Source organism: Schistocerca nitens, chromosome 2, assembly GCF_023898315.1.
Source record: "Schistocerca nitens isolate TAMUIC-IGC-003100 chromosome 2, iqSchNite1.1, whole genome shotgun sequence".
NCBI lineage: Eukaryota > Metazoa > Arthropoda > Insecta > Orthoptera > Acrididae > Schistocerca > Schistocerca nitens.
Genome location: NC_064615.1, coordinates 1,157,612,150 through 1,157,756,328, shown reverse-complemented (window position 1 = coordinate 1,157,756,328; position 144,179 = coordinate 1,157,612,150). Strand labels below are relative to the sequence as shown.

General features: G+C 41.6%; 1 protein-coding gene across 1 annotated transcript; it reads left to right on the top strand.

Annotated features, from left to right (window-relative positions):
* Positions 1-31,070: 31,070 nt before the first annotated feature.
* Positions 31,071-140,572, top strand: LOC126235611 (neuroblast differentiation-associated protein AHNAK-like). The gene is made up of 5 exons (XM_049944323.1): positions 31,071-31,083; positions 47,750-47,988; positions 104,302-105,066; positions 132,433-132,987; positions 140,528-140,572. Exons 1-5 carry the CDS (start codon positions 31,071-31,073, stop codon positions 140,570-140,572), a joined length of 1,617 nt encoding a protein of 538 aa, XP_049800280.1.
* The last annotated feature ends 3,607 nt before the right edge of the window (positions 140,573-144,179 follow it).

Below are 144,179 nucleotides of genomic sequence, written 5' to 3'. Positions count from 1 at the left end.
CTTCTCACAGCACAACCTGTGATATATGAGCTATCAAAGATGACGTTAGGTTTATTGAATTACTAAGCGACACAAGTTAAACATATGATACCCTAAGACAAGAAGACCTCTCTATGAAGTGCACGAAAAATCTATTTAATGGTTTGGATAATATTCTAATAAGATTTTTTTCAAGTTCATCTGGCAATGATAATAGCAAGAAGAGTGACTCCATTATCGGTTTAAAAAGGTAATTGACATGTAATTGCATTAACTAAATATTTTAGACAACTGTAGGTGGTAATTATCATGTTTACTGAATATCAACTGTGGTGTAACTGATCTCTTGGGTAATGTTACATATTTCTCAATGTCTGTAGTACCAATGAATGATGGTTGCTGCCAGAAAATCATATTCCAGTTCAAATAGTGGGTTTGAACTTTTATTCACTTTCAGAATTTTTTCTCTTGCATGAAATCTGCTGCAAATATATGAACAGTTTCTGCAGAGTGTGACAATGATAGTTCCTTCATCAGGCTTCAATGTACCTGCTGATTTGAGTGGTTCATTCCATGCTATCTCATTCTTGCTCAGTGAAGTGCCGTGCCATAGATCTGTTGCACTGTGACAAGTTCCATTACTGTCATTAGCCAGTATGCAAGTATTCTTTGATAAATTTTTGTGACTGTTCAGTAGGTAATTACATTGTAATAATAGACTTGAAATAACACTTGAGTTACCAGTGCAAGTGCAAATGGAGTTGCGAAGGTTATGGTGTCAGGAAAGATTGGAGTGCAAAAAATAATAAGTATGAAGTGAAGATGAATATGATATGTAGAGAGGTGTTGATTAATTAAAATCGGGTGTGCAGGGCAGCCCACAGAAGGGCTAAAAACCATGGGCTGATGAAATTTGTTAGCACCCTGGAAGGAGGCCAGGAAACGGGGGAGGGGGGGGGGGGGTTCATTACATGCCACAAAGCCAAACTTCTTTTGCTGCTGGTGAAACTCACCATCTCTCTGTCAGTCTCAGTGGTGCTGCCTCTACTTTCACTCACCTGAGCAATAGGACGCGGGGCTTCCCCAACAACAGGGCCTGATTGACAAAAAAGGAAATTTTGTGTTAATATAAAAAATATTTAATCTGCAAAAGTCAAACAAACAGTTGATAAATGAAGACTGATTCAACATGACATTATAAAGAACAGAATCAATTATTTCAATCTATTAGAGTGCCTAGTGATCAGTGAATAACTGAGCATCTAATCTACTGAATTATGTAGAACATTGAACATTACTAACCGAGTTCCACAAAGCCGGAACTTTATTCCAGTTGCAAGCTGGCTATCTGAATACTGCCAGGGGCAAATAAACTTTTATTGTCAACATTTCAAATAATTATTGACGAAATTTTATGATGTAAAATCCTGTAGTAATCTGCTTATTAAAACATACAATTTTATTTTACAGGGTTAACTCACTGTGGCAAGTTTAAATGTTAGGAACTGTGTGTATGACTGTATATGCAGCCTCACTCACTGCAAGCATATGCTGACATTCTATTCATCCAGTATTTGACAATTAGAGCACTTTGTGACTTGCAGAAATCTTCACCAAGTATTTCAGATTATCATTAACTTTTATCAGGGATTCCCCACACAAGGTAGTAGCAAAAATGTTATCACTTACCACATTTTTGCTGTTCATGCAGTAAAATTGCTCATCAAACACATACAATGTAATCCTCCTCTCTTTACTTACAGATGGATACACATAGCCAGGAGACGGTGTGGCAGATTATGTGGGTTATTTCTCAGGTGCAATCTCCATAAAGGTGAGGCAGGAAGAAATTTGATGAGTATGGGAACAGGATGGAGTAGAAGACATCATAGGAATGAGGTGGAAGTGTACCATTTGACTGGTACCTTACAATGCTGTCTTGAGACATTCAACAGAGTGCTGCCTGTTGCTAACATGTTAATAAATCTGAAACAAACTCTGAGCAGCTCATCTTGCCCATGACAGACATTGTATAGTTTCTGTATAGGGACCACATGACACTGGACAATTTTCCAGTATTCCTGTGCTCTTCACAGCCTTCATAGACCACTGCACAATGGCTCACCAGCCAACCCAAGTCCCAGACTTGACATCCACTATCTACTTCCGAGTGCCATGTCTATATTAGTAAGAATGCAGCTCACAATATTGGCATCATTAGTGCAACCTACTCTTTAGATACCTACAGCAGCACCTCTCAGTTGTTACAAACAGAGTGCTGAACTGGAGCTTCAAGAATAGTTCTCATATTGTCAAACATCTTTCAGTGGATCAGGGCATTCTTTACCTTGCCTTGCTATAATGTTCACAACTATTCCTCTGAGCACAACAACATTGGAATATAGGAAATCGCCAGTGCAGCATGCAGTGCTCAGCTTAGCTCATATTAGTGACAACCTTACAGCGTAACAGGACTATTGTTATGTTTTTTTCCACTAGGAAGCCATTTAACATGCCCAACATTATAATGTGTCTTCTGTGTTGCAATGAAGTTCTAATGTTCATGACAACCTGAGCACATTTCTCACCTTGTGCATGGATCATCCACAATACGTGGGATGAATGGCCATGAGAGTGGGTGGCAGATGGGGCAATGCAGCTCCCTACTGGACTCCCTGTAGAGAGGTGAGGCAGGAAGACAAACACATTGGTCTGTGAACAGACTGTAGTTAAAGTCTTAATGGGAAATATATTAAGAGCAAACGGACAGTGATACTGTACGTACATTATCTTCGGATACTTATTAGAAATTCTCTCCAAATGTGTGTGCACATTTCTCCTAAGTGTTTCAGTTGTTTCTACTACACTATTTACTCCTAGCCTCTTCATTTCAGAGGTAATCAGCTCTCATGTGTCATAAAGTAAAGCATAGAAACCTTATTCTTGCTGACTCTATTCTTCATAAATCCCCCTCTCCCCCAGTATTCAAAACACAGGTCCACAAATAATTGTAAACACTTAATTATGCCAAGAAACTACTAAGACAGCCAAGACAAAATAAAGAAAACAATACAATTGTCTCCAGTACATTATCTCATGAGAAGCAAGAAAAATAGTACATCAAAAAACAGTATCTGTACATTTGTGATGGCTAATCTCCAACTACAGTCAGGATTTTGACAGAGTCAGGATTAATAGATACATGCATTAATTAGCAAAGTTGTTTTGTAAGCTCTATTACTGCAATACCAGACATGTCATCCAGCCATAGATACTTAGCCTTAGCTGTGGTAGCTATTATAAATGTAAAAACGTAGCTTTGAATATAAAAGGAGTGATAAAAACACTAATTTTTCTGAACACACTAGTTACAAGACAAAGACATCACTTCTCTTCAAGAATAAGTTATCAGTGAAAATATATGTCTAATAGTATATACCTAGCAAATAATGTAATAAATATAAATAATATCTTCACTGACTTTGCCACCCACAAAAAAGCAAAATCCTGGAAGTTATTTCTACAAAAGTAGTTAAGAAGTCTTCTTGTGTTGGTGATATGAGGGCTATGTAGCACTGGAATGGAGACAGGGAAGAGTCTGAATGGGTGAGAAATTTGACTAATCAAGGTTGTAGCAAGGAGGGTTACAGGAGCAAAGGATATACTGCAGGGAGAGTTTCTGGCCACAGTTTATCACTGGTCATTCATGCAGACAGTTTGTTGCTTGTCATTCCCATGCTGAAATCAGCAAATTGGTTGGAACTCAGCTTGTATATCACATGACTGGTTTCCCACATATCCCTGCCTTTGGTGGGATGTAAGATGTTTGTGACCAGACTGGAGTGGATGGTGGTGGAAGGATGTATGGGACAGGTCTTGCATTTACTTCTATTACAGTGATATGAGCCGTGAAGTATGGGTTTGTGAGCAGTGATTGTGCTGGTTTGGACGAGTATATTGTGTAGGTTTGGTGGACAGAGGAATACCACTGTGGGACGGGTGTGAAGGATAGTAGGCAGGACATTTCTGATTTCAGAGCACAATGACAGTTTGTAAGAACCCTGGCAGAGGATGTAATTCAGTTGTTCCAGTCCTGGGTGGTACTGAGTTACGAGGGGAATAATCCTCTGTGGCCAGATTATGCGACTTTGGGGGTCATGGGAAACTGCAAAGATAAGGCACTGAAGATTTGTTTTTGTACAAGGCTTGGAGGATAATTATTGTCTGAACACTTCATTGAGTCCCCTGGTATATTTCGAGGAGGGCCCCTCATCACTGCAGATGTGACAACCATGGGTGGATAGGCTGTATGGGAGGGACTTCTTGGTATGGACTGGGTGGTGGTTGTCAAAATGGAGGTATTACTTGTAGTTAGTAGGTTTGATATAGGCACAAACAGTGATGTAGCCATCTTTGAAGTGTACATCAACACCTACGAAGGTGGCTTGTTGGCTTGAGAAGGTCCTGGCGAAGCAAAGGAGGAGAAGCTGTTGAGGTTCTGGAGGGAATGCGTATAGGGTGTCCTCACTCTCGATTCAGATCACAAAGATGTCTTCAATGAATCTGAATGAGGGGAGGGGTTTTGCGATTCTGGGTGTTTAGGAAGAACTTTTAACCCATACTTAATCACTCATATCCCTGTAATAGACCTGGATGCAAGACCTGTCCCATACATACCACCACCACCACCACCACCACCACCACCACCACCACCACCACCACCACCACCTACGCCAGCCTGGTCACAAAGATCACTTATCCCATTGAAGGCAGCGCTACCTGTGAAACCAGTCTTGTGCTATATAAGCTACGATGCAGCCATTGTGCTGCATTATATGTGGGCATGACAACAAACAAACTGTCTGTCCACATAAATGGCCACCTACAAACTGTGGCAAGAAACAAGTTGATACCCTGCTGCTAAACATGCTGCCCAACACGACATCCTTCATTTCAACTCTACTATATAGTGAGTAGCGACTTTGTTTCATAATATTCTTTGTTTCAATTCAGTTCTTCAGTTTTATGAGTCATTCACCTCAGTTGCGTCTAATTCTATTTTGTGTTTAATTTTAAATGAGCTATTTCTTCTTTATAATTTATTTATTTTATAGATTAAAAAATCTACTTGCCTAGCAGCAGCAGAAACACACACACACACACACACACACACACACACACACACACACACACACACACACACACACACACACGAAAGAATGTGATGGGTGATTAGATGTTTTTATCTATACAATTAAATTACACTGTTTGACAAGAGTGTGAACTTAGCAAGGGCTCATCACATGGGCATGCTTATGTTTTCTTTCTGTGAAATTATCATAATTAATTACAGTGGAATTGGCCAATACATTTTTAAATGTTATTCAAATCTGTAGGTAATAGCAAAATCTAATTCTGACTGAAAATGTGTGTTGGTACCAGTAGCATGGATTCAGAAAATGTGCTTTGAAAAAAAAAAAAAAAAACCTATTGGAGGCAGCAAATTTAGCTTTCAGTGTCAGTTCTGTAATTAGGAAGCCTGTCCTTCCATACTATGAAAAGGAAAGTTGCTACTCACCATGTAGCGGAGATGCTGAGTCACAGATAGACACAACGCAGTGACTATTGTTGATGAAGGTCTTAATGGCAGTCTTTTTGTTGTGCCTATCTGCAACTCAGCATCTCTGCTATATGGTGAGTAGTGACCTCCCTTCCCATAATACTGTTACATTCCATCCTGGATTTTTGTCTTTCCACACTCTCATAGACAAACACTTATGTATTTTTATGCCTGAAATGAAATAAGCAAATTTTACACAAGATACTAATTTACCTGATGCTTTGTTCCTGTGGGAAGAAACACAGATGAAGCAAAAACATCTAAAATCAGAGTGATGAACATTACCTTTTGTACAGAAAATGAAGCATTAGCAGGCACTGTATTATTGATAAGTAATGTTTATTACATCCCTGTCCTCTACTCAATGAGAAGATTAAGCACTTCAGTGTCCACATGTTCCACAATACAGGTTAGCTTTCCATGCAACATGCAACCGAAGGTAGTGCAGTCAATAGTGGCTCGACAATACGCTTTTTTAAACTACCACATTCTCTCATTCAACCTACTACATCACCAACAACAAACAAACAAACTCTAGTTCCACCAGCAGTATCTCATGCAACACATAGTACCATAGGGCAAACAACTGGTAAATTGCCCCTGTTGGAGCACATGAAAGATGAACATGTTCCTCTTTAAAATACTGACAGTAGAGTGAGGAACCAGCTGCCCCAGTCTACATTTTGCCTTCCTCACCAAACGTTTTTGCAATGTGAACATATTCCCACTGTTTTAACACACAATTACCTAAATTCATTCATCTGGTCTCTCCCTCTAGTGAAGCCTTCATACTCAGCACCTCCCCCTCACTGTCACTGTCACTGTCTATGTATATGGCTGTTCCCCACTGTCTCATTTTTCTCCCACTGATTTACAGTATATCCCACTGACAATGTCACCTCTCTCAATTACACTGTCTGTTTTTGTCTCTCTTTGATAAGCTCACTGACTCCACAACTCCTTAACAGCTCAAAAATAATTCTGGGGCATCCAAGTTGTTTTTCCTTATACACTAGAGTGTAAGACTTCAGACCAAAATTTTCTCTCTCCCACACCTATGTGTTCATGTATACCAAGAAGCTGATTTATGGTGTCCCTAAGTCTTCCTTTTTGTCTACACAGGCTCCTGTCTCTTTTCCTCCCACTGATTCTATCTTCACAAATCTCTCCTCCTCTTTTACTAACACTGTCTCACTGACTACCAGTATCTCATTTACCTTTCTTTTTAAAGAAATTTCCATGATTTGAATATTACTTGTTCATTTGTTTACACAGTCATGATTTCAGCTTTATACCCATTCTGAAGATCATGTTGAAATATTAAGATTGTTTGACTAGTCTGTGAGTTACCGAAAAAATATATTTTTGGAATTGTAAGGTGTGTTCTATTGCAGGATGTGAGTATGTGTGAAAGATATGTGATGTGGCTGATATTTTGCACAGTTGAAAACTACAAATGGGTCTATAAAGTTAGAAACATGTTTTTTTTCCCTTCAATAACAGAACAACACAGCATGACACACATATTAACATTTCAACAGGCATTCAAGAATGGCTATGAAGCCAATGGCATTATTGTGCAAAATAAAAGCACACTCTTAAATCAATTGATGGAAATTGGTTTTAAAACATCCCCCACCCCCGCGATTGTGTCCCTCATGCTCATTCCCTCATTGTGGAGCATTTGAATGCAATGGAGAAGGTTCAACAATGAAGAATATGAGAACCACAAGCCAAATCAGAAAAATTACTGGTTGGCCTTATGTGCATCATCCACTTGCTTGTCATCGATTAGTGTGTGAACACCACTGATCATTCCTATCCTGCACCGTTACTGATGACTAGAAAATGTGCTTTGTGCTCATTTAAGGGAAGGAATAGAATGGAATGCTTTAGTCTAAACAAGGCAGCAATGCTACAAAACCACGTGATTTCTACTGTTGTGGATTCAGGAAGTTACCCCAACATTGGCAGACTGCAGTGATTAGTGGAGCAGATTATATTATTTATGATGACTTAAGTCTCCATTATGTATAGTGTGTGTTTTTTGAACTTACAGAAAACATTACAGTCTTATGCACCAGCCTAAGATGTTCTGTTTCTCATGAAAGGGTTACTATGGAAATAAGCAGTGAAAGGCTAAGCCTTGAATAACATTTGCCACACTCTGTCCCTTTCTCAATCAGATAGATTTTCTTAAACCTGCAGGACAACTGTGTGAGGAGTTGTGATGGACAGATTGAGTGAGAATGTCAGTGAGGGGATCGGGTGGCACAGGGTGTAATATAGGAGGCACAGGGACAGATACGGGGATATGGACGGAGCTATGCTTGGGGAAGGGCAGCATACGGGTAATGAGTACTGAGGGAATGAGTATTGTGGAACTTAAGGATGAGTTAAGGGGAACTCCCATATGTTTAAGTTAGGGAAGCTGATATGGGAGTGGATGGGGTGACAGAATTGGAGATGGGTATCAAGAATGCAGTACACAGGTTGTGAAGCTACGACCAAGTCAGGCATTTTGTACTCGGTAGCATATTGTCAATGTGTAGTCAATAACCCTCTTGGCAGGTGAGGGATAACTGAGGCACCCAGGCTACTTCACACATCACGTCAGTGAGGTTGCAAAATACTGCTTTGGGAGAGAAGAAGGATTACAGGGACAATATTCTTCATTTCGAGACATCATGATGAGGTTTCAAATCACTGGACATGAATGTGGTTAACTTGATCCAGTCCCCAATAACATTGGCAATTTTTCTCTCTAAGAAGCTCAACTATGCTGAGTGATTGTTTTATACATAAATATATTTATCTCAAGGTCATTATTTTAATATGAGCCATGACTACAGAATAAGGGGACTGTGATCTTAACATTACTACTTATTGTAGTGTGCCAATTTGTAATGTTAGCTCACCTTTACAATGACTTATTTTTCAATGTCAATTTGGTACTTAGAAATTTGTCTTCTTTCTCTTTCATCACATTTCCCTCACAATCAACCAACGCATACATTTTAAACACAACTGCACATTTGTGACCAATCTTTTGTAGTTACAAAGGCACTGCCAATTTTCAGTATGAATTATGTACCATGTAATTAACATCCAGTGTCAAATTCAAGTATAAAATTTTGAACAACTGTTTCACTGAAATAGTTTAGCAAGAAAAATATGGAAAAAAATACCACATAAGAAAATATTAAAGTGATAACTTTAGTATGTAATTAAGCTACTGAATAAAGCAAAAATCTCACCTGCCAGTACCTCCTCTGGGTGTACCTCTTCCTGCTCCTGCAAAAAAAAAAATTAAAACACTGAGTAACTTTACATGAACTGAATTTAAGCATAAATCAAACACCTTCAAGTGTGTCAGTGGTATGTTATCTCACTGCACATGCTCATCTCAGTGTTAGTAAGTTGGTAAATTATATAATGACAGATTACGAATCAGGTGCAGTGACAAGTAGATACATGTGAAATTTTATTTTAGTGCAATTGACGAACACTGCATAATAATACAAATGAAGAATCACAAAATATTTCTATTTCAATTGAGCCTAACTGTCTGAATTCACTAGAGCTTCCAGCTGCCACATACAGCAACTGTCATAGTGCAGGACAAAGGTGCCCACAAAACACAAGTCAACATGGTGGGAATGTAGACTACAGTTGCTAGATTCATGAAGGCTGGTGTAAGGATAATGCCAGTGACTGAAATAGAAGTACAGCATGGTTTGCTGGAATGAACACCCCTCAACTATGACCTGGTGGAGTAGTCTAAAGCAGCATGGAAGGGTTGGGTTGTTTGGGGAAGGAGACCAGACAAGCAAGGTCATCGGTCTCATCGGATTAGGGAAGGATGGGGAAGTAAGTCGGCCGTGCCATTTGAGAGGAACCACCCCATCATGGAAGGGGAAATGAATAACAGACCATTATAAAATTACAGACTATAGAGATAGTGATAGGGTCCATTATGACTGTATCTGCTGCTACCAGGGCAGAAGTTTGAAAATGATTCTTGGTCCCAGAGCGTCACCTGAGGTTAGCCCACACAACAGAAGAGGGAGTGGAACAGTTAAAAGAACTAGTTAATTTAATCCAGCCAATCTCTTGCTATCCTGAAGGGTGTAATGACACTGTTGAAGCAACAGTTTGCAATGTCTGCAGTTTGCTTTCATAGAATTTTTAAAACATGTAGAGCACATCTCTGCATATGAGTTGAGTCGCAACATGGCTCAGTCAAAAAAGGGTCTGGGAGACAGCACGGTAAAGATGAAGTGCGAGAATGGAACATTGTGTGGTGGTAATGATAGAATTTTTAAGATTTTCTACTTGGGCTTCACAACTGGGGAAACAATGTTTCCTGAAGGGTGCCAGGGAACAGCAAATCTCTAGACATCCTTAGAAAGCTGCCATTTGGGTGGGCACGTAGGTGGGGTAGGAGTCAGAAAATGGATAGCTAATGGGAAATGGTCGCTTGAGTGCATAACAAACACAATGATGAGATGATGGGTAAATTGGGCAGTGCACGAGAGGTCCAGATGGGGGTAGGAGTGCATGGAGTGTGAAAGGCAGGTGGGTACTCCAACAATAAAGCAAATGAGGTTATAGTGACTGAGAAGGTCAGCCAAGAGGCACCTCTCCAACAGGTTCTGGGAGAGTCCCAAAGGAAATGGTGTGCATTACAGTCAACGAGCAGCCAAAAGGGGTGAGGGAGTTAGGCAGTAAGCATGTAGAAGACTGTCCAGTGACACAGAATGACTGAGGTATGTACTGTTTACATACGGAAAAGTTAAGGATAGGAAGTAAAATGCGGACTGGAATAGCTTGAAGCCGGGTTGCCAAGAAGACTATGAACATCATCCTTGATGAGTAGCATCACTCCACCCAATTACATTGAATCAGTCCTTGGATGATGGTGTGAGGTTGGGGGGATGTCACAGTTGACTGGAAATACACGCGAGAGCTCAAAGCAGGTCATGAGGATTCAATTTTGTTTCCTTGAGGCAGAGAACAAGCAGAGGCTGTGATTACAAGAGCAGCCATAAATCCTATTTGTAGGTTCAAAGGCAGCAAACATTCCATTGGTGGATTGTCATGATTAGGAGAGGGGAGAAGGGAAAAATGCAGGGGGTGACACCTCAATGACTATTGAGTGGCAGCTTTTGAAGACTCACTGCTACAGGGCAGAAGGGCTGGAGAATCAGCCTCTGTAAGATCTACAGAGGTGTTGGCATTCTCATTCTGTCTGTCCTTGAGGTCCAGAGCAGAAAAACACCTGGAGATGCATACCAGCTACAAGGTGGTCAGTCAGCAAAGGGTATCATGTGGCCACACCATCGAGGAGGAACTGTGAGCTGATACAGAAGCACATTGTTTGCCTTTGTTTGATTTCTTGGATCCTTTCTGGTTGGCATAGGAAGACTGAAATGTTTGTTGGCTGAAGGGACATAGAAAGTCTTTGTGGGAGTATGAATTCCATCCCTCCTGGGCTTTCAGTTGTGTAGCAGGTGATTTTGTCCCATGAGACTAAAGTTTGAGGCTTCTTGCACAGCTGGAGAGGAGGAGGAGGAGGAGGAGGAGGAGGAGGAGGAGGAGGAGGAGGACAACGACGACGACACAGCTGCTATGACACTGGGTGATTTAACAACCACAGTGCTGTATTTCACATCACACATCTGGATGTCCACATCCTTCATGGAGTGAGATGTAGCAGCAATGGTACTGTAACTGCCTGATGGTAGAACACAGGGTCACTGACTAGCCAACAATTTGTGAGTGATCTGGTAAGGCATCTTTTTCCTTGACCCAGATCTCCTGGACACCCAGTCATTGAGATACACGAGACAATCTTGGAAGGAGGTGGCATGATCACCATTGCAACTTGTGCAGCCGAGAGGGCAAGGTAGCCAGGTTACACAGTTGGCTGGGCGTCGCCATGACATTTGACTGTGGTCATAATGATGACACTGGTAGCAGTGCATTGGGTTTGGTGGTGTGCCATTTATGTAGACAGTAACTGCTTGTTTGTCCTGCCCTCCTAGTATGCAGTACAGTGGTTGGCTGCGGCCTAGCATTTAGATCACATGACGTGTTTCACAGGTTGCCCACCACTGAAGGGATAGGTAATGTTTCTGGCTGGACTTCAGTAGGTGGAGGTGGTGGGGGGAGGATGTGTGGGATGTGTCTGCATCTAGATGTATTACAAGGGTATGAGATAGGAGCTGCAGAAAAACACACAGTATTTGCGTGTTACAGAATATCAGTGAGTGCCCCAACCAACAAAAAAGCATGAAATTGCACAGTGGGTACCAGCAATCAAACTCTGTTATATACACTGGTGCATGACATACAATAAATGGTTCCTTGAGAGATTGAATACCTAGCACCAATTTCGTGTAACTCCAGACTTGCAGTACCTCAAAGAGCCTGCACAATATGTCATCAAAATATTGTGCATAAAATGTTGAAAACTCAACAGGACTCCTGGAAGCACAGAACTAAACACTGACAAGGCTTCTCCATTAGACATTTTGAAGTACGGGCTAAGAGATGTTTATCTAAATATCAAAATTTTCATGCAATATTTACGACACTCCTACTTGGCCTGGACAAGAGGAGGGGTTAGGCTTTGGCAATTCTGCCAAGGCTGCCAGACTACATTGATATGCAGGTCTGTAAATGAAGAACCACCACAAAAATTCAAGGCCTTTTAGAATTTCCACAAATGTAACTGAAAGTAATTTAAGGAGGAGACGAACTGCTAATGGACCACCTCAGACAAATGAGCACTTTCCAAATGATGGAGGGAGATATTTTTCTTGTAACTACTACAATGTTGAAACCAAACTGGCCTCAAACTGCCCAGTGATTTCTTAACATATTCAGAGAAACAGCACGTGTAACGAATGTATTGTCAATTCTGTGGCTCGAAGAATATGTTGTTCACCGCTCTGCCACATATTTTTCTGTGCTCATTAAGGGCTTGAAGCCAAAATCATGATAGCAATGAAATAAACAGAAAGTAAAGAAATTCATAAATCAAGTAGGATATCACCCACCTCACAGAAGAACCAACACATTTGAGGTCAATCATTTTGTGTCAAAGCTCTCTCTTGAAATTGATGTCAACCCACCTTAGGAAGCTCCCAAGGGAAGCTAAAACATGGATATCTCGCAACAAAATATCAGAAAAAAAATCAGTTAGGTCATGTACCTATTTCACAAAGAAGTACAATGGAAGTTATGAATTTGAAAATAGTAAGGAAAGGTGAGTTTGAAGTAAAACTTCTGTCTAACAAAGAAACTCACAAAGTTTACTAAAACATAATGCAGATAGACTCACTAACTAAGGAATCAGGTAAAGGCTATCAACATGAAATTAAAGTGACTAAGCATGGCAGCTTGCAAAAAGATATTCACAGCACCAAAAATAATAAAAAATAAAGGTAAAATGTGGTGGAATGAAATATGCAAATAAACCATACCAGAGAGGGATAGAAGATGAATAAGGCAAAAATGCTCAAAGAAAATTCTAGATCATGATCAATCTAAACAACAAAGAAAGAAAACTACCAGATTAATCATAAATACCAAATAAGCCTTTGAGAAAGAGAAACTTTTGAAAATAGACAAAAATAATTCCCCTGTTTCTTATCAAACTGTGAAGAACAAATTGAAGAGGTTTCAAACCGCAAATATGTTTCTAAAATAAAAACGGCCAAATTGGGTTAAATAATGCTTTCAAGATTTTTCATGAATTTCAAACCTCAGTTAGTAATGAAAATTGTGAAGAAGATTTACCACAAGCTATACAACAAACTGAAGAAGGAATTAACACCCTCAGAAATAAGAAAGATTGTGGAGAAGATTGTATTTTAGCTTAACTTTTGATGTGGTCCTTGCCAAATAAGGCAAATTAGCTAAATTTACTCTTTGATGAAATCTGAAAAACAGAAAAAAAATATCCCAGAGGAGTGGAAAGTTACCTTGATACATCCACTGCATAAGAAAGATAATAAACAGGATGTAAACAACTACATAGTAACCTCTCTACTGTCAGTAGCATCTAAGTATTTTCCAAAATTTTATCAAGCAGAATAAAGAACAACACTAGACAGCCATTAATGTGAATATCAAGCTTGCTTTAGATGAAGGGAAGGTTATGATCAGATCAAATATTGAATCTCAAGTCACTAATTCATCACCAATTACTAAATTCAAAGGATATTGTATTATGTTTGTGGATAACAAGAAGGCTTTTGAATATTTTGACAGAAAAACTACAGATAAAATAATTTGAGGATTTGGTATAAGGTCTAAACTGACAAACCTAATCCATGGAACACTTACAGATACCGCTCTGTAAAGTAAATCTTATGGGAGAAATTTCACAGCCTTCAAAATAAAAACACATGTATCACAAGGTGATGGCCTGTACCCATTCTTTTTAATACTGTATTAGGGAAAATTGTAAGAATTTCTTACAAAGAATGTATTGAACTCAGCATTTTGTCAATAAGATTAGGAGGAGGAAGAAAAAAGGTCAAAATCAATTTGGAGGTGATTTTGTTATACCTGCCGAAAATGTGGCATCTGCTGTAACACAAACGAATTTCCTGGAGGAAATAGCCAGTAGAAGTGGCTTAAGGATTTATACGGCATGAGGGGTGAGGAGGGGGGGGGATGTTAAGAATGCTAGAAAATCCTTTAAAACCGATGCGGTCCAAATAGATAGGTTCACTGTTAAGTTGATACATTGTTGTCGCTATAACCAACAAAGGTTCCACGTCTCAAACTTGGCCCTGGACTGACTGTCTCAGGACCAGAAATCAGGCCCTTATACATTATCACAATGATAGGTACTGAAACTACACATTGTTTGAAGTTTAATTTACAGAAATTACAATTAAATCTTAACTCGTTAAATTGACTGATTACATCGAAAAATTCCGTCTTTTTAACAGTTTCTTCTACTACAAGAGTTAGACAGAATTCTTTGTTTAAATAATCAAATTGACAAATGTATGTATGCAAACAATACTTTGGACAAAGCTATTAATTACTTTGGGATTAAATAACAGATAATTTTGCTAACATATTTCTGAATAGAGCCAAATAGATACTTTAAGATTACTATTATTTTGTCTCCCAAATGTTTATAATTAGTACAGAATTTAGATTTGTTTATACATCAACAATAGAATTTAAGTTATGAAACAATTACTGATTTCACATAATAATGGAAGATACCGACAAGGAATAGTCAAAATTAGCTGGGAATTCAATTACATACATAAAGTTAAGCACAAAATTTGATCTGATGTTAAGTTCTTTAAAACTGAGGGCCAACGTTTCTCTCTTATGAAAATGCAGATTATATTGTCATATGTTAATAGTACTTAATTCAAAAGTGACAAAAAGAATTTTAAGGAGGCAGATGGCAAAACAAGAGTGGGAGTAAAACTATCCCAGCTTGCTTCATCACAAACACAAGAGAGTAGATTTACAAATAAGATTTTAAAATAGCTGTGGGATAAGCAGTACAGAAATAGCTGGGTCAGTGAAGTAAAAAAAAAAAAAAAAGAGAGATTTAGAAAGAAACTATATAAGGACAGAAGATGCTAACAGAAATCTTTTAGGAAGAAGTATTGAAAATCAAATTATTCCAAGGCAGGGTAGCTAAAAAGACTGGTTCAAAATGGTCTACAAAGAGACAGAATATAGTGAACAAATGAAATCATAGTGGAAGAAAAGGAAACAACAAACCATGAGGATCTAAAATTGGAATGTGTTCCTCAGATGAACTATTCACAGGAGGAAAAAAAATAAATAAATAAATAAATAAATAAATAAAAAGGTTATCCATGAACTTTATACAAACAGGCTTTTTCTGTTTGTCAGTCACTGTTTTCTTTTCATTTCAAATAACATATTTCAGTCACAAGATGTCCTGTGTGTATTCCAGAAAGCCAAAAATTTATAAAAGTAAGAAGTTTATAAAAGTAAGAAGTTTATAGGCGATAAGAAATTTGTCACTGTGCCAAATTTGTTCAAGAAAAGTTCTGTGCCATACTGGAATGAAACAGCATGCATATTCAGTCAAAATCTGCACACCAAGCAGGAAGAAACATTCTTTAAGCCAGGGGAGGTGCAACTTTGGAATTAAGCAGAAGTATCATTCTGGGCACCGTAATAGGAGAGCATCTGCAGCATATGTGAAAAGTAGCAAGGATGAACTTAGCACAAGAAGGGAACAAATGGATACACCATACTTAATAGGGCTCTGTGAAGTTTATATGTGCTGGAGGGACTTTATATTTAGGCTCATCAGATAAAAAGTCCAGGGAAACTGCTGATTTGATAAAGTTATTTAACACATCACAATGACTACAGAATTTAAGACATTTTTGGCCTTACCTCTGTTTGACCTACACAGCTCTCTCTATCATCATCTAATGGAACAAAGGGAAGATACTTTTTCAAGGTTCTTAGAATTTACGTAACTTTCACCTGCAATAAAAATAGGAACTTGGAAAAACTGTCTCTTAAATGAGTAATGATGCCTATTCTAGAGGCCACAGAAGGTCATGGAATACATTTCTATGAAGATAAACTGGATCCGCTTTTTCTGCTGCCAACCTTGAGGGATTTCAATAGTTCCCAGGAGCTTGCATTGTCTGCATCCATGTACAGCCTAAAGTCACACTGGTACTGGTATAAATATCCATAGAATTTAAGTAGTATCAGTTCACCCTCCCTTTTCCTTTGAATAGTTTGCACATTCCAATGTCCTGAGGATGAGGGTACTGAATAGGTTTCAAGCCTAACCTTATTCAACTCCTGGGAGAGAACATCTCCTTCTCAACATACACCATTAAAAACTTTAAAAATGCATATTTTACTGTAATTGCTGGGATATTTCAGATGTTCTCAATGTATTGTGAGAAAATTTAGTGCACCATTGGGCATCCACTCACTGGAGGGAATATGTAACAACATGAGACTCAAAGTGCTTCTAGAATTTTCACGGATCATCCTCCTGCTGTTCAGTCACCAATGCAAAACTGTCGTCTGTACTAGTATAATGTTTAATAAACAAAGTTTATGGCTCCGTGTTTATATATTTACATGTTATCTTTGGGAGCGAATTCAGCTGTCACAAAACACATTCATTGAGGCCAACATACCTCGTAAGAGTGGTGTGTGTTTTCTGCAATATATCTATTTTTTACTAATTTATATAAATGGTATGCCCTCTGTTTGCTGATGACACTAGCTTGGTAGTAAAGAATGTTTTGTGGAATGTTGGTATTGTTTCAAGTAGTGCAGTTTGAGATATAGGTTCATGGCTTGTAGAAAGTAAACTAATGCTAAATCACAGCAAGAATAAGTTTTTACAATTTCTAACAAAAAATTCAACAAAACCAGCCATTGTAATTTCACAGAATGGCCGTACAATTAGTGAAACTCAACAGTTCAGATTTCTATATGTTCAGATGGATAGTGAACTGTTGTGGAAAACTCATGTTCAGGAACTTGTTCAAAGACTTAATGCTGGCATTTATACTATTTTAATGGTATATGAAGTAAATGACAGTGTGACACAAAAATTAGTCTACTTTGTTTATTATCATTCGCTTATGAGGTATGGTGGTATATTTTGGGGTAATTCTTCCATTTCCCAAAGGATGTTTTGGCTCAGAAATGGGCGGTTCAGGCATTAAGTTGTATAAGCTCATGTAACTCCTGCTGACCCATGTTAATTAGTCTGGGTAATCTGACATAGGCCTCTCAATAAACACACATTCTTTGCTGTCATTTCTTGTTAACAGTGTCAGCTTACTCCCAAGAATTAGCAGCTTTCACTCAGTTAACACTAGGAAGAAATTCAATCTGCCTATGGGGCACATTTTCTTGACTCTTGAGCAGAAATGCGTGCAGTACACTGCGGCATCCATTTGCATTAAGTTACCACAGGAATTCAAACCTCTTAGCAGGAATCCATGTAGTTTCAAATCAAAATTGAAGAGTTTCTTATCGTGTTGAGGATTTCCTTGAAAAATTAAGCTGATTCCTGTGTTACATTCTTGATCGCATTTACATAAACTTATAGCTCCTCTTTTTTGGTTTCTTAAACATTTTATTTTATCTGGCACATTCCATGACCTTTAAGATTTGTACCAAATATTGGTCCTAGAAAACAAGGTGTATGAAAATTAAAGCACTTACTGGATGAAAGACTGTTTGCCATGGTCAATGCAAGATCTGAAACACCATCACAAGAGTTATCTTTTGATTTTATTTCAGGTACCAAGACCTATCTTAATATCACTGACAGCAAATCCCATAGGACAAAAGTAGCTAAACAGTTACTTTTACATCACACTGAACAATCTGTAACACATGTGTTGAAGTACATTAAGGTAGTTCCATTGAATTACTAACCAACACGGGTCAAACACAACAACCACTAAGACAAGTAGATCTCTCGAAGTAGTGCTCTTGGTACTTATTTAGCAACCAGGAAAGTATTTTCAGAAGACTTCAGGAAGTTTGTCATGCCATGATTATATGGAGGAGAATGAGTCACTTATCATTTGTGTTTATGATATTTGCTCAAAAATGAGGAAAACTCACTTCCCAACAGGAATAAGTAAGTATTTTAGACAACAGTAAGTGGTAGTTGTCATTCTGGAAGAATATTAATTGTCATATTTAATGAGTAACAACTATGATGTGACCTATTGATTTGGTAAATTGTTTACCTCACCATGTCTATAGTACTGATGAATAGTGGTCACCACCATAAAGTCTTTTTTTAGTTCAAATGGTGGCTTTAAACTTTTATACACTTTAGGAGCTTTCTGTGCTGCACATGAAAACTGGTGCAGATTGATGTAGGATTTCTGCAGGGTGAGATGACAATCGTTGCTTTGTCATTCTTAACAGTACATGATGATTTGAGTGGTTGACTCCATACTGATGATATCTCTCCTTGGGTTAATTCCTTGCCGTTTCATTCTGGTTCAGCATTGTGGATTCCCCCTAAATCTGTGAGCACCGTGACAACTACCATTACAAAAATGGTTCAAATGGCTCTGAGCACTATGGGACTTAACTTCTGAGGTCATCAGTCCCCTAGAACTTAGAACTACCTAAACCTAACTAACCTAAGGACATCACACACTTCCATGCCCGAGGCAGGATTCGAACCTGTGACCGTAGTGGTCGCAACTACCATTACACAGGAGAACAAAGATGAAGTTGAGCTGTCATTAAGATTCTGTATACTAACCAATGACACACGACTTGACATTAATTATTAAAGAGAGTTACTTGTTTTAAATTAAGAGCCAGTATATGATTGGTCTTTGAGAAATGTTTTGGATCATTCAGCAGATAATTTAGACTTGAGATAGCATTTCAGTTTCCATTGGAAAAGAAGTTGTGATGTTTGTCGTGTCAGGAAACAAACTGGCATGGGAGATGTAATGAGATTGAAATGGAAATGAATAGGATATGAAGGAAGAAGTTTTTTTTTTATTTAAGTAAGTGTGTAGAGTGCATGGCAGTACAGAAGAGGAGGAAGTATTGTAATGGCTAAAAGCCCAAATGTAATTAACTTTGTGAGCACCTGAAAGGAGGCCAGGAAGTAGTGTGGTGTTAATTACAGGCCACAAAATCGAACTTTCTGCTACTGGTGAAACATACCATGGCTCCATCAGTTGTACCGGTGCTCTTTCCACTTTCACCCTCCTCAGCAATAGGAGATAGAACGCTTTGAATTGTACCTGATTGACAGAAAACATTTTGAGTTAATATAAAAAAACTCAATCTGCAAAAGTAAAACAAATAAGTGATTAACTAATAGTGTTTCAACATGGCATGATAAAGAACAGAATCAATTATTTCAGTCTTGTAGAGTGCCTACTAATCAGTAAATAACTGAGCATCTAATCTACTCAATTATGTACAACAGTGAACATTAATAAATCCCTGTCTTTCTGGAACTCAGTTAGTGAAGTTGCAGGCTGCTATCTGAAGACCATCAGGGGAAAATGAACTTTCATTGTCAACATTTCACATAATTGCTGATCAAAATTTAAAATGCTGTAATAATCTGCTACTTAAAACATATAATCTTATGTTACATGGTTAACACACTGTGGCAAGTTTAACAGTTATGAACTGTGTATATGCCTGTGTATGCAGCTTCACTCATTGCAGGCATATACCAACATTATATTCACCTGGTATTTGACAATGAGAGCACTTAGTGACTTCCAAAAAACTTCACCCATAATTTCAAATTATCATTAATTTTTCTCAGAGAGAGAGCCCACAGAAAGCAATAGCAAAAATGCTTACCAATTACTATATTTGCATTGTTCTACATTAAAATTGCCACATCAAATGCATACAATGTAACACGCCTTTATTTACTTCAAGTAGCCAGGAGAATGAGTAGCAGATGAGGTGGGGTACTTCTCAGGAGGATTCTTTGTAGAGGTGAGTCAGAAAGGAAAGATGATGAGTATGTCAACAGAATGGAGAAGGAGACATAACAGGAATGAGGTTGAAATGTGTGGTGTAGCATCTGGCTGGTGCTTCACAATCCCGCCTTATGCCCCACAATGGACGGCTTTCAGTTGCTGGCATGCTAACAGGGCTGAAACTGAAACTCACACTCAGTGCAGCTCATCTTTCCCATTACAGCCACTGCATACTTGCCACATTTGAGCCATGTGACACTGGGCTTTACAGCATTTCTCCATTGCACAGACTTTGTAGGTCAATTCACAGTGGCTCACTTGCCATTCAAAGTTCCAGACTCGATATCAACTATCTGTTTCTGAGTGCCATCACTATATTAATAAGAATGCAGCCCACAGTATTGGCATTGCCAGTCCAACCTACACTGTAGGTGCCAACAGGAGTGTTTGTGACTTATTACAGACAGAGGGCTCAAATGAAAGCTTAAAGAATAGTTTTCATATTAGCGACATCTTTTAGTGGATCAGGGCATTCTCTACCTTGCCTTCACCAGAGAGATGTTTCATTTGCTGCATGTTGGCATGTGCAATCTGTGTCGCAATGAAAGACTATTCATTTTGGCTATTCAGGAACATCTCTCTTTTTGGCTTTTTTTTAATTACTTTTTTGTCTCTGGAAACTTCTTACCGGTGTCTTGTGTTTCATTAGGTTGAATTCATCTCCGTGTTCAAGTGCTTCTTGACAGTGCTTGAATGGTTTTGATCTATGTTCAAAAAACATTCTTCACATTTCCTTTGGGTTGCAGATGACTCTGCACAATTGTTCTCTCATCTTCTGGGATTATTTGCCTTATAATTACTTGTTCTAACTTGTCTCTGTCTTGTGTCACTTCATTCCTTCATTCTCATGTTTTTCTGCCTGCACCATTCCACCACACCGCTCCTCCCTAATGATGTCCTGGCCATTTCCTGTATTTTTCTTCCAGGTCTGTGCCTCCTGGATGGCATTGCTATCTCCTCCATGGGGATGAGAGTTGTCATATTTTTGCTGTTGTTACAGTATCAATTTTTCCTCTGAGTGCAACATCATTGGAATCTAGGACATCACCAACGTAGCTTGCAGTGCTCAACTTACACCTTACAGAGTGGGTCTCATATTAGTGAGAACCTGAAAGTATATCAGCACTGTTTTTAGGTTGCTTTCACTGGAAATCTGTTGCACTTGCCCAACATTATCATGCGTCTTCTTTGTAGCAGTGAGGTTCTTATGTTTGTGACAAACTCAGCACATTTCTCTCCTTGTACATAGATCATCCACAATAGGTGAGATGTATGACCACGAGTGTGGGTGGTAGACGGGGCAAGGGAGTTCCCTGCTGGACTCCCTGCAAAGAGGTGAGGCAGGAACACAAACAGATTGGTCTGGGAACAGACTGTAGTGAAAGTCCTGATGGGAAATATTTTATGAGCAAGGCACTGGCACCAGAGATAAATCAAGAGAACAAAATGTTAAGATAAGTTTACTCTACATTCTATCTCAATGAGTATTTTTTCTGTATCACCATTCCTGACTATGCTATGTTTCATGTTATGTTATGTTATGTGTTATGTGGTTTATTCATCTCATTACATACAATTTTCAAATCATTTGATTTGATGTACAGGAGACATGTCAAGGTTTACAAAAGGAACTTTTTTCACTTTTTTTTTAAGAGAAATACAAAAGTTTACATTATATTTTACATTTCTAAGTTACAGCTACACATGTACATAATATAATAAATGTATTACAATCCCTGTGTTCAGATTGTGAAGCTGTCCTCAATGAATTCATCGACAGAATAATAACACTTTTCCACCAGGAGAGTAAAGAGCTATCTTTTCAGTGAACCAATCTCCATTTTAAATATATTACTGCCTTTTATTTTATTGAAAATTTTTAACCCCATATACTCTGGCGTTTGGGCATAAAGTTTTAAACGATGTGTTGGAAGTTTGAAGTTATCTCTGTGGCGAGTGCTGTAGTTGTGGTCAAAACGGAAATTGTCTAGTGTATGTTGATTTCTATATAGGAACACCACCATCTCATATATGTAAAGTGAGGGGATAGATAGTACTTTTAAATTTTTTAACAGTGGTCGACAGGATTCCCGTTTTTTTGCAACACACATGTTTCTAATTACTTTCTTTTGTAATACTAGGAGCCTAGTGACATTTGCTGAATTTCCCCAGAAGATTATGCCATAACGAATAACTGACTCAAAGTAGCAGTGATAAACTATCTTTCTGGTATCCATGTTTGTGGCACCTGACAAAATACACATTGCAAATGCTAAGTTGTTCAGTTTATTTGCTAAGTAATCTATGTGTACCTTCCAATTTAAATTTTTGTCAAGATTTAGGCCTAAGAACTTCACGTGGTTTGCTTCTGTGATATCCTGATCATTGCAAGTTATCTTTATTTCACTCCTTTCTACTGATTTAGCTTCAAATTGCATCATTTTGGTTTTAGTTACATTTAGTTTTAGTCCATTTTGATAGAACCAAGATTCAAGTTTTTCTAAAGTATTTTTGGCTTTTTCTGGAATATTTTCAGATACCTCATTTTCAATTAGAACTGATGTATCATCAGCAAATAAGACTGAATGAACATCAATAGCAAGTGGTAGGTCATTTACGTAAAAAAGAAACAGATAGGGACCCAATATCGAACCTTGTGGGACTCCTTGGGGAACTGTTTTCCAGTCTGATGAATAATTGGTTCCATTTGAATTTAAAATTACTCTTTGTTTCCTACCTGACAGGTACGAGCTAAACCATTTTAAAGCAGTGTCTCTGATTCCATACATCTGTAATTTGTGGAGGAGTAATGCATGGTTCACTGAATCAAAAGCTTTAGTCAGATCACAGAATATACCTGTGACCTTTCTACCTTTATCTAACGTGGAGCATATTTTTTGGATAAACTCATTTATAGCATTCGCAGTGCTTTTACCCTGTTGGAATCCGAACTGGTTTTTAAAAATTATATCATTTACAGTAAGAAAGTTATTAATTTGTTTTGCTGCAATCTTTTCAAACACTTTAGAGAAGACCGGCAAGAGAGAGATAGGGCGGTAATTCCCCATATCTTCTGTCGATCCTTTCTTGAATAGAGGTTTGATCTCACCATATTTCAATACCTCTGGAAAGCATCCCTGTTCATAAGATTGATTTATAATAGTTGACAGTGGTTGGGAAATAATATCGTACACATACTTGATTACAGATGTTGTTATTTCATCCCACCCATGTGAGGTTTTGTTTTTTAGAGACAATATTTCCTTTTCCACATCCCTTTGGGTTATTTTTTCAAATTGTTTAAAAGATGTGTTCTGGCTGTTTTCCAAATTTGTGATGCCCTGATAGAATGTCATATCCACATCCGATCTTACTACATTTAGGAAGAATTCATTGAAACAACTTGACATCTGAACAGGGTTTACTATAATTTCATTTTCATGTCTAATTTTCAAAATCTCATGAATTTTTAGTTTGGCTTCTAGTTCAGACTGAACAACTGACCACACTGCTTTTGTCTTATTTCTGTGTTCTCGTATGAATTTATTATTTGCCATTTTTTTAGTCAAACTTTCTGTAAGATAAAAATTAAATTGAATTAGAATAACAACAAAAAATAATCCATTTTTACAACATAATGTAATTGGATAGGAAAAAATCTACTCACCAAGCAGTTTTGTTTTGTTTGTTTCATTTGGCTTTAGGACACAAAAAACAACTGGGGTCATATGCACCCAAGTCAAGACTATAGACCACGAACACAGAGAGGAGTTAAACAACTTCAAATCTGTCCCAATTGACAGAATAGGAGACAGCTAAAACCAGGCACATGGAAACAGGGCAAAAAAAAAAAAAAAAAAAAAAAAAAAAAACATACAGAAATGGAGGTCCGAAACTAAAAATTAATTGGCCTTCGTCATAGTGCTTCGGCGGATGAAAAGTAAAACACAGTTGACAGCTCTCGCATCATTCTCTAAAATGGTTGATAAATCAGATGGCAAACCCAGGCTGGAATGTAAATTGTTAAAAAGGGCATTCCAGCAGGAAGTGGTGGACAGTTAAAATTTGGGGGTGATGAGTACAAAGTGGTGCAGTAGCTCCACTTAGCAAATTACAATGGCTAAAAAGGCAGTGCCCAATATGCAGCCCAATTAAAATAATCTCCACCTGGTGGGAGGCAGTCATTCAAGGCACTGGCAGAGGCTTAATAAGTCAAAGCTTATTCTTGTGAAGGGAGGAACACTGGCGATGCCAAAGGGACAGCACCTCCTGACAGGTGGCAATGCAGAGATCATTGGAAAGCATATAGGTAATTGCAGGCTGAGGTACAAGGACTGCAACCTTGGCAGCAGCATCAGCAGCCTTGTTTCCTGGCAGACTGACATGACCAGGGACCCACAGGAACATGACACTGGTTCCACCAATAGTGAGCAAGTGACAGTTTACCTGGAACTGCTGCACTAAGAGATGAGCAGTGTACAGTGCACATAGACTTTGGAAGGCAGTGAGTGAGGCTGGGCGAAGGACACAATTGTGAAGGCTGTGTCCCCTATGTACTCCGTGGCCTGATACAAGGTGAAAAGTTTGGCTGTAAATACTGAGGAGTGTGCTGGCAGCTGATATCAAAAGACACGGGTGCCAATGACGAAGGCATACCTGACCCCACGATTAGTCTGAGACCCATCAGTGTATACAAAAGTACTATAGCGACATTCCATGCAAAGATCATGAAACTGAAGGCAACAGATCAAGGCTGGAGTAGTGTTCTTTGGAAATGAAGGAAGGCCAAGATTAACATGGGCCACTTTGCAAAGGAAAGGTGATGAACAGTTCATACCCACTAGGAAAGTTGCCAGTAGTGTGAAGTTAAATCACCATAGCATGTGGCGAAAGTGGACTCCTGGAGGTAACAGAAGAGGGACAAGTCCCGTACTGATGATCAAAGGTATCATCGAAGAAGGATGCATAGGCAGAGTGGCCATGCTTGGCAGACAAATGGCATGCATAATTGCTGAGGAGAAAGTAATGACAGTAGGACAGTTGTAGTTCAGCAGTGTCAGCATACAGATCCTAAACTGGGCTGGTGTAAAAGGTGTCCTTGGCCAAACAGATGCCATGATGGTGGATAGTGTTGAGACAGCATAAGAAGGATGGGTGTGCAAACTCCTAAACAAAGCACCCATAGTCTAGTTTCGAATGGACAAGGGTCCGTAACAAACTGAGGAGAGTGGTTTGATCGGCACCCCACGAAGTATCATTGAGGACATGTAGGAGACTGGGGAACCTCGTACAGCTGCGGGCTGCCAGGTAAGACTCATGGGAGGACCAATAGAGTTTCCTATTGATCATGAGCCCCAAAAATTTCATAGTTTCAATGAATGGAAGAGCAACAGGACGAAGGTGTAGAGATGGTGGGAGAAATCATTTTTGCCACCAGAAATTCATACAGATGGTTTTATCAGGGGAAAAGCATAAGCCATTGTCAATGCTCTAGTAGTAAAGACTATCAAGACAGTGCTGAAGACACTGCTCAGTGAGACAGGTCTGTGGAGAACTGCAATAGATGGCAAGGTCATCTACAAAAAGAGAACAGGAGATGCCTGGCGGGATACGGGCCATTGCAGGGTTAATGGCGATAAGAAAGAGGATGACACTCAGGGTGGAATCCTGAGGCACACCATTTTCCTGGATAAAGATGTCCAACAAGGCAGAACCCACATGCAACTTGAAAACCCGGTCTTGTAAAAATACCCGAAGAAATCAGGGTTGGTGCCTACGGAAGCCCAACATTTTATGAGTACTGAGGATACCAGTTCTCTAGCAGGTGTTTTAGGCCTTCTCCAAATCAAAAAACACAGCAGTGTCTAGGATTTTCACAGAAAACCATTCATAAAATGGGTGGACAACGTAATGAGATGGTCAACTGCAGAATGCCACACTCTAAATCCACACTGAGCATCTATCAGTAAATTGTGAGATTCAAGCCACCACACCAGCCAGTCATGGATCATACAAATTCCATCACCTTGCAAATGCATCTGGTAAGATATATGGGAGGGGGGATAGCCAGAAGGGAGGTTTTTAGTGGAAAGCACTTGCCCACAACAGAAAGGTGCTGCAACATCTGAATGTGGATGGTGTCTGGCCCTGAGGCGGAGGATCAGGATGAGCTGAGAGTATGATCTAGCTCTGTCATAGTGAAGACATGTTTGTAGCACTCATGATTCAGAGAAGGGAAGGGTCTCACCCGAGCCCCCTCCACTCGTTTCTGATGCAGGAAGGTAGGGTGGTGGTAGGAAGAGCTGGAAACTTCTGCAAAATGGCATCCCAATGTGTTGAAGATAGCAATAGCGTCCACAATGAGATCATCAGCTACTGTGAAACCAGAAAACTGGGAATGGATCTTTGTTCCAGAGAGCCGTCTGATGTTGGCCCACATGACAGAGCAATGTGTGGTACTGATAAAAGAACTAGTGAATGAAATCCAGCTAGCTCTTTTGCTATCCTGAAGAACAAGATGACTCTTTGCAAGCATGTGTTTATAATGAATGAAGGTTTCCAGACTAGGGTGGGGGTTTAAATGTGGAGAGCACATCTACATGTGCAAATTGCATCGCAGCATGCCTCAGTCCATTAAGGGATTGGGACACGACATGGTAGAGAGGAAGTGTGGGGGATGGAACATTCTTCAGCAGTAAGGATAACATATCCCAGTAAGGATAACATATCCCACAAATGTGGGATATTCGACCTAGTCATCACAACTGGGAAATCTCATTCTTTGAAGGTCGCCAGGGAGGAAGGGAGGAGTAAAGCTGGCAGTTAGCCCTAGAAAGCTGTGATGGGCAAGCTGGGCAGTGTAGAAGGATAGGTCCAAATGGGAATAGGTGCGCGAGGAGTTGGACAGGGAAGTGGGTGCTCCAGTATTAAGGCACAGGAGAGGTTACGTTCGTTAAGCAGGTCAGCCAAGATGGCACCTCTCTGACAGGTCCTGGGGGAACCCCAAAAGGGATAATTTGCATTCAAGTCACCAAGCAGCAAAAATTGGGTAGGTAGCGGCCAATAGTGACATACCCTATCATGTATTTAAGTGCCTGCCTCTCACTCAATGAAGCAGTCTGATATTCACCTAAGTCTCTCGATATCTGGCTTACAGACATCACGTTTACTTGGCTTACTTCCATGTACCAGTGAACATTGTTGTTTTTTGTGAGGCTTTCACTTGTGACCCCGTTGCTTATTGCTTGTTGTTCTTGGTGTCTTTCTCGGTCATCTGTCGTCATGCTTGCCCTTCCTGTCCCGTTCCTCCATTTTGTTTGTTCACGGGCAGCTCCCTTTCAGTTCCACCGCACTTTCCTTCACGGCCAATGCCACAACCACCCTCGTGAGTTGTGACCCAGCCAACAGAGGCCAGTTCTGTTGGGACTCCTCTTTGCCTGATGTGTGTATGGCATCTGTGTCTCCAGTCGCCGGTCGGGCGGTCCACTTCCATCTTGCCCACAGTCCTTTACCACACATTCTCGAGCTGAATGTCCCCACCGCTCAAAAACGTGTATGCTGTGTGACAACGAGGGCCACATCCAATCGGCATGTTGCAGTTGCTCGACTCGCTTCAGTCCTGCCCCTCCTGGGCCTCAAGATACCATACATGCTCTGCAATTGGTTGTCCCACTGGATGACCCATCTGTGCGGTAGCTTTTAGCTTTCCCTCACATTCAGCCTTTTCACGGAGGATGACAATTTTCAGGTCAACACTGGGGCCACTGTCTCCCTGATTAACATGGCAACATACATGTGACTGGGTTCTCTTGAGTTGTCACCTACCTCTCGGCAGTTGGTCACCTCCAGAGATGGTTCAATTCCCCTTCATGGGCAGTTCATTGTCCAGGCAATTTACAAACACGTTCCCCAGCTCCTTACCCTATTTGTCGTCTACTATCTATTGGCTTCGAATATTGTTGACCTGGATGCATTTCAACTGTTTAACTTCTCAATTTCTGATGAAGTTGAGGTCGTTTCCACAGCTGTTCCTTTTCAGGACCTGGGCAATCTGCGCTCAGCTTCTGTGTCACTGTTTGTCACAGATCTCGGATGTGATTCAGATTTTCAGGCACACATCACACTTCGGCTGGAAGTGCAGCCTCACTTTTTCTGGGCCCCACCTCTTCCGGTCAAGCAGGAACGGTATCGGCTCCAGGTTACTGGCATTCTGGAGCCTGTGACTTGTAGTGCCTGGGCGAAACCTTTGGTGGTCATACAGAAACCCAATGGGTCCCTTCGGCTGAGTGGGGACATTGCGCTACTGTCAATGCTCAGTCCCTCATAGACACTTACCCCATTCCCTGACAGGAAGACCTTCTCACCAAGCTTGCCGAGGGAGAGAACTTTTCAAAGATCGACCTGGCTGAGGCATACCACCAGTTACCCTCAGATGCCAATTCGTGGATCATCATGATTATCAACATACCTTTCTGATTGTACACATACAAGCACCTACCATTTGGTGACTATTCGGTGCCAGCCATTTTCCAGCAGTTCCTGGAGCAGCTTAGGCAGCCCTGCAGGAATTGTCTGAATGACGTCTTGGGTACAGGTCATTCCTGCCAGGAATACTTGCAAAATCTCAGTGCCTTACTTCACACTCAGCAGTCTGCAGGCCTACACTGTTACCTAGACATGTGATGTTTTTCTTTCAACCAGAAGTGGAATACTTAGGCCACTGGCTTAGCAAAGATGGCATTTGCCCTTCAGGTCATAATGTTGTGGCCATTGAAGGCCCCCTCATCCCAAGGACTTATCTGAACTCCAGGTGTTTTTGGGCAAGGTTACTTATCACTTGAAGCTCTTACCCCAGACTGCCTCTGTAGCTCAACCCCTAATTCACTTGTGTCACAAAGGGATACCTTTTGATTGTGACCAGGCTTTTCTATGTTTAAAGGTGATGCTTAACTCTGCCCCTTGCCTTACTTCCTTCTTTACGGACCACCCCTTGGTTGTGGCAGCTGATGCATCGGCATACGGCACTGGGGACCTCCTCATGCATCAGAATGTCAATGGCTCTGAACAGCCCATCACTTATGATTCTAAGATGTTTACCCCAGCACAACAGAACTACTCCCAGATTGGAAGGAGGCCCTGGCAATAGTGTTCGGCATCCAAAAGTTTCACAACTATCTCTTTGGAGCAAAGTTCACTTTCCTGACAGACCATAAACCCTTAGTTATGCTTTTTGGGCTCCACTCCCACATTCCAGAGTGGACGGCTCATCATATCCAGCACTGGGCATTATTTTTATGGAATTACACTTACACCATCCAGTATAAGCCAACCGCCTGTGATGCTAATGCAGACGCTTTGTCACATCTCCCAGCAGGTCCAGAACCTGTGTTTGATGAACAAATGGTCCTCTGTTTCCACATTGATTCCACCCACCAGGACACGCTGAATGCTCTGCTTCTTATGGCTGCTCACATTGCCACGGCTACATGCCGAGACCCTGTCTTGTGGCAGGTCCTCCGCTATGTGGTCCACTGGTAGCCCATCTATTTTACTCATTGGATGTGGACCAACTTCAGCCCCTGGCACCCACTGTACCACAGTCTCTCCATGGCCGATGATGTCCTTCTGTTAGCCATGGAGTCTGATCCCATCAGGTAGACATCCCTCCAGATTTGTGGCATCAAGTGCTCAGTTTGTTACACTGTGGGCACTGGGGTATGTCCCACATGAAATTTTTGGCTCGTTCGCACATGCATTGGCCAGACAGCAATGATGATGTTGACCAGCTCATCCGTGGGTGCACTTTGTGTGCGCGTCACCAGGCAAGCCCCTCCTCAGTCATTTGCACCCTGGCTTGTACCTCAGCAGCCATGGCATCGCACCCATCTTGATTCTGAGTGCCCGTTTTTGGGGTCTGTGTGGTTACTTATCATTGACACCTACTCCAAATACCCATATGTTGACCGTGTGGCGGCCACCGCCAAGGAGGCCACACTCATGGCCCTGGCCCAGGTTCTCACCACTGAGGGCCTGCCTGACACATTGGTCTACCATAATGGCCCACCAATACATGGTGTCCTCCTTCCATGACTTCTGTCTGGCCAATGGTATCAAACATATCCTCCAATGGCGCAGCAGAGAGGCTTGGCCACACGTTTATACAGCTGACAAATGCAGTCTGAACATCTCCAACCACATCGACCCTCACCCTGTTCTTGAGCACCTATCACACCACGCCACTTGACGGACATAGTTCGGAGGAAATACTCCATGGGTGACAGCCACAGACCCTGCTGCATTTGCTGATGCCATCCTCTTCCTGCCCCCGCTCTTGGCCCTCTCAGCATTACGGCCCCAGCACGGTAGTGTGGGCCCACGTTTACAGGAGCAAGGCGAGTTGGACACCTGCCAGTCATTGCAACCCATGGGTGGCATGAGACATCAGTGCACACGCTGAAAGGGATGGAGTGCCGCCATCATAATCAGCTCCGCCCACGTTCCCCTGTGGGACTCCCGCCACCACCTCCTCAACCACTACCTCCTTCAGGTACACATGTGGTCCTTGAGTCACCGCCACTGCCCCAATTGTTGCCTCCCGGCCAGCCTGACACCAGCCCTCCCCGCCCCCAGATGGATCGGCAGCTCCCTCAGCTGCCATGACCTCTGGGTTGGCCATCATGAACACCTCAGACGTCCTTTCCATGTACGAGTGGCCTTTGTCGATTTATGAGGTTTTCACTTGTGACCCCGTTGCTTATTGCTTGTTGTTGGTCTTTGTGTCTCAGTATCTTGCTCAGTCATCTGTCGTTGCGTCTGTTTTTCCTTTCCTGTTCATCTGTCTTGTTTGTTTGTGGGCTGCTCCCATTCGGTACCACTGCACTTTCATTGACAGCATACCTGCAGCCATTCTGGTCATGGTTACAACAGGTAGTCAGCGAGATGGGCTGACTATGAATGTCATCCCATATGAGCAGCATGATGCCCCTATGAGAGGTAATACTGGCCTCAGGGGGAAGATCAAAGCAAATCAGTAAGAAATTTGAAAGCTCAAAGCGGTCATGAGGGCACAATTTCGTTTCCTGAAAGCACAGTACAAGGGGGCACTTCAACACTAAAAGCAGTCGCAAATCCTCACTGTGGGACTGAAGGTGGTGAATGTTTCATTGGAGAACAGTCATGATGAACAGACGTTGGAGTGTCACCTCGGCAGATGCTGAGTGACAGCCTAGGAAGAGGTGCTACTACAGAGTGCAGACACAGGAGGATCCTGCTCCATGGAGTCAGACAGAAACATCAGATCGCTTGTGCGGGCAGTCTGTGGAGTCCAGTGCCGAAAAACAGTTTTTAGTGAACATCGGCATCATGGAGGCTGCCCGGGCTAAGGTATTACGTGCCGACACCATCAAAGAGGATCTTCAGGGTGGCAAAAGGAGGACTGTTTGCCTTTGGAGGACTTCTTCGAGCCCTCCCAGTTGATGACTCAAGTGTTGTTTGGCTGGAGGGACGGAGTAAGTCTTCATGGGAGTACTCCTTCTGGCCTTTCCGGCCTACCGGTTGTGTAGCTGGTTGCTTGGGCCCTTGAGGCAAGAGTTTGGCGGTTTCTTGCAAAGCAGGACAGAGGGATGGCGATGCTACCTTGACACTGGGCAATTTCATGTCCTCAGAGTTGAATTGGAGGTTGTATGTCTGCCTGGCCACGTCTTTCATGGAGTAAGGGGTAACAAAAACAGAAATAGATGCCAGACAGGAGAACACAGGGTTTGTGACTACCCAGTAACTGGATAAGGCACCTTTTCCTTTAACTGGATCTCTTGAACACCATGCACACCAAGATACACTGGTCACTCCTAATATGAATTCGCATGGCCGCATTTGCAGTTGATACAGCAGGGAGATAGAGGTGGACGATCGCCCTCGTGCTCATCCCTACCACAGGTGACATGTGGCTGGGTGTTGACAAGATGTTCTAGAGTGGTTAAAATGATGACATTGGTAGCAGCACATTGGGTTTGGAATGTATGGCAATTTGGAAAGTTTACTGCTCAAGCACACACCCCACCCTGAGACTGGCCTACAGCAGGAGGAACGAGAGAATCTGACCTGTCAACACGGGGCTGGGAATTATGAGTCACCCAGTTACCTGTTATGCACAGATGCATGGGCCAGCCTTTAGGAGCACACAGCGAGCAAGAAGAGAAAAAGAGGACCCTCGAACGCAGAAGCAGAGGAACGAGAGAAGGGAAAATGGAGCGGAACACAAAGGTGAGATTGTTTGTACATCAGTGAGAGAATGCTGGACATTCCCAAGAATACCCCAGACATGTTCCCCAAGGGGAAAAAGAACAGCAAGATGATTGACATAGAACACAAGAGGGAAAAGGTGCTGCAAAGCCTGGAGCCCCATGGTAGCCAAGAATGAACCCACCAAGGAATGGCGTGCCCCCGGAAAGGGGGGGGGGGGGGCGGTGTTACCAAGCTACCAAGTGGTGGCATGAGAAAAAAATACACACACACACACACACACACACACACACACACACACACACACACGTACGTTTAACTTGTACAAACATTTGGAGCCACTCCACTTACATTACATTGCTAATAAAATTGGTTTGCTATATTTTTAGGTGGGGCTCATGTGTCTTGCCCCATGGCCACCCCTCACTCTCTGCAGTCCTGGTTGCAATGGCTGAGCAGTTTCTCAAAACCGCACACTCCTGTTCTCAACACTAAACAATACTGAGGGTCACGTACTGAGGGTCACGTAATGAGCAATGTCCACTGGACAGTGGACAACTGGAAGCAAGGGACTAGGAGTGAAGTGACAAATCATTCTATATTCCATGGCAATGTGACTGAAGGATTTGGGTTAGCTGAATGCTGGCTGAACTTTACCTGCCATCATCTTTAGTACCAACAACCATGTGAAGAGGAGGCAGTGTTACAGTATGCAATTCCTCATCGTTAACTTGTTGTCCTCTTATTGCACTTTAGAAAATGCTAAATTCAGAAGGATAATTATGTATTTGATGGTAGTGTACTGTCTACAGCAGAGGAAGTGTTCAGACACAAAGACTGACAATCAGCTCAATAATGCCGCCTGTCACTGAGCAGCATTGTGAGGCGAAGGTTTATGGACAATGACATTCCTGAAGTGAACTTGGGTGCCAATGTTCCAACCTGAAAGCAATGGATCATCTTAGGGATGAGTAATAATGGTGACATCATTCCAAACCTGATGTCCAACATCTCACCTTCTTTGGGTTTAGCTCTCGAGGAAGAATGGGCTGCCATTCCTTCACAGAGGTTCAGACGTCTCAATGAAAGTACAAACAGAAGAGTTCAAGCCACCATAAAGGAGAAGGGTGGACACACTCCATCTTAATGTCCACTAATAGTTGTCCTGATACATTTGATTCACAAGCCTCCCACTGTGGGCTCTCACTACTACTCACCCACTGAGTGCCTGGCACCTCCAGCTCTCGCTTCTTTACTGGGTACGGCATCTTCCTCGAGTTGCCGCCGTCTTCCAGCAGCTGCAACTGTACACACAGAGAGGAAGGCATCTCTTAATAACTTTATTTACTGCTTTAGTGATGTGCTCCTTCTACTATTCCCACATTATGGCTGCAATGACTGGAACATATGTTAATTTTAACACACACCGTTGCCATACTGAACCTCTAATCAATCTCAGAAGACATTACGAAGAAACTGAAAGCCACATTCATGGTCTGTGTAAAAAGGAAACTTTTAGACAGTGTCAATTAGCATACAACTTTCATTGAATATGCTTGTACATAAAACTTCAAAGCAGTGATGCCTTCGTAATGAATGACATTTTAAAAAATGTCATTAATACAGTATGAAAATAATAACATAAAACAACTTGTCATATTGTTCATTAGATTTATTTCCATTTTGTAGATGGTGAATTTTCGACATGGAACAATATGCATCTTCAGCACTGGAGAGTTTTAGCAGCAGCTTTCAGTGAGAAACTATGTGCTTGGCTGTGGAAATAGGTACTCCGTGGGTCACCACACTGTCCTGCTGATGCATAGGCTTCCAAAGGGCAGTTATTTCAATAAATTATACATGCAGTGAGACACAGAAGAGGAATGTTGGAATTATAACAATTCTCTCTTCTATACTGAATGAATGAAAGTGGTCTTTTAGGGTGTGAGTGTGTTTTCTATGACTGTTGAAAAACAACAACAACTACTACTACTACAACAATACCAATAATGTCTGCAGGAAGGATGAGTTGGAGAATCTTTGTTATCCTTCCAAACTCTGTGTCAGACATTCAAAAATCATATAAAGGGTTGCCATGCTCCAATGTATTTACATCACAGATGAAAATGGTAAAATAGGTAGAAGCAATAACCACACCTGTAAATTACTAATAAAGTACTTTGATCAACTCTTGAACTGTAAACAACTGAATTGTTCCATCATCTTTCGGGTGTGCACTTGGGACAGCGACAATTCTTCTTGTAATATTTCAGCTAGAAACCTCCCAGCAATCTTCAAGACGAGTCGGAGACTGAGTTCATAGCATTTGCGCATGCCTATTTATATGGAGAGTCATGTGATACAAAGCTGCTGAGGTTCGAAAGCCCATGCGTCAAAGATATCAAAGTCGCCACTACTGCACAAGTCATAGTTAAGATTTATATAGCAAAGATACACATATAAGCACAGAGTGCAAACAAAATAGTGCTGCTGCGAATCCACCGTGCTTGTAAATAAATAATTAATCTTTAAAAGAGGTAACATCTGTCAGAAGTGAAGATGCAGAAATTCTTTCTGAACGAAGGTGTGAAATAAGTGGTTTCCAAGCATTGTCAAGATGAAATCCTTCGTCATGGTTTAGCAGGTTGTCGGCTAGTTGTATTTCTACAGCTTCCTTAACAACTGAGTCCCAGAAAGATGAAGCAGTAGTTAAAATCTTAACATCTATATAATCCACGGCATGGCCAGTAGAAATGCAATGTTCAGCAACTGCTGATTTGTTGGACTGAAGAAGACGTGTGTACCGCTGGTGTTCGACGCATCGTTCCTGTACAGTGCACGTGGTTTGCCCTATGTAACATTTTGCACACTCACAAGGGATTTCATAAACTCCCGCCTTTTGCAAGAGCAGATCATCCATAACAGATCCCAACAAGGCTGCAGTCTTAGCGGGTGGGCGGAATATCACATCCACTTTATGTTTCTTCAAGATTCCAGCAATTTTAGAAGAAATATCACCCACGTAATGGAGAAAGGCCGTAGATTTCACTTCACTTTCCACTTCCTCATCCTTTTCCTGTGATTTTTCTGCAGTTTTTATTTGCAGGGCTTTCTTAATCTGCTGTTGCGAATAGCCATTTCTCCGAAATATTGCAAGAAGAATTGTTGAGCTAAGGTCATCCAACAATCTTCACAATTATAAACCCATATCTGAACCAAAACAAATTTAAATAGGTGTTCTTCAGGGCAGCATTCTGTGCCTGTTGTTGTTTCTAATTTATATCAATGATATACAGGCTCCAGACAGCTCAGCCAAAATTCTACTATTTGCAGATGACACGAGTATCATAATTAGTCATAAAAAAGAATCACTGTGTACTACAGATGAAAAAATGCTCTCATACATACAGTCATGGTTTTATTCAAAAAGGGTCACCATGCCACCATGCTCCAATGTATTTACATCAGAGACGAAAATGGTAAAATAGGTCTAAACAATAACCACACATGTAAATTACTAAGAAAGTACTTTGATCAACTCTTGAACTGTAGAGAACTGAATTGTTATCTAGAATTTCCAGATATTTGATGAAAACATGGAAGCAGATCTACCACCTACAGCAAACAAACAAACAAGAAAAACCCTGAAAAACAAGAAAGCCAGTGGAGAAGAAATAAAATCATCTCAACCAGAACTGGTGTCAAGCAGAAATGACAACTAACCTTCAGATTATGTCTGAAGAAATATGGGAAAATGAAAAGATTCCAGAAGACTGGAAAGTGGCTCCTATGCATCCTGTGCACAAAAAAGTCATAGGCATTATCTAAATAATTGCACAGGTATATATCTGTTGCCAGTGGGCTGTATTATATTTTTACCAATATTACTAAACAAGAGAGAAGTAACACTGGACAGCCATTTGGGAGAATATCAGAGTGGATTTAGAAAGATCAAATCTGGCTCAGAACAGAATTTCAACTTTAAGTCCATACGAATTCTAAAGACATAGTTTTAACATTTACAGGTTTTAGAAAAGCATTTGATTGACAGGTAAACAGTGTGTAAAGTGACTCGAGAACTTGGCATTACACTAAACTAGCTAACCTTATTCGTGAAACACCCACACACTGAAGCATAAGTAAAGTTTTGGTGTGAAACACCTAAGGCACTCAAAACAACAGGTGAAATGCAGGGTGACAACATGTTTCCACACCTTCTCAACTGCATCTTAGAGGAAATAGTAAGATAATTGAAACAAAAGGCAAAGAACATAAGCTGTCACAATGAGACTGGAGACTTCAGGAAAAAGAGATACTGAAATTCAGTGTCTAGTATTTGCAAATGATTATGCCATTCTTTATAAAAATATAACAAATTCAGAAATACAAATCAACCTCTTAGAAGGAATAGCTAACAAAGCAGCTTTAAAAGTTTCTGTAGAAAAAATTTTTTAGGACAAACATAAAAAAATGACCCAGAAATCCTAGTAACAGATAATGAACAGATAAAGAGGGTTTATAAATTTAAATATTTGGGAGGAAAGATTCAAGGCAATGGCTTCAAAAATATTTGCTGTAGACAAAAGAGTATGTAAAATGGAGAAAGCATATGATATAAACATGAACATTTACAACAAGATGTGTGTGTCTAAAAATTTGAAAATACAGCACCACAGCACAGTAGTAAAACCAGAATGTCTTTATGCAAGTGAATGTTTAATGTTGAATTATGAATTATACAAACTTCAAGTCCTAGAATTAAGAATCATTTGAAAAATACTCAGGCTGCTAGGAAATCCATAAGTATGAATATTAAGAAGTAATGATAAGCATCTTTGGGACAAGATGTCAACAACAGGACAGATTCAAGTAGTTAGGAAAGATTTGGAAAGAAATACAAGAAAAAGACCCAGCAGAATGACAGGCTTTCAAGAAGAAAGTGTTGCAAATGGAAGCATTCCAAGGCAGGAAGAAGAAGAGGAAGACAGGGTCAGAATGGTCTGAGGAAGAAAAAAGGATAGATAGTGAAGACGAAGGAAACCTGGAAGAAGAACAAAGGAGGAAGCATTGAAATTAGTATGTGGTCATTAGATACCCCAAACAGAAAAACAAAAAGAAGGATGTCTGTGATGTCATTAATATAGAACATCAATATCAAGGGCCCCACACACTTTCTTGGAGCACATCTACAGTTACATCTACAATGTTCCATATAGTTCTATGCAGTGACCTATGTACTGATATATCTTCAGCCTTGTCACAAAGTTCATTTCATTTGTACATTTTTTTTAAACAACCCATCATCAATGCATTATGATGTTGGTACATCATTAGAACATTAAATGTTGGGAGCAAAAAAAGAGAGACGTCTTAAGTGAACACTGAGCACTGTGTTATTGTTACTTATGCAGCCGGTACCAATAATGTAACAGTGAGCACACAATGTATGCTTTAAGTCAGCCTTTCCCATCATTGTATTTTGTGTTGTTGGGGGCATTACATGTGATCCAAGACAAGTTCATATGCCTAGGGATCAAAGGATACAGTGGTCTTTTCCACCATTTCTCCGAAGTACATTACCTTGTTCTCACTTAATGTGGACACATTCTTTTAGGTAAATTGTCATTCTATGAATATTAAGTTGACACAAAGCACTGCTACATTTTAATTTAAAATGGCTAAATGGGCAAAATGAGAACAGTGGTGTTTATGAACAAGTGGTTTCAATGGTAACGTTTTCACCATGTATGGGGATAATGCCATGGGACAGAGCATGGCAAGGAAAGATTTTCTAATTTAAAGGATGATTGTTTTGACATTATTGACCCTCCATTTTCAGAAAGACCTTCAGCATTTGATGAAGATCATCTGAATGCATTAATCCACGATGATGCACATCATTGCGCTCAAGAACCAGAAAATGTGATGAAGTATGACCATTCCGTCACTGTGCAGCATTTGAATACAAAGGAGAAGGTTCAACAATAAAGAATATGGGTACCACATGCCAAACCATATAAATCAGTGGTTGGCTGTATGTACATTACCCTCTTGCTTGTTCTTGATTAGTGGGTGAATACCACTGACCATTTCTAACCTGTATTGTTACTGATGACTAGAAATTTTGTTTTTATGCTAATGTAAGAGAAAGAACGGAAAGGAATGCTTTAGTCCAAACAAATCAGCAGTGCCACATAGACTTTTGAGCATCCACACAAGATAATTTTATGGATATTGTGGAGAGGTCCGGTGTTAGAATATTGCTGCAGGGTGTGGGAGCCTTACCAGGTGGGATTGACGGAGGACATCGAAAGGGTGCAAAAAAGGGCAGCTCGTTTTGTATTATCATGTAATAGGGGAGAGAGTGTAGCAGATATGATATGCGAGTTGGGATGGAAGTCATTAAAACAAAGACGTTTCTCATTGCGGCGAGATCTATTTACGAAATTTCAATCACCAACTTTCTCTTCTGAATGCGAAAATATTTTGTTGAGCCCAACCTACATAGGTAGGAATGATCATCAAAATAAAGTAAGAGAAATCAGAGCTCCAACAGAAAGGTTTAGGTGTTCGTTTTTCCCATGCGCTGTTCGGGAGTGGAATGGTAGAGAGATAGTATGATTGTGGTTGGATGAACCCTCTGCCAAGCACATAAATGTCAATTGCAGAGTAATCATGTAGATGTAGATGTAGGTGACCATGTGGTGTACTACGAGTTGCTTGCATGAGGTGTAACTTTCCTGTTGGTATTTATTGCCAACAACAGACATCTTGCAGATGTAGTCCCAGAAAAACAACCAGGAAGACTGTGTGAAGTGGTGCTATTCCACAGTAACAGTCACCAGCATTCTGCTAGACTGGCAACAAACACTATAGAACAACTGGGTTGAGAAGTCATTTTGCACCAACCTTTTTCACCTGATCTTGCACCCTCAGATTTCATCTTCTCTGCTCTCTGTTCAATGATCTTGACATACTTCCTTTGGGGTGAAAATACACTTTGAACATGGCTCTTTGCTACAAAATCACATGATTTCTACAGTTGTGGATTCAGAAAGTTATCCCAACAGACTGAAGTGAACAGCGAAACAAATTATATTATTTATGATGATTTAAGTGTCCAGTATGTATAGTCTGAGTTTTTTTTTAACTTGTAGGAAACACTACAGTGTTATGCATCAGCCTAAGATGTTCAATTGGCCATGAAAGGGTTAATCTGGAAATAAGCAGTAAAAGGCTAAGCCTGGAATAACATTTGTCGCGTTCTGTCCCTCTGCCAATCAGATAAATAGTCATAAACCTGCAGGACAACTGCGTGAGGACTTGTGGTGGACAGATTTAATGCAAATGTCATAGAGGGGATGGGGTGGCATAGGAGGTAACATAGGAGGTACAGGTACAGAGCTAGGCATGGGAAAGGGCAGTGTAGGGGTAGCTAGTACTGAGGGAAGGATTGTGAAACTTAAGTTAAGGGGAATTCCAAAATTTTCAAATTAGGGAAGCTGGTATGGGAGTAGAGGGGGTGAGAGGAGTATGAGATGGGTCTCAAGAATGCAGTACACAAGTTGTGAAACCACTAACAAGTCAGCCACCTTGTACTCAGTAGCATGTTGTCACTGGGTAGTCAATAACACTCTTGGCAGGTGAGGGATTGAGAGTAACTGTGGCACCCAGATGGGTCAGGCTATTTCACACATCAGTCAGGTGGCAAAATTCATTACTACTTATCGTAGTGTGCCTATTTGTAATGTTTGCTTAACATTACAATGACAAATTTCTAAATGTCAATTTGGTACTTAAAAATTTGTCTTTTCTCTTTGACCACATTTCCCTCACAATCTACCACAGTACACATTTTCAATGCAACTGCACATTTGTAACCAATCTTTCATAGTTACAATAACACCGCCAATTTTCAGTATGAATTATGTATGACATAATTAACATCCAGTGTTAAGTTATAGTATAGAATTTTGAAAAACTGTTTCACAAAAATTATGTAGCACACCACCAATGGAATATTAATGTCAAAGAAAAAGAGGAAAAATAAAGTACCACATAATAAAATATTAAAGTCGTAACTTAAATGTGCAATTAAGCTACTGAAGAAAGCAAATATCTCACCTGCCAACAGCTCCTCCATATTCAACTTCTGCGGCATCTGCAAAAATATTAAGAAACTGAATAACTTTACATCAACAGAATTTGAGTGAAAATCAAACATCTTGAAATGTGGCAGTGGTTGTCTTCTCACTGCACATGCTCATTTTAATGTCAAGAAGTTGCTAAACTAAAATAGTGATGGAGATTAGGAATCAGGTGCTGTGGCAAGTACATACATGTGAAATTTTATAAAAGCGAGATTGATGAAAACTGCATAACGATCCAAGTGGAGAACCACAAAATATTTTAATTTTAATTGTCTGAATTCATTACAGCTGCCATATACAGCCACTGTCACAGAGAAGGACAAAGGTGCCCACAAAATGCAAGTCAACATTGGTGTTTGGAGGCTGGTGTAAGGACACTGCCAGTGACCGAAATAAAGGTACAGCATAGTTTGCTGGAATGAACACCCCTCATGAAAGGGGAAATGAATAACAGACCATTATAAAATTACAGACTGTCACAGTTAGGAGATAGAGAATTTATGTCATGTACAATTCCGATAGTGTCTCCATTGGATTTCAAGTTACTGAGAACCAGCAGATCCCAAAGTGTTGAGCCACAGCAGTACACGTGGCACATGTCGCAAATGACATGCCATGTAGTGTAGCAGAGTTGTGGCAGCTTACAACTATGTGACTCACTTTCTTTTGTATTAGTAGTGTGATGTTGATACAGGGTGTTTCAAAAATGACCGGTATATTTGAAACGGCAATAAAAACTAAACGAGCAACAATAGAAATACACCGTTTGTTGCAATATGCTTGGGACAACAGTACATTTTCAGGCAGACAAACTTTCGAAATTACAGTAGTTACAATTTTCAACAACAGATGGCGCTGCGGTCTGGGAAACTCTATAGTACGATATTTTCCACATATCCACCATGCGTAGCAATAATATGGCGTAGTCTCTGAATGAAATTACCTGAAACCTTTGACAACGTGTCTGCGGAATAGCTTCACATACAGATGAGATGTACTGCTTCAGCTGTTCAATTGTTTCTGGATTCTGGCAGTACACCTGGTCTTTCAAGTGTCCCCACAGAAAGAAGTCACAGGGGTTCGTGTCTGGCAAATAGGGAGGCCAATCCACACCGCCTCCTGTATGTTTCGGATAGCCCAAAGCAATCACACGATCATCGAAATATTCATTCAGGAAATTAAAGACGTCGGCCATGCGATGTGGCCGGGCAACATCTTGCATAAACCACGAGGTGTTCGCAGTGTCGTCTAAGGCAGTTTGTACCACCACGAATTCATGAAGAATCTCCAGATAGCGTGATGCAGTAATTGTTTCGGATCTGAAAGATGGGCCAATGATTCCTTTGGAAGAAATGGCGGCCCAGACCAGTACTTTTTGAGGATGCAGGGACGATGGGACTGCAACATGGGGCTTTTCGGTTCCCCATATGCGCCAGTTCTGTTTATTGATGAAGCCGTCCAGGTAAAAATAAGCTTCGTCAGTAAACCAAATGCTGCCCACAAGCATATCGCCGTCATCAATCCTGTGCACTATATCGTTAGCGAATGTCTCTCGTGCAGCAATGGTAGCGGCGCTGAGGGGTTGCCGCGTTTGAATTTTGTATGGATAGAGGTGTAAACTCTGGCGCATGAGACGATACGTGGACGTTGGTGTCATTTGGACCGCAGCTGCAACACGGCGAACGGAAACCCAAGGCCGCTGTTGGATCACCTGCTGCACTAGCAGCGTGTTGCCCTTTGTGGTTGCCGTACGCGGTCGCCCTACATTTCCAGTACGTTCATCCATCACGTTCCCAGTCCGTTGAAATTTTTCAAACAGATCCTTTATTGTATCGCTTTTTGGTCCTTTGGTTACATTAAACCTCCGTTGAAAACCTCGTCTTGTTGCAACAACACTGTGTTCTAGGCGGTAGAATTCCAACACCAGAAAAATCCTCTGTTCTAAGGAATAAACCATGTTGTCTACAGCACACTTGCATGTTGTGAACAGCACACGCTTACAGCAGAAAGACGACGTACAGAATGGCGCACCCACAGACTGCGTTGTCTTCTACACTCCTGGAAACTGAAATAAGAATACCGTGAATTCATTGTCCCAGGAAGGGGAAACTTTATTGACACATTCCTGGGGTCAGATACATCACATGATCACACTGACAGAACCAAAGGCACATACACACAGGCAACAGAGCATGCACAATGTCGGCACTAGTACAGTGTATATCCACCTTTCGCAGCAATGCAGGCTGCTATTCTCCCATGGAGACGATCGTAGAGATGCTGGATGTAGTCCTGTGGAACGGCTTGCCATGCCATTTCCACCTGGCACCTCAGTTGGACCAGCGTTCGTGCTGGACCTGCAGACCGCGTGAGACGACGCTTCATCCAGTCCCAAACATGCTCAATGGGGGACAGATCCGGAGATCTTGCTGGCCAGGGTAGTTGACTTACACCTTCTAGAGCACGTTGGGTGGCACGGGATACATGCGGACGTGCATTGTCCTGTTGGAACAGCAAGTTCCCTTGCCGGTCTAGGAATGGTAGAACGATGGGTTCGATGACGGTTTGGATGTACCGCGCACTATTCAGTGTCCCCTCGACGAACACCAGTGGTGTACGGCCAGTGTAGGAGATCGCTCCCCACACCATGATGCTGGGTGTTGGCCCTGTGTGCCTCGGTCGTATGCAGTCCTGATTGTGGCGCTCACCTGCATGGTGCCAAACACGCATACGACCATCATTGGCACCAAGGCAGAAGCGACTCTCATCGTTGAAGATGACACGTCTCCATTCGTCCCTCCATTCACGCCTGTCGCGACACCACTGGAGGCGGGCTGCACGATGTTGGGGCGTGAGCGGAAGACAGCCTAATGGTGTGCGGGACCATAGCCCAGTTTCATGGAGATGGTTGCGAATGGTCCTCGCCAATACCCCAGGAGCAACAGTGTCCCTAATTTGCTGGGAAGTGGCGGTGCGGTCCCCTACGGCACTGCGTAGGATCCTACGGTGTTGGCGTGCATCCGTGCGTTGCTCAGGTCCGGTCCCAGGTCGACGGGCACGTGCACCTTCCGGCGACCACTGGCGACAACATCGATGTACTGTGGAGACCTCACGCCCCACGTGTTGAGCAATTCGGCGGTACTTCCCCCCGGCCTCCCGCATGCCCACTATACGCCCTCGCTCAAAGTCCGTCAACTGCACATACGGTTCACGTCCATGCTGTCGCGGCATGCTACCAGTGTTAAAGACTGCGATGGAGCTCCGTATGCCACGGCAAACTGGCTGACACTGACGGCGGCGGTGCACAATTGCTGCGCAGCTAGCGCCATTCGACGGCCAACACCGCGGTTCCTGGTGTGTCCGCTGTGCCGTGCGTGTGATCATTGCTTGTACAGCTCTCTCGCAGTGTCCAGAGCAAGTATGGTGGGTCTGACACACCGGTGTCAATGTGTTCTTTTTTCCATTTGCAGGAGTGTATATCTTTCACATCACTTGCAGCGCAATCTGTTGTTGAAAATTGTAACTACTGTAATTTCGAAAGTTTGTCCGCCTGAATATGTACTGTTGTCCCAAGCATATTGCAACAAACAGTGTATTTCTATCGCTGCTCGTTTAGTTTTTATTGCCGTTTCAAATATACCGGTCATTTTTGAAACACCCTGTAGGAAGCCATAAATGCCACATGAATACCGAGAATCCTGATCGAAACACTTTAAACCATCTGCAAGTACTGTAATGACTGCATACCTACAAAACTGGAGGACACTGGCCTCAACAATACATTATGATTTTATGAGCTTTGTCTACTTAGGGGTGTACTAACCTGTTCCAGAGTGTTGTTGTGTTAGAGTAATTCTTCATCAAAGTTCATATTTTCCATTCCAACATGCTAATAGCTGCCCCAGAGGTAAGGAAGTTTAACGTGTTGAGGGGATGCCCACAGATACTTAACATGCGTGGCCAGCACATAAGTTTTCATTTCAATTGAGTCACACTACCCTGTTAGGGAGCTTCTTACAGATGCAAGCAGTTTGTTCAAGGTACATTGTTGGTTAGGGTTTGGATAGTTATTTTCTATGTGAATTATGTATTTTGTGTTGATTAGCACATGCTCAGTTAGCCCCCAAACTACACTCAATAGCTCTTGTTCACACTGCTACAGCAGACTGCAATGTGATTGAAATATAGCACTGTAGGCATCCAAATCGCTATCATTGGCATTCTCCTGTAAAAATGCATCAGTGGCAAATGGCATCAGTGTATCAGCCTCACTGATTTGTACCTGTACACACAGAACAAGTGAGACTGGTGTGTTTCATAGTGAATGACTAGGCAGACGCCACTTCATATTGTGGACACTGTTAAGGTGATATGCAGAAAAGTATATCTAATTTCAAAGAAGATAGTGTGGGTGTCTTGAAGTGTACTATGTGACATTGGTAGCAATGATATATGGCATCATAAATCACAAATACTGTAACAGCCTAGCATATATTCATAATAACACTGCAGAGAGCAACAGTGACTGCATGAAGAACCAGCATAAAGGTGTGGGAGTTTAAACAATTGGAAAATTTTATATCCAGCAACTAAAGGAACTATATGCCGATTTAGATACACAGCTTAACCAACAAAACTATCATCAACAAGTGTGGTGCTCAGTACTGATGACTTAACATCAGGCATTCCTTTCAGGGACTGCTGTTAAAACTTTTACAAGAAACTAATGTAACATTTACACAAAATCCAACTACAATGTAAATTTGGATTCCTTCACACGCATAAGGCAAGTCCTACATCACTTGGAGGGGAAAGGAAATTTCAAAACTGAAGTCTTTAAAGTACAGTTTGACAGAACTACAGGCAATGCATCATTATCCCATTTTGGTATATTCGAGCATTTAATTGGGAAGCTGTTAGAGCAGTTGCTGTGGACAATTTTGGAGCAACTTTGTATTTTGGCCATGCATATCTCTGTGGTCATGGCTAACAGGGATGGAAGCTGATATTATGACAGCAGCAACACAATGTGACTAATGTGAATACATCCAATAAAGAGGAAACTGCAAATAAGAATTTTTTGTCGAGTAGTGACTTGAGCAGGAGCATAATTGGACTGGGGAAGCCCAACAACTAGGGTCCCAATGGCAGTCAAAACAAAGGAAATACAAGAAATTAAAATGGAAACAAAAAGTGGCAAAGTAGGTAAAACATCTGACTAAACACGTCCACAAATGTCCATAGCTCATTGAGGGGCTACAGCAGTGGTCTGGAATTAGTCCTCTGAAAGTGAACTAAATGGATTTTGGTCCACTCAGCTTGTGTCAGTTGCTAACAGGATGCGGCGTAACTTCCAGCACTGCAGTACCTCGTGAGAAACAAGTACTTTTATTCACTCTGTGAAGGCAGTACAGAATTCTCTGACCAGTCATTTGCACAGAAGTTGGTGGCGGTGACTGCACTGGAGTCATTCCATGTGGTACTGTGTTACAATCATTACTGTATGCCTCCTATCTGATTTAAACACATGATAATGAATTTAATAATGGTTACCGAGAGCTAAGGATGCTTTCACAAGGTAGACCAGAGTGGAGAACTGCATCAAACCCCATTCGGACTGACAATAGCAATAATAATAACAACAACAACAACAAATGCAGTCCATAAACTGGGTGAGTATGAGCCTAATACCAAGTGGTGCTTACTTTACAAACTGATTTTCTGCTACATCAGTTCCATACTGACTTCCCTCCTACCTCCCTCCCACCTGCCCTACCTCCCTCCTATCGCACTGCAGTTCTGCAAGTATGAAGTGTCTGAGATGAGTGGCAGTATAGTTACTTCCCACTCACCAAATCTATCACTCTTACTGAAGGGTGCAGTGATGAAAGACAGATTGTGATTTAGTAAGCAAATTGAGTGCACAGTCTTGCTATCATTAGGTAGCACTGATTGGGACAAATGACCAACAGTCGAGATCAGATGGCCTCTAACAAAGCTGTGTTTAGTCAGGCTGTGGAGGATGCATGGGGAAATTACATGATGCAGTGTCCACAGTTGCATTTTTCCTCCATTACATGAAGGAAGAACAATCTCTGGACAAAGTTCATTGCTGTAGCCCAGGATTCAGACAAGAAATAAACACGTTTTGTCCAACAGAAATTAAATGTCATATTGTTTCTTATTCTACATACAGCATGAGGAAACACATGTACTCCATCAAATAAATGCAGCATACAGACCAATTTCTATATATAAACACCATTTAGAAACTACAAATTATCCTACTGCCCTGTTTTCTTATTTGGTCATGAGAGACTTTCCAATTTGTAATTTGCCTATGCGTGTGCGTGTGCGTGCGAGCGTGTGAGAGGGGGAGAGAGAGAGAGAGAGAGAGAGAGAGAGAGAGAGAGAGAGAGAGAGAGAGAGAGAGAGAGAGAGAAGATGTGTTTTGCACATTTTTGGCTGAGTCTGATGGGTGGCAATAGAGTGGGAGAGAGATGAATTAGACATAACAAAAAATAGCCCTAAAAAGGGGCACTCTTGATTTATTCATTTCATGTATGTAGGCAGAGAGCAAGTAAAGAGAATGTAATACTCAAAATATGAAATTAAAACAAATTTATTTCAGGTACAAGGATAATGCCAACTAGAACTAGATCAAATTTCCTTCTCTCATTTTTGATATTTTTCCGTCACCAAGAGATTTTGTGCTGGCTCTCACTGACAGAACACCGCACAGCAGAACAAGGAAAGCAAGTAAAATGTTTTCAGTCCGTAACATTTTATCCAGAATGCCCCATTATTTCTGACTTCAGTCATGCACCCTGGCACTGAATCTGTGAGGCATTGGACCCATTTGTCAGAAGAGGCAACCCCGCTGAGGCTCCAAAAAAAGCAGTCCAAAAGAGCATCAGCTATAAACGGTGTGTTTCACAGACAGATCTCTGTGTGTTCGTGCTACTTACACACACATAATTTCCATTGTGTTCATGTGAGCAGTCTCTCACGGCCAGTCCATTACATTAATGTCTATGTTGGACAGCTGCAGTTGAATGAGCAGACCTATACACAAGTGAATAGTCTTCCTGTAGCATGAATTCCCCTCCACAATATAGCATTCACATTAAATGCAGCACCACTTTCTTCAAAATGTGGGCATACGGCCTGCTAATGAGGAAGCATTCCTGCTCCTCTCACAGAAATCTGTTGCCCCAACGGGGAAACCAACGCCCCCAACGGGGAAACCAACGCCCCCAACGGGGAAACCAACGCCCCCAACGGGGAAACCAACGCCCCCAACGGGGAAACCAACGCCCCCAACGGGGAAACCAACGCCCCCAACGGGGAAACCAACGCCCCCAACGGGGAAACCAACGCCCCCAACGGGGAAACCAACGCCCCCAACGGGGAAACCAACGCCCCCAACGGGGAAACCAACGCCCCCAGGAAACTGACAATTGGCTAGTACTACTTGTTGTCACCACTTATTCCCCATCATGTCTGGACCCTCGCAGCTGCTAAACTACTGTTTTGTCTTGGTAAGGCAACTTAACTGTGAAAAGTACATTTTTCCACATTGCATTCAGATGGAGCTCTGTGGCTGCCTGCCAGTGTAACACATTTCCTCACTGAGTTCCTGTTTTGTAGTGGATCATTGTGCGTGCAGTACAGCTTTCCTTGGCCCTCAGTGAACTGCATCATTGGAACTGGGAAGTTGGTCACTCAATGCAACTACTTTGTATCTAGGGGAGGGATTAGTTGTATCTTACAGGCAAGCTGTGTGTCATTCTGCTGTGTGCTCAGTATCTTGAGCCAGGCATTCTGCTGATTGTGATTCCTTCAACAAAATTCTTTAAAATTCTGTTTACAGTAGGGGTAGACTTCTGACATTCCAAGGATTCATCCATCACACAGTTTGATATTTTATCCAAAGTTCCCAATACTCAGGCAACTTCCATTCCTATAGTCACCCTTGAGGTGAATTTGTTTAGCTTTAAAAATGCACGTTACTACCCCTTAATATTTGTCATGTCAACACAGGATACATAGAAATTCACGACTGCCAGATATGTGACATGCATGGATGGAAAGTCAAATCATCTGCATACTGCAGGCGTTTGCTTAACCTTGCACAGCTTACACTGAGGACAGGCCACATATTTGAACAAAATTTCCTTAAACATTTTTGCCATTTATCAGCATGACAAGAGAGAAATCAGCATTGGACTAATATGCCATTTCTGATGACTAACACCTCTGACAATACCTCAGTTACAGTCATCCACTCACAAGCAGCACCACAGGAATATCACAGTCAAGCAAACATTAATGGTTTGAGTTGGAGCCAGGGCATGGGTAATGAAAACCAAAGGTGTATTCATTTATTTCTTATGTCTGTTACTAGTAATTAGGGTCTCAGTGATGTTCTAAGGGCTTCAAGGACATCTTCCACTGATCTGTGCCCACAACTATTGTTGCTATGATGGTCTAACACAAGACTGCAACTCACCTCGCCATCATCTTCCTTATCTTCCCCTATTATTTGTTCACACTTTGTCAAAGTACTGTGGGAAATTTTTAACCACTGCTTTAAACATTTAAGGATGGTAAGTATTAAGTGTGGTTGTAGTAGTTTGTAACTTTTCTTATCATGAACTGTTAAAGGTTTCATGTTTCATTCTGTCTTTTAAGAAGAGCTCTTCAAATGTTGCTTTTGTTGTTGGTTATTTTCTCTATCTTAAAACATTAAAACTTTTATGACTTTAGCTACAGGTACTTTAATAAATTTATCTGAAGCAGAGTAAAGCCCATATGCAACAAAAGCAGCTATTTCATTACTCAGACACACAATTCCATTATTTGCATAAATGTCCAAAAAATCTGTCTCTCTTTCTAGTGAATTTGCAAAAACAATTAAAAAATGGAAATGTGTAGCTTTGAACTCTGCACCTTCAGGTTACAGTGCAATGCTTCTATCATTTCACCATGGAGAATGGATTTGGGAAGAGCAGGTAATTTTGAGGCCTTAACCTTCATTCCAAAACATGCAGAGATATATTTTCAAGCTGCAAAATGAAGAATATGAGTGGCAGTGGAATACAAAAAACTTGTTGGTAAAACTAGTCTTCCATTCTTAGTTGCTTGAATGGTAGACAGTGAGCACTTAGAACCTGAATGCCAATAAATATACTAAGGCTAAGAGTGTGCTTATGTCAGTGATTTGAACCTTCTGAGAGTCAGGTCCATAACCTATGCAGTTAAGTAAGCGATCACTAGCATATGGGGCATACATGAATACTGAGTTAGTATCAGACACCTCACATTTACCACACCAATGACACTCATCTCCCCAAGATCAATCCCTGCTCTGGTTTTTACGGCACTATTGCCAAATGGCCTGATCTTTCCTGGCTTTTGTCTAATAAGGCACAATTGTTTGTTTGCTGATGAGTGTACACTGACCCCTACCTCAGCACCTCAATGCCTTGAGCCATCACAATTCTTCAGAAATGAATTTAACAATACCATGAAAGACGCACAGGCACGACAAAAAAACTGTAAGAAAGTGAACAAGGCCTCTGTTATATATAGATAACACACACTCACATACTCACACAAATGCAACTCTCACACACGTGACCACACTCTCTGGCAGCTGAAACCAGGCTGCGAGCAGTTGCACATGAGGAGACAGTCAATCATGCGGGGGTAAGGAGGAGGCTGGGACAGGGTGTGGGAGGGTAACAGGGTAGGGGTGGGCAACAGTAGACTGCTGGAGATGACGTGCAGGAGACAGGACATAATAAGGTTAAAGGCAATAGCAAAGAGGGTCACACTCAAAACAGTACCCTGAGGCACACCAACTTCCTGGTAAAGGTGTCTGACAAGGCAGTACCAACATTCCTTGAAAAATCAATACTTTAAAAATACCTGAAGGACATGGGGCATGTGGCCTCAGAAGTGCCACATGTGGAGAGATCAAGAATACCCATCCTTCAGAAGGTGTTTTAGGCTTTCTGCAAATTTAAAAACACTGCCAGTGTCTGATATATCCACAGAAAACCATTCGTGACATACGTTGACAAAGTGATGAGATGGTCAGCTGCAGGACGGCCTGCTCAAAATCCGCACGGTGCAGTGGTCAGTGAATTGCCACACTAGTCACTATACCAGCAAGGCATGAATTACATGTTTCATCAGTTTGCAAACACAGCTTGTGAGAGAAATGGGGGCAGTAACTAGAAGGAAGGTATTTTTCCTTACTGGGCTTGGCTATGGGTATGGGTATGGGTATGGGAATGGGAATGACAGTGTCTTTATGCTGGCATCTGGCAAACGGCACCCTCTGCCCAGATGCAGTTGTACATAAGAAAGAGCAAGTGCTTGCCCACAAAAGAAAGGTTTAGCAACATCTGAATGCAAACATCGTCCAGCACTGTGTTGGAGGATCGATATGAAGTGAGAGCAAGTTCTCGCCCCCTCATACTAAAGGCAGCTTGTAGCACTCGCTAATCTGCCAAAATAAGGGTACTACCCAAGCCTCCTCCACTTGTTTCTGGTGGAGGACGGCAAAATGATAGTGGGTGGAGCTTGAAATCTCCACAGAATAGCAGCCCAATGGATCTTGGTCCTGCAGGGCCCATACAACAGACGAGGTGTTGGAACTGTTAGAAGAACTAGTTAAGGAAATCTAGCTAGATTTTTGCTATCCTGAAGGGTGCAACGGCACTGTGCATGCAACTGTTCATAATGAATGCAGTTTGCCATCATATAATGATGGTTAAAAACATGGAGAACACATCTCTGCATGTGAGTTGAGTCACAACACAGCTCAGTCAATCAAGGCACTGGGACATGGCACAGTAAAGATGAAGTGCGAGAATGGAATATTGTGTGGTGGTAATGATAGCATTTGTAAGATATTCTACCTGGCCATCACAACTGGAGAAATTATGTTACTCAAAGGGTGCCAGGGAACAGTAAATCTCCAGTCATCCCCAGAAAGTTGCCATTTGGGTGTGCATGTATGTGGGGTAGGAGTCAGAAAATGGATAGCATATGGTAAATGGTTGCTCGAGTATGTACTAGAGACAGTGATGAGATGATGGGCAAATTGGGCAGTGCAGGAGAGTTCCAGATATGGGTAGGAGTGCATGTAGTATAAAAGGAAGATGGGTACTCCCACAATAAGGCAAATGAGGTTAAGGTGACAGAAGTTCAGCCTAGAGGGCACCTCTCTGTCAGGTTCTGGAAGATTTCCAAAGGGAATGGTGTGCATTACAGTCAACGAGCAGCAGAAAGGGGTGAGGGAGTTGGCCAGTAAGCTGGAAGAAGAGTGTCCATGACACCGAATGACTGAGGGATGTAAACAGTACATATGGAAAAGTTCAGGAGAGGAAGTAAAATGCGGACAGGAATAGCTTCAAGTTGAAGGGTTGACTTTGAACGTCCTTCCATATGAGCAGCATGACTCCTCTCTCTCCTCCTACGATATGGAATGCCATCTTTGGAGAGAGGGAGTCAAAGCATACTGGGAAGAAATACAAAAGCTCAAATCAGTCTTGAGGATGCAATTTTGTTTCCTGCAGGCAGAGAACTAGCAGAGGCTGTGATTCCAAGAGCAGCCGCAAGTCATCTTTTTGGATTGAAGGCCACCAATATTCCATTGGAATAATGTCATGATTAGGAAAGAGGAGGGGGAAAGAAATGGAGAGGTGGCACCTCAGTGGCCATTCCTGTGTTACATTCTTGACTGCATTTACATAAACTTATGGCTCCTCTTTTTTGGTTTCTTAAACATTTTATTTTATCTGACACATTCCATGACCTTTAAGATTTGTGCCACATATTGGTCCTAAACAACAAGATGTATGAAAATGAAACCACTTACTGGATAAAGGACTGTTTGCCATGGTCATGGGAGCTGGCAAGTAAGCCAATGCAAGATCTGAAAGATCACAAGAATGATCATTCGATTCTGTTTAATGTACCAGAGACCTATATTAATATTACTGAAAGCAAATCCCTAACGACAAAAGTAACTAAACAGTTACTTTGAAATCACACTGCACAATTTGTGGTGCACGTGCTTAAGTACACTAAGGTAGTGTGGGAGTGACAAGTCGATAGTCGACAAGACACTGAGAGATTCTCTTTATGAGCGGGGTTCTTTGGAGCACACGAGGAGTGTTCGTTTTCCCGCGTTAATGGATGTATCAAGTGTAAGACGCCGTGCTCACACCCAAACGCATCCCACGGCCTGCTTTAGGCGCAGCCGACCGTGACAACAAGCAACTGCGCCTAAACTCACAGACACATGGAAGGGGGACACCCCCATTTCAGCATGAGCCTACGTTATGTGGATCTACTTCTCCCACAACTGTAAGGTACGCTGCTTCACAAAGACTTTTCGTTCCTGATCGCTCTACAGGATGGATGTTCTTGGTCGACACCGGCTCAGTTGTCAGCACTCTGCCTGTAAATTTCTTCCCTTCAGATAAACACACTGAAGAGACCACGTTGAAAGCAGTCAACGACTCAGTAATCCACACATATGGACAGAAAACACTGCCAGTGGACATTGGGCTACCAGAAGAATGCAACTGGACCTTCGTTATGGCCGATATCGACCAACCTACACTAGGTGCTGATTTCCTGGCAAAACATACATTGTCCGTGGATTTACATAAGTCACAACTCGTCCATTCTGGCAATGGATTTGTTATTCCGGGAATACAAGGACGTCCGACTTCTCATGCATGCCAAAGGGTAGATAACCTCAGTGCACCCACCTGGGAGGACACCATAGCAATGAAGGAAGCTGACCGGCACATGGCTCAAACGACATAAAAACAGTTAACGACACAACAACAGGCTCCTGCTGCTTCAACCACAAAGGCGACACCAAAACCACAACAGAGAACAAGAAAGAGCAGGGCGAAGCATGAGACGGTGCACCACTTCCGGACAACTCCAGGCCCACCAGTCTCCTCACGTGTTCGCAGGCTTGCACCTGATCGCTTGCGGGAAACCAAGGCCATTTTCAACGAGATGCTACAGGAAGGAACTATACAGCCATCAAACAGTCCGTGGTCCTCTCCTCTGCATCTTGCCCGTAAAAAGAATGGGTCATGGTGCCCGTGCGGTGATTATCGAGCTTTGAACGCCCGAACTGTTCCAGACAGATACCCTGTGCCACATATACAGGATTTCACCCATTCACTGGCCGGGGCATCCATATCCAGTGTTTTGGATTGCCGTAAGGCTTATAATCAGATCCCAATGGCAGAGCAGGACATACCAAAGACTGCAGTGACGACCCCGTTCGGGCTGTTTGAATTTTTGGTGATGCCATTTGGGCTGAAAAATGCGGCCCAGACATGGCAACGGTTCCTAGACAGCGTACTAAGAGGACTACCATATTGTTTCGCCTATTTAGACGATATTCTGGTGTTTTCGGAGAATGTTTCTGACCATCAGAAACACGTAAGCGAGGTGCAAAGCAGGCTTAGCGCTCATGGAATTACACTTAACAAGGACAAGTGCATGTTTGGGGAACCCGTTGTAATCTTCTTGGGTTATAAAGTGTTAGCTCAGGGCATTTTCCCACTGCCAGAGAAGCTGGAGTTGTTGCGTACCCTACCACGGCCTCAAACCTACCACGATCTCCGACGGTTCCTAGGGATGATAAATTTCTATCGTCGCCACCTCCCCGGAACAGCAGCAATCCAGACGCCACTGAACAATGCCTTGGCCGGACACAACAAAATTGGCAAGCACCCACTCCCATGGATACCCGAGATGGACTCGGCTTTCAAGGCACTGCAAAACAGCCTTCACAATGCAGTGGGGCTTGCACACCCTGCACCAGGAGCTCAGCTAGCCATAGTAGTGGACGCAAGCCAAGTCGCAATCGGGGCAGCACTGCACCAGAGAGTGAAGGGTCATTGGCAGCCACTAAGATTCTTCTCACAAAAACTACAGATGAGTCAAACTCGTTGGAGTGCATATGACAGGGAACTCCTCGCAATGTATGAAAGCGTCAGGCACTTCCGCCCCTTAGTTGAGGGCAGGCAATTCACCATATACACCGACCAGAAACTTCTCGTGGCAGCTTTCTACAAAAGTCAGCGATTCATGTTCCCCCCGCCAGGCCTGCCATATAGAGTTTATATGCCAGTTTTTGACAGACGTGCGTCACATCCATGGTGCCGAAAACATTGTGGCAGACTATTTCTCACGTATTAATGGGATAAGTCCAATGTTAGATTATTCCGAATTGGCAAGGGCTCAGGCTTCAGATGTGCAGCTGCAATCCTTGTTGGCGGACCCATCCACTGGCCTACATTTACAACTTGTGGACGACCCTGGCAGCCCATGTAAGGTATGGTGCGACGACACCACGGTTAGACCACACCCATACATCACCCCCCCCCCAGTTCCGACGAAAGGTATTCGACAGCATTCACAGCCTGGCACATCCGGGAACCAATGCCTCAGTGAAATTAGTGACAGACCGTTTTGTGTGGCCTTCAATCAAGAAAGATACACGGGAGTGGGCTCGCAGCTGCTATCAGTGTCAACGTAGCAAAGTGGGACGCCATGTTCACGCTCCAGTAGGACAATTCCCAAACCCAACGGCACGTTTTGGGCATGTACACATTGACTTGGTTGGACCCCTCCCCCCTTCAGAAGGTTACAGGTACTTGTTTACGGCAGTGGATCGTTGCATGCGGTGGGCAGAGGCTACACCAATCAGGGACATTTCTGCAGAGACTACTGCACGCGCATTCTTGGAAACTTGGATGGCTCGTTTTGGGTGCCCATTTTTCGTTACCACTGACCAAGGACGCCAGTTCGAGGCAACGCTGTTCCAACAACTGTCAAAACTCTGCGGCTTCCAACGAAACCGTACTACTAGCTACCACCCGGCCAGCAACGGTTTGGTGGAAAGGTGGCACCGGACCTTAAAGGCTGCCCTGATGTGCCACGAGGACTCATGGACTCGAGCGTTGCCATTGGTTTTGTTGGGGTTACGGACCGCATTAAAAACAGACATCAATTGTTCCTCGGCAGAGTTGGTATACGGAGAACCACTCCGAGTTCCAGCAGAATTCCTTGCACCAGTTCCTCTCCCAGATGACACACAACTACCCCACCTCTTGCAACAAATAAGGAAGCAGGCAGAGACACTACGTGCAGCCCCAACGTCTCAGCACGGCACGCATCCAGTGTTCATACACAAGTCCCTCGATACTTGTTCCCACATCATGCTCCGCACAAACCTGGTACGTCATTCGTTACAACAACCGTACACTGGACCATACCAAGTGCTAGGACGGGACACACACACAATGGATATCCTCCACCAGGGAAAGTCGACCAAAGCTTCCATTGAGTGAGTAAAACCCGCTTGGACAATGCCAGCACCGACGACAGTCTCACGGACGATTTCAGGCACAACTTGCAACGAACCCACACCTTCCGCAGAACCAGACAGCTGTGTCCCACATGAGACCCACACCAGGGGGCCTAATGCAGCAACAGAATCAGCAAGCAGCACCCACACCCACACTATCCGCACTCGGGCATGCCGAGAGGTGAAGTTTAAGTACCTCACCATACTGGGTGCTCCGCACTTCAGGGGTGGGGGGGGGCTGTGTGGGAGTGACAAGTCAATAGTCGACAAGACACAGAGATTCTCTTTATGAGCGGGGTTCTTTGGAGCACACGAGGAGTGTTCGTTTTCCCGCGTTAATGGATGTATCAAGTGTTCTTTGTGCGGTACAATAAAGGTGATCATTCACAGTATAAATTCTACACAAGTGTTTTCCTTTATGTGGTGAAATTACCCCTACAGTAGTTTTATTGAATTACTAATCAACACGTGTCAAACATAACAAACACTATGACAAGTATACCTCTCAAAGTAGTTCACTTGGTAGTTATTTCACAAGAAGGAAAGTATTTTCAGAAGAGTTTAGGTAGTTTTGACAGGCCATGAATGTATGGAGGAGAATGAGTCTGATATCATTCTAGAAAGGTACTTTGAAACGTGTTTGCGATTGCGAGTACCTGTCATTTGTGTTTGTGACATTTGCTCAAAAATGGGGAAATCTCAGTTCCCAACTGCATTCAGTAAGCATTTTAGACAACAGTAAGTGGTAAGTGTCGATTTCAAGGAATATTTATTGTCACGTTTCATGAGTATCAACTATGGTGTAACACATCGCTTTGGTAAAGGTGTACATCTCACAATGTCTATAGTACCGATGAACAACGGTCACCACCACAAAGTGATTTTTTTTAAATTCAAATGGTGGCTTTGAACTCTTATACCCTTCTCTGTTGTGCATAATGTGGTTTCACTGCCAAACACCACACTTGCTAGGTGGTAGCCTTTAAATCGGCCACGGTCCGGTAGTATACGTTGGACCCGCGTGTCGCCACTATCAGTGATTGCAGACCGAGCGCCACCACACGGCAGGTCTAGAGAGACTTCCTAGCACTCACCACAGCTGTACAACCGTCTTTGTAGTGATGGTTCACTGACAAAATACGCTCTCATTTGCTGAGACGATAGTTGAGCATAGCCTTCAGCTACCTCATTTGCTACGACCTAGCAAGGCGCCCATATCAGTTACTATTGATATTGTGAATCATGTACCGTCAAGACAGATGTTCATCATTAATGGATTAAAGTTAAGTATTCCACCAGCTATGTCCGTTTTTCTAAATTCTAATTTCCTTGTCCTGTTCCAGACCTCACGCCAGCCTGCGCGAGTTAAAATGCATGCATTTTGGCCTCCTCTAGTAACACCTGCCAACCACAACACACAAAATCTAGTGGAAATTGATGCAGCATATCTCCAGGGTGGGATAACGATAATTAGTTTATCGTTCTTCACAGTTCATGATGATTTCAGTGTTTTATTCTATCATGATGATGATGATACCTGGTTAGGGGGCACTCAATGGCATGGTTATCAGCATCCACACGAATTCCCAAATTTTACATGGTCCAGCCACGCCACTTTCACAAATGATGAAGGCAACACAAACAACCAGTCCATGGGTTTATTCCTTGCTGTCTCATTCTTGTTCAGCAATGTGCCTTCCTCCCTAGAACTGTCAGCATCATGACAACTGCCATTACATCAGGAGAACGAAGATGAAGTTGAGCTGTCAGTAAGATTCTGTACACTAACCAATGACACATGACTTGACATTAGTAATTAAAGAGAGTTACTTGTTTTAAATTAAGATCCAGTATATGAGTGGTCTTGAGATATTTTTTGGGTCATTTAGCAGGTAATTTAGACTTGAGATAGCATTTCAGTTAACAGTGCTAATAAGTTGCAAAGTTTGTGATGTCAGGAAACAGACTGCCATGGGAGACGCAATGAGACTGAAATGGAGATGAATAGGATATTAATAAAGGAGTTTATTTGATTAAGCAAGTTGGTAGTGTGCAGAGTAGCTCAGAATAGGAGGAAGTATTTTAACGGTTCAAAGCCCTGAGCTGATGAAATATGTCCTCACCCTGGGAGGAGGACAGGAAGCAGTGTGGGGTTCATTACATGCCACATAACCAAACTTTATATGCTACTGGTGAAAATCACACTTGCTCTGCCAGTCTCATACGTGCATCCACTACTTTCACTCACCTGAGCGATGGGACGCGTGCGTTCCTCCTCAGCAGGGCCTGATTGACAAAAAAAGAATTTGCGTGTTAATATAAAAAATACTTTATCTGCACAAGTAAAACAAACTAGTGATAAACTAAGTGTGTTTCAACATGACCTGATAAAGAACAGAATCAATTGTTTCTATCTTTTAGAAAACCTACAGATCAGTGTATAATTGAGCATCTAATCTACTCAATTATAAACAACCATCAATATTACCGAGTTCCAGAAAGCCAGAACTTTATTCCAGTTGCACGCTGGCTATCAGAAGACTGGCAGGGACAAATAAATGTTTATTGTCATCATTTCACATAATTATTGATGAAATTTTAAAATTTAAAATCCTGTAGTTATCTGCTTAATAAAACATACAATCTTATGTTACACAGTTAACACACTGTGTCACATTTAACATTTAGGAACTGTGTGTAAGCTTGTTTATGCACGTTCACTAATTGAATTCATGTACAGGCATTATATTCATCCAGTATTTGGCAATGAGAGCACTTAGTGTTTTGCAGAAAACTTCACCAATAATTTTAAATCATCATGAATTTCTCTCACAGATACCCCACAGAAAGTAATAGCAAAAATGTTTATCACTTACCACATTTTTGCTGTTTGTGCAGTAATAATGCCACATCAAACACATTCAATGTAACACTCCTTTCTTTACTTACAGATGGGTACAAGTAGTGAGGAGAATGAGTGGCAGGTGAGGCAGATTATTTCTCAGGTGGATTTTTTGTAGAGGTGAGACAGAAAGAAAATCTGATGCGTATGGGGACAGGATGGATTAGGAGACATAATAGGAATGAGGTGGAAGTGGGTGGTGTAGCATCTGGCTGGTGCTTTACAATCCTGCCTTATGCCACACAACAGAGGTATGTCAGTTGCTGGCATCTTAACAGGCTTGAAACTGAAACTCACCCTCAGTGCAGCGGATCTTGCCAATGACACCCACTGCATGGTTTCCACCCTGGAGCCATGCGACACTGGACAACTTAACAGTATTTCTCCACTACATAGCCTTTGTAGGGGAATGTACAGTGGCTCACCAGCCAACCCAAGTTCCAGACTCGACATCAACTATCTACTTTGGAATGCATGACTATATTAATAAGAATGCAGCCCACAATATTGGCATTGCCAGTGCAACCTACAGCAGTGTTTGTCAGTTGTTACAGACAGAGTGCTCAACTGGAAGCTTGAAGAATAGTTTTCATATTAGTGACAATCTTTTCATGCATTAGGGCATTCTCTACCTTGCCTTCATCAGAAAGTTGTTTCATTTGCTTCATGTTGGCATGTACCATCTGTGCCGCAATGAAACTCTCTTCCTCTTGTCCACTCAGGAACATCTCTCTTCTTGTGCTTTTATAATTCCTTTTTTGTCTCTGGAAGCTTTTTACCAGTGTCTTGTGATCCATTAGGTAGCCTTCATCTCTGTGTTCAAGTGCTTCTGCATAGTGTTTGAATGGTTTTGCTCAGTGTTCAAATGCCTTGTGCCACTTCTTTCTTTCATCCTGGTATCTTTCTGCCTGCACCATTCCACATCATCATCCCTCCTTACTGATGTCTTGGCCCAATTTCTGTATTTTTCTTCCAGGTGTGTGCCTCATGGATGGCACTGCCATCTCCTCCATGGGGATGACAGTTCATACTTTTGGCTGCTGTTACAGTGAAAACTTTTCCTCTGAGCACAGCAACATTGGAATCTAGGACATCATCAGTGCAGCTTGCAGTGCTCAGCTTAGCTCATATTAGTGACAACCTTACAGCATATCAGGAGTATTTTTATGTTGCTTGCACTAGGAAGCTGTTTCACTTGCCCAACATTATCATGTGCCTTCTGTGTTGCAATGAAGTTCTAATGTTCATGGCTACCTGAGCACATCTCTCTCCTTGTGCATGGATCATCCACATTAGGTGGGACATATGACCACGAGTGTGGGTGGCAGGTGGGGCAAGGCAGCTCCCTGCTGGACTCCCTGTAGACAGGTGAGGCAGAAAGACGAACAGATTGGTCTGGGATCAAACTGTAGTGAAAGTCTTGATGGGAAATATTTTATGAACAGAGGTACTGGCACCAGAGACAAATGTAGTGAACAGGAAGTGATACTGTATTATCAGCCATTCTCTCCAAAAGTATTGACACATTCATCCCACATGCTTCAGTTGTTTCCACTCTGCTATACACTCCCAGCACCTTCATTTCAGAGGTGATCAGCTTTCATATGTTATAAGGTAGATCATAGAAACCTTATTTCTGCTGACTGGATTCTTCATAACCACCCTACCCATAATTCAAAAGACAGCTCCATAAATAATTGTAAACAATTAATTCCAAGAAACTACTGACACATTCAAGACAAAATAAGGAAAAGAAAACAAATGTCTCCAGTACACTATCTCATGAGAAAGAAGAAAAACAGTACATCAAAAGAACAGTATCTGTACATTTGTGGTGGTAGATTTCCAACTACAGTCACGATTTTGATATGATTTTCATTAATAAAGACATGCATTAATTTTTGTTACAAGACACAGACATCAGTTTTCTTCAAGAATGAGTTATCAGTGAAAATATATGTCAAATAGTATATACCTAGCAAATAATGTAACAAAGACAAATAATATCTACACTGTCTTTGCCATTTACAATTTAGCCAAAGATAGGAAGCTCCTTCTACAAAACATACTGTACTCATTTCTGTACCAACAAAGAAAAAACACATTCTAGCATCACCTGTCAGCTTCTGGGTTCTAATTGTACATAAACTGAACAACAGATCACAGTACACAATGAAATGGGACATTCCTATGGTTGTGCAGATTCTGAAACAAACATTTTGGCAGGACCTTTATGTCTGATTGATCACAGAAAGGTTAAGGGAGCCCCTGAAAATGTTAGTATCAAATAACTTATGATAGTGCTGAACGCATCAGCTATGACCATTTATAAACTAGATTCACACCCCAATATTTCCATTTAAGTTACTACCCTAATAGGTTGTACAAAAATGTTCAGTTTTGAAATACAAATCATCCTCAGTTTCTTCTACTCACATCATTCATTCATTCATTGGAGTCCCACTGTTTGATTAAGCCTCTTCCCTTGCTTCTCCTGGTATTCTGGTCTCAAGCTACAGGCATTGCAGCTTGTAGTCCATATAGCCTGATATCCACTCAATGCCTCTCACCAGACTGTCACCTCAATGTTCCCCCCACTCACCTCTCTAGGATAGGAGCATGTAATTGTCTTATTCTATCTGTCACTCACTCCATCACTACATGTATCACTCATCTCCACTACCTCCCCACTACATCTCCAACTCCTGCCTGTTCCCTGTCCATTTTTCTGTTTCCTTTTCCCTCCCAGTAATTCTCAGCATACATATTTCCACAGCTATATAGGCAAACTTTGTATTTCTGTAAGTCAGTAAATACTCGCCCCAAATCAAAGTCCTCAATATTCAAAAACATAAATATAATAAAATATATTGTGATTTCTGGATTATAATTAAATTGTGTATGGTGAACTGACTAAGGGTTTGCAGAAATCACATAGATAAGAACTATAAACACAATATCCAATCAAAATACCTGGGCACCCTTATGTAACGGGCAACTGAGCCCTTTAATTCAATGAGAGGTGGAGCTACTATTATAGGAAGTGAAATGATAATTAAATGGACACCCTAGCTGCAAACAGGCGGTGATGTACTTCATTGGGGAAATGTTGAAAATGTGTGCCCCGACTGGGACTCGAACCCGGGATCTCCTGCTTACATGGCAGACGCTCCATCCATTTAATTATCATTTCATTTCTAGCAGAGCTGCATGGTCAACTAAGGTAATTGTTCTTTCGGGAACAGATACTGCAGTCATATATATTATAGGAAGTGGCAGGTAATAGTGTTTTGTAAGCAGAATTCATCAGTCAGGGATCTGAGTACACTGAACATGGACTTTTCTTTGCATTACACCTGAATAATTAACACAGGGATGCATTTCAGCCCTTCCAAACTTGCCCAAGTCAGCTGTCAGTGATGTGACAGTTAAGTGAAAATGTGAAGGAACAACCAATGCTACATGAAGTCCAGGCACACACAGTATGCTGATGGACAAGTGCTTCTAACATCGTGGTAGGAAATAGTAAAAACCAGCTTGCAGTTAGCTGCTGCAGTCACTCTTCAGTTTTGAACTGCAGCTAGGAGCCCGCTAAGGAAATGGCTGTGTACAGGGAGTTAGAAAAAACTGGTTACAATGGCTGAGCAGCTGCTGGAAACAACATATTTCTGTTCAACATAAAGTCATACTGACTGTAGCACAAAAACCTATGACTGCTGGTGAGTGGATGAGTGGAAACGAGATTTGGAGTGACAAACAGTGCTATACTCCGTGGGTATCTGACGGAAGAATTTGGATGTGGTGACTACTAAGTGAACATTATCCGCCATTACCTCTACTGCCAACAATGCAGTGCAGAGCAGGCAGTGTAACAATATGCAATTTCTCCTCTTTAACTTGTTCTCCCCTTATTGTACTTCAGGATATGATAAATGCAGAAGGGTAAGTACATATTTGACAGTATTGTGTACTATACACAACAGAGGAACAGTTCACAGACAATGACCGATTTGATCAGCTCAACACTTGTACCTCTCATGGATCAGCATTGTTAGGCAAAGGCTTATAACCACTGGCATTCCTGAAGGCGGCTTGCCTGCCGATGTTCCAACCTGAAAGCAATGGATCGTCTTAGGGATTAGTTGTAAATGGCATTTTCACTCCATACCCTGTGTCCAATATTTCTACCTTGTCTGGTATCAGCTATGAAGGAAGAATGGGTTGGCATCCACCCACAGAGATTTTGAAATGTCAAAGTGTCCCGAGAAGTGTTCAAGTCCTCATAAAGGAGAACACAAAATCTTAATGTCCACTAATAGGTGTCCAGATACATTTGATTCTCTAGTGTACAGAGCAGGAATGTAAGCCTCCCACAGTGGGCTCTTACTCTTACTCACCAGGTGACTTCGCTGCACCTGTGTCCTCAGTACTGGGTCCAGCCTCTGGTGACCGTAGCCGCTGTTGTTCTGCACTGCCTACTATTATACACACAGAGAGTAAAACGTCTTTTAAGTACTTTATGTAATGCTTTAGTTAAGGCTGCAATTACGTGTAAATTTACTCTTACTCACCAGGTGACTTCGCTGCACGTATGTCCCCAGCCCCAGTACTGGGTCCAGCCTCCGGTGTCCGCAGCCGCTGTGGTTCTGCACTGGATACTATTGTACACAAAGAGAGGAAAACATCTTTCAAGTACTTTATGTTCACTTTAGTGACATGCTCTTAAATTATGGCTGCAATTGAGGGTAAATTTGCGTATTTTATCATGGACAATAATGTACTGAGGCTATAACCAATCTCAAAATTCATAGTTACGAAAAGAAATCCACATTCATGGCATATGGGAAAAAAAAATTTAAAAAACTTTGGACTGTGTTCACTGAGCACCATGTTCACAGACTGTGCTTGTACGTACCACTCCAGAGGAGAGATGCACATAACAATGACTTCTTATCAGTGAATGCCATTTTGAAAGAAGTGTTGTGTACACATTATGAAAAGAGCAATAGAAAACAACATGTCAAACATAAACATACAGATATTGTTCATTAGTGTTATTTCTATTTTGTGTGTGGTGACTTACATCAGGGGACAATATGCACCTTCAGCACTGTACAGCTATCACAGCAGCTTTGGGTGACAAACTACATGTGTGAAAATAAGTATTCTGTGGGGTCACCACACTGTCCTGTAAAGCCATAGGCTGCCAAAGGAGTTATTTCAACAACTGACGTATGTTGTGAGACACAGAAGAGGAACCTTCAAAATTATTGTGTCTCTTTTATACTGAATGAAGGTGATCTTTTAGTGTAGTTCACGAGTGTGATGATGAAGGGAATAAATAATTTGTTAAGTCAAAAGTGACATAGTAAGTTATTTATAAAAATGTGATGCATCAAAGGCATCAATTTTGAATTTTAAAGTAATTATAACAGAGTTTGAGAAGAAGTATAGAAGATAAGGTACAGAATATAATACATCATTGTATTAAATAGTTACACCACATGACACCTGACTGCAGTGTTAGGAGACAAACGACATGAAAGGGAAGCTGTGTTGACAGAGGAGTGAGACAAGTGTCAGAGTCCTGCACAACTGAGTAAGCGAGCACAAAATGTGAGATCAGGAGACCATAGCCTAACTTGATAGGCTGCCCACACCACCTGTCATAGCCATGCACAGAAGTTGTGACTGAGCCTTATACAATGTACAGATATAGTTTAAGTCGTTTTGGTCACACATATAAACTTGCCAGTCAGTACTATAGGCAAAATGTCAAAGGTGGTGGTGTATGCATTTATCTAAATCCCAAGCTTAAATTTAAGCTAAGATATGAGGCTAAACCATTAATCATAGAAAAGAAAGTAATTGTTGCAGCAATTTACAGATCACCATCTGGAGATACTGAAGTCCCTCTTAAGAATTTGGAAGAAATGCTCGACATTTTTCTCAAATGAGAACTCTACCATAATTCTTTGTGGTGACTTTAATATTAATCTATTGGTCCAGAGTTCAGTAAAATACAAGTTTTTAGACATACTAAAAGCTTCAACTTGTTTCCCCATGTATCAGCTCCCACTAGAACAACAGATTCCAGTGAGAGCCTAATAAATAACATCTTCTCAAATGTGGTCACCCATGAAGTTGCAGTTACAAATGTGAATATAGGATTATCAAATCATAATGCACTAACCTTCAATCTCACTGCAACTCTCAGGGAGGGGAAAATAAAAAGGAGTACAAACGATTTTTCGCTACTGAAAATTGTAATCAGTTCAAAAATAATGTTAAAAATGCAGTTTGGCCAGAGGTCTTGCCACAAAAACACAAATGATGCTTACAATACATTTGCTTCCACTTTTATGGCATACTTTGAAATGTGCTTCCCAAAAAAGCTTTTGAGTTACAGATCATCTGGATCCAAAGGGACCTGGACTACACCCGGAATTAAAACATCAAGTGAAACCATGAAATTACTAAGTTTAAAGTTAAAACATGTCATGATCAGCAGTTTGTTGAGTATGTGAGAACATACAGACTTACCAAAAAGTAATATCAAAAGCAAAATTATTAAGTAATGATAGATTAATAAGGCAGGCTAGTAACAAGTCCAGAATGATGTGGTAAAAAAAAAAAAGAAAAAAATATTGGGTCAAACTAAAGAACAGGAAATCCATCTTAAAAATAATGAAAATATCCCCATAGAAAAAATGCCATGGCGAACAATGTAAACAATTATTTTGTTAATATTCCCCTTACTTTAAGCAGTAAATTTAAGCAACAACCAACAGTGATATCTCCAATGGTAGATACCAGCAAGATGGCAATCCCATCAGACGAGCATGAAGTTCTAAAAAGTCATTAAATGCTTGAAATCCAAATTGTCCTCTGGTTTGGATGATGTACCTGTATCAATAATTAAGAAAATTGCTCCATGTGTTGTCAAACCTATAGTGCACATAGCAAACTTGTCCCTTAGTGAAGAGATATTTCCGGATAAACTTAAAATCTCTAGAGTGATACCTCTATACAAAAATGGTGACAGACATAAAATAGAAAATTACCAACCTATATCTCTCCTCCCATCCTTCTCCAAAATACTTGAGGAATTAATGAAAATCAGGGTTACAAAATATCTAGAAAAACATAAACTAATAAATAACAGTCAACATGGTTTTCGAGTATGGCACAGTACAGAAACAGCCATATTGCACAGAAATAGTAAGAAATTTTGAGTCAAATAAACAGGTTGTTGGAATTAATCTAGATTTAGCCAAAGCCTTCAATACTGTGAACAATGTAATATTACTAGGGAAACTTGAAGCAATATGCATCAGTGGTACCGTTAAAAATTGGTTTGAATCCTATCTGTAAAACAGGTCACAAGTTGTTGAGCTGAGGTCTTCCAACAATATTCACAATTTTAAACCCATATCTGAACCAAATCAAATTTAAATAGGTGTTCCTCAGGGCAGCATTCTGGGCCTGTTGTTTCTAATTTATATCAATGATATACAGGCTCCAGACAGCTCAGCCAAAATTCTACTATTTGCAGATGACACGAGTATCATAATTAGTGATAAAAAAGAATCACTGTGTACTACAGATGAAAAAATGCTCTCATACATACAGTCATGGTTTTATTCAAAAAGGGCCACCATGCTCCAATGTATTTACATCAGAGACGAAAATGGTAAAATATGTCTAAGCAATAACCACACATGTAAATTACTAAGAAAGTACTTTGATCAACTCTTGAACTGTAGAGAACTGAATTGTTAGCTAGAATTTCCAGATATTTGATGAAAACGTGGAAGCAGATCTACCACCTACAGCAAACAAACAAACAAGCAAAACCCTGAAAAACAAGAAAGCCAGTGGAGAAGAAATAAAATCATCTCAACCATAACTGGTGTCAAGCAGAAATGACAACTAACCTTCAGATTATGTCTGAAGAAATATGGGAAACTGAAAAGATTCCAGAAGACTGGAAAGTGGCTCCTATGCATCCTGTGCACAAAAAGGTCATAGGCATTATCTAAATAATTGCACAGGTATATATCTGTTGCCAGTGGGCTGTATTATATTTTTAACAATATTACTAAACAAGAGAGAAGTAACACTGGACAGCCATTTGGGAGAATATCAGAGTGGATTTAGAAAGATCAAATCCGGCTCAGAACAGAATTTCAACTTTAAGTCCATACGAATTCTAAAGACATAGTTTTAACATTTACAGGTTTTAGAAAAGCATTTGATTGACAGGTAAACAGTGTGTAAAGTGACTCGAGAACTTGGCATTACACTAAACTAGCTAACCTTATTCGTGAAACACCCACACACTGAAGCATAAGTAAAGTTTTGGTGTGAAACACCTAAGGCACTCAAAACAACAGGTGAAATGCAGGGTGACAACATGTTTCCACACCTTCTCAACTGCATCTTAGAGGAAATAGTAAGATAATGGAAACAAAAGGCAAAGAACATAAGCTGTCACAATGAGACTGGAGACTTCAGGAAAAAGAGATACTGAAATTCAGTGTCTAGTATTTGCAAATGATTATGCCATTCTTTATAAAAATATAACAAATTCAGAAATACAAATCAACCTCTTAGAAGGAATAGCTAACAAAGCAGCTTTAAAAGTTTCTGTAGAAAAAATTTTTTAGGACAAACATAAAAAAATGACCCAGAAATCCTAGTAACAGATAATGAACAGATAAAGAGGGTTTATAAATTTAAATATTTGGGAGGAAAGATTCAAGGCAATGGCTTCAAAAATATTTGCTGTAGACAAAAGAGTATGTAAAATGGAGAAAGCATATGATATAAACATGAACATTTACAACAAGATGTGTGTGTCTAAAAATTTGAAAATACAGCACCACAGCACAGTAGTAAAACCAGAATGTCTTTATGCAAGTGAATGTTTAATGTTGAATTATGAATTATACAAACTTCAAGTCCTAGAATTAAGAATCATTTGAAAAATACTCAGGCTGCTAGGAAATCCATAAGTATGAATATTAAGAAGTAATGATAAGCATCTTTGGGACAAGATGTCAACAACAGGACAGATTCAAGTAGTTAGGAAAGATTTGGAAAGAAATACAAGAAAAAGACCCAGCAGAATGACAGGCTTTCAAGAAGAAAGTGTTGCAAATGGAAGCATTCCAAGGCAGGAAGAAGAAGAGGAAGACAGGGTCAGAATGGTCTGAGGAAGAAAAAAGGATAGATAGTGAAGACGAAGGAAACCTGGAAGAAGAACAAAGGAGGAAGCATTGAAATTAGTATGTGGTCATTAGATACCCCAAACAGAAAAACAAAAAGAAGGATGTCTGTGATGTCATTAATATAGAACATCAATATCAAGGGCCCCACACACTTTCTTGGAGCACATCTACAGTTACATCTACAATGTTCCATATAGTTCTATGCAGTGACCTATGTACTGATATATCTTCAGCCTTGTCACAAAGTTCATTTCATTTGTACATTTTTTTTAAACAACCCATCATCAATGCATTATGATGTTGGTACATCATTAGAACATTAAATGTTGGGAGCAAAAAAAGAGAGACGTCTTAAGTGAACACTGAGCACTGTGTTATTGTTACTTATGCAGCCGGTACCAATAATGTAACAGTGAGCACACAATGTATGCTTTAAGTCAGCCTTTCCCATCATTGTAGTTTGTGTTTTTGGGGGCATTACATGTGATCCAAGACAAGTTCATATGCCTAGGGATCAAAGGATACAGTGGTCTTTTCCACCATTTCTCCGAAGTACATTACCTTGTTCTCACTTAATGTGGACACATTCTTTTAGGTAAATTGTCATTCTATGAATATTAAGTTGACACAAAGCACTGCTACATTTTAATTTAAAATGGCTAAATGGGCAAAATGAGAACAGTGGTGTTTATGAACAAGTGGTTTCAATGGTAACGTTTTCACCATGTATGGGGATAATGCCATGGGACAGAGCATGGCAAGGAAAGATTTTCTAATTTAAAGGATGATTGTTTTGACATTATTGACCCTCCATTTTCAGAAAGACCTTCAGCATTTGATGAAGATCATCTGAATGCATTAATCCACGATGATGCACATCATTGCGCTCAAGAACCAGAAAATGTGATGAAGTATGACCATTCCGTCACTGTGCAGCATTTGAATACAAAGGAGAAGGTTCAACAATAAAGAATATGGGTACCACATGCCAAACCATATAAATCAGTGGTTGGCTGTATGTACATTACCCTCTTGCTTGTTCTTGATTAGTGGGTGAATACCACTGACCATTTCTAACCTGTATTGTTACTGATGACTAGAAATTTTGTTTTTATGCTAATGTAAGAGAAAGAACGGAAAGGAATGCTTTAGTCCAAACAAATCAGCAGTGCCACATAGACTTTTGAGCATCCACACAAGATAATTTTATGGATATTGTGGAGAGGTCCGGTGTTAGAATATTGCTGCAGGGTGTGGGAGCCTTACCAGGTGGGATTGACGGAGGACATCGAAAGGGTGCAAAAAAGGGCAGCTCGTTTTGTATTATCATGTAATAGGGGAGAGAGTGTAGCAGATATGATATGCGAGTTGGGATGGAAGTCATTAAAACAAAGACGTTTCTCATTGCGGCGAGATCTATTTACGAAATTTCAATCACCAACTTTCTCTTCTGAATGCGAAAATATTTTGTTGAGCCCAACCTACATAGGTAGGAATGATCATCAAAATAAAGTAAGAGAAATCAGAGCTCCAACAGAAAGGTTTAGGTGTTCGTTTTTCCCATGCGCTGTTCGGGAGTGGAATGGTAGAGAGATAGTATGATTGTGGTTGGATGAACCCTCTGCCAAGCACATAAATGTCAATTGCAGAGTAATCATGTAGATGTAGATGTAGGTGACCATGTGGTGTACTACGAGTTGCTTGCATGAGGTGTAACTTTCCTGTTGGTATTTATTGCCAACAACAGACATCTTGCAGATGTAGTCCCAGAAAAACAACCAGGAAGACTGTGTGAAGTGGTGCTATTCCACAGTAACAGTCACCAGCATTCTGCTAGACTGGCAACAAACACTATAGAACAACTGGGTTGAGAAGTCATTTTGCACCAACCTTTTTCACCTGATCTTGCACCCTCAGATTTCATCTTCTCTGCTCTCTGTTCAATGATCTTGACATACTTCCTTTGGGGTGAAAATACACTTTGAACATGGCTCTTTGCTACAAAATCACATGATTTCTACAGTTGTGGATTCAGAAAGTTATCCCAACAGACTGAAGTGAACAGCGAAACAAATTATATTATTTATGATGATTTAAGTGTCCAGTATGTATAGTCTGAGTTTTTTTTTAACTTGTAGGAAACACTACAGTGTTATGCATCAGCCTAAGATGTTCAATTGGCCATGAAAGGGTTAATCTGGAAATAAGCAGTAAAAGGCTAAGCCTGGAATAACATTTGTCGCGTTCTGTCCCTCTGCCAATCAGATAAATAGTCATAAACCTGCAGGACAACTGCGTGAGGACTTGTGGTGGACAGATTTAATGCAAATGTCATAGAGGGGATGGGGTGGCATAGGAGGTAACATAGGAGGTACAGGTACAGAGCTAGGCATGGGAAAGGGCAGTGTAGGGGTAGCTAGTACTGAGGGAAGGATTGTGAAACTTAAGTTAAGGGGAATTCCAAAATTTTCAAATTAGGGAAGCTGGTATGGGAGTAGAGGGGGTGAGAGGAGTATGAGATGGGTCTCAAGAATGCAGTACACAAGTTGTGAAACCACTAACAAGTCAGCCACCTTGTACTCAGTAGCATGTTGTCACTGGGTAGTCAATAACACTCTTGGCAGGTGAGGGATTGAGAGTAACTGTGGCACCCAGATGGGTCAGGCTATTTCACACATCAGTCAGGTGGCAAAATTCATTACTACTTATCGTAGTGTGCCTATTTGTAATGTTTGCTTAACATTACAATGACAAATTTCTAAATGTCAATTTGGTACTTAAAAATTTGTCTTTTCTCTTTGACCACATTTCCCTCACAATCTACCACAGTACACATTTTCAATGCAACTGCACATTTGTAACCAATCTTTCATAGTTACAATAACACCGCCAATTTTCAGTATGAATTATGTATGACATAATTAACATCCAGTGTTAAGTTATAGTATAGAATTTTGAAAAACTGTTTCACAAAAATTATGTAGCACACCACCAATGGAATATTAATGTCAAAGAAAAAGAGGAAAAATAAAGTACCACATAATAAAATATTAAAGTCGTAACTTAAATGTGCAATTAAGCTACTGAAGAAAGCAAATATCTCACCTGCCAACAGCTCCTCCATATTCAACTTCTGCGGCATCTGCAAAAATATTAAGAAACTGAATAACTTTACATCAACAGAATTTGAGTGAAAATCAAACATCTTGAAATGTGGCAGTGGTTGTCTTCTCACTGCACATGCTCATTTTAATGTCAAGAAGTTGCTAAACTAAAATAGTGATGGAGATTAGGAATCAGGTGCTGTGGCAAGTACATACATGTGAAATTTTATAAAAGTGAGATTGATGAAAACTGCATAATGATCCAAGTGGAGAACTACAAAACATTTTAATTTTAATTGTCTGAATTCATTACAGCTGCCATATACAGCCACTGTCACAGAGAAGGACAAACGTGCCCACAAAATGCAAGTCAACGTTTGTGTTTGGAGGCTGGTGCAAGGACACTGCCAGTGACTGAAATAAAGGTACAGCATAGTTTGCTGGAATGAACACCCCTCATGAAAGGGGAAATGAATAACAGACCATTATAAAATTACAGACTGTCACAGTTAGGAGATAGAGAAATTATGTCATGTACAATTCTTATAGTGTCTCCATTGGATTTCAAGTTACTGAGAACCAGCAGATCCCAAAGTGTTGAGCCACAGCAGTTCACGTGGCACACGCCGCAAATGACATGCCATGTAGTGTAGCAGAGTTGTGGCAGCTTACAACTATGTGACTCACTTTCTTTTGTATTAGTAGTGTGATGTTGATACAGGGTGTTTCAAAAATGACCGGTATATTTGAAACGGCAATAAAAACTAAATGAGCAACAATAGAAATACACCGTTTGTTGCAATATGCTTAGGACAACAGTACATTTTCAGGCAGACAAACTTTCGAAATTACAGCAGTTACAATTTTCAACAACAGATGGCGCTGCGGTCTGGGAAACTCTATAGTAGGATATTTTCCACATATCCACCATGCGTAGCAATAATATGGCGTAGTCTCTGAATGAAATTACCCGAAACCTTTGACAACGTGTCTGGCGGAATGGCTTCACATGCACATGAGATGTACTGCTTCAGCTGTTCAATTGTTTCTGGATTCTGGCGGTACACCTGGTCTTTCAAGTGTCCCCACAGAAAGAAGTCACAGGGGTTCGTGTCTGGCGAATAGGGAGGCCAATCCACGCCGCCCCCTGTATGTTTCGGATAGCCCACAGCAATCACTCGATCATCGAAATATTCATTCAGGAAATTAAAGACGTCGGCCATGCGATGTGGCCGGGCAACATCTTGCATAAACCACGAGGTGTTCGCAGTGTCGTCTAAGGCAGTTTGTACCACCACAAATTCATGAGGAATCTCCAGATAGCGTGATGCAGTAATTGTTTCGGATCTGAAAGATGGGCCAATGATTCCTTTGGAAGAAATGGCAGCCCAGACCAGTACTTTTTGAGGATGCAGGTACGATGGGGCTGCAACATGGGGCTTTTCGGTTCCCCATATGCGCCAGTTCTGTTTATTGACGAAGCCGTCCAGGTAGAAATAAGCTTCGTCAGTAAACCAAATGCTACCCACATGCCAATCGCCGTCATCAATCCTGTGCACTATATCGTTAGCGAATGTCTCTCGTGCAGCAATGGTAGCGGCGCTGAGGGGTTGCCGCGTTTGAATTTTGTATGGATAGAGGTGTAAACTCTGGCGCATGAGACGATACGTGGACGTTGGCGTCATTTGGACCGCAGCTGCAACACGGCGAACGGAAACCCAAGGCCGCTGTTGGATCACCTGCTGCACTAGCAGCGCGTTGCCCTTTGTGGTTGCCGTACGCGGTCGCCCTACATTTCCAGTACGTTCATCCATCACGTTCCCAGTCCGTTGAAATTTTTCAAACAGATCCTTTATTGTATCGCTTTTCGGTCCTTTGGTTACATTAAACCTCCGTTGAAAACCTCGTCTTGTTGCAACAACACTGTGTTCTAGGCGGTAGAATTCCAACACCAGAAAAATCCTCTGTTCTAAGGAATAAACCATGTTGTCTACAGCACACTTGCATGTTGTGAACAGCACACGCTTACAGCAGAAAGACGACGTACAGAATGGCGCACCCACAGACTGCGTTGTCTTCTACACTCCTGGAAACTGAAATAAGAATACCGTGAATTCATTGTCCCAGGAAGGGGAAACTTTATTGACACATTCCTGGGGTCAGATACATCACATGATCACACTGACAGAACCAAAGGCACATACACACAGGCAACAGAGCATGCACAATGTCGGCACTAGTACAGTGTATATCCACCTTTCGCAGCAATGCAGGCTGCTATTCTCCCATGGAGACGATCGTAGAGATGCTGGATGTAGTCCTGTGGAACGGCTTGCCATGCCATTTCCACCTGGCACCTCAGTTGGACCAGCGTTCGTGCTGGACCTGCAGACCGCGTGAGACGACGCTTCATCCAGTCCCAAACATGCTCAATGGGGGACAGATCCGGAGATCTTGCTGGCCAGGGTAGTTGACTTACACCTTCTAGAGCACGTTGGGTGGCACGGGATACATGCGGACGTGCATTGTCCTGTTGGAACAGCAAGTTCCCTTGCCGGTCTAGGAATGGTAGAACGATGGGTTCGATGACGGTTTGGATGTACCGCGCACTATTCAGTGTCCCCTCGACGAACACCAGTGGTGTACGGCCAGTGTAGGAGATCGCTCCCCACACCATGATGCTGGGTGTTGGCCCTGTGTGCCTCGGTCGTATGCAGTCCTGATTGTGGCGCTCACCTGCATGGTGCCAAACACGCATACGACCATCATTGGCACCAAGGCAGAAGCGACTCTCATCGTTGAAGATGACACGTCTCCATTCGTCCCTCCATTCATGCCTGTCGCGACACCACTGGAGGCGGGCTGCACGATGTTGGGGCGTGAGCGGAAGACAGCCTAACGGTGTGCGGGACCATAGCCCAGTTTCATGGAGATGGTTGCGAATGGTCCTCGCCAATACCCCAGGAGCAACAGTGTCCCTAATTTGCTGGGAAGTGGCGGTGCGGTCCCCTACGGCACTGCGTAGGATCCTACGGTGTTGGCGTGCATCCGTGCGTTGCTCAGGTCCGGTCCCAGGTCGACGGGCACGTGCACCTTCCGGCGACCACTGGCGACAACATCGATGTACTGTGGAGACCTCACGCCCCACGTGTTGAGCAATTCGGCGGTACGTCCCCCCGGCCTCCCGCATGCCCACTATACGCCCTCGCTCAAAGTCCGTCAACTGCACATACGGTTCACGTCCATGCTGTCGCGGCATGCTACCAGTGTTAAAGACTGCGATGGAGCTCCGTATGCCACGGCAAACTGGCTGACACTGACGGCGGCGGTGCACAATTGCTGCGCAGCTAGCGCCATTCGACGGCCAACACCACGGTTCCTGGTGTGTCCGCTGTGCCGTGCGTGTGATCATTGCTTGTACAGCTCTCTCGCAGTGTCCAGAGCAAGTATGGTGGGTCTGACACACCGGTGTCAATGTGTTCTTTTTTCCATTTGCAGGAGTGTATATCTTTCACATCACTTGCAGCGCAATCTGTTGTTGAAAATTGTAACTACTGTAATTTCGAAAGTTTGTCCGCCTGAATATGTACTGTTGTCCCAAGCATATTGCAACAAACAGTGTATTTCTATCGCTGCTCGTTTAGTTTTTATTGCCGTTTCAAATATACCGGTCATTTTTGAAACACCCTGTAGGAAGCCATAAATGCCACATGAATACCGAGAATCCTGATCGAAACACTTTAAACCATCTGCAAGTTCTGTAATGACTGCATACCTACAAAACTGGAGGACACTGGCCTCAACAATACATTATGATTTTATGAGCTTTGTCTACTTAGGGGTGTACTAACCTGTTCCAGAGTGTTGTTGTGTTAGAGTAATTCTTCATCAAAGTTCATATTTTCCATTCCAACATGCTAATAGCTGCCCCAGAGGTAAGGAAGTTTAACGTGTTGAGGGGATGCCCACAGATACTTAACATGCGTGGCCAGCACATAAGTTTTCATTTCAATTGAGTCACACTACCCTGTTAGGGAGCTTCTTACAGATGCAAGCAGTTTGTTCAAGGTACATTGTTGGTTAGGGTTTGGATAGTTATTTTCTATGTGAATTATGTATTTTGTGTTGATTAGCACATGCTCAGTTAGCCCCCAAACTACACTCAATAGCTCTTGTTCACACTGCTACAGCAGACTGCAATGTGATTGAAATATAGCACTGTAGGCATCCAAATCGCTATCATTGGCATTCTCCTGTAAAAATGCATCAGTGGCAAATGGCATCAGTGTATCAGCCTCACTGATTTGTACCTGTACACACAGAACAAGTGAGACTGGTGTGTTTCATAGTGAATGACTAGGCAGACGCCACTTCATATTGTGGACACTGTTAAGGTGATATGCAGAAAAGTATATCTAATTTCAAAGAAGATAGTGTGGGTGTCTTGAAGTGTACTATGTGACATTGGTAGCAATGATATATGGCATCATAAATCACAAATACTGTAACAGCCTAGCATATATTCATAATAACACTGCAGAGAGCAACAGTGACTGCATGAAGAACCAGCATAAAGGTGTGGGAGTTTAAACAATTGGAAAATTTTATATCCAGCAACTAAAGGAACTATATGCCGATTTGGATACACAGCTTAACCAACAAAACTATCATCAACAAGTGTGGTACTCAGTACTGATGACTTAACATCAGGCATTCCTTTCAGGGACTGCTGTTAAAACTTTTACAAGAAACTAATGTAACATTTACACAAAATCCAACTACAATGTAAATTTGGATTCCTTCACACGCATAAGGCAAGTCCTACATCACTTGGAGGGGAAAGGAAATTTCAAAACTGAAGTCTTTAAAGTACAGTTTGACAGAACTACAGGCAATGCATCATTATCCCATTTTGGTATATTCGAGCATTTAATTGGGAAGCTGTTAGAGCAGTTGCTGTGGACAATTTTGGAGCAACTTTGTATTTTGGCCATGCATATCTCTGTGGTCATGGCTAACAGGGATGGAAGCTGATATTATGACAGCAGCAACACAATGTGACTAATGTGAATACATCCAATAAAGAGGAAACTGCAAATAAGAATTTTTTGTCGAGTAGTGACTTGAGCAGGAGCATAATTGGACTGGGGAAGCCCAACAACTAGGGTCCCAATGGCAGTCAAAACAAAGGAAATACAAGAAATTAAAATGGAAACAAAAAGTGGCAAAGTAGGTAAAACATCTGACTAAACACGTCCACAAATGTCCATAGCTCATTGAGGGGCTACAGCAGTGGTCTGGAATTAGTCCTCTGAAAGTGAACTAAATGGATTTTGGTCCACTCAGCTTGTGTCAACTGCTAACAGGATGCGGCTTAACTTCCAGCACTGCAGTACCTCGTGAGAAACAAGTACTTTTATTCACTCTGTGAAGGCAGTACAGAATTCTCTGACCAGTCATTTGCACAGAAGTTGGTGGCGGTGACTGCACTGGAGTCATTCCATGTGGTACTGTGTTACAATCATTACTGTATGCCTCCTATCTGATTTAAACACATGATAATGAATTTAATAATGGTTACTGAGAGCTAAGGATGCTTTCACAAGGTAGACCAGAGTGGAGAACTGCATCAAACCCCATTCGGACTGACAATAGCAATAATAACAACAACAACAACAACAAATGCAGTCCATAAACTGGGTGAGTATGAGCCTAATACCAAGTGGTGCTTACTTTACAAACTGATTTTCTGCTACATCAGTTCCATACTGACTTCCCTCCTACCTCCCTCCCACCTGCCCTACCTCCCTCCTATCGCACTGCAGTTCTGCAAGTATGAAGTGTCTGAGATGAGTGGCAGTATAGTTACTTCCCACTCACCAAATCTATCACTCTTACTGAAGGGTGCAGTGATGTAAGACACATTGTGATTTAGTAAGCAAATTGAGTGCACAGTCTTGCTATCATTAGGTAGCACTGATTGGGACAAATGACCGACAGTCGAGATCAGATGGCCTCTAACAAAGCTGTGTTTAGTCAGGCTGTGGAGGATGCATGGGGAAATTACATGATGCAGTGTCCACAGTTGCATTTTTCCTCCATTACATGAAGGAAGAACAATCTCTGGACAAAGTTCATTGCTGTAGATCAGGATTCAGACAAGAAATAAACACGTTTTGTCCAACAGAAATTAAATGTCATATTGTTTCTTATTCTACATACAGCATGAGGAAACACATGTACTCCATCAAATAAATGCAGCATACAGACCAATTTCTATATATAAACACCATTTAGAAACTACAAATTATCCTACTGCCCTGTTTTCTTATTTGGTCATGAGAGACTTTCCAATTTGTAATTTGCCTATGCGTGTGCGTGTGCGTGCGAGCGTGTGAGAGGGGGAGAGAGAGAGAGAGAGAGAGAGAGAGAGAGAGAGAGAGAGAGAGAGAGAGAGAGAGAGAGAAGATGTGTTTTGCACATTTTTGGCCGAGTCTGATGGGTGGCAATAGAGTGGGAGAGAGATGAATTAGACATAACAAAAAATAGCCCTAAAAAGGGGCACTCTTGATTTATTCATTTCATGTATGTAGGCAGAGAGCAAGTAAAGAGAATGTAATACTCAAAATATGAAATTAAAACAAATTTATTTCAGGTACAAGGATAATGCCAACTAGAACTAGATCAAATTTCCTTCTCTCATTTTTGATATTTTTCCGTCACCAAGAGATTTTGTGCTGGCTCTCACTGACAGAACACCGCACAGCAGAACAAGGAAAGCAAGTAAAATGTTTTCAGTCCGTAACATTTTATCCAGAATGCCCCATTATTTCTGACTTCAGTCATGCACCCTGGCACTGAATCTGTGAGGCATTGGACCCATTTGTCAGAAGAGGCAACCCCGCTGAGGCTTCAAAAAAAGCAGTCCAAAAGAGCATCAGCTATAAACGGTGTGTTTCACAGACAGACCTCTGTGTGTTCGTGCTACTTACACACACATAATTTCCATTGTGTTCATGTGAGCAGTCTCTCACGGCCAGTCCATTACATTAATGTCTATGTTGGACAGCTGCAGTTGAATGAGCAGACCTATACACAAGTGAATATTCTTCCTGTAGCATGAATTCCCCTCCACAATATAGCATTCACATTAAATGCAGCACCACTTTCTTCAAAATGTGGGCATACGGCCTGCTAATGAGGAAGCATTCCTGCTCCTCTCACAGGCAGCCGACGCCCCCAACGGCGGTGGGGGGGAGCCGACGCCCCCAACGGCGGTGGGGGGGAGCCGACGCCCCCAACGGCGGTGGGGGGGAGACGACGCCCCCAACGGCGGTGGGGGGGAGCCGACGCCCCCAACGGCGGTGGGGGGGGAGCCGACGCCCCCAACGGCGGTGGGGGGGAGCCGACGCCCCCAACGGCGGTGGGGGGGAGCCGACGCCCCCAACGGCGGTGGGGGGGAGCCGACGCCCCCAACGGCGGTGGGGGGGAGCCGACGCCCCCAACGGCGGTGGGGGGGAGCCGACGCCCCCAACGGCGGTGGGGGGGAGCCGACGCCCCCAACGGCGGTGGGGGGGAGCCGACGCCCCCAACGGCGGTGGGGGGGAGCCGACGCCCCCAACGGCGGTGGGGGGGAGCCGACGCCCCCAACGGCGGTGGGGGGGAGCCGACGCCCCCAACGGCGGTGGGGGGGAGCCGACGCCCCCAACGGCGGTGGGGGGGAGCCGACGCCCCCAACGGCGGTGGGGGGGAGCCGACGCCCCCAACGGCGGTGGGGGGGAGCCGACGCCCCCAACGGCGGTGGGGGGGAGCCGACGCCCCCAACGGCGGTGGGGGGGAGCCGACGCCCCCAACGGCGGTGGGGGGGAGCCGACGCCCCCAACGGCGGTGGGGGGGAGCCGACGCCCCCAACGGCGGTGGGGGGGAGCCGACGCCCCCAACGGCGGTGGGGGGGAGCCGACGCCCCCAACGGCGGTGGGGGGGAGCCGACGCCCCCAACGGCGGTGGGGGGGAGCCGACGCCCCCAACGGCGGTGGGGGGGAGCCGACGCCCCCAACGGCGGTGGGGGGGAGCCGACGCCCCCAACGGCGGTGGGGGGGGAGCCGACGCCCCCAACGGCGGTGGGGGGGGAGCCGACGCCCCCAACGGCGGTGGGGGGGGAGCCGACGCCCCCAACGGCGGTGGGGGGGGAGCCGACGCCCCCAACGGCGGTGGGGGGGGAGCCGACGCCCCCAACGGCGGTGGGGGGGGAGCCGACGCCCCCAACGGCGATGGGGGGGGAGCCGACGCCCCCAACGGCGGTGGGGGGGGAGCCGACGCCCCCAACGGCGGTGGGGGGGGGAGCCGACGCCCCCAACGGCGGGGGGGGGGGAGCCGACGCCCCCAACAGCGGTGGGGGGGAGCCGACGCCCCCAACGGGGGTGGGGGGGAGCCGACGCCCCCAACGGGGGTGGGGGGGAGCCGACGCCCCCAACGGGGGTGGGGGGGAGCCGACGCCCCCAACGGGGGTGGGGGGGAGCCGACGCCCCCAACGGGGGTGGGGAGGAGCCGACGCCCCCAACGGGGGTGGGGGGGAGCCGACGCCCCCAACGGGGGTGGGGGGGAGCCGACGCCCCCAACTGGGGGGGGGAGCCGACGCCCACAACGGGGGGGGGGAGCCGACGCCCCCAACGGGGGGGGAGCCGACGCCCCCAACGGGGGGGGGAGCCGACGAGCCGACGCCCCCAACGGGGGGGGGAGCCGACGAGCCGGCGCCCCCAACGGGGGGGGGGAGCCGACGAGCCGGCGCCCCCAACGGGGGGGGGGGGGGGCGAGCCAGCGCACCCAACGGTGGGGGGGGGGGGGGAACCGACGCCCCCAACGGGTGGGGAGCCGACGATCGGCTAGTACTACTTGTTGTCACCACTTATTCCCCATTATGTACCCTGAGGCACACCAACTTCCTGGTAAAGGTTTCTGACAAGGCAGTACCAACATTCCTTGAAAAATCAATACTTTAAAAATACCTGAAGGACATGTGGCATGTGGCCTCAGAAGTGCCACATGTAGAGAGATCAAGAATACCCATCCTTCAGAAGGTGTTTTAGGCTTTCCGCAAATTTAAAAACACTGCCAATGTCTGATATATCCACAGAAAACCATTCGCGACAAAAGTTGACAAAGTGATGAGATGGTCAGCTGCAGGACGGCCTGCTCAAAATCCACACGGTACAATGGTCAGTGAATTGCCACACTCTAGTCACTATACCAGCCAGGCATGAGTTACATGTTTCATCAGTTTGCAAACACAGCTTGTGGGAGAAATGGGGCAGTAACTAGAAGGAAGTTATTTTTCCTTACTGGGCTTGGGTATGGGTAAGGGTAAGGGAATGACAGTGTCTTTATGCTGGCATCTTGGCAAACTGAGCCCTCTGCCCAGATGCAGTTGTACATAAGAAAGAGCAAGTGCTTGCCCACAAAAGAAAGGTTTAGCAACATCTGAATGCAGACATCGTCCAGCACTGTGTTGGAGGATCGATATAAAGTGAGAGCAAGTTCTCGCCCCCTCATACTACTGGAACTGTTAGAAGAACTAGTTAAGGAAATCTAGCTAGATTTTTGCTATCCTGAAGGGTGCAACGACACTGTGCATGCAACTGTTCATAATGAATGCAGTTTGCCATCATAGAATGATGGTTAAAAACATGGAGAACACATCTCTGCATGTGAGTTGAGTCACAACACAGCACAGTCAATCAAGGCACTGGGACATGGCACAGTAAAGATGAAGGGCGAGAATGGAATATTGTGTGGTGGTAATGATAGCATTTGTAAGATATTCTACCTGGCATCACAACTGGAGAAATTATGTTACTCAAAGGGTGCCAGGGAACAGTAAATCTCTAGTCATCCCTAGAAAGTTGCCATTTGGGTGTGCATATATGTGGGGTAGGAGTCAGACAATGGATAGCAAATGGTAAATGGTTGCTCGAGTACATACTAGAGACAGTGATGAGATGATGGGCAAATTGGGCAGTGCAGGAGATTTCCAGATATTGGTAGGAGTGCATGTAGTATAAAAGGAAGATGGATACTCCCACAATAAGGCAAATGAGGTTAAGGTGACTTGAGAAGTTCAGCCTAGAGGGCACCTCTCTGTCAGGTTCTGGGAGATTTCCAAAGGGAATGGTGTGCATTACAGTCAACGAGCAGCAGAAAGGGGTGAGGGAGTTGGCCAGTAAGCTGGAAGAAGAGTGTCCATGACACCACATGACTGAGGGATGTAAACAGTACATATGGAAAAGTTCAGGAGAGGAAGTAAAATGCGGACAGGAATAGCTTCAAGCTGGGTAGTCAGGGAGAAGGGTTGACTTTGAACGTCCTTCCATATGAGCAGCATGACTCCCCTCTCTCCTCCTACGATATGGAATGCCATCTTTGGAGAGAGGGAGTCAAAGCAGACTGGGAAGAAATACAAAAGCTCAAATCAGTCTTGAGGATGCAATTTTGTTTCCTGCAGGCAGAGAACTAGCAGAGGCTGTGATTCCAAGAGCAGACGCAAGTCATCTTTTTGGATTGAAGGCCACCAATATTCCATTGGAATAATGTCATGATTAGGAAAGAGGAGGAGGGAAGAAATGGAGAGGTGGCACCTCAGCGGCCATTCCTGTGTTACATTCTTGACTGCATTTACATAAACTTATGGCTCCTCTTTTTTGGTTTCTTAAACATTTTATTTTATCTGACACATTCCATGACCTTTAAGATTTGTGCCACATATTGGTCCTAAACAACAAGATGTATGAAAAAGAAACCACTTACTGGATAAAGGACTGTTTGCAATGGTCATGGGAGCTGGCAAGTAAGTCAATGCAAGATCTGAAAGATCACAAGAATGATCATTCGATTCTGTTTAATGTACCAGAGACCTATATTAATATTACTGAAAGCAAATCCCTAACGACAAAAGTAACTAAACACTTACTTTGAAGTCACACTGCACAATTTGTGATGCACGTGCCTAAGTACACTAAGGTAGTTTTATTGAATTACTAATCAACACATGTCAAACATAACAAACACTATGACAAGTATACCTCTCAAAGTAGTTCACTTGGTATTTATTTCACAAGCAGGAAAGTATTTTCAGAAGAGTTTAGGAAGTTCGACAGGCCATGAATGTATGGAGGAGAATGAGTCTGATATCATTCTAGAAAGGTACTTTGAAACGTGTTTGCGATTGCGAGTACCTGTCATTTGTGTTTGTGATATTTGCTCAAAAATGGGGAAATCTCAGTTCCCAACTGCAATCAGTAAGCATTTTAGACAACAGTAAGTGGTAAGTGTCGATTTTAAGGAATATTTATTGTCATGTTTAATGAGTATCAACTATGGTGTAACACATCGCTTTGGTAAAGGTGTATATCTCACAATGTCTATAGTACCGATGAACAATGGTCACCACAACAAAGTGATTTTTTTTTAAATTCAAATGGTGGCTTTAAACTTTTATACCCTTCTCTGTTGTGCATAATGTGGTTTCACCGCCAGACACCACACTTGCTAGGTGGTAGCCTTTAAATCGTCCGCGGTCCAGTAGTATACGTCGGACCAGCGTGTCGCCACTATCAGTGATTGCAGACCGAGCGCCACCACACGGCAGGTCTACAGAGACTTCCTAGCACTCGCCCCAGTTGTACAACCATCTTTGTAGTGATGGTTCACTGACAAAATACGCTCTCATTTGCCGAGATTATAGTTTAGCATAGCCTTCAGCTACCTCATCTGCTACGACCTAGCAAGGTGCCCATATCAGTTACTATTGATATTGTGAATCATGTACTGTCAAGACAGACGTTCATCATTAATGGATTAAAGTTAAGTATTCCACCAGCTGTGTCCGTATTTATAAATTCTAATTTCCTTGTCCTGTTCCAGACCTCACGCCAGCCTGCGTGAGTTAAAATGCATGCATTTTGGCCTCCTCTAGTAACACCTGCCAACCACAACACACAAAATCTAGTGGAAATTGATGCAGCATATCTGCAGGGTGGGATAACGATAATTAGTTTATCGTTCTTCACAGTTCATGATGATTTCAGTGTTTTATTCTATCATGATGATGATGATGATGGTGATACCTGGTTAGGGGGCACTCAATGGCGTGGTTATCAGCATCCACACGAATTCCCAAATTTTACATGGTCCAGCCATGCCACTTTCACAAATGATGATGGCAACACAAACAACCAGTCCATGGGTTTATTCCTTGCTGTCTCATTCTTGTTCAGCAATGTGCCTTCCCCCTAGAACTGTCAGCATCATGACAACTGCCATTACATCAGGAGAACGAAGATGAAGTTGAGCTGTCAGTAAGATTCTGTACACTAACCAATGACACATGACTTGACAATAACTAAAGAGAGTTACTTGTTTTAAATTAAGAGCCAGTAGATGAGTGGTCTTTGAGATATTTTTTGCGTCATTTAGCAGGTAATTTAGACTTGAGATAGCATTTCAGTTAACAGTGCAAAAGAAGTTGCAAAGTTTGTGATGTCAGGAAACAGACTGCCATGGGAGAAGCAATGAGACTGAAATGGAGATGAATAGGATATTAATAAAGGAGTTTATTTGATTAAGCAAGTGGGTAGTGTGCAGAGTAGCTCAGAAGCGGAGGAAGTATTTTAACGGTTCAAAGCCCTGAGCTGATGAAATATGTCCTCACCCTGGGAGGAAGCCAGGAAGCAGTGTGGGGTTCATTACATGCCACACAACCAAACTTTATATGCTACTGGTGAAAATCACACTTGCACTGCCAGTCTCATACGTGCTGCCGCTACTTTCACTCACCTGAGCGATGGGACGCGTGCCTTCCTCCTCAACTGGGCCTGATTGACAAAAAAAGAATTTGCTTGTTAATATAAAAAATACTTTATCTGCACAAGTAAAACAAACTAGTGAAAAAACTAAGTTTGTTTCAACATGACTGATAAAGAACGGAATCAACTGTTTCTATCTTTTAGAAAACCTACGGATCAGTGTATAATTGAGCATCTAATCTACTCAATTATAAACAACCATCAATATTCCAGAAAGCCAGAACTTTATTCCAGTTGCACGCTGGCTATCTGAAGACTGGCAGGGACAAATAAATGTTTATTGTCATCATTTCACATAATTATTGATGAAATTTTAAAATTTAAAATCCTGTAGTTATCTGCTTAATAAAACATACAATCTTATGTTACACAGTTAACACACTGTGTCACGTTTAACATTTAGGAACTGTGTGTAAGCTTGTTTATGCACCTTCACTAATTGCATTCATGTACCGACATTATATTCATCCAGTATTTGGCAATGAGAGCACTTAGTGTTTTGCAGAAAACTTCACCAATAATTTTAAATTAACATGAATTTCTCTCACAGATACCCCACAGAAAGTAATAGCAAAAATGTTTATCACTTACCACATTTTTGCTGTTTGTGCAGTAATAATGCCACATCAAACACATTCAATGTAACACTCCTTTCTTTACTTACAGATGGGTACAAGTAGTGAGAAGAATGAGTGGCAGGTGAGGCAGATTATTTCTCAGGTGGATTTTTTGTAGAGGTGAGACAGAAAGAAAATCTGATGCATATGGGAACAGGATGGATTAGGAGACATAATAGGAATGAGGTGGAAGTGGGTGGTGTAGCATCTGGCTGGTGGTTTACAATCCTGCCTTATGCCACACAACAGAGGTATGTCAGTTGCTGGCATCTTAACAGGCTTGAAACTGAAACTCACCCTCAGTGCAGCAGATCTTGCCAATGACAGCCACTGCATGGTTTCCACCCTGGAGCCATGCGACACTAGACAACTTAACAGTATTTCTCCACTACATAGCCTTTGTAGGGGAATGTACAGTGGCTCACCAGCCAACCCAAGTTCCAGACTCGACATCAACTATCTACTTTGGAATGCATGACTATATTAATAAGAATGCAGCCCACAATATTGGCATTGCCAGTGCAACCTACAGCAGTGTTTGTCAGTTGTTACCGACAGAGTGCTCAACTGGAAGCTTCAAGAATAGTTTTCATATTAGTGGCAATCTTTTCATGCATCAGGGCATTCCCTACCTTGCCTTCGTCAGAAAGTTGTTTCATTTGATTCATGTTGGCATGCACCATCTGTGCCGCAATGAAACTCTCTTCCTCTTGTCCACTCAGGAACATCTTTCTTCTTGTGCTTTTATAATTTCTTTTTTGTCTCTGGAAGCTTTTTACCAGTGTCTTGTGATCCATTAGGTAGCCATCATCTCTGTGTTCAAGTGCTTCTGCATAGTGTTTGAATGGTTTTGGTCCGTGTTCAAATGCCTTGTGCCACTTCTTTCTTTCATCCTGGTATCTTTCTGCCTGCACCATTCCACATCATCATCCCTCCTTACTGATGTCTTGGCCCAATTTCTGTATTTTTCTTCCAGGTGTGTGCCTCATGGATGGCACTGCCATCTCCTCCATGGGGATGACAGTTCATACTTTTGGCTGCTGTTACAGTCGAAACTTTTCCTCTGAGCACAGCAACATTGGAATCTAGGACATCATCAGTGCAGCTTGCAGTGCTCAGCTTAGCTCATATTAGTGACAACCTTACAGCATTTCAGGAGTATTTTTATGTTGCTTGCACTAGGAAGCTGTTTCACTTGCCCAACATTATCATGTGCTTTCTGTGTTGCAATGAAGTTCTAATGTTCATGGCTACCTGAGCACATCTCTCTCCTTGTGCATGGATCATCCACATTAGGTGGGACATATGACCACGAGTGTGGGCGGCAGATGAGGCAAGGCAGCTCCCTGCTGGACTCCCTGCAGAGAGGTGAGGCAGAAAGACTAACAGATTGGTCTGGGATCAAACTGTAGTGAAAGTCTTGATGGGAAATATTTTATGAACAAAGGTACTGGCACCAGAGACAAATCTAGTGAACAGGAAGTGATACTGTATTATCAGCCATTCTCTCCAAAAGTATTGACACATTCATCCCACGTGCTTCAGTTGTTTCCACTCTACTATACACTCCCAGCACCTTCATTTCAGAGGTGATCAGCTTTCATATGTTATAAAGTAGATCATAGAAACCTTATTTCTGCTGAGTGGATTCTTCATAACCACCCTACCCATAATTCAAAAGACAGCTCCATAAATAATTGTAAACAATTAATTCCAAGAATCTACTAAGACATTCGAGACAAAATAAGGAAAAGAAAACAAATGTCTCCAGTACACTATCTCATGAGAAAGAAGAAAAACAGTACATCAAAAGAACAGTATCTGTACATTTGTGGTGGTAGATTTCCAACTACAGTCACGATTTTGATATGATTTTCATTAATAAAGACATGCATTAATTTTAGTTACAAGACACAGACATCAGTTTTCTTCACGAATGAGTTATCAGTGAAAATATATGTCAAATAGTATATACCTAGCAAATAATGTAACAAAGATAAATAATATCTACACTGTCGTTGCCATCCACAACTAAGTGAAAGATAGGAAGCTCCTTCCACAAAACATACTGTACTCACTTCGTTACCAACAAAGAAAAAAACACATTCTAGCATCACCTGTCAGCTTCTGGGTGCTAATTGTACATAAACTGAATAACAGATCACAGTACACAATGAAATGGGACATTCCTATGGTTGTGCAGATTCTGAAACAAACATTTTGGCAGCACCTTTATGTCTGATTGAACACCGAAAGATTAAGGGAGCCCCTGAAAATGTTAGTATCAAATAACTTATGGTAGTGCTGAACGCATCAGCTATGACCATTTATAAACTAGATTCACACCCCAATATTTCCATTTAAGTTACTACCCTAATAGGTTGTACAAAAATGTTCAGTTTTGAAATACAAATCATCCTCAGTTTCTTCTACTCACATCATTCATTCATTGGAGTCCCACTGTTTGATTAAGCCTCTTCCCTGGCTTCTCCTGGTATTCTGGTCTCAAGCTACAGGCATTGCAGCTTTTAGTCCATGTAGCCTGATATCCACTCAATGCCTCTCACCAGACTGTCACCTCAATGTTCCCCCACTCACCTCTCTAGGATAGGAGCATGTAATTGTCTTATCCTATCTGTCACTCACTCCATGACTACATGTATCACTCATCTCCACTACCTCCCCACTACGTCTCCACCTCCTGCCTGTTCCCTGTCTGTTTTTCTGTTTCCTTTTCCCTCCCAGTAATTCTCAGCACACATATTTCCACAGCTATATAGGCCATCTTTGTATTTCTGTAAGTCAGTAAATACTCGCCCCAAATCAAAGTCCTCAATATTCAAAAACATAAATATAATAAAATATATTGTGATTTCTGGATTCTAATTCAATTGTGTATGGTGGACTGACTAATGGGTTGCAGAAATCACATAGATAAGAACTATAAACACAATATCCAATCAAAATACCTGGGCACCCTTATGTAACGGGCAACTGAGCACTTTAATTCAATGAGAGGTGGAGCTACTATTATAGGAAGTGAAATGATAATTAAATGGGAACCCTAGCTGCAAACAGGCGGTGATGTACTTCATTGGGGTAATGTTGAAAATGTGTGCCCCAACCGGGACTCTAACCCGGGATCTCCTGCTTACATGGCAGACGCTCCATCCATTTAATTATCATTTCATTTCTAGCAAAGCTGCATGGTTATCCACGGTAATTGTTCTTTCGGGAACAGATACTACCATCATATATATTATAGGAAGTGGCAGGTAATAGTGTTTTGTAAGCAGAATTCATCAGTCAGGGATCTGAGTACACTGAACATGGACTTTTCTTTGCATTACACCTGAATAATTAACACAGGAATGCATTTCAGCCCTTCCAAACTTGCCCAAGTCAGCTGTCAGTGATGTGACAGTTAAGTGAAAATGTGAAGGAACAACCAATGCTACATGAAGTCCAGGCACACACAGTATGCTGATGGACAAGTGCTTCTATCATTGTGGTAGGAAATAGTAAAAACCAGCTTGCAGTTAGCTGCTGCAGTCACTCTTCAGTTTTGAAGTGCAGCTAGGAGCCAGCTAAGGAAATGGCTGTGTACAGGGAGTTAGAAAAACTGGTTACAATGGCTGAGCAGCTGCTGGAAACAACATATTTCTGTTCAACATAAAGTCATACTGACTGTAGCACAAAAACCTATGACTGCTGGTGAGTGGATGAGTGGAAACGAGATTTGGAGTGACAAACAGTGCTATACTCCGTGGGTATCTGACGGAAGAATTTGGATGTGGTGACTACTAAGTGAACATTATCCGCCATTACCTCTACTGCCAACAATGCAGTGCAGAGCAGGCAGTGTAACAATATGCAATTTCTCCTCTTTAACTTGTTCTCCCCTTATTGTACTTCAGGATATGATAAATGCAGAAGGGTAAGTACATATTTGACAGTATTGTGTACTATAAACAGCAGAGGAACAGTTCACAGACAACGACCGATTTGATCAGCTCAACACTTGTACCTCTGATGGATCAGCATTGTTAGGCAAAGGCTTATAACCAGTGGCATTCCTGAAGAAGGCTTGCCTGCCTATGTTCCAACCTGAAAGCAATGGATCGTCTTAGGGATTAGTTATAAATGGCATTTTCACTCCATACCCTGTGTCCAACATTTCTACCTTGTCGGCTATCAGCTATCAAGGAAGAATGGGGTGGCATCCACCCACAGAGATTTTGAAATGTCAAAGTGTCCCCAGAAGAGTTCAAGTCCTCATAAAGGAGAACACAAAATCTTAATGTCCACTAATAGGTGTCCAGATACATTTGATTCTCTAGTGTACAGAGCAGGAATGTAAGCCTCCCACAGTGGGCTCTTACTCTTACTCACCAGGTGACTTCGCTGCACCTATGTCCCCAGTACTGGGTCCAGCCTCTGGTGACCGTAGCCGCTGTTGTTCTGCACTGCCTACTATTGTACACACAAAGAGTAAAACGTCTTTTAAGTACTTTATGTACTGCTTTAGTTAAGGCTACAATTACGTGTAAATTTACTCTTACTCACCAGGTGACTTCGCTGCACGTATGTCCCCAGCCCCAGTACTGGGTCCAGCCTCTGGTGTCCGCAGCTGCTGCGGTTCTGCACTGGATACTATTGCACACACAGAGAGGAAAACATCTTTCAAGTACTTTATGTACACTTTAGTGACATGCTCTTTAATTATGGCTGCAATTGAGGGTAAATTTGCGAATTTTATCATGAACAATGATGTACTGAGGCTATAACCAATCTCAGAAGCCATACTTACGAAAAGAAATCCACATTCATGGCATATGGGAAAAAAAAATTTAAAAAACTTTGGACTGTGTTCACTGGGCACCATGTTCACAGACTGTGCTTGTACGTACCACTCCAGAGGAGAGATGCACATATCAATGACTTCTTATCAATGAATGCCATTTTGAAAGAAGTGTTGTGTACACATCATGAAAAGAGCAATAGAAAACAACATGTCAAACATAAACGTACAGATATTGTTCATTAGTGTTATTTCTATTTTGTGTGTGGTGACTTACATCAGGGGACAATATGCACCTTCAGCACTGTACAGCTATCACAGCAGCTTTGGGTGCCAAACTACATGTGTGAAAATAAGTATTCTGTGGGGTCACCACACTGTCCTGTAAAGCCATAGGCTGCCAAAGGAGTTATTTCAACAACTGATGTATGTTGTGAGACACAGAAGAGGAACCTTCAAAATTATTGTGAGTGTCTCTTTTATACTGAATGAAGGTGATCTTTTAGTGTAGTTCAAGAGTGTGATGATGAAGGGAATAAATAATTTGTTAAGTCAAAAGTGACATAGTAAGTTATTTATAAAAATGTGATGCATCAAAGGCATCAATTTTGAATTTTAAAGTAATTATAACAGAGTTTGAGAAGAAGTATAGAAGATAAGGTACAGAATATAATACATCATTGTATTAAATAGTTACACCACATGACACCTGACTGCAGTGTTAGGAGACAAACGACGTGAAAGGGAAGCTGTGCTGACAGAGGAGTGAGACAAGTGTCAGAGTTCTGCACAACTGAGTAAGCGAGCACAAAATGTGAGATCAGGAGGCCACAGCCTAACTTGATAGGCTGCCCACACCACCTGTCATAGCCATGCACAGAAGTTGTGACTGAGCCTTATACAATGTACAGATATAGTTTAAGTCCTTTTAGTCACACATATTATAAACTTGCCAGTCAGTACTATAGGCAAAATGTCAAAGGTGGTGGTGTATGCATTTATCTAAATCCCAAGCTTAAATTTAAGTTAAGATATGAGGCTAAACCATTAATCATAGAAAAGAAAGTAATTGTTGCAGCAATTTACAGATCACCATCTGGAAATACTGAAGTCTCTCTTAACAATTTGGAAGAAATGCTCGACATTTTTCTCAAATGAGAACTCTACCATAATTTTTGTGGTGACTTTAATATTAATCTATTGGTCCAGAGTTCAGTAAAATACAAGTTTTTAGACATACTAAAAGCTTCAACTTGTTTCCCCACATATCAGCTCCCACTAGAACAACAGATTCCAGTGAAAGCCTAATAAATAACATCTTCTCAAATGTGGTCACACATGAAGTTGCAGTTACAAATGTGAATATAGGATTATCAGATCATAATGCACTAACCTTTAATCACACTGCAACTCCCAAGGAGGGGAAAATAAAAAGGAGTACAAACGATTTTTCTCTACTGAAAATTGTAATCAGTTCAAAAATAATGTTAAAAATGCAGTTTGGCCAGAGGTCTTGGCACAAACAAACACAAATGATGCTTACAATACATTTGATTCCACTTTTATGGCATACTTTGAAATGTGCTTCCCAAAAAAGCTTTTGAGTTACAGATCATCTGGATCCAAAGGGACCTGGAGTACACCCGGAATTAAAACATCAAGTGAAACCATGAAATTACTAAGTTTAAAGTTAAAAACATGTCATGATTAGCAGTTTGTTGAGTATGTGAGAACATACAAACAGACTTACCGCAAAGTAATATCAAAAGCAAAATTATTAAGTAATGATAGATTAATAAGGCAGGCTAGTAACAAGTCCAGAATGATGTGGTAAAAGAAAAAAAAAAAAGAAAAAAAAGTTGGGTCAAACTAAAGAACAGGAAATCCATCTTAAAAATAATGAAAATATCCCCATAGGAAAAATGCCATGGCAATTAATGTAAACAATTATTTTGTTAATATTCCCCTTACTTTAAGCAGTAAATATAAGCAACATCCAACAGTGATGTCTCCAATGGTAAATACCAGCATGATGGCAATCCCAACAGACGAGCATGAAGTTCTAAAAGTCATTAAATGCTTGAAATCCAAATTGTCCTCTGGTTTGAATGATGTACCTGTATCAATAATTAAGAAAATTGCTCCATGTGTTGTCAAACCTATAGTGCACATAGCAAACTTGTCCCTTAATGAAGAGATATTTCCGGATAAACTTAAAATCTCTAAAGTGATACCTCTATACAAAAATGGTGACAGACATAATATAGAAAATTACCAACCTATATATCTCCTTCCATCCTTCTCCAAAATACTTGAGGAATTAATGAAAATCAGGGTTTCAAAATATCTAGAAAAACAAACTAATAAATAACAGTCAACATGGTTTTCGAGCAGGGCACATTACAGAAACAGCCATATTGCACAGAAATAGTAAGAATGTTCGAGTCAAATAAACAGGTTGTTGGAATTAATCTAGATTTAGCCAAAGCCTTCAATACTGTGAAAATGTAATATTACTAGGGAAACTTTAAGCAATATGCATCAGGGGTACCGTTAAAAATTGGTTTGAATCCTATCTGTAAAACAGGTCACAAGTTGTTGAGCTGAGGTCATCCAACAATCTTCACAATTTTAAACCCATATCTGAACCAAAACAAATTTAAATAAGTTTTCCTCAGGGCAGCATTCTGGGCCCATTGTTATTTCTAATTTATATCAATGACATACAGGCTCCAGACAGCTCAGCCAAAATTCTACTATTTGCAGATGACACGAGTATCATAATTAGTGATAAAAAAGAATCACTGTGCACTACAGCAGAAAAAATGCTCTCATACATACAGTCATGGTTTTATTCAAAAAGGGCTGCCATGCTTCAATGTATTTACATCACAGATGAAAATGGTAAAATAGGTCCAAGCAATAACCACACCTGTAAATTACTAAGAAAGTACTTTGATCAACTCTTGAACTATAGAGAACTGAATTGTTAGCTAGAATTTCCAGATATTTGATGAAAACATGGAAGGGGTGCTTCAACACTAAAAGCAGTCGCAAATCCTCATTGTGGGACCGAAGCTGGTGAATGTTTCATTGGAGAACAGTCATGATGAACAGACGTTTGGGTGTCACCTCGGCAGATGCTGAGTGACAGCCTAGGAAGAGGTGCTACTACAGAGTGCAGACACAGGAGGATCCTGCTCCATGGAGTCAGACAGAAACATCAGATCGCTTGTGCAGGCAGTCTGTGGAGTCCAGTGCTGAAAAACAGTTTTTAGTGAACATCGGCATCATGGAGGCTGGCCGGGCTAAGGTATTACGTGCCGACACCATCAAAGAGGATCTTCAGCGTGGAAAAAGGAGGACTGTTTGCCTTTGGAGGACTTCTTCGAGCCCTCCCAGTTGATGATTCAAGTGTTGTTTGGCTGGAGGGACGGAGTAAGTCTTCATGGGAGTACTCCTTCTGGCCTTTCCGGCCTACCAGTTGTGTAGCTGGTTGCTTGGGCCCTTGAGGCAAGAGTTTGGCGGTTTCTTGCAAAGCAGGACAGAGGGATGGCGATGCTACCTTGACACTGGGCAATTTCATGTCCTCAGAGTTGAATTGGAGGTTGTATGTCTGCCTGGCCACGTCTTTCATGGAGTAAGGGGTAACAAAAACAGAAATAGATGCCAGACAGGAGAACACAGGGTTTGTGACTACCCAGTAACTGGATAAGGCACCTTTTCCTTTAACTGGATCTCTTGAACAACATGCACACCAAGATACACTGGTCACTCCTAAGATGAATTCGCATGGCCGCATTTGCAGTTGATACAGCAGGGAGATAGAGGTGGACAATTGCCCTCGTGCGCATCCCTACCACAGGTGACATGTGGCTGGGTGTTGACAAGATGTTCTAGAGTGGTTAAAATGATGACATTGGTAGCAGCACATTGGGTTTGGAATGTATGGCAATTTGGAAAGTTTACTGCTCAAGCACACACCCCACCCTGAGACTGGCCTACAGCAGGAGGAATGAGAGAATCCGACCTGTCAACACGGGGCTGGAAATTATGAGTCACCCAGTTACCTGTTATGCACAGATGCATGGGCCAGCCTTTAGGATCACACAGGGTGCAAGAAGAGAAAAAGAGGACCCTCGAACGCAGAATCGGAGGAAAGAGAGAAGGGAAACAGAGAAAGGAAAATGGAGCGGAAAACAAAGGTGAGATTGTTTGTACATCAGTGACAGAATGCTGGACATTCCCAAGAATACCCCAGACATGTTCCCCAAGGGGAAAAAGAACAGTAAGATGATTGACATACAACACAAAAGGGAAAAGGTGCTGCAAAGCCTGGGTCCCCATGGTAGCTAAGAATGAACCCACCAAGGAATGGCGAGCCCCCAGAGGGGGGGGGGGGGTTACCAAGCTACCAAGTGGTGGCATGAGAAAAAAACGCACGCACGCACGCACGTTTAACTTATACAAACATTTGGAGCCACTCCACTTACATTACAATGCTAATAAAATTGGTTTGCTATATTTTTAGGTGGGGCTCATGTGTCTTGCCCCATGGCCACCCCTCACTCTCCGCAGTCCTGGTTGCAATGGCTGAGCAGTTTCTCTAAACCGCACACTCCTGTTCTCAACACTAAACAATACTGAAGGTCACGTAATAAGCAATGTCCACTGGACAGTGGACAACTGGAAGCAAGGGACTAGGAGTGAAGTGACAAATCATTCTATATTCCATGGCAATGTGACTGAAGGATTTGGGTTAGCTGAATGCTGGCTGAACTTTACTTGCCATCATCTTTAGTGCCAACAATCATGTGAAGAGGAGGCAATGTTACAGTATGCAATTCCTCATTGTTAACTTGTTGTCCTCTTATTGCACTTTAGAAAATGCTAAATTCAGAAGGATAATTATGTATTTGATGGTAGTGTACTGTCTACAGCAGAGGAAGTGTTCAGACACAAAGACTGACAATCAGCTCAACAATACCGCCTGTCACTGAGCAGCATTGTGAGGCGAAGGTTTATGGACAATGACATTCCTGTAGTGAACTTGCGTACCAATGTTCCAACCTGAAAGCAATGGATCATCTTAGGGATGAGTAATAATGGTGACATCATTCCAAACCTGATGTCCAACATCTCTACCTTCTTTGGGCTTAGCTCTTGAGGAATAATGGGCTGCCATTCCTTCACAGAGGTTCAGACGTCTGAATGAAAGTACAAACAGAAGAGTTCAAGCCAAAATAAAGGAGAAGGGTGGACACACTCCATCGTAATGTCCAGTAATAGTTGTCCTGATACATTTGATTCACAAGCCTCCCACTGTGGGCTCTCACTACTACTCACCCACTGAGTGCCTGGCACCTCCAGCTCTCGCTTCTGTACTGGGTACGGCATCTTCCTCGAGTTGCCACCGTCTTCCAGCAGCTGCAACTGTACACACAGAGAGGAAAGCATCTCTTAATAACTTTATTTACTGCTTTTGTGATGTGCTCCTTCTACTATTCCCACATTATGGCTGCAATGAATGGCACATATGTTAATTTTAACACACACCGTTGCCATACTGAACCTCTAATCAATCTCAGAAGACATTACGAAGAAACTGAAAGCCACATTCATGGTCTGTGTAAAAAGGAAACTTTTAGACAGTGTCAATTAGCATACAACTTTCATTGAATATGCTTGTACATACCACTTCAAAGGAGTGATGCCTTCTTAACGAATGACATTTTAAAAAATGTCATTAATACAGTTTGAAAATAATAACCTAAAACAACTTGTCATATTGTTCATTAGATTTATTTCCATTTTGTGTATGGTGAATTTTCGTCATGGAACAATATGAACCTTCAGCACTGGAGAGTTTTAACAGCAGCTTTCAGTGAGAAACTATGAGCTTGGCTGTGTAAATAGGTACTCCGTGGGTCACCACACTGTCCTGCTGATGCATAGGCTTCCAAAGGGCAGTTATTTCAATAAATTATACACGCAGTGAGACACAGAAGAGGAATTTGGAATTATAACAATTGTTTCTTTTATACTGAATGAATGAAAGTGGTCTTTTAGGGTGTGTGTGTGTGTGTGTTTTCTATGACTGTTACGAAACAACAACAACAACAACAACTACTACTACTACTACAACTACTAGTACTACTACTACTACAATACCAATAATGTCTGCAGGAAGGATGAGTTGGAGAATCTTTGTTATCCTTCCAAACCCTGTGTCAGACATTTAAAAATCATATAAAGGGCTGCCATGCTCCAATGTATTTACATCACAGATGAAAATGGTAAAATAGGTCCAAGCAATAACCACACCTGTAAATTACTAAGAAAGTACTTTGATCAACTCTTGTACTGTAGAGAACTGAATTGTTAGCTAGATTTTCCAGATATTTGCTGAAAACATGGAAGCAGATCTACCACCTACAGCAAACAAACAAACAAACAAACAAACCTGAAAAACAACAAAGCCAGTGGAGAAGAAATAAAATCATCTCAACCATAACTGGTGTCAAGCAGAAATGACAACTAACCTTCAGATTATGTCTGAAGAAATATGGGAAACTGAAAAGATTCCAGAAGACTGGAAAGTGGCTCCTATCCATCCTGTGCACAAAAAAGTCATAGGCATTATCTAAATTATTGCACAGGTATATATCTGTTGCCAGTGGGCTGTATTATATTTTTAACAATATTACTAAACAAGGTAGAAGTAACACTTGACAGCCATTTGGGAGAATATCAGAGTGGATTTAGAAAGATCAAATCTGGCTCAGAACAGAATTTCAACTTTAAGTCCATACGAATTCTAAAGACATAGTTTTGACATTTACAGGTTTTAGAAAAGCATTTGATTGACAGGTAAACAGTGGGTAAAGTGACTCGAGAACTTGGCATTACACTAAACTAGCAAACCTTATTCGTGAAACACCCACACACTGAAGCATAAGTAAAGTTTTGGTGTGAAACACCTAAGGCACTCAAAATAACAGGTGAAATGCAGGGTGACAACATGTTTCCACACCTTCTCAACTGCATCATAGAGGAAATAGTAAGATAATTGAAACAAAAGGCAAAGAACATAAGCTGTCACAATGAGACTGGAGACTTCAGGAGAAAGAGATACTGAAATTCAGTGTCTAGTATTTGCAAATGATTATGCCATTCTTTATAAAAAATATAACAAATTCAGAAATACAAATCAACCTCTTAGAAGGAATAGCCAACAAAACAGCTTTAAAAGTTTCTGTAGAAAAAATTTTTTTGGACAAACATAAAAAAATGTCCCAGAAATCCTAGTAACAGATAATGAACAGATAAAGAGGGTTTATAAATTTAAATATTTGGGAGGAAAGATTCAAGGCAATGGCTTCAAAAATATTTGCTGTAGACAAAAGAGTATGTAAAATAGAGAAAGCATATGATATAAACATGAACATTTACAACAAGATGTGTGTGTCTAAAAATTTGAAAATACAGCACTACAGCACAGTAGTAAAACCAGAATGTCTCCATGCAAGTGAATGTTTAATGTTGAATTATGAATTATACAAACTTCAAGTCCTAGAATTAAGAATCATTTGAAAAATACTCAGGCTGCTAGGAAATCCATAAGTATGAATATTAAGAAGTAATGAAGTATATTGCAGCATAGGAAAAACAATTGAAATGATGCAGAAGAGCTGACTATTATTTTTTGGACATTTATACAGAGTGAACAGCAACAGGTTAACCAAACAGATTGTTAAGCATCTTTGGGACAAGATGTCAACAACAGGACAGATTCAAGTAGTTAGGAAAGATTTGGAAAGAAATACAAGAAAAAGACCCAGCAGAATGAAAGGATTTCAAGACAAAAGGGTTGCAAATGGAAGCATTCCAAGGCAGGAAGAAGAAGAGGAAGACAGGGTCAGAATGGTCTGAGGAAGAAAAAAGGATAGATAGTGAAGACGAAGGAAACCTGGAAGAAGAACAAAGGAGGAAGCATTGAAATTAGTATGTGGTCATTAGATACCCCAAACAGAAAAACAAAAAGAAGGATGTCTGTGATGTCATTAATATAGAACATCAATATCAAGGGCCCCACACACTTTCTTGGAGCACATCTACAGTTACATCTACAATGTTCCATATAGTTCTATGCAGTGACCTATGTACTGATATATCTTCAGCCTTGTCACAAAGTTCATTTCATTTGTACATTTTTTTTAAACAACCCATCATCAATGCATTATGATGTTGGTACATCATTAGAACATTAAATGTTGGGAGCAAAAAAAGAGAGACGTCTTAAGTGAACACTGTGCACTGTGTTATTGTTACTTATGCAGCCGATACCAATAATGTAACAGTGAGTACACAATGTATGCTTTAAGTCAGCCTTTCCCATCATTGTGTTTTGTGTTGTTGGGGGCATTACATGTGATCTAAGACAAGTTCATATGCCTAGGGATCAAAGGATACAGTGGTCTTTTCCACCATTATTACAAAGTACATTACCTTGTTCTCACTTAATGTGGACACATTCATTTAGGTAAATTGTCATTCTATGAATATTATGTTGACACAAAGCACTGCTACATTTTAATTTATAATGGCTAAATGGGCAAAATGAGAACAGTGGTGTTTATGAATAAGTGGTTTCAATGGTAACGTTTTCACCATCTATGGGGATAATGCCATGGGACAGAGCATGGCTAGGAAAGTTTTTCTAATTTAAAGGAAGATTGTTTTGACATTATTGACCCTCCATTTTCAGAAAGTTGGGATGGAAGTCATTAAAACGAAGACGATCTTCATTGCGGCGAGATCTATTTACGAAATTTAAATCATCAACTTTCTCTTCTGAATGCGAAAATATTTTGTTGAGACCAACCTACATAGGTAGGAATGATCATCAAAATAAAATAAGAGAAATCAGAGCTCCAACAGAAAGGTTTAGGTGTTCGTTTTTCCCATGCGCTCTTCGGGAGTGGAATGGTAGAGAGATAGTACGATTGTGGTTGGATGAACCCTCTGCCAAGCACTTAAATGTGAATTGCAGAGTAATCATGTAGATGTAGATGTAGGTGACCATGTGGTGTACTATGAGTTGCTTGCATGAGGTGTAACTTTCCTGTTGGTATTTATTGCCAACAACAGACATCTTGCAGATGTAGTCCCAGAAAAACAACCAGGAAGACTGTGTGAAGTGGTGCTATTCCACAGTAACAGTCACCAGCATTCTGCTAGACTGGCAACAAACACTATAGAACAACTGGTTTGAGAAGTCATTTTGCACCCACGTTTTTCACCTGATCTTGCACCCTCAGATTTTATCTTCTCTGCTCTCTGTTCAATGATCTTGACATACTTCCTTTGGGGTGAAAATACACTTTGAACATGGCTCTTTGCTACAAAATCACATGATTTCTACAGTTGTGGATTCAGAAAGTTATCCCAACAGACTGAAGTGAACAGCGAAACAAATTATATTATTTATGATGATTTAAGTGTCCAGTATGTATAGTCTGAGTTTTTTTAAGTTGTAGGTAACACTACAGTGTTATGCATCAGCCTAAGACGTTCGATTGGCCATGAAAGGGTTAATGTGGAAATAAGCAGTAAAAGGCTAAGCCTGGAATAACATTTGTTGCGTTCTGTCCCTCTGCCAATCAGATAAATTGTCATAAACCTGCAGGCCAACTGCGTGAGGAGTTGTGGTGGACAGATTTAATGCAAATGTCATAGAGGGGATGGGGTGGCAGAGGGTGTAACATAGAAGGTACAGGTACACAGGTACACAGGTACAGGTACAGGTACAGGTACAGAGCTAGGCATGGGAAAGGGCAGTGTAGGGGTAGCTAGTACTGAGGGAAGGATTGTGAAACTTAAGTTAAGGGGAACTCCAAAATTTTCAAATTAGGGAAGCTGGTATGGGAGTAGAGGGGGTGAGAGGAGTATGAGATGGGTCTTGAGAATGCAGTACACAAGTTGTGAAGCCACCAACAAGTCAGCCACCTTGTACTCAGTAGCATGTTGTCACCGGGTAGTCAATAACACTCTTGGCAGGTGGGGGATTGAGAGTAACTGTGTCACCCAGATGGGTCAGGCTATTTCACACGTCAGTCAGGTGGCAAAATTCATTACTACTTATCGTAGTGTGCCTATTTGTAATGTTTGCTTAACATTACAATGACAAATTTCTAAATGTCAATTTGGTACTTAAAAATTTGTCTTCTTTCTCTTTGACCACATTTCCCTCACAATCTACCACAGTACACATTTTCAATGCAACTGCACATTTGTAACGTTTTCAATGAAACTGCACATTTTAACCAATCTTTCATAGTTACAATAACACCGCCAATTTTCAGTATGAATTACGTATGACACAATTAACATCCAGTGTTAAGTTATAGTATAGAATTTTGAAAAACTGTTTCACAAAAATTATTTAGCACACCACCAATGGAATATTAATGTCAAAGAAAAAGAATAAAAAATAAAGTACCACTAAATAAAATATTAAAGTCGTAACTTTAATGTGTAATTAAGCTACTGAAGAAAGCAAATATCTCACCTGCCAACAGCTCCTCCATTCTCAACTTCTGCGGCATCTGCAAAAATATTAAGAATCTGAATAACTTTACATCAACATAATTTGAGTGTAAATCAAACATCTTGAAATGTGGCAGTGGTTGTCATCTCACTGCACATGCTCATTTTAATGTCAAGAAGTTGCTAAACTAAAATAGTGATGGAGATTAGGAATCAGGTGCTGTGGCAAGTACATACATGTGAAATTTTATAAAAGTGAGATTGATGAAAACTGCATAATGATCCAAGTGAAGAACCACAAAATATTTTAATTGTCTGAATTCATTACAGCTGCCATATACAGCCACTGTCACAGAGAAGGACAAAGGTGCCCACAAAAAGCAAGTCAACATTGGTGTTTGGAGGCTGGTGTAAGGACACTGCCAGTGACTGAAATAAAGGTACAGCATAGTTTGCTGGAATGAACACCCCTCATGAAAGGGGAAAGGAATAACAGACCATTATAAAATTACAGACTGTCACAGTTAGGAGATAGAGAAATTATGTCATGTACAATTCTGATAGTGTCTCCATTGGATTTGAAGTTACTGAGAACCAGCAGATCCCAAAGTGTTGAGCCACAGCAGTTCACATGGCACACGTCGCAAATGACATGCCATGTAGTGTAGCAGAGTTGTGGCAGCTTACAACTATGTGACTCACTTTCTTTTGTATTAGTAGTGTGGTGTTGATAGGAAGCCATAAAGGCCACATGAATACCGAGAATCCTGATCGAAACACTTTAAACCATCTGCAAGTACTGTAATGACTGCATACCTACAAAACTGGAGGACACTGGCCTCAACAATACATTATGATTTTATGAGCTTTGTCTACTTAGGGGTGTACTAACCTGTTCCAGAGTGTTGTTGTGTTAGAGTAATTCTTCATCAAAGTTCATATTTTCCATTCCAACATGCTAATAGCTGCCCCAGAGGTAAGGAAGTTTAACGTGTTGAGGGGATGCCCACAGATACTTAACATGCGTGGCCAGCACATAAGTTTTCATTTCAATTGAGTCACACTACCCTGTTAGGGAGCTTCTTACAGATGCAAGCAGTTTGTTCAAGGTACATTGTTGGTTAGGGTTTGGATAGTTATTTTCTATGTGAATTATGTATTTTGTGTTGATTAGCACATGCTCAGCTAGCCCCCAAACTACACTCAATAGCTCTTGTTGTTCACACTGCTACAGCAGACTGCAATGTGATTGAAATATAGCACTGTAGGCATCCAAATCGCTATTGATGGCATTCTCCTGTAAAAGTGCATCAGTGGCAACTGGCATCAGTGTATCAGCCTCACTGATTTGTACCTGTACACACAGAACAAGGGAGACTGGTGTGTTTCATAGTGAATGACTAGGCGGAAGCCACTTCATACTGTGGACAGTGTTAAGGTGATATGCAGAAAAGTATATCTAATTTACAAAGAAGATAGTGTAGGTGTCTTGAAGTGTACTATGTGACATTGGTAGCAATGATATATGGCATCATAAATCACAAATACTGTAACAGCCTAGCACATATTCATAGTAACACTGCAGAGAGCAACAATGACTGCATGAAGAACCAGCATAAAGGTGTGGGAGTTTAAACAATTGGAAAATTTTATATCCAGCAACTAAAGGAACTATATGCCGATTTGGATACACAGCTTAACCAACAAAACTATCATCAACAAGTGTGGTACTCAGTACTAATGACTTAACATCAGGCATTCCTTTCAGGGACTGCTGTTACAACTTTTACAAGAAACTAATGTAACATTTACACAAAATCCAACTGCAATGTAAATTTGGATTCCTTGACACGCATAAGGCAAGTCCTACATCACTTGGAGGGGAAAGGAAATTTCAAAACTGAAGTCTTTAAAGTAATCTGTAAGAGCACAGTTTGACAGAACTACAGGCAACGCATCATTATCCCATTTTGGTATATTCGAGCATTTAATTGGGAAGCTGTTAGAGCAGTTGCTGTGGACAATTTTGAAGCAACTTTGTATTTTGGCCATGCATATCTCTGTGGTCATGGCTAACAGGGATGGATGCTGACATTATGACAGCAGCAACACAATGTGAACACATCCAATAAAGAGAAAACTGTAAATAAGAATTTTTTGTCGACTAGTGAATTGAGCAGGAGCATAATTGGACAGGGGCAGCCCAACAACTAGGGTCCCAATGGCAGTCAAAACAAAGAAAATACAAGAAATTAAAATGGAAACAAAAACTGGAAAAATAGGTAAAAACATCTGACTAAACACGTCCACAAATGTCCATAGCTCATTGAGGGGCTACAGCAGTGGTCTGGAATTAGTCCTCTGAAAGTGAACTAAATGGATTTTGGTCCACTCAGCTTGTGTCAACTGCTAACAGGATGCGGCTTAACTTCCAGCACTGCAGTACCTCATGAGAAACAAGTACTTTTATTCACTCTGTGAAGGCAGTACAGAATTCTCTGACCAGTCATTTGCACCGAAGTTGGTGGCGGTGACTGCACTGAAGTCATTCCATGTGGTACTGTGTTACAATCATTACTGCATGCCTCCTACCAGATTTAAACACATGATAATGAATTTAATAATGGTTACCGAGAGCCAAGGCTGCTTGCACAAGGTAGACCAGAGTGGAGAACTGCATCAAACCCCATTCGGACTGACAATAACAACAACAACAACAACAACAACAACAACAACAACTGCAGTCCATAAAGTGGGTGAGTATGAGCCAATACCAAGTGGTGCTTACTTTACAAACCGATTTTCTGCTACATCACTTCCATACTGACTTCCCTCCCACCTGCCCTACCTCCCTCCTTTCGCACTTCAGTTCTGCAAGTATGAAGTGTCTGAGATGAGTGGCAGTATAGTTACTTCCCACTCACCAAATCTATCACTCTTACTGAAGGGTGCAGTGATGTAAGACAGATTGTGATTTAGTAAGGAAATAGAGTGCACAGTCTTGCTATTGTTAGGTAGCACTGATTGGGACAAATGACCGCCAGTCAAGATCAGATGGCCTCTAACAAAGCTGTGTTTAGTCAGGCTGTGGAGGATGCATGGGGAAATTACATGATGCAGTGTCCACAGTCGTATTTTTCCTCCATTACATGAAGGAAGAACAATCTCTGGACAAAGTTCATTGCTGTAGCCCAGGATTCAGACAAGAAATAAACACGTTTTGTCCAACAGAAATTAAATGTCATATTGTTTCTTATTCTACATACAGCATGAGGAAACACATGTACTCCATCAAATAAATGCAGCATACAGACTTATTTCCATATATAAACACCATTTAGAAACTACAAATTATCCTACTGCACTGTTTTCTTATTTGGTCACGAGAGACTTTCCAATTTGTAATTTGTCTATGCGTGTGTGTGTGTGTGTGTGTGTGTGTGAGAGAGAGAGAGAGAGAGAGAGAGAGAGAGAGAGAGAGAGAGAGAGAGAGAGAGAGAGAGAGAGAGAGAGAGAAGATATATTTTGCACATTTTTCGTCGAGTCTGATGGGTGGCAATAGAGTGGGAGAGAGATGAATTTGACATAACAAAAAATAGCCCTAAAAAGGGGCACTCTTGATTTATTCATTTCATGTATGTAGGCAGATAGCAAGTAAAGAGAATGTAATACTCAAAATATTAAATTAAAATAAATTTATTTCAGGTACAAGGATAATGCCAACTAGAACTAGCTCAAATTTCCTTCTCTCATCTTCCATTTTTTCCGTCACCAAGAGATTTTGTGCTGGCTCTCACTGACAGAACACTGCACAGCAGAACAAGGAAAGAAAGTAAAATGTTCTCAGTCCGTAACATTTTATTCAGAATGCCCCATTATTTCTGACTTCATTCATGCACCCTGGCACTGAACCTGTGAGGCATTGGACCCATTTGTCAGAAGAAGCAACCCCACCGAGGCTTCAAAGAAAGCAGTCCAAAAGTGCATCAGCTATAAATGGTGTGTTTCATAGCCAGTTCTCAGTGTGTTCATGCTACTTACACATAATTTCCATTGTGCTCATGTGAGCAGTCTCTCACAGGCAGTCCATTACATTAATGTCTATGTTGGACAGCTGCAGTTGAATGAGCGGACCTATACACAAGTGAAAATTATTCCTGTGGCATTAATTCCCCTCCACAATATAGCATTCACACTAAATGCAGCACCACTTTCTTCAAAATATGGGCATACGGCCTGCTACTGAGGAAGCATTCCTGCTCCTCTCACAGAAATCTGTTGCCCCCAACGGGGAAACCAACGCCCCCAACGGGGAAACCAACGCCCCCAACGGGGAAACCAACGCCCCCAACGGGGAAACCAACGCCCCCAACGGGGAAACCAACGCCCCCAACGGGGAAACCAACGCCCCCAACGGGGAAACCAACGCCCCCAACGGGGAAACCAACGCCCCCAACGGGGAAACCAACGCCCCCAACGGGGAAACCAACGCCCCCAACGGGGAAACCAACGCCCCCAACGGGGAAACCAACGCCCCCAACGGGGAAACCAACGCCCCCAACGGGGAAACCAACGCCCCCAACGGGGAAACCAACGCCCCCAACGGGGAAACCAACGCCCCCAACGGGGAAACCAACGCCCCCAACGGGGAAACCAACGCCCCCAACGGGGAAACCAACGCCCCCAACGGGGAAACCAACGCCCCCAACGGGGAAACCAACGCCCCCAACGGGGAAACCAACGCCCCCAACGGGGAAACCAACGCCCCCAACGGGGAAACCAACGCCCCCAACGGGGAAACCAACGCCCCCAACGGGGAAACCAACGCCCCCAACGGGGAAACCAACGCCCCCAACGGGGAAACCAACGCCCCCAACGGGGAAACCAACGCCCCCAACGGGGAAACCAACGCCCCCAACGGGGAAACCAACGCCCCCAACGGGGAAACCAACGCCCCCAACGGGGAAACCAACGCCCCCAACGGGGAAACCAACGCCCCCAACGGGGAAACCAACGCCCCCAACGGGGAAACCAACGCCCCCAGGAAACTGACAATTGGCTAATACTACTTGTTGTCACCACTTATTCCCCATTATGTCTGGACCCTCGCGGCTGTTGAACTACTGTTTGGTCTTGGGAAGACACCTTATCTGTGAAAAATACATTTTTCCACACTGCATTCAGATGGAGCTCTGTGGCTGCCAGCCAGTGTAACATTTCCTCACTGATTTCCTGTTTTATATTCGATCATTGTGAGTGCAGTACAGCTTTCCTTGGCCCTCAGTGAACTGCATCATTGGAACTGGGAATTTCGTCACTCACTACAACTGCTTCATATCTAGGGGAGGGATTAGTTGGCTCTTACATGCAAGCTATGTGTCATCCTGCTGTGTGTTCAGTATCTTGAGCCAGGCATTCTGCTGATAGTGCCTCCTTCAACAAAATTCTTTAATATTCTGTTTACAGTAGGGGTAGACTTCTGACATTCCAAAGATTCATCAATCACACAGATTGATATTTTATCCAAAGTTCCCAATACTCAGGCAACTTACATTCCCATAGTCACCCTTGAGGTGAATTTGTATAGCTTTAAAAATGCACGTTACTACCCCTTAATATTTGTCATGTCAACACAGGATACATAGAAATTCATGACTCTGCCAGATATGTGACATGCATGGATGGAAAGTCAAATTATCCGCATACTGCGGACGTTTGCTTAACCTTGCACAGCTTACACTGAGGACAGGCCACATATTTGAACAAAATTTCCTTAAACATTTTTGACATTTAGAGAGAAATCAGCATTGGACTAATATGCCATTTCTGATGACTAACACCTCTGACAATACCTCAGTTACAGTCATCCACTCACAAGCAGCACCACAGGAATATCACAGTCAAGCAAACATTAATGGTTTGAGTTGCAGCCAGGGCATGGGTAATGACAACCAAAGGTGTATTCATTTATTTCTTATGTCTATTACTAGTAATTAGGGTCTCAGTGATGTTCTAAGCCCTTCCATGACATCTTCCACTGATCTGTGCCCGCAACTATTGTTGCTATGATGGTCTAACACAAGACTGCAACTCACCTCGCCATCATCTTCCTTATCTTCCCCTTCTCCCTGTTCCCTTTTTCGAGCACGATACGCAGTACACTAGGACTCCCATACAAGACAAACATCGTGTGATGAAAACCTGAATAGTATTGTAAACCCCGTGAAGAAATTTGATTTCTTTTTTTGCTGTAGAACTGTTTGTGGAAGTGCACTCACAATGTTGATATTGTGCTGGACTATACACAAGCACTGTAATGGAAAGTGAAGTTATAGTTTGGCACATGTGACAGATGAGATCTGATGGAATGTGATGAAATGTTTTGTTGCATTACGTGGCTTACCTAGGCCTGCAACTGGATGATACTGTGAATCATTAGTTTTACTGTTTCTATTCTTTGCCATGAGGTCTGGTTTGTGTTCAAATAGCTATATCAAACTTGGCACCCATTCTACATCTACATCAGTAAAGGCACATAAGTGAGTACTTAAGATGCCAGCATCCGAGTTCAAATGCATCTGGGAGCTTTTAATTGTTGGCATTCTTTTTTCTGGTAGTTCATAACAGATCTAATAGATTATAGTTAATATTCTCTGACAAGTAGCTGACCCAGTAATGTTGCTTAACTAATTTGATAATGCTGCCTGCCCATTCATTAGAGCTTTAATGGCTGTTCAGAAATGAATTTAACAATACCAAGGAAGGCACACAGGCGCGACAAAAAAACTGTAAGAAAGTGAGCTCTCAGTGAACAAGGCCTCTGTTATATATAGATAACATACACTCACATACTCACGCAAATGCAACTCTCACACATGTGATCACACTGTCTGGCAGCTGAAGCCAGGCTGCGAGCAGTTGCACATGATGAGACAGGCAATCATGTGGGGGTAAGGAGGAGGCTGGGACAGGGTGTGGGACGGTAACAGTGTAGGGGTGGACAACAGTAGACTGCTGGAGATGACCTGCAGGAGACAGGACATCATAAGGTTAAAGGCAATAGCAAAGAGGGTCACACTCAAAACAGTACCCTGAGGCACACCAACTTCCTGGTAAAGGTTTCTGACAAGGCAGTACCAACATTCTTTGAAAAATCAATACTTTAAAAATACCTGAAGGACATGTGGCATGTGGCCTCAGAAGTGCCACATGTAGAGAGATCAAGAATACCCATCCTTCAGAAGGTGTTTTAGGCTTTCTGCAAATTTAAAAACACTGCCAATGTCTGATATATCCACAGAAAACCATTCGCGACAAAAGTTGACAAAGTGATGAGATGGTCAGCTGCAGGACGGCCTGCTCAAAATCCACACGGTACAATGGTCAGTGAATTGCCACACTCTAGTCACTATACCAGCCAGGCATGAATTACATGTTTCATCAGTTTGCAAACACAGCTTGTGGGAGAAATGGGGCAGTAACTAGAAGGAAGGTATTTTTCCTTACTGGGCTTGGGTATGGGTAAGGGTAAGGGAATGACAGTGTCTTTATGCTGGCATCTGGCAAACTGCGCCCTCTGCCCAGATTCAGTTGTACATAAGAAAGAGCAAGTGCTTGCCCACAAAAGAAAGGTTTAGCAACATCTGAATGCAGACATCGTCCAGCACTGTGTTGGAGGATCGATATGAAGTGAGAGCAAGTTCTCGCCCCCTCATACTAAATGCAGCTTGTAGCACTCGCTAATCTGCCAAAATAAGGGTACTACCCAAGCCTCCTCCACTTGTTTCTGGTGGAGGACGGCAGAATGATAGTGGGTGGAGCTTGAAATCTCCGCAGAATAGCAGCCCAATGGATCTTGGTCCTGCAGGGCCCATGCAACAGATGAGGTACTGGAACTGTTAGAAGAACTAGTTAAGGAAATCTAGCTAGATTTTTGCTATCCTGAAGGGTGCAACGACACTGTGCATGCAACTGTTCATAATGAATGCAGTTTGCCATCATAGAATGATGGTTAAAAACATGGAGAACACATCTCTGCATATGAGTTGAGTCACAACACAGCTCAGTCAATCAAGGCACTGGGACATGGCACAGTAAAGATGAAGTGCGAGAATGGAATATTGTGTGGTGGTAATGATAGCATTTGTAAGATATTCTACCTGGCATCACAACTGGAGAAATTATGTTACTCAAAGGGTGCCAGGGAACAGTAAATCTCTAGTCATCCCTAGAAAGTTGCCATTTGGGTGTGCATATATGTGGGGTAGGAGTCAGAAAATGGATAGCAAATGGTAAATGGTTGCTCAAGTACATACTAGAGACAGTGATGAGATGATGGGCAAATTGGGCAGTGCAGGAGATTTCCAGTTATTGGTAGGAGTGCATGTAGTATAAAAGGAAGATGGGTACTCCCACAATAAGGCAAATGAGGTTAAGGTGACTTGAGAGGTTCAGCCTAGAGGGCACCTCTCTGTCAGGTTCTGGGAGATTTCCAAAGGGAATGGTGTGCATTACAGTCAACGAGCAGCAGAAAGGGGTGAGGGAGTTGGCCAGTAAGCTGGAAGAAGAGTGTCCATGACACCAAATGACTGAGGGATGTAAACAGTACATATGGAAAAGTTCAGGAGAGGAAGTAAAATGCGGACAGGAATAGCTTCAAGCTGGGTAGTCAGGGAGAAGGGTTGACTTTGAACGTCCTTCCATATGAGCAGCATGACTCCCCTCTCTCCTCCTACGATATGGAATGCCATCTTTGGAGAGAGGGAGTCAAAGCAGACTGGGAAGAAATACAAAAGCTCAAATCAGTCTTGAGGATGCAATTTTGTTTCCTGCAGGCAGAGAACTAGCAGAGGCTGTGATTCCAAGAGCAGCCGCAAGTCATCTTTTTGGATTGAAGGCCACCAATATTCCATTGGAATAATGTCATGATTAGGAAAGAGGAGGAGGGAAGAAATGGAGAGGTGGCACCTCAGCGGCCAGTCCTGTGTTACATTCTTGACTGCATTTACATAAACTTATGGCTCCTCTTTTTTGGTTTCTTAAACATTTTATTTTATCTGACACATTCCATGACCTTTAAGATTTGTGCCACATATTGGTCCTAAACAACAAGATGTATGAAAAAGAAACCACTTACTGGATAAAGGACTGTTTGCCATGGTCATGGGAGCTGGCAAGTAAGTCAATGCAAGATCTGAAAGATCACAAGAATGATCATTCGATTCTGTTTAATGTACCAGAGACCTATATTAATATTACTGAAAGCAAATCCCTAACGACAAAAGTAACTAAACACTTACTTTGAAATCACACTGCACAAATTGTGATGCACGTGCTTAAGTACACTAAGGTAGTTTTATTGAATTACTAATCAACACATGTCAAACATAACAAACACTATGAGAAGTATACCTCTCAAAGTAGTTCACTTGATAGTTATTTCACAAGCAGGAAAGTATTTTCAGAAGAGTTTAGGAAGTTTGACAGGCCATGAATGTATGGAGGAGAATGAGTCTGATATCATTCTAGAAAGGTACTTTGAAACGTGTTTGCGATTGCGAGTACCTGTCATTTGTGTTTGTGATATTTGCTCAAAAATGGGGAAATCTCAGTTCCCAATTGCAATCAGTAAGCATTTTAGACAACAGTAAGTGGTAAGTGTCGATTTTAAGGAATATTTATTGTCATGTTTAATGAGTATCAACTATGGTGTAACACATCGCTTTGGTAAAGGTGTACATCTCACAATGTCTATAGTACCGATGAACAATGGTTACCACAACAAAGTGATTTTTTTTTAAATTCAAATGGTGGCTTTAAACTTTTATACCCTTCTCTGTTGTGCATAATGTGGTTTCACCGCCAGACACCACACTTGCTAGGTGGTAGCCTTTAAATCGTCCGCGGTCCGGTAGTATACGTCGGACCAGCGTGTCGCCACTATCAGTGATTGCAGACCGAGCGCCACCACACGGCAGGTCTACAGAGACTTCCTAGCACTCGCCCCAGTTGTACAACCATCTTTGTAGTGATGGTTCACTGACAAAATACGCTCTCATTTGCCGAGACGATAGTTTAGCATAGCCTTCAGCTACCTCATCTGCTACGACCTAGCAAGGCGCCCATATCAGTTACTATTGATATTGTGAATCATGTACCGTCAAGACAGACGTTCATCATTAATGGATTAAAGTTAAGTATTCCACCAGCTATGTCCGTATTTATAAATTCTAATTTCCTTGTCCTGTTCCAGACCTCACGCCAGCCTGCGTGAGTTAAAATGCATGCATTTTGGCCTCCTCTAGTAACACCTGCCAACCACAACACACAAAATCTAGTGGAGATTGATGCAGCACTTCTGCAGGGTGATATAACGATAATTAGTTTATCGTTCTTCACAGTTCATGATGATTTCAGTGTTTTATTCTATCATGATGATGATGATGATGATGATGATACCTGGTTAGGGGGCACTCAATGGCGTGGTTATCAGCATCCACACGAATTCCCAAATTTTACATGGTCCAGCCATGCCACTTTCACAAATGATGATGGCAACACAAACAACCAGTCCATGGGTTTATTCCTTGCTGTCTCATTCTTGTTCAGCAATGTGCCTTCCCCCTAGAACTGTCAGCATCATGACAACTGCCATTACATCAGGAGAACGAAGATGAAGTTGAGCTGTCAGTAAGATTCTGTACACTAACCAATGACACATGACTTGACAATAATTAAAGAGAGTTACTTGTTTTAAATTAAGAGCCAGTAGATGAGTGGTCTTTGAGATATTTTTTGCGTCATTTAGCAGGTAATTTAGACTTGAGATAGCATTTCAGTTAACAGTGCAAAAGAAGTTGCAAAGTTTGTGATGTCAGGAAACAGACTGCCATGGGAGACGCAATGAGACTGAAATGGAGATGAATAGGATATTAATAAAGGAGTTTATTTGATTAAGCAAGTGGGTAGTGTGCAGAGTAGCTCAGAAGCGGAGGAAGTATTTTAACGGTTCAAAGCCCTGAGCTGATGAAATATGTCCTCACCCTGGGAGGAGGCCAGGAAGCAGTGTGGGGTTCATTACATGCCACACAACCAAACTTTATATGCTACTGGTGAAAATCACACTTGCACTGCCAGTCTCATACGTGCTGCCGCTACTTTCACTCACCTGAGCGATGGGACGTGTGCCTTCCTCCTCAACAGGGCCTGATTGACAAAAAAAGAATTTGCTTGTTAATATAAAAAATACTTTATCTGCACATGTAAAACAAACTAGTGATAAACTAAGTTTGTTTCAACATGACCTGATAAAGAACAGAATCAACTGTTTCTATCTTTTAGAAAACCTACGGATCAGTGTATAATTGAGCATCTAATCTACTCAATTATAAACAACCATCAATATTCCAGAAAGCCAGAACTTTATTCCAGTTGCACGCTGGCTATCTGAAGACTGGCAGGGACAAATAAATGTTTATTGTCATCATTTCACATAATTATTGATGAAATTTTAAAATTTAAAATCCTGTAGTTATCTGCTTAATAAAACATACAATCTTATGTTACACAGTTAATACTCTGTGTCATGTTTAACATTTAGGAACTGTGTGTAAGCTTGTTTATGCACCTTCACTAATTGCATTCATGTACCGACATTATATTCATCCAGTATTTGGCAATGAGAGCACTTAGTGTTTTGCAGAAAACTTCACCAATAATTTTAAATTAACATGAATTTCTCTCACAGATACCCCACAGAAAGTAATAGCAAAAATGTTTATCACTTACCACATTTTTGCTGTTTGTGCAGTAATAATGCCACATCAAACACATTCAATGTAACACTCCTTTCTTTACTTACAGATGGGTACAAGTAGTGACAAGAATGAGTGGCAGGTGAGGCAGATTATTTCTCAGGTGGATTTTTTGTAGAGGTGAGACAGAAAGAAAATCTGATGCGTATGGGAACAGGATGGATTAGGAGACATAATAGGAATGAGGTGGAAGTGGGTGGTGTAGCATCTGGCTGGTGGCTTACAATCCTGCCTTATGCCACACAACAGAGGTATGTCAGTTGCTGGCATCTTAACAGGCTTGAAACTGAAACTCACCCTCTGTGCAGCAGATCTTGCCAATGACAGCCACTGCATGGTTTCCACCCTGGAGCCATGCGACACTGGACAACTTAACAGTATTTCTCCACTACATAGCCTTTGTAGGGGAATGTACAGTGGCTCACCAGCCAACCCAAGTTCCAGACTCGACATCAACTATCTACTTTGGAATGCATGACTTCGTCAGAAAGTTGTTTCATTTGCTTCATGTTGGCATGTACCATCTGTGCCGCAATGAAACTCTCTTCCTCTTGTCCACTCAGGAACATCTTTCTTCTTGTGCTTTTATAATTTCTTTTTTGTCTCTGGAAGCTTTTTACCAGTGTCTTGTGATCCATTAGGTAGCCATCATCTCTGTGTTCAAGTGCTTCTGCATAGTGTTTGAATGGTTTTGGTCCGTGTTCAAATGCCTTGTGCCACTTCTTTCTTTCATCCTGGTATCTTTCTGCCTGCACCATTCCACATCATCATCCCTCCTTACTGATGTCTTGGCCCAATTTCTGTATTTTTCTTCCAGGTGTGTGCCTCATGGATGGCACTGCCATCTCCTCCATGGGGATGACAGTTCATACTTTTGGCTGCTGTTACAGTCGAAACTTTTCCTCTGAGCACAGCAACATTGGAATCTAGGACATCATCAGTGCAGCTTGCAGTGCTCAGCGTAGCTCATATTAGTGACAACCTTACAGCATTTCAGGAGAATTTTTATGTTGCTTGCACTAGGAAGCTGTTTCACTTGCCCAACATTATCATGTGCTTTCTGTGTTGCAATGAAGTTCTAATGTTCATGGCTACCTGAGCACATCTCTCTCCTTGTGCATGGATCATCCACATTAGGTGGGACATATGACCACGAGTGTGGGCGGCAGATGAGGCAAGGCAGCTCCCTGCTGGACTCCCTGCAGAGAGGTGAGGCAGAAAGACTAACAGATTGGTCTGGGATCAAACTGTAGTGAAAGTCTTGATGGGAAATATTTTATGAACAAAGGTACTGGCACCAGAGACAAATTTAGTGAACAGGAAGTGATACTGTATTATCAGCCATTCTCTCCAAAAGTATTGACACATTCATCCCACGTGCTTCAGTTGTTTCCACTCTACTATACACTCCCAGCACCTTCATTTCAGAGGTGATCAGCTTTCATATGTTATAAAGTAGATCATAGAAACCTTATTTCTGCTGAGTGGATTCTTGATAACCACCCTACCCATAATTCAAAAGACAGCTCCATAAATAATTGTAAACAATTAATTCCAAGAAACTACTGAGACATTCGAGACAAAATAAGGAAAAGAAAACAAATGTCTCCAGTACACTATCTCATGAGAAAGAAGAAAAACAGTACATCAAAAGAACAGTATCTGTACATTTGTGGTGGTAGATTTCCAACTACAGTCACGATTTTGATATGATTTTCATTAATAAAGACATGCATTAATTTTAGTTACAAGACACAGACATCAGTTTTCTTCACGAATGAGTTATCAGTGAAAATATATGTCAAATAGTATATACCTAGCAAATAATGTAACAAAGATAAATAATATCTACACTGTCGTTGCCATCCACAACTAAGCCAAAGATAGGAAGCTCCTTCCACAAAACATACTGTACTCACTTCGTTACCAACAAAGAAAAAAACACATTCTAGCATCACCTGTCAGCTTCTGGGTGCTAATTGTACATAAACTGAATAACAGAACACAGTACACAATGAAATGGGACATTCCTATGGTTGTGCAGATTCTGAAACAAACATTTTGGCAGCACCTTTATGTCTGATTGAACACAGAAAGATTAAGGGAGCCCCTGAAAATGTTAGTATCAAATAACTTATGGTAGTGCTGAACGCATCAGCTATGACCATTTATAAACTAGATTCACACCCCAATATTTCCATTTAAGTTACTACCCTAATAGGTTGTACAAAAATGTTCAGTTTTGAAATACAAATCATCCTCAGTTTCTTCTACTCACATCATTCATTCATTGGAGTCCCACTGTTTGATTAAGCCTCTTCCCTGGCTTCTCCTGGTATTCTGGTCTCAAGCTACGGGCATTGCAGCTTTTAGTCCATGTAGCCTGATATCCACTCAATGCCTCTCACCAGACTGTCACCTCAATGTTCCCCCCACTCACCTCTCTAGGATAGGAGCATGTAATTGTCTTATCCTATCTGTCACTCACTCCATGACTACATGTATCACTCATCTCCACTACCTCCCCACTACGTCTCCACCTCCTGCCTGTTCCCTGTCTGTTTTTCGGTTTCCTTTTCCCTCCCAGTAATTCTCAGCACACATATTTCCACAGCTATATAGGCCATCTTTGTATTTCTGTAAGTCAGTAAATACTCGCCCCAAATCAAAGTCCTCAATATTCAAAAACATAAATATAATAAAATATATTGTGATTTCTGGATTCTAATTCAATTGTGTATGGTGGACTGACTAATGGGTTGCAGAAATCACATAGATAAGAACTATAAACACAATATCCAATCAAAATACCTGGGCACCCTTATGTAACGGGCAACTGAGCACTTTAATTCAATGAGAGGTGGAGCTACTATTATAGGAAGTGAAATGATAATTAAATGGGAACCCTAGCTGCAAACAGGCGGTGATGTACTTCATTGGGGTAATGTTGAAAATGTGTGCCCCAACCGGGACTCTAACCCGGGATCTCCTGCTTACATGGCAGACGCTCCATCCATTTAATTATCATTTCATTTCTAGCAAAGCTGCATGGTTATCCACGGTAATTGTTCTTTCGGGAACAGATACTACCATCATATATATTATAGGAAGTGGCAGGTAATAGTGTTTTGTAAGCAGAATTCATCAGTCAGGGATCTGAGTACACTGAACATGGACTTTTCTTTGCATTACACCTGAATAATTAACACAGGAATGCATTTCAGCCCTTCCAAACTTGCCCAAGTCAGCTGTCAGTGATGTGACAGTTAAGTGAAAATGTGAAGGAACAACCAATGCTACATGAAGTCCAGGCACACACAGTATGCTGATGGACAAGTGCTTCTATCATTGTGGTAGGAAATAGTAAAAACCAGCTTGCAGTTAGCTGCTGCAGTCACTCTTCAGTTTTGAAGTGCAGCTAGGAGCCAGCTAAGGAAATGGCTGTGTACAGGGAGTTAGAAAAACTGGTTACAATGGCTGAGCAGCTTCTGGAAACAACATATTTCTGTTCAACATAAAGTCACACTGACTGTAGCATAAAAACCTATGACTGCTGGTGAGTGGATGTGTGGAAACGAGATTTGGAGTGACAAACAGTGCTATACTCCGTGGGTATCTGACTGAAGAATTTGGATGTGGTGACTACTGAGTGAACATTATCCGCCATTACCTCTACTGCCAACAATGCAGTGCAGAGCAGGCAGTGTAACAATATGCAATTTCTCCTCTTTAACTTGTTCTCCCCTTATTGTACTTCAGGATATGATAAATGCAGAAGGGTAAGTACATATTTGACAGTATTGTGTACTATAAACAGCAGAGGAACAGTTCACAGACAACGACTGATTTGATCAGCTCAACACTTGTACCTCTGATGGATCAGCATTGTTAGGCAAAGGCTTATAACCAGTGGCATTCCTGAAGAAGGCTTGCCTGCCTATGTTCCAACCTGAAAGCAATGGATCGTCTTAGGGATTAGTTATAAATGGCATTTTCACTCCATACCCTGTGTCCAACATTTCTACCTTGTCGGCTATCAGCTATCAAGGAAGAATGGGGTGGCATCCACCCACAGAGATTTCGAAATGTCAAAGCGTCTCCAGAAGAGTTGAAGTCCTCATAAAGGAGAACACAAAATCTTAATGTCCACTAATAGGTGTTGTAACGGTACATATTAAAGGCTTTACTTTAATGAAGTATGAGATCCCTTCCAAATTCAACCAGTTTAACGAGTATTTATGATTATAGAAAAGTTATTGTGTATGTTAACAATGATTGCACAACATGTCTCCATAAACAGTCAACCCATTAAATTATACTGGATAACTGACCCACACAAAAGTTTATATCACTTGATCACTGATACAGCAAATGTCATCATGAAAAACACTAAGTTTATCTTAAATAATTAATATGAAGTACAAAAAATAGTGACCAACTTAGGTATTTGGGATCTCCTTAAATAAAAATCACCCAGTGAAACCTATTTGTTCACTAGGAGCGTTTTCACTCAGTATTCACGTAATCAATCCTATTTTAGACGAAAACCAATGTAATTATTAATAATTCGTGTTACTTACTTATTTATGCAAATTAGAGAAGTCAATTGACAAACTTCTAAAAAACGACCTTTTTGTAACGAAGAATTATTCTGTCAAGTCAACTAATCTGTCTGTCATTTTAATAACATGTTAAATTATGTCACTCGATGCAAATTAATAACTTTTCTGCACAAATTATGATAACAGATGTACATGTGACTTATAAACTATATCTCTTTTTAGTAGTTCTTTGACAATGTTATAAATACAAGCAGCGAGAAGGGTCGAAAACCAGTCGGAGGCAGTCAGGGGCAGTCGGAATGTCACTTTGGTGAAGTGTGTTTCTGTGTTATTGTTTGGGATGGAAAAACAATGCAAAGAACATGTAAAGGAAGTACTACTTTGTGTTGTGTTATGGTCTTTGGTGGACAGTGGAATTAATATGGCCACTAAAGTAATAAATATTTGATATTTACATATGTGTTGGTTTCGCTCGTTCTTTATCATCAAAAGCACATGAAAAACACAGGACCTCATGTGTTTACCCTAGACAACCAGATTTAGAGCCAGCATCAGCATCGAGACACAGCAGCGATCCAGCAAGCAGCAGCGATTACTACAATACAATACATTGTAATGGCGCCAACCCAACATCAAGTGCTAACAAGCTCCGTAAATTGGAGTGAAATAGTGCGATTACAGCAATTAGCGATATCAACGACTCAGGCGGACCATTACAGTGTCCAGATACATTTGATTCTCTAGTGTACAGAGCAGGAATGTAAGCCTCCCACAGTGGGCTCTTACTCTTACTCACCAGGTGACTTCGCTGCACCTATGTCCCCAGTACTGGGTCCAGCCTCTGGTGACCGTAGCCGCTGTTGTTCTGCACTGCCTACTATTGTACACACAAAGAGTAAAACGTCTTTTAAGTACTTTATGTACTGCTTTAGTTAAGGCTACAATTACGTGTAAATTTACTCTTACTCACCAGGTGACTTCGCTGCACGTATGTCCCCAGCCCCAGTACTGGGTCCAGCCACTGGTGTCCGCAGCTGCTGCGGTTCTGCACTGGATACTATTGCACACACAGAGAGGAAAACATCTTTCAAGTACTTTATGTTCACTTTAGTGACATGCTCTTAAATTATGGCTGCAATTGAGGGTAAATTTGCGAATTTTATCATGAACAATGATGTACTGAGGCTATAACCAATCTCAGAAGCCATAGTTACGAAAAGAAATCCACATTCATGGCATATGGGAAAAAAAAATTTAAAAAACTTTGGACTGTGTTCACTGGGCACCATGTTCACAGACTGTGCTTGTACGTACCACTCCAGAGGAGAGATGCACATATCAATGACTTCTTATCAATGAATGCCATTTTGAAAGAAGTGTTGTGTACACATCATGAAAAGAGCAATAGAAAACAACATGTCAAACATAAACGTACAGATATTGTTCATTAGTGTTATTTCTATTTTGTGTGTGGTGACTTACATCAGGGGACAATATGCACCTTCAGCACTGTACAGCTATCACAGCAGCTTTGGGTGCCAAACTACATGTGTGAAAATAAGTATTCTGTGGGGTCACCACACTGTCCTGTAAAGCCATAGGCTGCCAAAGGAGTTATTTCAACAACTGATGTATGTTGTGAGACACAGAAGAGGAACCTTCAAAATTATTGTGAGTGTCTCTTTTATACTGAATGAAGGTGATCTTTTAGTGTAGTTCAAGAGTGTGATGATGAAGGGAATAAATAATTTGTTAAGTCAAAAGTGACATAGTAAGTTATTTATAAAAATGTGATGCATCAAAGGCATCAATTTTGAATTTTAAAGTAATTATAACAGAGTTTGAGAAGAAGTATAGAAGATAAGGTACAGAATATAATACATCATTGTATTAAATAGTTACACCACATGACACCTGACTGCAGTGTTAGGAGACAAACGACGTGAAAGGGAAGCTGTGCTGACAGAGGAGTGAGACAAGTGTCAGAGTTCTGCACAACTGAGTAAGCGAGCACAAAATGTGAGATCAGGAGGCCACAGCCTAACTTGATAGGCTGCCCACACCACCTGTCATAGCCATGCACAGAAGTTGTGACTGAGCCTTATACAATGTACAGATATAGTTTAAGTCCTTTTAGTCACACATATTATAAACTTGCCAGTCAGTACTATAGGCAAAATGTCAAAGGTGGTGGTGTATGCATTTATCTAAATCCCAAGCTTAAATTTAAGTTAAGATATGAGGCTAAACCATTAATCATAGAAAAGAAAGTAATTGTTGCAGCAATTTACAGATCACCATCTGGAAATACTGAAGTCTCTCTTAACAATTTGGAAGAAATGCTCGACATTTTTCTCAAATGAGAACTCTACCATAATTTTTGTGGTGACTTTAATATTAATCTATTGGTCCAGAGTTCAGTAAAATACAAGTTTTTAGACATACTAAAAGCTTCAACTTGTTTCCCCACATATCAGCTCCCACTAGAACAACAGATTCCAGTGAAAGCCTAATAAATAACATCTTCTCAAATGTGGTCACACATGAAGTTGCAGTTACAAATGTGAATATAGGATTATCAGATCATAATGCACTAACCTTTAATCACACTGCAACTCCCAAGGAGGGGAAAATAAAAAGGAGTACAAACGATTTTTCTCTACTGAAAATTGTAATCAGTTCAAAAATAATGTTAAAAATGCAGTTTGGCCAGAGGTCTTGGCACAAACAAACACAAATGATGCTTACAATACATTTGATTCCACTTTTATGGCATACTTTGAAATGTGCTTCCCAAAAAAGCTTTTGAGTTACAGATCATCTGGATCCAAAGGGACCTGGAGTACACCCGGAATTAAAACATCAAGTGAAACCATGAAATTACTAAGTTTAAAGTTAAAAACATGTCATGATTAGCAGTTTGTTGAGTATGTGAGAACATACAAACAGACTTACCGCAAAGTAATATCAAAAGCAAAATTATTAAGTAATGATAGATTAATAAGGCAGGCTAGTAACAAGTCCAGAATGATGTGGTAAAAGAAAAAAAAAAAAAGAAAAAAAAGTTGGGTCAAACTAAAGAACAGGAAATCCATCTTAAAAATAATGAAAATATCCCCATAGGAAAAATGCCATGGCAATTAATGTAAACAATTATTTTGTTAATATTCCCCTTACTTTACGCAGTAAATATAAGCAACATCCAACAGTGATGTCTCCAATGGTAAATACCAGCATGATGGCAATCCCAACAGACGAGCATGAAGTTCTAAAAGTCATTAAATGCTTGAAATCCAAATTGTCCTCTGGTTTGAATGATGTACCTGTATCAATAATTAAGAAAATTGCTCCATGTGTTGTCAAACCTATAGTGCACATAGCAAACTTGTCCCTTAATGAAGAGATATTTCCGGATAAACTTAAAATCTCTAAAGTGATACCTCTATACAAAAATGGTGACAGACATAATATAGAAAATTACCAACCTATATATCTCCTTCCATCCTTCTCCAAAATACTTGAGGAATTAATGAAAATCAGGGTTTCAAAATATCTAGAAAAACAAACTAATAAATAACAGTCAACATGGTTTTCGAGCAGGGCACATTACAGAAACAGCCATATTGCACAGAAATAGTAAGAATGTTCGAGTCAAATAAACAGGTTGTTGGAATTAATCTAGATTTAGCCAAAGCCTTCAATACTGTGAAAATGTAATATTACTAGGGAAACTTTAAGCAATATGCATCAGGGGTACCGTTAAAAATTGGTTTGAATCCTATCTGTAAAACAGGTCACAAGTTGTTGAGCTGAGGTCATCCAACAATCTTCACAATTTTAAACCCATATCTGAACCAAAACAAATTTAAATAAGTTTTCCTCAGGGCAGCATTCTGGGCCCATTGTTATTTCTAATTTATATCAATGACATACAGGCTCCAGACAGCTCAGCCAAAATTCTACTATTTGCAGATGACACGAGTATCATAATTAGTGATAAAAAAGAATCACTGTGCACTACAGCAGAAAAAATGCTCTCATACATACAGTCATGGTTTTATTCAAAAAGGGCTGCCATGCTTCAATGTATTTACATCACAGATGAAAATGGTAAAATAGGTCCAAGCAATAACCACACCTGTAAATTACTAAGAAAGTACTTTGATCAACTCTTGAACTATAGAGAACTGAATTGTTAGCTAGAATTTCCAGATATTTGATGAAAACATGGAAGGGGTGCTTCAACACTAAAAGCAGTCGCAAATCCTCATTGTGGGACCGAAGCTGGTGAATGTTTCATTGGAGAACAGTCATGATGAACAGACGTTTGGGTGTCACCTCGGCAGATGCTGAGTGACAGCCTAGGAAGAGGTGCTACTACAGAGTGCAGACACAGGAGGATCCTGCTCCATGGAGTCAGACAGAAACATCAGATCGCTTGTGCAGGCAGTCTGTGGAGTCCAGTGCTGAAAAACAGTTTTTAGTGAACATCGGCATCATGGAGGCTGGCCGGGCTAAGGTATTACGTGCCGACACCATCAAAGAGGATCTTCAGCGTGGAAAAAGGAGGACTGTTTGCCTTTGGAGGACTTCTTCGAGCCCTCCCAGTTGATGATTCAAGTGTTGTTTGGCTGGAGGGACGGAGTAAGTCTTCATGGGAGTACTCCTTCTGGCCTTTCCGGCCTACCAGTTGTGTAGCTGGTTGCTTGGGCCCTTGAGGCAAGAGTTTGGCGGTTTCTTGCAAAGCAGGACAGAGGGATGGCGATGCTACCTTGACACTGGGCAATTTCATGTCCTCAGAGTTGAATTGGAGGTTGTATGTCTGCCTGGCCACGTCTTTCATGGAGTAAGGGGTAACAAAAACAGAAATAGATGCCAGACAGGAGAACACAGGGTTTGTGACTACCCAGTAACTGGATAAGGCACCTTTTCCTTTAACTGGATCTCTTGAACAACATGCACACCAAGATACACTGGTCACTCCTAAGATGAATTCGCATGGCCGCATTTGCAGTTGATACAGCAGGGAGATAGAGGTGGACAATTGCCCTCGTGCGCATCCCTACCACAGGTGACATGTGGCTGGGTGTTGACAAGATGTTCTAGAGTGGTTAAAATGATGACATTGGTAGCAGCACATTGGGTTTGGAATGTATGGCAATTTGGAAAGTTTACTGCTCAAGCACACACCCCACCCTGAGACTGGCCTACAGCAGGAGGAATGAGAGAATCCGACCTGTCAACACGGGGCTGGAAATTATGAGTCACCCAGTTACCTGTTATGCACAGATGCATGGGCCAGCCTTTAGGATCACACAGGGTGCAAGAAGAGAAAAAGAGGACCCTCGAACGCAGAATCGGAGGAAAGAGAGAAGGGAAACAGAGAAAGGAAAATGGAGCGGAAAACAAAGGTGAGATTGTTTGTACATCAGTGACAGAATGCTGGACATTCCCAAGAATACCCCAGACATGTTCCCCAAGGGGAAAAAGAACAGTAAGATGATTGACATACAACACAAAAGGGAAAAGGTGCTGCAAAGCCTGGGTCCCCATGGTAGCTAAGAATGAACCCACCAAGGAATGGCGAGCCCCCAGAGGGGGGGGGGGGGGGTTACCAAGCTACCAAGTGGTGGCATGAGAAAAAAACGCACGCACGCACGCACGTTTAACTTATACAAACATTTGGAGCCACTCCACTTACATTACAATGCTAATAAAATTGGTTTGCTATATTTTTAGGTGGGGCTCATGTGTCTTGCCCCATGGCCACCCCTCACTCTCCGCAGTCCTGGTTGCAATGGCTGAGCAGTTTCTCTAAACCGCACACTCCTGTTCTCAACACTAAACAATACTGAAGGTCACGTAATAAGCAATGTCCACTGGACAGTGGACAACTGGAAGCAAGGGACTAGGAGTGAAGTGACAAATCATTCTATATTCCATGGCAATGTGACTGAAGGATTTGGGTTAGCTGAATGCTGGCTGAACTTTACTTGCCATCATCTTTAGTGCCAACAATCATGTGAAGAGGAGGCAATGTTACAGTATGCAATTCCTCATTGTTAACTTGTTGTCCTCTTATTGCACTTTAGAAAATGCTAAATTCAGAAGGATAATTATGTATTTGATGGTAGTGTACTGTCTACAGCAGAGGAAGTGTTCAGACACAAAGACTGACAATCAGCTCAACAATACCGCCTGTCACTGAGCAGCATTGTGAGGCGAAGGTTTATGGACAATGACATTCCTGTAGTGAACTTGCGTACCAATGTTCCAACCTGAAAGCAATGGATCATCTTAGGGATGAGTAATAATGGTGACATCATTCCAAACCTGATGTCCAACATCTCTACCTTCTTTGGGCTTAGCTCTTGAGGAATAATGGGCTGCCATTCCTTCACAGAGGTTCAGACGTCTGAATGAAAGTACAAACAGAAGAGTTCAAGCCAAAATAAAGGAGAAGGGTGGACACACTCCATCGTAATGTCCAGTAATAGTTGTCCTGATACATTTGATTCACAAGCCTCCCACTGTGGGCTCTCACTACTACTCACCCACTGAGTGCCTGGCACCTCCAGCTCTCGCTTCTGTACTGGGTACGGCATCTTCCTCGAGTTGCCACCGTCTTCCAGCAGCTGCAACTGTACACACAGAGAGGAAAGCATCTCTTAATAACTTTATTTACTGCTTTTGTGATGTGCTCCTTCTACTATTCCCACATTATGGCTGCAATGAATGGCACATATGTTAATTTTAACACACACCGTTGCCATACTGAACCTCTAATCAATCTCAGAAGACATTACGAAGAAACTGAAAGCCACATTCATGGTCTGTGTAAAAAGGAAACTTTTAGACAGTGTCAATTAGCATACAACTTTCATTGAATATGCTTGTACATACCACTTCAAAGGAGTGATGCCTTCTTAACGAATGACATTTTAAAAAATGTCATTAATACAGTTTGAAAATAATAACCTAAAACAACTTGTCATATTGTTCATTAGATTTATTTCCATTTTGTGTATGGTGAATTTTCGTCATGGAACAATATGAACCTTCAGCACTGGAGAGTTTTAACAGCAGCTTTCAGTGAGAAACTATGAGCTTGGCTGTGTAAATAGGTACTCCGTGGGTCACCACACTGTCCTGCTGATGCATAGGCTTCCAAAGGGCAGTTATTTCAATAAATTATACACGCAGTGAGACACAGAAGAGGAATTTGGAATTATAACAATTGTTTCTTTTATACTGAATGAATGAAAGTGGTCTTTTAGGGTGTGTGTGTGTGTGTGTTTTCTATGACTGTTACGAAACAACAACAACAACAACAACTACTACTACTACTACAACTACTAGTACTACTACTACTACAATACCAATAATGTCTGCAGGAAGGATGAGTTGGAGAATCTTTGTTATCCTTCCAAACCCTGTGTCAGACATTTAAAAATCATATAAAGGGCTGCCATGCTCCAATGTATTTACATCACAGATGAAAATGGTAAAATAGGTCCAAGCAATAACCACACCTGTAAATTACTAAGAAAGTACTTTGATCAACTCTTGTACTGTAGAGAACTGAATTGTTAGCTAGATTTTCCAGATATTTGCTGAAAACATGGAAGCAGATCTACCACCTACAGCAAACAAACAAACAAACAAACAAACCTGAAAAACAACAAAGCCAGTGGAGAAGAAATAAAATCATCTCAACCATAACTGGTGTCAAGCAGAAATGACAACTAACCTTCAGATTATGTCTGAAGAAATATGGGAAACTGAAAAGATTCCAGAAGACTGGAAAGTGGCTCCTATCCATCCTGTGCACAAAAAAGTCATAGGCATTATCTAAATTATTGCACAGGTATATATCTGTTGCCAGTGGGCTGTATTATATTTTTAACAATATTACTAAACAAGGTAGAAGTAACACTTGACAGCCATTTGGGAGAATATCAGAGTGGATTTAGAAAGATCAAATCTGGCTCAGAACAGAATTTCAACTTTAAGTCCATACGAATTCTAAAGACATAGTTTTGACATTTACAGGTTTTAGAAAAGCATTTGATTGACAGGTAAACAGTGGGTAAAGTGACTCGAGAACTTGGCATTACACTAAACTAGCAAACCTTATTCGTGAAACACCCACACACTGAAGCATAAGTAAAGTTTTGGTGTGAAACACCTAAGGCACTCAAAATAACAGGTGAAATGCAGGGTGACAACATGTTTCCACACCTTCTCAACTGCATCATAGAGGAAATAGTAAGATAATTGAAACAAAAGGCAAAGAACATAAGCTGTCACAATGAGACTGGAGACTTCAGGAGAAAGAGATACTGAAATTCAGTGTCTAGTATTTGCAAATGATTATGCCATTCTTTATAAAAAATATAACAAATTCAGAAATACAAATCAACCTCTTAGAAGGAATAGCCAACAAAACAGCTTTAAAAGTTTCTGTAGAAAAAATTTTTTTGGACAAACATAAAAAAATGTCCCAGAAATCCTAGTAACAGATAATGAACAGATAAAGAGGGTTTATAAATTTAAATATTTGGGAGGAAAGATTCAAGGCAATGGCTTCAAAAATATTTGCTGTAGACAAAAGAGTATGTAAAATAGAGAAAGCATATGATATAAACATGAACATTTACAACAAGATGTGTGTGTCTAAAAATTTGAAAATACAGCACTACAGCACAGTAGTAAAACCAGAATGTCTCCATGCAAGTGAATGTTTAATGTTGAATTATGAATTATACAAACTTCAAGTCCTAGAATTAAGAATCATTTGAAAAATACTCAGGCTGCTAGGAAATCCATAAGTATGAATATTAAGAAGTAATGAAGTATATTGCAGCATAGGAAAAACAATTGAAATGATGCAGAAGAGCTGACTATTATTTTTTGGACATTTATACAGAGTGAACAGCAACAGGTTAACCAAACAGATTGTTAAGCATCTTTGGGACAAGATGTCAACAACAGGACAGATTCAAGTAGTTAGGAAAGATTTGGAAAGAAATACAAGAAAAAGACCCAGCAGAATGAAAGGATTTCAAGACAAAAGGGTTGCAAATGGAAGCATTCCAAGGCAGGAAGAAGAAGAGGAAGACAGGGTCAGAATGGTCTGAGGAAGAAAAAAGGATAGATAGTGAAGACGAAGGAAACCTGGAAGAAGAACAAAGGAGGAAGCATTGAAATTAGTATGTGGTCATTAGATACCCCAAACAGAAAAACAAAAAGAAGGATGTCTGTGATGTCATTAATATAGAACATCAATATCAAGGGCCCCACACACTTTCTTGGAGCACATCTACAGTTACATCTACAATGTTCCATATAGTTCTATGCAGTGACCTATGTACTGATATATCTTCAGCCTTGTCACAAAGTTCATTTCATTTGTACATTTTTTTTAAACAACCCATCATCAATGCATTATGATGTTGGTACATCATTAGAACATTAAATGTTGGGAGCAAAAAAAGAGAGACGTCTTAAGTGAACACTGTGCACTGTGTTATTGTTACTTATGCAGCCGATACCAATAATGTAACAGTGAGTACACAATGTATGCTTTAAGTCAGCCTTTCCCATCATTGTGTTTTGTGTTGTTGGGGGCATTACATGTGATCTAAGACAAGTTCATATGCCTAGGGATCAAAGGATACAGTGGTCTTTTCCACCATTATTACAAAGTACATTACCTTGTTCTCACTTAATGTGGACACATTCATTTAGGTAAATTGTCATTCTATGAATATTATGTTGACACAAAGCACTGCTACATTTTAATTTATAATGGCTAAATGGGCAAAATGAGAACAGTGGTGTTTATGAATAAGTGGTTTCAATGGTAACGTTTTCACCATCTATGGGGATAATGCCATGGGACAGAGCATGGCTAGGAAAGTTTTTCTAATTTAAAGGAAGATTGTTTTGACATTATTGACCCTCCATTTTCAGAAAGTTGGGATGGAAGTCATTAAAACGAAGACGATCTTCATTGCGGCGAGATCTATTTACGAAATTTAAATCATCAACTTTCTCTTCTGAATGCGAAAATATTTTGTTGAGACCAACCTACATAGGTAGGAATGATCATCAAAATAAAATAAGAGAAATCAGAGCTCCAACAGAAAGGTTTAGGTGTTCGTTTTTCCCATGCGCTCTTCGGGAGTGGAATGGTAGAGAGATAGTACGATTGTGGTTGGATGAACCCTCTGCCAAGCACTTAAATGTGAATTGCAGAGTAATCATGTAGATGTAGATGTAGGTGACCATGTGGTGTACTATGAGTTGCTTGCATGAGGTGTAACTTTCCTGTTGGTATTTATTGCCAACAACAGACATCTTGCAGATGTAGTCCCAGAAAAACAACCAGGAAGACTGTGTGAAGTGGTGCTATTCCACAGTAACAGTCACCAGCATTCTGCTAGACTGGCAACAAACACTATAGAACAACTGGTTTGAGAAGTCATTTTGCACCCACGTTTTTCACCTGATCTTGCACCCTCAGATTTTATCTTCTCTGCTCTCTGTTCAATGATCTTGACATACTTCCTTTGGGGTGAAAATACACTTTGAACATGGCTCTTTGCTACAAAATCACATGATTTCTACAGTTGTGGATTCAGAAAGTTATCCCAACAGACTGAAGTGAACAGCGAAACAAATTATATTATTTATGATGATTTAAGTCTCCAGTATGTATAGTCTGAGTTTTTTTAAGTTGTAGGTAACACTACAGTGTTATGCATCAGCCTAAGACGTTCGATTGGCCATGAAAGGGTTAATGTGGAAATAAGCAGTAAAAGGCTAAGCCTGGAATAACATTTGTTGCGTTCTGTCCCTCTGCCAATCAGATAAATTGTCATAAACCTGCAGGCCAACTGCGTGAGGAGTTGTGGTGGACAGATTTAATGCAAATGTCATAGAGGGGATGGGGTGGCAGAGGGTGTAACATAGAAGGTACAGGTACACAGGTACACAGGTACAGGTACAGGTACAGGTACAGAGCTAGGCATGGGAAAGGGCAGTGTAGGGGTAGCTAGTACTGAGGGAAGGATTGTGAAACTTAAGTTAAGGGGAACTCCAAAATTTTCAAATTAGGGAAGCTGGTATGGGAGTAGAGGGGGTGAGAGGAGTATGAGATGGGTCTTGAGAATGCAGTACACAAGTTGTGAAGCCACCAACAAGTCAGCCACCTTGTACTCAGTAGCATGTTGTCACCGGGTAGTCAATAACACTCTTGGCAGGTGGGGGATTGAGAGTAACTGTGTCACCCAGATGGGTCAGGCTATTTCACACGTCAGTCAGGTGGCAAAATTCATTACTACTTATCGTAGTGTGCCTATTTGTAATGTTTGCTTAACATTACAATGACAAATTTCTAAATGTCAATTTGGTACTTAAAAATTTGTCTTCTTTCTCTTTGACCACATTTCCCTCACAATCTACCACAGTACACATTTTCAATGCAACTGCACATTTGTAACGTTTTCAATGAAACTGCACATTTTAACCAATCTTTCATAGTTACAATAACACCGCCAATTTTCAGTATGAATTACGTATGACACAATTAACATCCAGTGTTAAGTTATAGTATAGAATTTTGAAAAACTGTTTCACAAAAATTATTTAGCACACCACCAATGGAATATTAATGTCAAAGAAAAAGAATAAAAAATAAAGTACCACTAAATAAAATATTAAAGTCGTAACTTTAATGTGTAATTAAGCTACTGAAGAAAGCAAATATCTCACCTGCCAACAGCTCCTCCATTCTCAACTTCTGCGGCATCTGCAAAAATATTAAGAATCTGAATAACTTTACATCAACATAATTTGAGTGTAAATCAAACATCTTGAAATGTGGCAGTGGTTGTCATCTCACTGCACATGCTCATTTTAATGTCAAGAAGTTGCTAAACTAAAATAGTGATGGAGATTAGGAATCAGGTGCTGTGGCAAGTACATACATGTGAAATTTTATAAAAGTGAGATTGATGAAAACTGCATAATGATCCAAGTGAAGAACCACAAAATATTTTAATTGTCTGAATTCATTACAGCTGCCATATACAGCCACTGTCACAGAGAAGGACAAAGGTGCCCACAAAAAGCAAGTCAACATTGGTGTTTGGAGGCTGGTGTAAGGACACTGCCAGTGACTGAAATAAAGGTACAGCATAGTTTGCTGGAATGAACACCCCTCATGAAAGGGGAAAGGAATAACAGACCATTATAAAATTACAGACTGTCACAGTTAGGAGATAGAGAAATTATGTCATGTACAATTCTGATAGTGTCTCCATTGGATTTGAAGTTACTGAGAACCAGCAGATCCCAAAGTGTTGAGCCACAGCAGTTCACATGGCACACGTCGCAAATGACATGCCATGTAGTGTAGCAGAGTTGTGGCAGCTTACAACTATGTGACTCACTTTCTTTTGTATTAGTAGTGTGGTGTTGATAGGAAGCCATAAAGGCCACATGAATACCGAGAATCCTGATCGAAACACTTTAAACCATCTGCAAGTACTGTAATGACTGCATACCTACAAAACTGGAGGACACTGGCCTCAACAATACATTATGATTTTATGAGCTTTGTCTACTTAGGGGTGTACTAACCTGTTCCAGAGTGTTGTTGTGTTAGAGTAATTCTTCATCAAAGTTCATATTTTCCATTCCAACATGCTAATAGCTGCCCCAGAGGTAAGGAAGTTTAACGTGTTGAGGGGATGCCCACAGATACTTAACATGCGTGGCCAGCACATAAGTTTTCATTTCAATTGAGTCACACTACCCTGTTAGGGAGCTTCTTACAGATGCAAGCAGTTTGTTCAAGGTACATTGTTGGTTAGGGTTTGGATAGTTATTTTCTATGTGAATTATGTATTTTGTGTTGATTAGCACATGCTCAGCTAGCCCCCAAACTACACTCAATAGCTCTTGTTGTTCACACTGCTACAGCAGACTGCAATGTGATTGAAATATAGCACTGTAGGCATCCAAATCGCTATTGATGGCATTCTCCTGTAAAAGTGCATCAGTGGCAACTGGCATCAGTGTATCAGCCTCACTGATTTGTACCTGTACACACAGAACAAGGGAGACTGGTGTGTTTCATAGTGAATGACTAGGCGGAAGCCACTTCATACTGTGGACAGTGTTAAGGTGATATGCAGAAAAGTATATCTAATTTACAAAGAAGATAGTGTAGGTGTCTTGAAGTGTACTATGTGACATTGGTAGCAATGATATATGGCATCATAAATCACAAATACTGTAACAGCCTAGCACATATTCATAGTAACACTGCAGAGAGCAACAATGACTGCATGAAGAACCAGCATAAAGGTGTGGGAGTTTAAACAATTGGAAAATTTTATATCCAGCAACTAAAGGAACTATATGCCGATTTGGATACACAGCTTAACCAACAAAACTATCATCAACAAGTGTGGTACTCAGTACTAATGACTTAACATCAGGCATTCCTTTCAGGGACTGCTGTTACAACTTTTACAAGAAACTAATGTAACATTTACACAAAATCCAACTGCAATGTAAATTTGGATTCCTTGACACGCATAAGGCAAGTCCTACATCACTTGGAGGGGAAAGGAAATTTCAAAACTGAAGTCTTTAAAGTAATCTGTAAGAGCACAGTTTGACAGAACTACAGGCAACGCATCATTATCCCATTTTGGTATATTCGAGCATTTAATTGGGAAGCTGTTAGAGCAGTTGCTGTGGACAATTTTGAAGCAACTTTGTATTTTGGCCATGCATATCTCTGTGGTCATGGCTAACAGGGATGGATGCTGACATTATGACAGCAGCAACACAATGTGAACACATCCAATAAAGAGAAAACTGTAAATAAGAATTTTTTGTCGACTAGTGAATTGAGCAGGAGCATAATTGGACAGGGGCAGCCCAACAACTAGGGTCCCAATGGCAGTCAAAACAAAGAAAATACAAGAAATTAAAATGGAAACAAAAACTGGAAAAATAGGTAAAAACATCTGACTAAACACGTCCACAAATGTCCATAGCTCATTGAGGGGCTACAGCAGTGGTCTGGAATTAGTCCTCTGAAAGTGAACTAAATGGATTTTGGTCCACTCAGCTTGTGTCAACTGCTAACAGGATGCGGCTTAACTTCCAGCACTGCAGTACCTCATGAGAAACAAGTACTTTTATTCACTCTGTGAAGGCAGTACAGAATTCTCTGACCAGTCATTTGCACCGAAGTTGGTGGCGGTGACTGCACTGAAGTCATTCCATGTGGTACTGTGTTACAATCATTACTGCATGCCTCCTACCAGATTTAAACACATGATAATGAATTTAATAATGGTTACCGAGAGCCAAGGCTGCTTGCACAAGGTAGACCAGAGTGGAGAACTGCATCAAACCCCATTCGGACTGACAATAACAACAACAACAACAACAACAACAACAACAACTGCAGTCCATAAAGTGGGTGAGTATGAGCCAATACCAAGTGGTGCTTACTTTACAAACCGATTTTCTGCTACATCACTTCCATACTGACTTCCCTCCCACCTGCCCTACCTCCCTCCTTTCGCACTTCAGTTCTGCAAGTATGAAGTGTCTGAGATGAGTGGCAGTATAGTTACTTCCCACTCACCAAATCTATCACTCTTACTGAAGGGTGCAGTGATGTAAGACAGATTGTGATTTAGTAAGGAAATAGAGTGCACAGTCTTGCTATTGTTAGGTAGCACTGATTGGGACAAATGACCGCCAGTCAAGATCAGATGGCCTCTAACAAAGCTGTGTTTAGTCAGGCTGTGGAGGATGCATGGGGAAATTACATGATGCAGTGTCCACAGTCGTATTTTTCCTCCATTACATGAAGGAAGAACAATCTCTGGACAAAGTTCATTGCTGTAGCCCAGGATTCAGACAAGAAATAAACACGTTTTGTCCAACAGAAATTAAATGTCATATTGTTTCTTATTCTACATACAGCATGAGGAAACACATGTACTCCATCAAATAAATGCAGCATACAGACTTATTTCCATATATAAACACCATTTAGAAACTACAAATTATCCTACTGCACTGTTTTCTTATTTGGTCACGAGAGACTTTCCAATTTGTAATTTGTCTATGCGTGTGTGTGTGTGTGTGTGTGTGTGTGTGTGTGTGTGTGTGTGTGTGTGTGTGTGAGAGAGAGAGAGAGAGAGAGAGAGAGAGAGAGAGAGAGAGAGAGAGAAGATATATTTTGCACATTTTTCGTCGAGTCTGATGGGTGGCAATAGAGTGGGAGAGAGATGAATTTGACATAACAAAAAATAGCCCTAAAAAGGGGCACTCTTGATTTATTCATTTCATGTATGTAGGCAGATAGCAAGTAAAGAGAATGTAATACTCAAAATATTAAATTAAAATAAATTTATTTCAGGTACAAGGATAATGCCAACTAGAACTAGCTCAAATTTCCTTCTCTCATCTTCCATTTTTTTCCGTCACCAAGAGATTTTGTGCTGGCTCTCACTGACAGAACACTGCACAGCAGAACAAGGAAAGAAAGTAAAATGTTCTCAGTCCGTAACATTTTATTCAGAATGCCCCATTATTTCTGACTTCATTCATGCACCCTGGCACTGAACCTGTGAGGCATTGGACCCATTTGTCAGAAGAAGCAACCCCACCGAGGCTTCAAAGAAAGCAGTCCAAAAGTGCATCAGCTATAAATGGTGTGTTTCATAGCCAGTTCTCAGTGTGTTCATGCTACTTACACATAATTTCCATTGTGCTCATGTGAGCAGTCTCTCACAGGCAGTCCATTACATTAATGTCTATGTTGGACAGCTGCAGTTGAATGAGCGGACCTATACACAAGTGAAAATTATTCCTGTAGCATTAATTCCCCTCCACAATATAGCATTCACACTAAATGCAGCACCACTTTCTTCAAAATATGGGCATACGGCCTGCTACTGAGGAAGCATTCCTGCTCCTCTCACAGAAATCTGTTGCCCCCAACGGGGAAACCAACGCCCCCAACGGGGAAACCAACGCCCCCAACGGGGAAACCAACGCCCCCAACGGGGAAACCAACGCCCCCAACGGGGAAACCAACGCCCCCAACGGGGAAACCAACGCCCCCAACGGGGAAACCAACGCCCCCAACGGGGAAACCAACGCCCCCAACGGGGAAACCAACGCCCCCAACGGGGAAACCAACGCCCCCAACGGGGAAACCAACGCCCCCAACGGGGAAACCAACGCCCCCAACGGGGAAACCAACGCCCCCAACGGGGAAACCAACGCCCCCAACGGGGAAACCAACGCCCCCAACGGGGAAACCAACGCCCCCAACGGGGAAACCAACGCCCCCAACGGGGAAACCAACGCCCCCAACGGGGAAACCAACGCCCCCAACGGGGAAACCAACGCCCCCAACGGGGAAACCAACGCCCCCAACGGGGAAACCAACGCCCCCAACGGGGAAACCAACGCCCCCAACGGGGAAACCAACGCCCCCAACGGGGAAACCAACGCCCCCAACGGGGAAACCAACGCCCCCAGGAAACTGACAATTGGCTAGTACTACTTGTTGTCACCACTTATTCCCCATTATGTCTGGACCCTCGCGGCTGTTGAACTACTGTTTGGTCTTGGGAAGACACCTTATCTGTGAAAAATACATTTTTCCACACTGCATTCAGATGGAGCTCTGTGGCTGCCAGCCAGTGTAACATTTCCTCACTGATTTCCTGTTTTATATTCGATCATTGTGAGTGCAGTACAGCTTTCCTTGGCCCTCAGTGAACTGCATCATTGGAACTGGGAATTTCGTCACTCACTACAACTGCTTCATATCTAGGGGAGGGATTAGTTGGCTCTTACATGCAAGCTATGTGTCATCCTGCTGTGTGTTCAGTATCTTGAGCCAGGCATTCTGCTGATAGTGCCTCCTTCAACAAAATTCTTTAATATTCTGTTTACAGTAGGGGTAGACTTCTGACATTCCAAAGATTCATCAATCACACAGATTGATATTTTATCCAAAGTTCCCAATACTCAGGCAACTTACATTCCCATAGTCACCCTTTAGGTGAATTTGTATAGCTTTAAAAATGCACGTTACTACCCCTTAATATTTGTCATGTCAACACAGGATACATAGAAATTCATGACTCTGCCAGATATGTGACATGCATGGATGGAAAGTCAAATTATCCGCATACTGCGGACGTTTGCTTAACCTTGCACAGCTTACACTGAGGACAGGCCACATATTTGAACAAAATTTCCTTAAACATTTTTGACATTTAGAGAGAAATCAGCATTGGACTAATATGCCATTTCTGATGACTAACACCTCTGACAATACCTCAGTTACAGTCATCCACTCACAAGCAGCACCACAGGAATATCACAGTCAAGCAAACATTAATGGTTTGAGTTGCAGCCAGGGCATGGGTAATGACAACCAAAGGTGTATTCATTTATTTCTTATGTCTATTACTAGTAATTAGGGTCTCAGTGATGTTCTAAGCCCTTCCATGACATCTTCCACTGATCTGTGCCCGCAACTATTGTTGCTATGATGGTCTAACACAAGACTGCAACTCACCTCGCCATCATCTTCCTTATCTTCCCCTTCTCCCTGTTCCCTTTTTCGAGCACGATACGCAGTACACTAGGACTCCCATACAAGACAAACATCGTGTGATGAAAACCTGAATAGTATTGTAAACCCCGTGAAGAAATTTGATTTCTTTTTTTGCTGTAGAACTGTTTGTGGAAGTGCACTCACAATGTTGATATTGTGCTGGACTATACACAAGCACTGTAATGGAAAGTGAAGTTATAGTTTGGCACATGTGACAGATGAGATCTGATGGAATGTGATGAAATGTTTTGTTGCAACACGTGGCTTACCTAGGCCTGCAACTGGATGATACTGTGAATCATTAGTTTTACTGTTTCTATTCTTTGCCATGAGGTCTGGTTTGTGTTCAAATAGCTATATCAAACTTGGCACCCATTCTACATCTACATCAGTAAAGGCACATAAGTGAGTACTTAAGATGCCAGCATCCGAGTTCAAATGCATCTGGGAGCTTTTAATTGTTGGCATTCTTTTTTCTGGTAGTTCATAACAGATCTAATAGATTATAGTTAATATTCTCTGACAAGTAGCTGACCCAGTAATGTTGCTTAACTAATTTGATAATGCTGCCTGCCCATTCATTAGAGCTTTAATGGCTGTTCAGAAATGAATTTAACAATACCAAGGAAGGCACACAGGCGTGACAAAAAAACTGTAAGAAAGTGAGCTCTCAGTGAACAAGGCCTCTGTTATATATAGATAACATACACTCACATACTCACGCAAATGCAACTCTCACACATGTGATCACACTGTCTGGCAGCTGAAGCCAGGCTGCGAGCAGTTGCACATGATGAGACAGGCAATCATGTGGGGGTAAGGAGGAGGCTGGGACAGGGTGTGGGACGGTAACAGTGTAGGGGTGGACAACAGTAGACTGCTGGAGATGACCTGCAGGAGACAGGACATCATAAGGTTAAAGGCAATAGCAAAGAGGGTCACACTCAAAACAGTACCCTGAGGCACACCAACTTCCTGGTAAAGGTTTCTGACAAGGCAGTACCAACATTCTTTGAAAAATCAATACTTTAAAAATACCTGAAGGACATGTGGCATGTGGCCTCAGAAGTGCCACATGTAGAGAGATCAAGAATACCCATCCTTCAGAAGGTGTTTTAGGCTTTCTGCAAATTTAAAAACACTGCCAATGTCTGATATATCCACAGAAAACCATTCGCGACAAAAGTTGACAAAGTGATGAGATGGTCAGCTGCAGGACGGCCTGCTCAAAATCCACACGGTACAATGGTCAGTGAATTGCCACACTCTAGTCACTATACCAGCCAGGCATGAATTACATGTTTCATCAGTTTGCAAACACAGCTTGTGGGAGAAATGGGGCAGTAACTAGAAGGAAGGTATTTTTCCTTACTGGGCTTGGGTATGGGTAAGGGTAAGGGAATGACAGTGTCTTTATGCTGGCATCTGGCAAACTGCGCCCTCTGCCCAGATTCAGTTGTACATAAGAAAGAGCAAGTGCTTGCCCACAAAAGAAAGGTTTAGCAACATCTGAATGCAGACATCGTCCAGCACTGTGTTGGAGGATCGATATGAAGTGAGAGCAAGTTCTCGCCCCCTCATACTAAAGGCAGCTTGTAGCACTCGCTAATCTGCCAAAATAAGGGTACTACCCAAGCCTCCTCCACTTGTTTCTGGTGGAGGACGGCAGAATGATAGTGGGTGGAGCTTGAAATCTCCGCAGAATAGCAGCCCAATGGATCTTGGTCCTGCAGGGCCCATGCAACAGATGAGGTACTGGAACTGTTAGAAGAACTAGTTAAGGAAATCTAGCTAGATTTTTGCTATCCTGAAGGGTGCAACGACACTGTGCATGCAACTGTTCATAATGAATGCAGTTTGCCATCATAGAATGATGGTTAAAAACATGGAGAACACATCTCTGCATATGAGTTGAGTCACAACACAGCTCAGTCAATCAAGGCACTGGGACATGGCACAGTAAAGATGAAGTGCGAGAATGGAATATTGTGTGGTGGTAATGATAGCATTTGTAAGATATTCTACCTGGCATCACAACTGGAGAAATTATGTTACTCAAAGGGTGCCAGGGAACAGTAAATCTCTAGTCATCCCTAGAAAGTTGCCATTTGGGTGTGCATATATGTGGGGTAGGAGTCAGAAAATGGATAGCAAATGGTAAATGGTTGCTCAAGTACATACTAGAGACAGTGATGAGATGATGGGCAAATTGGGCAGTGCAGGAGATTTCCAGTTATTGGTAGGAGTGCATGTAGTATAAAAGGAAGATGGGTACTCCCACAATAAGGCAAATGAGGTTAAGGTGACTTGAGAAGTTCAGCCTAGAGGGCACCTCTCTGTCAGGTTCTGGGAGATTTCCAAAGGGAATGGTGTGCATTACAGTCAACGAGCAGCAGAAAGGGGTGAGGGAGTTGGCCAGTAAGCTGGAAGAAGAGTGTCCATGACACCAAATGACTGAGGGATGTAAACAGTACATATGGAAAAGTTCAGGAGAGGAAGTAAAATGCGGACAGGAATAGCTTCAAGCTGGGTAGTCAGGGAGAAGGGTTGACTTTGAACGTCCTTCCATATGAGCAGCATGACTCCCCTCTCTCCTCCTACGATATGGAATGCCATCTTTGGAGAGAGGGAGTCAAAGCAGACTGGGAAGAAATACAAAAGCTCAAATCAGTCTTGAGGATGCAATTTTGTTTCCTGCAGGCAGAGAACTAGCAGAGGCTGTGATTCCAAGAGCAGCCGCAAGTCATCTTTTTGGATTGAAGGCCACCAATATTCCATTGGAATAATGTCATGATTAGGAAAGAGGAGGAGGGAAGAAATGGAGAGGTGGCACCTCAGCGGCCAGTCCTGTGTTACATTCTTGACTGCATTTACATAAACTTATGGCTCCTCTTTTTTGGTTTCTTAAACATTTTATTTTATCTGACACATTCCATGACCTTTAAGATTTGTGCCACATATTGGTCCTAAACAACAAGATGTATGAAAAAGAAACCACTTACTGGATAAAGGACTGTTTGCCATGGTCATGGGAGCTGGCAAGTAAGTCAATGCAAGATCTGAAAGATCACAAGAATGATCATTCGATTCTGTTTAATGTACCAGAGACCTATATTAATATTACTGAAAGCAAATCCCTAACGACAAAAGTAACTAAACACTTACTTTGAAATCACACTGCACAAATTGTGATGCACGTGCTTAAGTACACTAAGGTAGTTTTATTGAATTACTAATCAACACATGTCAAACATAACAAACACTATGAGAAGTATACCTCTCAAAGTAGTTCACTTGATAGTTATTTCACAAGCAGGAAAGTATTTTCAGAAGAGTTTAGGAAGTTTGACAGGCCATGAATGTATGGAGGAGAATGAGTCTGATATCATTCTAGAAAGGTACTTTGAAACGTGTTTGCGATTGCGAGTACCTGTCATTTGTGTTTGTGATATTTGCTCAAAAATGGGGAAATCTCAGTTCCCAATTGCAATCAGTAAGCATTTTAGACAACAGTAAGTGGTAAGTGTCGATTTTAAGGAATATTTATTGTCATGTTTAATGAGTATCAACTATGGTGTAACACATCGCTTTGGTAAAGGTGTACATCTCACAATGTCTATAGTACCGATGAACAATGGTTACCACAACAAAGTGATTTTTTTTTAAATTCAAATGGTGGCTTTAAACTTTTATACCCTTCTCTGTTGTGCATAATGTGGTTTCACCGCCAGACACCACACTTGCTAGGTGGTAGCCTTTAAATCGTCCGCGGTCCGGTAGTATACGTCGGACCAGCGTGTCGCCACTATCAGTGATTGCAGACCGAGCGCCACCACACGGCAGGTCTACAGAGACTTCCTAGCACTCGCCCCAGTTGTACAACCATCTTTGTAGTGATGGTTCACTGACAAAATACGCTCTCATTTGCCGAGACGATAGTTTAGCATAGCCTTCAGCTACCTCATCTGCTACGACCTAGCAAGGCGCCCATATCAGTTACTATTGATATTGTGAATCATGTACCGTCAAGACAGACGTTCATCATTAATGGATTAAAGTTAAGTATTCCACCAGCTATGTCCGTATTTATAAATTCTAATTTCCTTGTCCTGTTCCAGACCTCACGCCAGCCTGCGTGAGTTAAAATGCATGCATTTTGGCCTCCTCTAGTAACACCTGCCAACCACAACACACAAAATCTAGTGGAGATTGATGCAGCACTTCTGCAGGGTGATATAACGATAATTAGTTTATCGTTCTTCACAGTTCATGATGATTTCAGTGTTTTATTCTATCATGATGATGATGATGATGATGATGATACCTGGTTAGGGGGCACTCAATGGCGTGGTTATCAGCATCCACACGAATTCCCAAATTTTACATGGTCCAGCCATGCCACTTTCACAAATGATGATGGCAACACAAACAACCAGTCCATGGGTTTATTCCTTGCTGTCTCATTCTTGTTCAGCAATGTGCCTTCCCCCTAGAACTGTCAGCATCATGACAACTGCCATTACATCAGGAGAACGAAGATGAAGTTGAGCTGTCAGTAAGATTCTGTACACTAACCAATGACACATGACTTGACAATAATTAAAGAGAGTTACTTGTTTTAAATTAAGAGCCAGTAGATGAGTGGTCTTTGAGATATTTTTTGCGTCATTTAGCAGGTAATTTAGACTTGAGATAGCATTTCAGTTAACAGTGCAAAAGAAGTTGCAAAGTTTGTGATGTCAGGAAACAGACTGCCATGGGAGACGCAATGAGACTGAAATGGAGATGAATAGGATATTAATAAAGGAGTTTATTTGATTAAGCAAGTGGGTAGTGTGCAGAGTAGCTCAGAAGCGGAGGAAGTATTTTAACGGTTCAAAGCCCTGAGCTGATGAAATATGTCCTCACCCTGGGAGGAGGCCGGTGAAAATCACACTTGCACTGCCAGTCTCATACGTGCTGCCGCTACTTTCACTCACCTGAGCGATGGGACGTGTGCCTTCCTCCTCAACAGGGCCTGATTGACAAAAAAAGAATTTGCTTGTTAATATAAAAAATACTTTATCTGCACATGTAAAACAAACTAGTGATAAACTAAGTTTGTTTCAACATGACCTGATAAAGAACAGAATCAACTGTTTCTATCTTTTAGAAAACCTACGGATCAGTGTATAATTGAGCATCTAATCTACTCAATTATAAACAACCATCAATATTCCAGAAAGCCAGAACTTTATTCCAGTTGCACGCTGGCTATCTGAAGACTGGCAGGGACAAATAAATGTTTATTGTCATCATTTCACATAATTATTGATCAAATTTTAAAATTTAAAATCCTGTAGTTATCTGCTTAATAAAACATACAATCTTATGTTACACAGTTAATACTCTGTGTCATGTTTAACATTTAGGAACTGTGTGTAAGCTTGTTTATGCACCTTCACTAATTGCATTCATGTACCGACATTATATTCATCCAGTATTTGGCAATGAGAGCACTTAGTGTTTTGCAGAAAACTTCACCAATAATTTTAAATTAACATGAATTTCTCTCACAGATACCCCACAGAAAGTAATAGCAAAAATGTTTATCACTTACCACATTTTTGCTGTTTGTGCAGTAATAATGCCACATCAAACACATTCAATGTAACACTCCTTTCTTTACTTACAGATGGGTACAAGTAGTGACAAGAATGAGTGGCAGGTGAGGCAGATTATTTCTCAGGTGGATTTTTTGTAGAGGTGAGACAGAAAGAAAATCTGATGCGTATGGGAACAGGATGGATTAGGAGACATAATAGGAATGAGGTGGAAGTGGGTGGTGTAGCATCTGGCTGGTGGCTTACAATCCTGCCTTATGCCACACAACAGAGGTATGTCAGTTGCTGGCATCTTAACAGGCTTGAAACTGAAACTCACCCTCTGTGCAGCAGATCTTGCCAATGACAGCCACTGCATGGTTTCCACCCTGGAGCCATGCGACACTGGACAACTTAACAGTATTTCTCCACTACATAGCCTTTGTAGGGGAATGTACAGTGGCTCACCAGCCAACCCAAGTTCCAGACTCGACATCAACTATCTACTTTGGAATGCATGACTTCGTCAGAAAGTTGTTTCATTTGCTTCATGTTGGCATGTACCATCTGTGCCGCAATGAAACTCTCTTCCTCTTGTCCACTCAGGAACATCTTTCTTCTTGTGCTTTTATAATTTCTTTTTTGTCTCTGGAAGCTTTTTACCAGTGTCTTGTGATCCATTAGGTAGCCATCATCTCTGTGTTCAAGTGCTTCTGCATAGTGTTTGAATGGTTTTGGTCCGTGTTCAAATGCCTTGTGCCACTTCTTTCTTTCATCCTGGTATCTTTCTGCCTGCACCATTCCACATCATCATCCCTCCTTACTGATGTCTTGGCCCAATTTCTGTATTTTTCTTCCAGGTGTGTGCCTCATGGATGGCACTGCCATCTCCTCCATGGGGATGACAGTTCATACTTTTGGCTGCTGTTACAGTCGAAACTTTTCCTCTGAGCACAGCAACATTGGAATCTAGGACATCATCAGTGCAGCTTGCAGTGCTCAGCGTAGCTCATATTAGTGACAACCTTACAGCATTTCAGGAGAATTTTTATGTTGCTTGCACTAGGAAGCTGTTTCACTTGCCCAACATTATCATGTGCTTTCTGTGTTGCAATGAAGTTCTAATGTTCATGGCTACCTGAGCACATCTCTCTCCTTGTGCATGGATCATCCACATTAGGTGGGACATATGACCACGAGTGTGGGCGGCAGATGAGGCAAGGCAGCTCCCTGCTGGACTCCCTGCAGAGAGGTGAGGCAGAAAGACTAACAGATTGGTCTGGGATCAAACTGTAGTGAAAGTCTTGATGGGAAATATTTTATGAACAAAGGTACTGGCACCAGAGACAAATTTAGTGAACAGGAAGTGATACTGTATTATCAGCCATTCTCTCCAAAAGTATTGACACATTCATCCCACGTGCTTCAGTTGTTTCCACTCTACTATACACTCCCAGCACCTTCATTTCAGAGGTGATCAGCTTTCATATGTTATAAAGTAGATCATAGAAACCTTATTTCTGCTGAGTGGATTCTTGATAACCACCCTACCCATAATTCAAAAGACAGCTCCATAAATAATTGTAAACAATTAATTCCAAGAAACTACTGAGACATTCGAGACAAAATAAGGAAAAGAAAACAAATGTCTCCAGTACACTATCTCATGAGAAAGAAGAAAAACAGTACATCAAAAGAACAGTATCTGTACATTTGTGGTGGTAGATTTCCAACTACAGTCACGATTTTGATATGATTTTCATTAATAAAGACATGCATTAATTTTAGTTACAAGACACAGACATCAGTTTTCTTCACGAATGAGTTATCAGTGAAAATATATGTCAAATAGTATATACCTAGCAAATAATGTAACAAAGATAAATAATATCTACACTGTCGTTGCCATCCACAACTAAGCCAAAGATAGGAAGCTCCTTCCACAAAACATACTGTACTCACTTCGTTACCAACAAAGAAAAAAACACATTCTAGCATCACCTGTCAGCTTCTGGGTGCTAATTGTACATAAACTGAATAACAGAACACAGTACACAATGAAATGGGACATTCCTATGGTTGTGCAGATTCTGAAACAAACATTTTGGCAGCACCTTTATGTCTGATTGAACACAGAAAGATTAAGGGAGCCCCTGAAAATGTTAGTATCAAATAACTTATGGTAGTGCTGAACGCATCAGCTATGACCATTTATAAACTAGATTCACACCCCAATATTTCCATTTAAGTTACTACCCTAATAGGTTGTACAAAAATGTTCAGTTTTGAAATACAAATCATCCTCAGTTTCTTCTACTCACATCATTCATTCATTGGAGTCCCACTGTTTGATTAAGCCTCTTCCCTGGCTTCTCCTGGTATTCTGGTCTCAAGCTACGGGCATTGCAGCTTTTAGTCCATGTAGCCTGATATCCACTCAATGCCTCTCACCAGACTGTCACCTCAATGTTCCCCCCACTCACCTCTCTAGGATAGGAGCATGTAATTGTCTTATCCTATCTGTCACTCACTCCATGACTACATGTATCACTCATCTCCACTACCTCCCCACTACGTCTCCACCTCCTGCCTGTTCCCTGTCTGTTTTTCGGTTTCCTTTTCCCTCCCAGTAATTCTCAGCACACATATTTCCACAGCTATATAGGCCATCTTTGTATTTCTGTAAGTCAGTAAATACTCGCCCCAAATCAAAGTCCTCAATATTCAAAAACATAAATATAATAAAATATATTGTGATTTCTGGATTCTAATTCAATTGTGTATGGTGGACTGACTAATGGGTTGCAGAAATCACATAGATAAGAACTATAAACACAATATCCAATCAAAATACCTGGGCACCCTTATGTAACGGGCAACTGAGCACTTTAATTCAATGAGAGGTGGAGCTACTATTATAGGAAGTGAAATGATAATTAAATGGGAACCCTAGCTGCAAACAGGCGGTGATGTACTTCATTGGGGTAATGTTGAAAATGTGTGCCCCAACCGGGACTCTAACCCGGGATCTCCTGCTTACATGGCAGACGCTCCATCCATTTAATTATCATTTCATTTCTAGCAAAGCTGCATGGTTATCCACGGTAATTGTTCTTTCGGGAACAGATACTACCATCATATATATTATAGGAAGTGGCAGGTAATAGTGTTTTGTAAGCAGAATTCATCAGTCAGGGATCTGAGTACACTGAACATGGACTTTTCTTTGCATTACACCTGAATAATTAACACAGGAATGCATTTCAGCCCTTCCAAACTTGCCCAAGTCAGCTGTCAGTGATGTGACAGTTAAGTGAAAATGTGAAGGAACAACCAATGCTACATGAAGTCCAGGCACACACAGTATGCTGATGGACAAGTGCTTCTATCATTGTGGTAGGAAATAGTAAAAACCAGCTTGCAGTTAGCTGCTGCAGTCACTCTTCAGTTTTGAAGTGCAGCTAGGAGCCAGCTAAGGAAATGGCTGTGTACAGGGAGTTAGAAAAACTGGTTACAATGGCTGAGCAGCTTCTGGAAACAACATATTTCTGTTCAACATAAAGTCACACTGACTGTAGCATAAAAACCTATGACTGCTGGTGAGTGGATGTGTGGAAACGAGATTTGGAGTGACAAACAGTGCTATACTCCGTGGGTATCTGACTGAAGAATTTGGATGTGGTGACTACTGAGTGAACATTATCCGCCATTACCTCTACTGCCAACAATGCAGTGCAGAGCAGGCAGTGTAACAATATGCAATTTCTCCTCTTTAACTTGTTCTCCCCTTATTGTACTTCAGGATATGATAAATGCAGAAGGGTAAGTACATATTTGACAGTATTGTGTACTATAAACAGCAGAGGAACAGTTCACAGACAACGACCGATTTGATCAGCTCAACACTTGTACCTCTGATGGATCAGCATTGTTAGGCAAAGGCTTATAACCAGTGGCATTCCTGAAGAAGGCTTGCCTGCCTATGTTCCAACCTGAAAGCAATGGATCGTCTTAGGGATTAGTTATAAATGGCATTTTCACTCCATACCCTGTGTCCAACATTTCTACCTTGTCGGCTATCAGCTATCAAGGAAGAATGGGGTGGCATCCACCCACAGAGATTTCGAAATGTCAAAGCGTCTCCAGAAGAGTTGAAGTCCTCATAAAGGAGAACACAAAATCTTAATGTCCACTAATAGGTGTTGTAACGGTACATATTAAAGGCTTTACTTTAATGAAGTATGAGATCCCTTCCAAATTCAACCAGTTTAACGAGTATTTATGATTATAGAAAAGTTATTGTGTATGTTAACAATGATTGCACAACATGTCTCCATAAACAGTCAACCCATTAAATTATACTGGATAACTGACCCACACAAAAGTTTATATCACTTGATCACTGATACAGCAAATGTCATCATGAAAAACACTAAGTTTATCTTAAATAATTAATATGAAGTACAAAAAATAGTGACCAACTTAGGTATTTGGGATCTCCTTAAATAAAAA

Coding starts and splice junctions, on each gene's coding strand:
- LOC126235611 (XM_049944323.1), top strand. Junction 47,989..104,301: donor CCCCCAACGGGGAAACCAAC/GCCCCCAGGAAA, acceptor CTCCTCTCACAG/AAATCTGTTGCCCCCAACGG. Junction 105,067..132,432: donor CCCCCAACGGGGAAACCAAC/GCCCCCAGGAAA, acceptor CTCCTCTCACAG/AAATCTGTTGCCCCCAACGG.